The following is a 123,250-nucleotide window of genomic DNA, read 5'->3' as shown; positions in this document are numbered from 1 at the left end:
CCTGAGATCATGACCTGAGCCGAAGGCAGACGCTTAACAGACTGAGCCACCCAGGCACCCCGAGATCCCATCTTTTCAAGATATCTTCCAAGCCACACAGTATTGCATAGAAATTAAAATTAATGTAAGCAACATTTCATTTTTTGAAAAATAACTATATTTTCAAAACAAAAAAAAATATAGTGATAATTAGTGGCATTGTTTTATATTTTCCCAAATTCCTTTAATGTCTGGCTTAATAGAAGACAGATGGATTCTCACATCTGCTTCTTTTTTCAAGCTATTATGAGATGTTGTCTTGCTTGTGTGAAGAAAATGCTTCACACAGGTATGAGTTCATGGAATTTCATTGGCTATGGTGAGGTCTTTGTATTTTATTCTTAGTGTAATGGGAAGCCATTGATGGGTTTTAAGCAGAGGAATGTTCTGATATGATTCTACTTCTTAGAGGCTTATCCTGCCTACTCAGTGGAGAAGGGACCACAGGGGATCAAAGTGGGAGCAGGGAGGAGGGTGTGGGTATGGTCCCATAGGAGATGATGGTGCCTTGACAAAGGTAGTGGTGGATGTAGCTGGAGAGAAATGCTGGGTCAACAGAATTTTGCTAAAACGAGGGTAGGAAATTAGGGACAAGAAAAAAAAAAAAAGAGTCAAAGGTGGCCCAAATTTTTGCATGAGCAGTGGTGTGGCTGATAGAACCATTTTCCTAGAGGGGGCAATGGGAAATCGAGAGTTCTGCTTCTGACCTTTAAGTAGAGCTTCCTCTTAGCCAGTTAGACTTGTGAGCCTGAAGATCAAGAGGAATGTTGGGGTTGGAGATACATGTTGGGAATATCATCAGCATATAGATGGTATATTTAAAACCAAGGGACTAGAGAGATTACCCCCTGTACAGTAGAGGGCTGCTGGAGTGGTAACATAGGCTGTTTAGGAAGGTGAAGCAATCCTGTTTCTACAGGTTCAGAAGAGATCAGAATGAAGGTGAGTCAGAGTTTGGGCACAGAGACTGAATGCATGCCACACTTCAGAATTGCCATGCCTACTGGACCTAGATTAAAAAAAAAATTTTTTTTTAAGATTTTATTTATTTATTTGACAGAGAGAGACACAGTGAGGGAGGGAATACAAGCAGGGGGAGTGGGAGAGGGAGAAGCAGGCTTCCGGCTGAGCAGGGAGCCCGATATGGGGCTTGATCCCAGCATCCTGGGATCATGACCTGAGCTGAAGGCAGACGCTTAACGACTGAGCCACCCAGGTGCCCCCCAATTTTTTTTTTTTAAGTAACTCTATGCCCAACGTGGTAAGGCTTAAACTCATGACCTTGAGATCAAGAGTCACATGCTCTACTGACTGAGCCAGCCAGACACCCCTGAAATTTCTTGTTTTAGCTTTAAATTTCCCACATTGGGTGTAGAAGTTACTTAAAAATAAAATCTTAGTAAATAAATAAATTAATAAATACCAAAAGAAATTTCATACTCATAGTAGCAACTTTCCCCCCCCCAAAAAAGCTTGAAAAGCTTTGCTTCTGTGTCTGTGTATGAATAGAAGTCAGATAAACATCTACCATTTTTTTAGCATTTGTCAAGTGCTAACAGTGTGCTAAAGATATAATCTCTAATTCCATAATAGCCTTTCTTCTTTCTTAGACAGAAATGACACCTTCAGCTTCATTAAGTAACTTGGCCAAGGTCACACAGCTAATAAAAGGCAGAGCTGAGATTGAATTTAAGTCTATCTTCAAAACCATACCCCTAACCATTCTGTAGATCTATCTTCCTAGAGTGTCGGCAGGTGGTTTTCAAGGTTGTTGTTGTACCAATGGCCAGAGGATTTAGACTTGGTTATCCTACTGTTGGAAGAACTGGAGGCACAGAGGGAGGAGCCCAGAACCCGGAAGAGGGGCAGCTGAGATGGATGATTTTGCTCAGAGATTGCCCTCCAGCAGGATCAGCTGCTTCTGTTTGTCTTTAGGAAACAGGTGACAGACATCACAAGGGCTCCTCTCTAAAAAGAGATAGCAGGGGCGCCTGGGTGTCTCAGATGGTTAAGCGTCTGCCTTCGGCTCAGGTCATGATCCCAGGGTCCTGGGATCGAGTCCCACATCGGGCTCCCGGCTCAGCGGGGAGCCTGCTTCTCCCTCTGACCCTCTCCCCTCTCATGCTGTTTCTCTCTCACTCGCTCTCTAAAAAATAAATAAAATCTTTTAAAAAAAAGAGATAGCAAAAATTAACTGAATCCTCCAATGGACTTTTTCTGTATGCCAAATCTTAGTACAGCTGATTGGTAGCCATTGCTGTTTTCTCTTCTATCTTAGCTGGTCTCTCTCTGATCCTGAAGCTTTGGAAGCAAGGGGATCAGGGCTTGGGGAAAATTTGTCATGGCCAACCGATGCCTGGGGAGCTCAGAGACAGACCAGGTTCAGCCAGTCTTTGCTGACAAAATCCAAAGGCAGAGAAACAAATGGTGGTGAAACAAGAAAGGAGTTTATTTCAGGGAAGCCAACACTGGGGAAGACAGTGGATTAGCGTCTCAAACGCTGTCTCCAAAGTGCTGATACTCCCACGTTCATATAAGGAAAATGCAGGGCAAAGGTAGGTGGGTACGTGCAGGTAGGCGGAGAAGGTCAAATGGATAACTGTCTTGCAGGCAATCATCAGTGGGGTTTTGCTGGCTCAGGACAGTCCTTATTGCTTGAGGGGATAGTTTGGTTTCCATCAAGGGATGCTTTGCCCTCAGGGTCTTCTGCATGAGCCAAGAGACAAGCAGTAATGAAGAACCCAACTAGAAAGTTTGAGGTCAAAATGGAGGCAGCCAAAGCCCTCTTTTACCCTGGGAAGCCACTGGGTTCCAAAAAAGAGAGACATAATTAGACATGAGTTTTGAATACATCACTCTTGGCAAATAAGCACATAAAAAGATGTTCAACATCATTAGTCATTAGGGAAGTGAAAATTAAAACCACAGTGAGATACTACTACACATATACTAGAATAGCTAAATAAACAAACCCTGCTGACAATACAAAGTGCTGGTGAGGGTATTAGAACAACTGGAATTCTTATCCCTGCATATGCAATTATAATATTTTACCATACCACACAGGCACAATAGGTGTAAATGAACTCAAGAGCATCGATAATAGTAAACTGTGGTAAAATGACTAGGAAGAGATGAGGGTATCTTTTAGGATTTTATTTTACTCTTTTAAGAAATCTCTCTACCCAACATGGGGCTTGAACTCACAACCCCAAGATCAAGAATCATATGCTCTACCACCTGAACCAGCCAGGCACCCCAGGATGATGAGTAATAAGTATTTATTAATAATTCTGACTCTAGGGGTGCCTGGGTGGCTCAGTCGGTTGGGCGTCTGTCTACCTTTGGGGCCCCGCGTCAGGCTCCCTGCTCCGCAAGAAGCCTGCTTCTCCCTCTCCCACTCCCCCTGCTTGTGTTCCCTCTCTCGCTGTGTCTCTCTCTCTCAAATAAATGAATAAAATCTTTAAAAATAATAATAATAATAATTCTGACTCTAATTACAATGTCTGGTTCCCCCCCCCGCCCACACACACATCAAGTAATTCTCAGACACCAGCTGAGTGTTCTACAATTCAATTCTGAAACCATCTCCCTGGAGATGTTGGGTTCCACAGGTTAAGGGCTCAGTCCTATAAGAATGCTCCCCTTTTAGATGCCAATTGAAAGTCCAGGTTGTCAGCTGTGCTTCTCACCTACTGGCTATAGATTGGAAGTTCCAAAGACTCCTTCTTGGGTTTAGTTAATTTGCTAGAGTGGTTCATGGAACACAAAGACATTTCACTTACTAGATTACTGGTTTATTATAAAAGGATATGTAACTCAGGAATAGCTAGGTGAAGAGATGCATAGGGCAAAGTATGGGGAAAGGGTATGGAACTTCTATGCTCTCTCTTACAGTGCTACTCTCCCAGTATCTCCAAGGTATTCACCAACCTAGAGGCTCTCTGAACCCCCTTCCTTTTCGGTTTTTATGGAGGCTTCATTACACACACACAATTGATGAAATCGTTGGCCAAAGGTCAAGGATTCAACCTCCAGCCCTCTCCCTACCCTGGAAGTCAGGAGGTTGAGACCGAAAGATCCAACCCTCCAATCTTGAGGTTGGTTCCCCCAGCAACCAGTCCCTATTATTAGGTGATTTTCAAATGTCACCTCATTAACATAAACTCAGGTTTGAAAGGGGTTTGTTATGAATATCAAGACACCTTTAACACCGTTATCACTTAGGAAATTCTGAGGGTTTTAGGAGCTCTCTGCCAAGAACAGAGAAGACCAAATATATATTTATTATAAATCACAATATCACAATTACCTTTGTGGGGTTTTTTTCTAACTTTTTATTATGAACAATGTCAAACACACAAAAGTAGAAGGAAACATATAAGACACCATTATTACCCATCACCTGGCTTCAACAATTACAAATGTATCGCCAAACTTGTTTCGTCTATACCTCTGATGTGGGAAAGACCGAAGGAAATGTAGATAAAATTAAACATCCTTATAACCGGCAGCCCATTGACAAATACTTGAAAAGGCAGATTATAACATTCCTCCAGGATCCTGAATCTTCTTTAGCATATGAAATTCCTTTTAGAATTTCCCTTATCTTTATGTGCCCCCCAACCCCAAGGTATATAATCTGTTGTTCCTCACAGTCCCCGGGCAGCAGGGAGCAGTGGGGCCCCATCCACAGCAGCTCTTTCTGCCCAGGGGTCCTGTCCCGGTGCTTTAATAAAACCACCTTTTTTGCACCAAAGACGACTCAAGAATTCTTTCTTGGCCATCAGCACCGGACCCCACCAACCTCACCAACATTCCAAAAAAAGCAAAAAGCAAAAAACTACCTCACCTCTGCCTTTGTTTTTTAAGTTTATATATTTTTTTAAATATTTGTTTATTTATGAGAGAGAGAGAGAGAGAGCATGAACGGGAGGGACAGAGGGAGAGGGAGGGAGAATCTCAAGCCGACTCCATACTGAGCGGGAGCCCGACAGGGGGCTTGATCTCACAACCCTGAGATCACGACCTGAGCCAAATGAAAGCAAGAGTTGGACGTTTAGGGGCGCCTGGATGGCTCAGTTGTTAAGCATCTGCCTTCGGCTCAGGTCATGATCCCAGCGTCCTGGGATCGAGCCCCACATCGGGCTCTCTGCTCCGCGGGAAGCCTGCTTCTCCCTCTCCCATTCCCCCTGCTTGTGTTCCCTTCTCTCGCTGTGTCTCTCTCTGTCAAATAAATAAATAAAATCTTTAAAAAAAAAAAAAAGAGTTGGACGTTTAACCAACTGCGCCACCCAGGCACCCCTGCCTTTTTTTTTTTCAGTATAATTAATTTAATTGTAAGTTATAATAATAGACAGCATTAAATGTTTGATAGAGGCTGTATTTAACAGCTGGCTTGTAAAATTTCTGAAATACTAACAACTGGCTAGGGGCACTTGGCTGGCTCAGTCGGTAGAGCATGCAACTCAATCTTGGGGTTGTAATTTCGAGCCCCACTCGGGTGTAGAAATTACTTAAAATTAGGGACACCTGGGTGGCTCAGTCATTAAGCGTCTGCCTTCGGCTCAGGTCATGATCCCAGGGTCCTGGCATCGAGCCCCGCATCGGGCTCACCACTCAGCAGGAAGCCTGCTTCTCCCTCTCCCACTCTCCCGGCTGCTCCCCCTGCTTGTGTTCTCTCTCTCTCTCTCCCTCTCTCTCTGTCAAATAAATAAATAAAAGTCTTAAAAAAAAACCCTAAAATAAAATTAAATTAAGGGGCACCTGGATGGCTCAGTCGGTTAAACGTCTGACTTTTTTTTTTTTTTTAAGATTTTATTTACTCATTTGAGAGAGAGAGAAAGGCAGAGAGATCACAAGCAGGGCAAGAGGCATGAGGAAGAGGGAGAAGACTCCTCGCTGAGCTGGGACCCCGACATGGGGCTCGATCCCAGGATCTGGAGACCATGACCGAACTAAAGGCAGATGCTTAACCATCTGAGCCACCCAGGCGCCCCATAAGCATCTGACTCTTGATTTCAGCTCCAGTTGTGATCTCAGGGTTGTGGGATTGAGCCTCACCTTGGGCTCTGGTCTGGGAGTGGAACCTGCTTAGGACTCTCTCTCCCTCTCCCTCTGTGTCCCCGCCACCCCTACTACTTACCAAACACGTGCACTCTCTCTCTCAAAAAAAAAAAAAAAAAGGCTCAGAAGTGATAAGGGAGTATCCGAGGTTTTGGACTTTAATCATTTCATCCCTCTTACAAGGAACTTCCTAACTCCCAGCCCCAAATTAACCAATCTCTCCCATTTCACCCTGGGGACCAAGTGCTTGTTAGACCTGGTCTGGGAAGGCCCATATACCAGGATTTTAGCAACTCCACCAGCAGTCAAAGTGAAGCCTGGATCCACCATTCCAGAGTCAAACCCTGGTCAAACCCTGGTCCCCAATGGGGCCTAACAACAAGGAACCAAAATCCCTCTGTGAACCCAGAGAGGACTCAACCTAGTCTTGAAGTGACAAGACACAGATAAGTCTTTTTCCTTTTGCCTGCCTTCTCTTCACAGAATGTGGGGAGTTCACGAAGACATCCTCTATCTCTCGCCAGACTCCTGGCTGTACTCAGTCTTTCATTGTGCACTGGGCCTTGCCTCCTAAATGCCCTAACCCTCTTCATATTTTCCAGAAGGTCAAACCATGGGACCCCTTGGTAGATCTGGATGAGAGGAACCCTGACTGCCACCCCATCCACGTCCCTGACCAGCAGGAAGTAGCTATGGTCGGTCGTCGCCCTTTTTCCCTAAGAGCAGTTAGGGTTACCTCTTCAGAGGGGGGAATGATGAAGGATAATTGGAAGAAAGGCAGGTGGGACAACCCCCCCGCCCCACACCCTAAGAGGAAACCACCCTTAAAACACCCTTTCACACCACCCTGGAAGGAGCCCTCCACCCTTTCCCATATGATAGGTGACAAAAACCCGATTGGATGACAGGCTCAGGGAGGGTTCATCATATGAAAACAGCCCGCCAACAAAGCCCATAAAAACCCCTAGACTTAGAAATTCTGGTGGCAACCCCTTTGGGTCCCCTCCCTCCTTGGAAACTTTGTACTATCACTTTGCTATAGCTCAATAAACGTTATTTTGCTGCCCACCAAAAAAAAAAAAAAGGCTCTTGTAGTTGGTTCCAGCACCCCACTGTCCTTAAGTTTGCCTTTGAGGGGTCCATAATAGCCAAACTATGGAGAGAGCCCAGATGTCCATTGACAGATGAATGGATAAAGAAGATGTGGTGTATATATACACAATGGAATACTACTCAGCCATCAGAAAATGAAATCTTGCCATTGCAACACGATGTAGATGGAATTAGAGGGTATTATGCTAAGCGAAATAAGTCAATCAGAAAAAGATAATTATATCACTCATATGTGGAATTTAAGAAACAAAACAGAAGATCATAGGGGAAGAGAGGAAAAAATAAAACAAGACAAAATCAGACAGGGAGACAAACCAAGAGAGACTCTTAACTAGGAAACTGAGGGTTGCTGAAGGGGAGGTGGGTGGGGGGATGGGGCTACTGGGTGACTGGCATTAAGGAGGGCACGTGATGTAATGAGTACTGGGTGTTATAACACTGATGAGTCACTGACCTCTACCTCTTGAAACCAGTAATACACTATATGTTAATTAATTAGATTTAAATAAGAAGCAAAACAAAACAAAAGTTGCCTTTGAGGGGAGGCTGGCTGGAAAAGAAGAGAAGTTAAGAACTGCTGAGGCCCATTCATCTGCTTCCTTGCCTGATTCTCCAAAGGGGATCCCCATGGAGTCTGAGTGGGAGACTGGTGGGCTCAGACATTCTAGGAAATGGGCAGTGTCAATGGCAACCAGTGTGTGACTGCTCTGAGGAAGCAGATGTCTCTGTTCTTGAAGGAGGGCGGGTCAGGCTCTTTTATTTACAACATAAAAAAACTTAGGCAACTGGGAGTTTGCTCAAGGCGACAGTATTGTCCTGGCTCTAGAACCCACTGCCCTTGCTAAGCCTTTCTCATGGGTCTGTGTCTCATGGTTTCTGCCTCTTTCTGTACCACCCTTTTATCAGTCAGGGTCTCAGTAGGGAACAGACTGTATGCTCACTCTGGTTAATTGAGGTGAGTTTAATAAAGGGACTGTCTACAAAAAAGTGGGCGGAGTTGAAGGAACAAAGGCTCATCAGTTCTCTAAGCCCCTGGTGTGTGTGTTGGGGGGGAGTGGAAAGGGGGACCAGGAAGGAGGAGTGCAGTGACCTACCTGGTTTCTCACACAGGGAGGGAGTGCTGCCTTCTGGGCTCTGATTTTGGCTGCTTCATCTCCTAACTACCTGGGGGCAAGGAGTGGGTATTCCATGTTTGTTGAACGAATCCTGCATGAAAATCTGGAATGCCCAAATATGCAAGAGTCTTGGGGTCAGACATCGTGAATTTGAATCCCGCCCTTGAGTGATCCTCAAGTGACCTCAACCCTCTGAGCCTGGGACCTCATTGGTAAAGCTTGCCTGGTGGGGTTGCTGGAAAAAGACAGCTACTTCCTATGCTTAGCTATGTGAAAGCAGTCCTCAAATATTTGCTATACGAATGCACTCTGCTAAAGCGCTTTATTCCTGTTGTCTTTCATTAGCTAATTAATTCCATTTAAAAGTACTTATTTGGGATGCCTGGGTGGCTCAGTCGGTTAAGTCTCTGCCTTCGGCTCAGGTCATGATCCCAGGGTCCTGGGATCGAGTCCCACATAGGGCTCCTTGCTCAGCAGGGAGCCTACTTCTCCTTCTGCCTGCCGCTCCCCATGCTTGTGCTCTCTCTCTCTGATAAATAAATAAAAATTTTTAAAAAGTACTTATTTATTGAGCATCCAGTCTGGAGGTTGGACCCACTGGTGGGCGTGGCGCAAGTGGGCGTGGCTCACGGATTTCCCGCCCACGACAGCGATGCCCAATTGGGTCTACGGAGGGCGCAGAGTCCCGCCCACTTCGCTGGGGCAGGCCCGGAAGCAGGGTTGGGGAGGCTGTGCGTGTTTCCGGTTTGGGCGGAGGCCCGGCTGCTGAGGCTTGTGTGGATTCCGCTGCTGTCGCATCCCTGCTGGGAAGATGTTCTATCACGTAAGCGGAGCACGGGGTGGCGGCGAGGGCAGGGTTGAGAGGAGGAGCGAAGCGGGGCGCCGGGACGGGGAGTTACTCTTGACCCCGTGTCCCTACCGCGTCTTGCTTGGTCTCCACCCCACTTGCCCCGCAGATCTCCCTGGAGCACGAGATCCTGCTGCACCCGCGCTACTTCGGCCCCAACCTGCTCAACACGGTAAAGCAGAAGCTCTTCACCGAGGTGGAGGGGACCTGCACCGGCAAGTGAGTGCCGGGCGCTTCGAGGCGCCCGATGCTTGCAGCCTCTCCCCAACTCCTACTCATCCCGCAAGGCCCTGCCACCTACCCTGGGGAACCCTCCCACCTTCTCAGGCACCCCACGCAGTCACTTGCTTCCTGCTTTGGGTTCCCGCGGCGCCCTCGGCAAAGCTGGATCGCAAGACTGCTTTACTTCAGCAGAGATTGGTCATTCATTTACTCCGCAAACATTTCTAAAGTTCCTGCTGTGTGCCAGGTTCTGTGTTGGGCCCTGGGAACAATGCAGGGAACGAGATAGAATGAGGCCAGCTCTCGTGGGGCTCACAGCCTAATCATTGTTCCTGTGTCTGTTCTCCCTGTTATCCTTCTGGTTTTTTCCATCCCACATGACTGGCATGGCACATCTCTGGGCTCTGCACACAACGGCCTCTCACATGGTGATGTGAATGAGCTGGGATGAGCCCGGGGCTATGGAGTACATGGGCCTCCCACATCCGAATAAGCACAGGCAGGGGCGCCTGGGTGGCTCAGTAGGTCAGGTGTCTGACCTCGGCTCAGGTCCTGATCTCAGGGTCCTGGAATTTAGCTGCATGTGGGGCTCCATGCTCAACGGGGAGTCTGTTTCTCCCTCTCCTCCTACCCCTGCTCGTGCTCTCAAATAAATAAAAAATAAAATCTTAGGGGCGCCTAGGTGGCTCAGTCGTTAAGCGTCTGCCTTCGGTTCAGGTCATGATCCCAGGGTCCTGGGTTCAAGCCCCGCGTCGGGTTCTCTGCTCGGCGGAAAGCCTGCTTCTCCCTCTCCCACTCCCCCTGCTTGTGTTGCCTCTCTCGCTGTGTCTCTCTCTGTCAAATAAATTAATTAAAAAAAAAAAATCTTAAAAAAAAAAAAAGGCACATGCAAGTTCCTGAGCCTCATCTCATCCCGATAGAATCAAGACTGGGGACAGACCTGGGAATCTGTGTTTTAGTAAGTTCCTCTTAGGTGATTCTGAGGCATGCCCAAGATTGAGGTCTCTTGGCTCAAGGACTGCAGCCTCCTTGGACATTTATTGTGAAATTATGAGGGCAGCGTTTGGCATTATAGATACTGATTAGTGTCCTGTCTTCTCTCAGGCATTAAGTTCTGGGGGCAGGGGTGGTGCTCTCCCCTAATCCCCATGCTCACTGTCTTGTTGCATATGGTTTTAGAGGCTCTTGCCCACACATTGCTTTTCTTTCTTTCTTTTTTTTTAATTTTTTTTTTGGATTTTATTTATTTGAGAGAGAGAAACAGAGATAGTGAGATAGAGAGCACAAGTGGGGAGGAGAGGGAGAAGCAGGCCCCCCGTGGAGCAGGGAGCCCGATGCGAGACTCGATCCCAGGACCCTGGGATCATGACCTGAGCCGAAGGCAGACGCTTAACCGACTGAGCCACCCAGGCGCCCCACACAGTGCCTTTCTTTTCCCCATCCTCCTTACAGGTATGGCTTTGTAATTGCTGTCACCACCATTGACAATATTGGTGCTGGTGTGATCCAGCCAGGCCGAGGCTTTGTCCTTTATCCGGTTAAGTACAAGGCCATTGTTTTCCGGCCCTTTAAAGGGGAGGTCGTGGATGCTGTCGTCACTCAAGTCAACAAGGTGAGACCATACGTAGCGGAGGCAGTTGGGTGGCTGCTCAGAAGATGGGGGCTGGGTCCCACCTGCTCTTGCTAACTCTGTGTCCTTGGCTAAGTCGCTTTGTACTTGAGTTTCCTCACCTGTCAAATGGTACAGTCACTGTGCTGCCTCCCTCCGGATCATGGAAGTCAGTGTGAGTAGTCAGCAATAGCAGCCTCCATTCATTGAGTACTTACTGTGGGCCCGGTGTGGTGCAAAACCTCATGACGACTGAGGTGGGTGCTTTTCATCCCTTTTTATAGAAGCTTACGCTTGGAGAAGTTAAGTCTACTGGCCAAGGTCATGTGATCAACAGGTGTTCAAATTGTGGATGGACAGGTCCCAAGCCTTGGCCCTTGATTGCACTGAATTTGCTTCACTTAAAATGAAATCTTGGCAGAAGAGAGACATGAAAGCAAATGATCCAACTCAGAGTGGTTTCAAAACATGAAGAATATTTTGGGGAATCAGATGAAGTTGGGAAGCTTAGAAGAGTTGGGGGATAAAAGACAAAGCAAAGTTATTCATTGTTCTCCTAGGTTGGGCTCTTCACAGAAATTGGACCTATGTCCTGCTTCATCTCTCGACATGTAAGTCTGGGTGTGCCGGGGGTGCTAAGGAGGAGAGGCGCCAGTCATGACCATCTCTGGAAGCACCCATGTAAAGCGCTGACCCAGTCTTGTTTTCCTTTCAGTCCATCCCATCAGAGATGGAGTTTGACCCCAACTCCAACCCACCGTGCTACAAGACAATGGACGAGGTGAGTGGGGAAGACCGTGAGAGGGAGGAAGAATGAGCCCTCCAAGGGATTTTTGGCTTGGGGGCTATCTGAGTATCCTGTTCCCTCTTCCCCAGGACATTGTGATTCAGCAGGACGATGAGATCCGCTTGAAGATTGTGGGGACTCGTGTGGACAAGAATGACATTGTGAGTCTCTTGCCTGCCTTCCTGCCTGTACCAGGCAGAGCTGGGAGCTGTTGATTTCTTACCACCCAGGGTTCCTGGGGATTTTGTGCTCTTCTGCCAGGAGGAGGGGATGGGTGGGCAGAAGGCCTGGGGCTAGGGGTTAGAGGCTAGTTCTGTGCTTGCTCAGGCTTTATTTCCTTTCTACCTTCCCTCCTGCAGTTTGCTATTGGCTCTCTGATGGACGATTACTTGGGTGAGTGCCTGATCATGCATCCAGGGTTGTTACCTGGAGAAGGGGTGTGTGGAGGCAGGGGGCAGATGTGGAACTTAATGGCCAAGTTGCAGATGAAGAAAACTCTCATGACTGTCTGCTTGGAAGATCCAGGACATGTGCTTCATGGGATGGGGAATGCCTGGGGATGGCTGCCCCAAGCTCTGAGCCTAACTGATGTGCTTTTCCTGTTTCCTGCAGGGCTTGTGAGCTGAGTGCCAGGGCCCCCTGCTCTGTTTGGTCCTTATCTAGGAGATGTGATGGTCACACTCCTCATGTTGTCCAGAGGCCCAGTCTGGCTGCTGTAGCGAGGCAAAGAAGGTTCCTTGTCCCCAGAAGAACATCTGATTCTTCGTGCTGCTTAGCAGCCACCCCGCCCAGATTTTTGACTGCATTCTAACCATAAAAGGTCCTTTTTCTCATGGAAGTGTTACCTCCTTTCTTTGGTAAGAACAACTCTTTCTTAGAAAAGGCTGGAGGCCATTTGCTTGCTAGCCTCTCTTTTGGTGGCCTGATGCCTCAAGTGGCCTCAGCGACCCAGGGGATCTGACTAAACCCTTTTGCAGAGGGCTAAAGTTGACCTCGTTGAAGGGAAGGCACCAATGTTAGGTCTTTGGCTTCCAGCAAATGATTCTGCCTTTAGAGCCATTCTGAGTCCCAGTCTATTTTCAGAGTATTCGCCCTTCCCTCACCCTTAAACATAACCAAGGGTATAGCTGGGCATGAAGGGGGACAAGATGGTTGGGTAGGGAGAGGGAAACAAGAGGATAGTAATGACCCAGACTGTGGTATCTCAACGTAGCCCTTCCTAGGATGGCTCCACAAACAACAGAAGCCTTTATATGCTAATCAGTCCCTAAGCTGAACTGAAAATGTGAGCAGCCTCAAAATGTCCTTAGGGTGACACGGCCAAAATCCATGAAATGAACATAAGACTAAACAAACATGCTTCCCTCCCCCACAGTATGCTCACACTCTGCTTTTGTAATATAGTTGTCTGCCTCGGAATGCCCTCTCCCAGCCTGTCTGCTTGTTGCCTGCTAATCTAGCAAGTCTCAGTCAATAATTCTCCTCCTCCTTCTCCTCCCCCTCCTCCTCCTCTTCCTCCTCTTTCAGCAGAGCTGTGTTGTAGAAAGCATGGTATTTGGGTTGAAGCAGAACTGGGTTTCAGTCCTAGCTGGGTAACCTTATGTTTTCTCATTATGAAATGGGCATACAACCCTCTTTGAAGATTTTATTTTTATTTATTTGTCAGAGAGAGAAAGCACAAGCAGGAGGAGCGGCAGGAAGAGGGAGAAACAGGCTCCCCGCTGAGCAAGGAGCCTGATTCGGGACTTGATCCCAGGACCCTGGGATCATGACCTGAGCCCAAGGCAGACACTTAACTGACTGAGCCACCCAGGTGTCACCATACAACCCTCTTTGGATGGTTGCTGCTAGTGTGAGCTCACACGTGCAAGTGGCTTGCATAGAGTTTGGCCCATGATAGCGCTCAACTGTTAATTGTGATTATTGTGATGTAATGCATATAAAGCAGTGATTATCAGCTGGGGTGATTTTTGCCCCCAGGGGACATTTGGCAATGACGTTTTTGGGTTGTGACAACTGTGGATGGTATTGCCTTCTAGTGAGTAGAGGCCAGGGATGCTGCTAAACATCCTACAATGTATAGGACAGCGCACCCCCCCCACCCCCCAGCAAAGAATTACCTGGTAAGTTTGCCTCAATGCCGGCCGCCAGGACCTGCGGGGGAAGGGATGGGGCTTCAGGGACCCAGAGGACGATGAAGACTTGCTACCCCAGTGCAGCACTCAGGCCCAACTCCCTCCTGTCTCATGCCTGCCTTTCCATTTCCCTTCCTGTGAGTTGACGCTGCTTTAGGGCTCCACCTACACATGGACTGTTTGTGGCAAGCCTCTGTGCCTTATCCATGCTGTTCCCTCTGCCTGGAACGCCCTTCCAGCCTTTTTTTTTTGGCCAGGTTCACCCTTACTAACTGTTCCTAGCTCTGCCCAAGCATTTGCTGCCTTCAGGAAACCTTCCTGAAGCCCCAACTGCCCACCTGGGCGCCCCCAGCACCCTGTGCTTCCCCAGAGGACTGAACTCCCTCAGTGTTTCCATCTTCTCCACCACCTGGGAGCTCAGCTGCCAGCCCAGGCCAGGCCCAGGTGCGTGTTCGATAAATGTCTGAACAGATCCTAAGCCTTTGTCTTGCACCCCAAGGAAGCACCACCACCAACGTCCCGTGTGGCCAAGAGGGGCCTAGGGCCCTGGGCCCCAGTCTGTGTCAGAACTCCCCCCAGGATAAGGACCCAGAGCGGCCTCCCTCCACTCGCCCCCCCCCTCCCCTCTCTCTCTCTCTCCCCCCCTCCCCAGTTCCCCGCCCCCAGGCTCCTCTAGCCCAGCCACCAGCTGAGCACCCTAGCAGGCAGGACTGCAGACCCAGCCCCTGAGACAGCTTCCCACATGGCCTCACTCCTGCCCGGCTTCGATACGATGCAGTTCTGGATACATTCTCATTTGAATAAAAAGGCTTCTGCTGCCAAAAGATAAACTTTCCAAAACTGGAAACATAGACCTATAAAGTTCAAATTGGGGCGCCTGGGTGGCTCAGTTGGTTGAGTGACTGCCTTCGGCTCAGGTCATGATCCTGGAGTCCCGGGATCGAGTCCCACATCGGGCTCCCTGCTCGGCGGGGAGTCTGCTTCTCCCTCTGACCTTCCTCCCTCTCGTGCTCTCTGTCTCTCATTCTCTCTGTCTCAAATAAATGAATAAAATCTTTAAAAAAAAAAAAAAAGTTTAAAGTTCAAATTGTATAGTAATAAAAGAATTATCTGGTCCCAAATGTCAATCATGCCAAAGTCCAGAGACCCTGATATGAAGCATCCAGAATAGTGGCTGGAACATGGTAAGAAAATGGCACTTGAATGTGGTTTCCTTCTTGCCTTCACCACTCCTGGACAAATAGATCGAGGTTTTTCCATTCATACCTTAACAGTGTGTCACAAAATGTGATTTTGTTACTGTCTCCCGTTTCTTTTTTTAACCTTTTTCTTTTTTTTAAGATTTTTATTTATTTGGGGCATCTGGGCGGCTCAGTCGGTTAAGCGTCTGCCTTTGGCTTAGGTCATGATCCCAGGGTTCTGGGATCGAGCCCCACATCGGGCTCCTTGCTTAGCAGGGAGCCTGCTTCCCCCCTGCCTGCCGCTCCCCCTGCTTGTGTTCCTGCTCTCTGTCTCTCTGTCTCTCTCTCTGTCTCGCTCTCTCTATGTCAAATAAATAAAAGATTTTTATTTATTTGACAGGGAGCACAAATGGGGAGAAGCAGGCAGAGGAAGAGGGAGAAGCAGGTTTCCTGCTGAGTAGGGAGCCTGATGCGGGGCTCGAACCCAGGTCCCTGGGATCATGACCTGAGCCGAAGGCAGACGCTTAACCTGCTGAGCCACCCAGGTGCCCTCTCTCTCTCTCTTTTTTTTTAAGACTAATTTATTTATTTTAGAGCGAGAGCATGAGTGGGAGGGGGAGAGGGAGAGAGAATCTCAGCAGACAGCTCACTGAGCACAGAACCTGACGCAGGGCCCCAACTCATGACCCTGAGATCACAACCTGAGCTGACACCAAGAGTGGGATGCTTAACTGATTGTGCCACCCAGGCGCCCCTAACCTTCTCTTTTAAGTAATCTCTACGCCCACCGTGGGGCTTGAACTCAATGACCCTGAGATCAAGAGTCGCCTGCTCTACGGACTGAGCCAGCCAGGCGCCCCTCATTTTTCATTATGTAAAGTTTGTTATTTTATTGAGATAATTGTAGATTCACACGCATCCCTTTTGTTTTTTTAATCTCCGGCTCTTGGCACTGGGCCAGGTTTTCCAAGTTTGTTGAATCGGGAACAGTTTCTGGGCTGGATGTGCAATGAATTTTTCCCATGAAAACCACATTATAGTTGTGCTACCACTTGGTCGTACTCTGAGTCGATCACCTGGGTTGTAGGGACTTCCGCCTAAGCTGTAAACACCATGTGTGTCACTGCAAGCAAAATTCCTCCCAAGTTCTCAGGTGGAACCACTCATCTGTAGATTGTGTGTGGGATAACCTGGAAGTAACACCAGGCCTAGAAAGAAAACAACTGATGGACGCGGAAGCAGCTCGTGGAACATGAGGACGTGGGTGGTGGTGAGGATGTGTGGTGTGGCACCCACTAAGAGGACAGGCGCTGTGGGGGGAAGGGATCAAGTACGGATAGCCTGGAGATGGTTTGTAACTGAAAGTTACGGCCTCTTACAAAGGTCACAGGTAACAGGAGTATCTGCCTGCTAATGCTAAATCTTCTACACACGGTACTGGATTGTTCACAACAATCAGTAGGTTCTGTTATCCCACTTGACAGTTGATAAAACAGGTTAGACACATGAACTAGAATGCCTAAAGTCACACAGCTCATGAGTGGTAGAGCTTTTGTTTTGTTTTTAAACTGTCCATCTGGCTCCAAAGCCATCATTAGCTCTTTTTGCCTGACACTAGGTGGCTGGGGAGTGAGTGGGACCCACTTTTATCTGTGGCCATGTGGGTCTCACTACTGTTTTCCTTGGCCCCTGCCTCCACCCGAGGTTGGGAGCAGATGGGCCCCAGATAGCTTGAATTCAGTTTCACTGTATTGCACAGGCCCCAGGGCCTTCCCCTGTTGTCTCCTGCTTCCAAGGTTGCCTATGGCTGTCCAGACTAATAACACCTCAGCAAGGAGATCTGACAGCAGCCCAGATCTTGCTAAGCTGACCTCAGACTCAGGACCTTGGAGGAGCCCCCACCCCTTCCCTTTATGCAGAGGTGGGCCGACACTCCAGTGTTCAAGCACAGTACTAAAAACTACTCCGAATGTCATTCTGAATATAACTGGAAGAGACTCAGCAGGGTCATAGTCTCCTTAGGTGGTGTTGCCATGACAACCCAGCCACATCCATCTGGCTTTCCCAGCTCTGGCCTGGGAGGATCTTCTTTTCTAGAGGCAGCAGCATCTAGCCCTGAGAGGGAAGAAGGGCGAGTATGTGTACATTCACGCTCCCCCGCGGAATACTCCTTTCTATAATGAATAGCCCATTGCAAACTACCTCATCTTGGATGAACATAAAGGAATGAATTCACTGTCTGCCTCTTGTTGTGTGAAAGAAGGTTCAACCACAACTCTGCCAAGGGCTTTCACGGACATTATCTCATTTAACCTATAGAATCCCGTGAAGTGGGTATTATTACCTCATTTTGTAGTTGGCTGAAAATGTGGTTGGGTAACTCGCTCCAAACCGGTGGCAGAATTTGAACCCAGGTTGGTGACTCCAAATACTGTCCTCAACTCACTAAATCCACTTGGTTCTGAATTGAGAACTGCCCAAGTTCGGGAAAGTGTGTGCACGTAAAATGGTCAAGGAAGTCTGCGAGGCAGGTGAGGGGTTATATTTCGCTTACTGAACAGGAATGAGAAAGATAGGAGGTAGGGTGTCAGAATGAGCAGGGCCCTGGAGTCTGCAGCTTGCACGTGAGTTTGGGCCAGTGGGAAGACCCTTCTATCCGAAGAGAATACCCACTAGGAGCGCCATCCATCCGGCGGAAAAGAGAAGTGCAGGTGATGCTGGAGAGGTAAGCTGAGCCCCACCAAGCGGGCAAAGAAAACTTTGATTAGACATCAAAGTTGAAAGTTTCGCTGCAGGGGCGCCTGGGTGGCTCAGATGGTTAAGCGTCTGCCTTCCGCTCAGGTAATGATCCCAGGGTCCTGGAATCGAGTCCCGCATCGGGCTCCCTGCTCCTTGGGAGCCTGCTTCTCCCTCTGCCTCTCTCTCTCTCTCTCTCTCTGTCTGTCTCTACTGAATAGATAAATAAAGTGTTTAAAAAAAATAAAAATAAAAAATAAAGCTTCGCTGCAGTCGCGTAAACGCAAATGCCCTGAAACTCAGGAGCAGACAAGACCAAGGGAATAGGGACGCTTTCTTTGACAATACGCTTTTCAAACAGACGCCAAACCATAGGTACCTACTCGCAAAACTCTCAAGAGCTGTTGCTTTAAGAAGCCCGACTCCTCGGCGTCACGTGACCCACATTGCGCCCAGATGCTTTTCAGCTCCTTCACAGAGGCCAATCGCTTGGCCGGAAGCCCCCGGGAGGGCGGGAACTTCGCAAAGCGCTCGCCGATTGGCTGTGCTCTTGGAGGGTGGGGCCTGGGCTCAGAGAGAGGGAATTAGGGTGAGCAGGGTAAGTGGGAGCTGCCGCCGCCGCCGCCGCCTCCACCGCCGTCTCGGTAGCCGCTTTCGCTGCGCCGGAGCCCTCAGGTGAGCAGGCCCGAGCAGGCCCGAGGACTCTCCGTCCCGCTGTGGGCCGCGCACTCACTGGTCTTAGGGCCGACTCCGCTGGGGGCCCGCCCCCTTCGCTGACCACGTGACCCAAGTTCGGTAACCCCTGACCTTCTCCACCCCACCCCGCCACTTCTGGATCTGGGATGAAGCGAGGCGTGGTGGGAGGATGCGCACCCCCGAGGCCGGTGGCGGTCAGTTCCCACGCTCTTTACCAGTGTGGCTAGTGGCTGAGGGTGCAGGGAGGAGGTTGAGGAGGGGGAGACCTTGGCCAGAGCCTGGACTTTGTGGGTCTTCATGTGGGCACACAGTAAGGAAACTCCCTCCGCGCTTTCCGCGTGGGCAGGACTTCATGCTCCCATTTTACAGACGGGGAAACAGAAACTTCAGAATTATCCATTGGCGGGTCTCCAACGCCAAGAATCCGGGCTGGGAATCCAGGCCTTGTTCCCCACACAGCCCGCCACTCCTGATGATCAGGAACCAGAGTTGAGCCCTTGCTCCCTACTTAGTGCTCGCTGGGTGATCTTGGACAAGTCACTGAACGTTTAACCTCTCTGAGCTTTGATTTCCTTGGCTGTGAAATAGACGCAGTACTTACATAATACCTATCTTATTGTTAATGAGGATAGAATGAAGTATAAGCCATATAAAGCACTTAGCTCTGTGCCTCAGGCGTTGCCTGTGCTTAGAAAAAAATAGCTATTCTTTATTCGTTTTTGCAGCAAGTGTTCATTGAGGGCGTATTATGTGCTGACACTGTGCCCGACGCTGGGGATGCAAAGGTGAGCAAACAGGCATGATCCTAGCTGGTATGGAGCTTACAATCTAGTGGGGAGGTAGGTGTTAATCACAAAGTTACACAGATATATAATTACAAGCTGTGATAATTGCTTTGAAGGCAAAGTACCGGTACACTGTGGAGGTCTGAGAAGACTTCCCTGAGCAAGTGACATTTGAACTGAGATCTGAAGGAGCCGCTAGGAGTCCATTAGACAAAGAGATTGGGGGTAGAGGAAGAGGAGAGTGTTTCAAGTAGAGCAAACAGTGTATGAACGTCCTGATAGCAGGTGTTTTGGGGGAAGTGGAAAGAGGCCATGGTGGGAATGCAGAACACAAGAGGGAAAGAGGTGTTGCGGAAGTCAGTGGACACGCACGACCTGGGAACCAGGTTTGTTCTGTATTCCAGAGCCATGTGGAGCCACTGGGAGGAATGCGGGAGGCCAGGTTAGGATGCCCGTTGGATCTAGGGACCCTGAGATCACTGGTGACCCAGTGAGCCCCGCCAGAGAGGAGTAGTGGGGCAGACCCTGCGTGGGTCACCCTGGAACTGGGGCCTTGCTGCCCGTGGTGCTGATGCCTCAGTTTGGCCCTTGTGGGCCTGCCTTCTAATTGTGGTGTAAGTTGTTGGAGTCCTTCATCAGCCTCTGTTTTTGTTGGATTCTTGTTCTACCATATCCTGTGAACGGAAGAGCAGGTTCCTGCTTTTAGGCCTCGCAGCCAAACTGGGAAAGACGGGACACATGGGCAGAAAGCCCAGCTACTAAAAGCCTGACAGTCCCCAGTGGCATACGGGCAGGAAGACCGTACAGGGCAGCCTGGATTTGCCTTAGCAAAGAAGAGGGGGTGGGGGCTTGGGGTAGAGGGGGAGGCCGACCAGCCTGAGCGCTGGTGGTGGTGCACAAGGCAGGCTGGAAGACACTAGGCTGGTCTTCCTGGGAGGAGGGATCGGCTTGAACAGCTCTGGGGATTTGGGACCAAACACAGAATGTCAAGCTGGGGGGTTTAGAGTTTCTTTGAGGACCAGTGGGTAGGACTGAAGGTTTTTGAGCAAGGGAGAAGTACTGTTTTCATCAAGATTTAATAGGTAGTGGTTGTAGCAAGAATCAGGAGGAAGAAGACACGAAGTTTTTCCTTGTAACTGACCATGGTTCCATCTTCCATCGTCCATTTGGGTGGCGTTCTAGTCCCTGGCTTTCTCCTGCCCCAGCTCATTTTGTGCTCACAGCAACCCTGCGAGTTACGGAGGGCGGGGGCGATTGCCTGTGTTTGACAGGTTGGGACACCAGGGCTCAGGCTGACGAGGACCTCGGCCACATTCACTCAGGAAGTGGTAGGGCACGGCTGGGGCCCCGTTCTGTGAACTCCCCAAGGCCAGGTCCTTTCTCAGGCAGCACTCCTGTCTGACCCAGCTCGTCTGTTTCTTGCGCTTCGCCTCAGACACTCAGAGCCTCTGCGGCTCGTTGTTCGGGGATTCTGGAGCAAGAGCAGCGAGCCTGGCTCAGAAGGCCTTGAGTCAGGCTCCTGGGCTCGGAGGGGGCCTGGGGGGGCCTCTCAAACCTTCTCTCCTGGCTCCCAGCTCCGTCGGGGCCATGTCCGAGCGAGAGGAGCGGCGGTTCGTGGAGATCCCTCGGGAGTCGGTCCGGCTCATGGCGGAGAGCACGGGCCTGGAGCTGAGCGATGAGGTGGCGGCCCTGCTCGCGGAGGATGTGTGCTACCGGCTCAGAGAGGCCACCCAGGTCCGCTCCCCTTCGCTCCCGGCACCCTCCCAACTCTCCTTGTCCCTCCCGGTGGCTACCCCCTCCCGCAGGGATGTATTAAACAGGTATGTGGCCCGCCCCTACTCTGTGCTTTGAGGGAACGCAGCGGAGGCAGTCCCTGCCCTCTCGAGTTCCCCTTTGAGCCAGCGGGGCTTCTGGGCAAACAGAGTGCTGGCTGAGCATTGCCTCACATGCGCATCTTGTGAACAGCCCTGCCGGGCAGGCCAGGCCCCATTCATTCACATTCTGCATGTGAGCAGCTGGGTCACAGAGAGGGAACATTACATCGAGGGCTGTTTGCACAAGACCAGCACTGGATTCCAGGCTTTCTGGTCTCCGTTCTGGTGTCCTTTTTGCCTCCTGGCTGTCTCTCTTCCCTGGGGGAACTCCACAGCCCCTTCTTCCTGTCCGCTGACTTTGTTTCTCCCCTCCCAGAATAGCTCTCAATTCATGAAACACACCAAACGGCGGAAGCTGACCGTCGAGGATTTCAACAGGGCTCTCCGATGGAGCAGCGTGGAGGTGAGTAGAGCACAGCGTTCGGAGGCCTCGGCTGGCACGATTCGCCTCCGTGCCCGGCTTGGGGCTGGCACCGCAGAGAGAGACATGAAGACCAAATACGCACATAAGGTGGCCGTGGCCACCACAGGACAGGTGCTGGGGGGCCCGGAGGTTAGGGAAGCCTTCTTGGAAGAGCTGGCATTTGAGGCGGGCTTCGAAGGGAGGCTTGCATTAGACTAAGCCAAGAGGGGAGGCGGGGGGCCATTCTGGGTAAAGGAGGAGGCTGGGCACAAATGTGGGTATTAAAATGTCCTGCATAGTTGTTGTGGGCCAGGGACTTGAGGGAAGAAGGTCATGTTTAGAAGAGAGTAGTGTTGGGGCACCTGGTTGGCTCACTCAGTGCAGCACGTGACTCCTAATCTCAGGGTTGTGAGTTTGAGCCCCGTGTTGGGCATGAAGCCTACTTAAAAAAAAGAAAAAAGAGAGTTGTGTTTTCAAAGTAGGGTGAGTATGAGGACCGGCAGCATAGGGGTGTGGGGCTCAGCCCGTACGAATCAGGGAGGAGGGACCACGTTCTACTCCCTGACCCAGTGTGCGCTGGATGCTCCAGCCAGATTCCCAGCCGTAGGCTCGAAGCCTCCCGCATCTCCCCATTCTCGGGACTTTTGGACTTGCCTCACATGTAGACCCCCTGCCCTGGTCGGTAGAACGCCTCTCCCGCCGTGGATTCAGCATGCTCTCTGTTCCTCTCTGCTCAGGCCGTGTGTGGTTATGGATCCCAGGAGGCGCTGCCCCTACGCCCTGCCAGAGAGGGTGAGCTTTACTTCCCTGAGGACCGAGAGGTGAACCTGGTGGAGCTGGCCCTGGCCACCAACATCCCTAAAGGCTGTGCCGAGACAGCTGTGAGAGGTAGGGCCAGGGACACAAATGGGCTTGTCAGAGGAGGGGTGACGGGCGGGCTGGTGGATGGAGCAGGACTCGGGGGGGTGGGGGGGTGTTGCTACCACAGGCAAAACCCCAGGCTGACCCATCCCTCTGCTCCGGTTCTAGTTCATGTCTCCTACCTAGATGGCAAAGGGAACCTGGCCCCACAAGGATCAGGTAAGGGGCAGTATGGGGAACGGGCTCTGAACTTTCCCCTTGGGAATGGTGGGGGTGCCCCTGTACCTCTGATTCTTCATCTGACAAGTATTTACCAATGCCCGGTTCTGAGTGGGCACCGTCCCTGCCCAGAGGGCTCGGATTTGGAGATAGGAGCCCAGACCTGGAACCAGTCATGATGCGGGGTGTTGGATGCTAGCACAGAAGTCTGGGCAGCTGGGGTCCCTGGGATTGAGGACGAGCAGGAATCTGCCTAGCAGAGGACGGGTGGGAGGCAGAGTACAGAGCACGGAGGTGTGAAAAGCCTACAAGGTCAGGGCCGAGCAGGCTGCTCCGAGGAGCTGGTGACTATGTGCTCTGGGAGTCCTGTCTGAAAAGGCTTCTGGTGGGGAGGGTGGAGGGTAGGGGGGTGAGGGAGAGCAGGCCGGGGAGGCCGGGAGAGGGCTGGGTTCTCCACCCTGACTACCTCCTGCCCATCCCCGCACAGTGCCCAGCGCTGTGTCTTCGCTGACTGATGACCTTCTCAAGTACTACCAGCAAGTGACCCGGGCTGTGCTGGGGGACGACCCACAGCTGATGAAGGTGAGCCAGTGGGGCACAAAGTCCAGCTTTCAAGTTCCCCGAAACTCTTTCAGATGCCTGCTTCCTGTCCACTCCACACCACCCGGCTGATGTGGCTGGAAGCTGCTGCTGCCAGTGGGGATGTTGTGCTCGGAGGCTGGCCCTCCTCCGGGGCTGACTCCTCTTCCCACTCTAGCAGGAACCTCGTTCTCCGGGGAACGGGCAACTCAGCAGGGCCATTTTGGGGGCTCATGTGGTCAGTACCCCCCCTTTAATTCCAGAGTCTACTCTTTAGCGTGTATATTAACCTGTGGCCACGGGGGTGGGTGGGGGGCAGCCACCTGGCAGCTTGCGTTTGCCTGGACGTGAGAGGGAGGGAAAGGAAATAGAGGCAGCCAGGTCAGGGTGCCTGGCCGCCCGGGTCTGAGACTCCGCCACATTAGCCTCTGGGACTCCGCGGGGCCTGCGGGATGCGACCTGTCCAGAATGAGGGCAGCACTGATTTGCGGTCTGCTCAAGCATGAGGTCTCTCCTGGAGGGCTTACCTTCTCCACTCCTCCACGTGTCTGGCTGTTGCTGCCACTCTCCCGGCAAAACTGGGAATGTCCCTCCCGTACAGGCCTGCCTTAGGAGCATGGCTCCGGTCCCCAGGCGCAGGGCAGATGGCTGGATGCAGGGCCTGGGAGCTGAGCTCCTTCCTCGCCAGCCTGTTGTCTGCAGCACCTGAGCACAGGAGCTTTATCCAGAGGAGTTTGGAGGTCACAGTGGAGATTCAGGGCTAAGACGGTTTTTCTCATTTACTTAACTTTTTTTCTGCTTATAAAAGTAATACCAGCATGTTCATTATAGAAGGATTGTAAAGTAAAAACACACAAGCTGGAAAGTGAGTCTCCAATGGAAACAACTTACCTTTTTTTTTTTTTAATGTTTTAACTGTGATTACTCTAGAATAAAGCAAAGTGGTATTACAGTAAACATCTGGTTTTAGAACAGCTGCTTCTCTCAGTTAAAAACGTGTGGGGCATCTAGGGTGTATTCAGTTTCGTGTTGCCACAGACAGGGCTAGGAGTGGGTGTGTGTGTGAGTGGGTATTTCTTACAGTGGGTTAAATTTATAGAAGTACAGTTGCTGAATCAAAGAGTGTGAACGTGTACAATTTTACTCCAGAAGTACTCAGGCATCCTTTAAAAAATGTCCGTTTATCCTTGGGGCTGGTGGACCCAGTGCAGTCTGGCTCCTTCCTTTTCAGATTGCTCTCCAGGACCTGCAGACTAACTCCAAGATCGCAGCACTGCTGCCTTACTTTGTCTATGTGGTCAGTGGGGTGAGTGACCAGGCTGGGGCAGGGGAGAAGGTTCTGCGGGGACACGACCCAGCACCGGGGAGGGCTGGTGGCAGGAGCTAGCAGAGCGGCAGGCTCCTGCCTGCCCCCTCGTGTGCCCCTCAGCCAGCGCCCGCTGCAAACAGGTGAAGTCTGTCAGCCACGACCTGGAGCAGCTCCATCGGCTCTTGCAAGTGGCCCGGAGCCTGGTTCGGAACCCACACCTGTGCCTGGGGCCCTACGTCCGCTCCCTGGTCGGCAGCGTCCTCTACTGCGTCCTGGAGCCGCTGGCTGCCTCCATCAACCCTCTGAATGACCACTGGACTCTTCGGGATGGCGCTGCCCTCCTGCTCAGCCACATCTTCTGGTAGCCACTGGGCCTAGCCCGGCAGAGGGTGGGGCTGCCACAGCGCGGAGGGGCTTGTGGTCCGGGGCGGGGGGTAGTGTTTGGCTGCGAGGCCCTGTGTCGCGAGGTCAGGGAGCCTCTTTCCATTTAGAGCTTCCCGGTCGCTGCGCTGTGGTGCCCCGGGATTTTATAAGTGGATGGCGCGACCCTGTTGGCTTACCCCAGGGCGCCAAGACCGCCGCATGCTCTGCCTTGAGTGAGATCGGGCGGCCTCGTGCTTCAGTCTCCTCTCTGACTGAATGCTGCTCCCGTAGGACCCATGGGGACCTTGTGAGCGGCCTGTATCAGCAGATCCTGCTCTCGCTGCAGAAGGTCTTGGCAGACCCTGTGCGGCCTCTCTGCTCTCACTACGGGGCTGTGGTGGGGCTGCACGCCCTTGGCTGGAAGGTGAGGACCCTGGCCTTGCCCACAGGCAGAGCCATAAGAGCTCCCATTTGTAATTAGAAAAACAGTATTTGTGTGTCTTTTTCTCACAAAAATGGTCTGTGCTTGCTGCTGCCGTGTATACAGTTCTTGCCTGAGGCCAGGCTAGTTGATGGCTTTACTTTCTGTGTATCAATGTCTTATCCTTTCAAAAATTAAGGTACTAATATATCCCCACTTCAAAAATTCCTGCCCATACTATGTTAGTCATGTTAAGGAACTATCCATCAATTCCTCTTGTATTATTTTTTTTAAGCTTATTTATTTTTAGTAATCTTTATATCCACCATGGGGCTTGAATTCACGACCCTAAGATCAAGAGTTGCACACCCTACCCACTGAGCCAGCCAGGTGCCTCATTCTTCCGGGCTTTTTTTTTTTTTTTTAAAGATTTTATTTATTTATTTGGCAGAGAGAGAGACAGAGAGAGAGGGAACACAAGCAGGGGGAGTGGGAGAGGGAGAAGCAGGCTTCCCCCGGAGCAGGGAGCCTGATGTGGGGCTTGATCCCAGGACCCCGTGATCATGACCTGAGCCGAAGGCAGACGCTTAACGACTGAGCCACCCAGGCGCCCCTCTTTTGGGCTTTTAATGTAGATCATATGGTACAAATAATGATGGCTTTATTTCATCTTTTCTAAACCTAATGCCTTTAATTTCTTTTTATTTTATTGCTAGGATTGCTAATATCATTTTACATATGATGATAAGGGGCATCCTTGTGTCATTTCTAATAAGAGAAGTGCTAATAACGTTCCCACTTACACTGATGTTTCCCTTGTGTTTGATATCCTTTCTCAGATTAAGAAGATTACTTCATACTGTTTTATGCTCTTGGTTTTATTATTTATGTTGAATTTTTATCAAATGCTTTTTCTGTAGCTTTTGAATTAATCCTAAGGTTTTTCTGCTTTTATCTGTTAATGTGATTAATTGTATTTATGGATTTTTAAGAAGATTTTATTTATTTAGAGACAGCATTTTCACACTTGAGAGCGGGGCAGAGGGAGGGGATGGGAGAGGGATAAGCACTCAAGCAGACTGTGCATTGCATGACCCCAAGATCACCACCTGAGCCAAGTGGAAACCAAGAGCCCAACTGACTGAGCCACCTAGGTGCCCGTATTTATGGATTTTTAATAGTAAACCATCATTACATTTCTGTGTATAGACTCAACTAGGCTATAGTATAGACTTTAAAAAATCTAAATCTTTTATTGAAATATAAGGCATTTTTTGTATACTATTGGGTTTACTATATTTTAAAAGATTTTTCTATATTCACTAGTGAAATCAATCATAAGTTTCTTCTCATGTACTGTCCTTGTAGAGTTTTAGTATCCGGGTTATATTGGCCTTAGAGACTGAGGTAGGGTGGGAGCACTTCTTTCTCGTTTGTTTTTGTAAGACTGAGATGCTCTTTTCCTTGAATATCTGTAGACTGTCTTTGTAAATTTTAGCAAAGTGTTTTATTTGTGGTTGGTTACCTACCATGGTTAGAGAATTTAAGTTTTTATAGCTGAGTCAGCAGTAAGTTATATTTCTCTAGGAACTCACCCATTTGTTAACATTTTCAAATCCATAGGCTGTGGATGATCAACGGAGAACTCTCACCCAGCAAAGCGCGTAACAGAGGTCACCTCCTCTGTGAAGTCTTAATTGCTTTCCTGAAAATTAATCACAGGATTTAAAATTTGATACATAATCAGAGACCAGGTCTCTGATCAGTTGTTTGTTTTTATGCAGGTGGTTTGAACTGAGTCCCAGTTTACATCTCAGCGAGAATACTTGCCTACTGACCATATAGGGTAGCAGTTGGCAAATTAAATGTCTGTTGTTAGCAATGGGCATTACTTATATATACCCTCTTAGCCTCTGTCATACAGGTCAGTGATAGTTGGGTCACTTTATACTGTTTTTGTACCTGACCTTTATTTCCAGTGCTTAGCAAAGGCTTGGGCATACAGTGGGTTCTAAATAAATGCTGGCTGAATATGCCAAGCTCATTTCATATCGGAGATAAAAGTAGGTCTTTCATGGGAAAGGGTACTTGAGAGGCAATAAGCAACAAAGAGGTGCTTACTGCCTGCCTTCTCTCCCTTCCAGGCAGTGGAACGTGTCCTGTACCCACACCTGTCCACTTACTGGACAAATCTGCAGGCTGTGCTAGATGATTATTCCGTCTCTAACGCCCAGGTTAAAGCAGATGGGCACAAGGTTTATGGAGCCATTCTGGTGAGTGTCTGCGCCTTCCAGCCTCCCTTCTTCCCTGCTTGAGCTCAGCAGCTCACCTGCCTTACTTTGGAAAACTTGATGGGCCCAGGTTCCTCCTAGTTCTTGCCTATCCTGGTCCCTCTGCTCTTGCAGGTGGCCGTAGAGCGACTGCTGAAGATGAAGGCCCAGGCGGCAGAGCCCAACAAGGGGGGCCCAAGCGGCAGGGGGTGCCGGCGCTCGGACGACCTGCCCTGGGACAGCCTTCTTCTGCAGGAGTCTCCCTCCGGGGGCAGCGCGGAGCCAGGCTTTGGGTCTGTCCTCCCGCTGCCGCCAGGAGGCGCGGGGCCGGAGGACCCTTCCCCGTCGGTGACCCTGGCGGACATCTACCGGGAGCTGTACGCCTTCTTCGGGGACAGCTTGGCCACCCGCTTTGGCACGGGTCAGCCCGCGCCCACCACTCCGCGGCCGCCCGGGGACAAGAAGGAGCCGGCGGCCGCCCCGGACTCGGTGCGGAAGATGCCGCAGCTGACGGCCAACGCCATGGTCAGCCCCCAGGGCGACGAGAGCCCCCGCGGCGGCGGCCCCGCGTCGGCCTCTGCGCCCGCCGCCTCCGAGAGCCGGCCGCTGCCGCGCATGCACCGGGCGCGGGGGGCGCCCCGGCAGCAGGGGCCCGGCGCCGGCACCCGCGACGTCTTCCAGAAGAGCCGCTTCGCCCCGCGCGGCGCCCCCCACTTCCGCTTTATTATTGCCGGGCGGCAGGCCGGGAGGCGGTGCCGCGGGCGCCTCTTCCAGACCGCCTTCCCCGCGCCGTACGGGCCCAGCCCGGCCTCCCGCTACGTGCAGAAGCTGCCCATGATCGGCCGCACCGGCCGGCCGGCCCGCCGCTGGGCGCTCTCGGACTACTCGCTGTACCTGCCGCTCTGAACGGCGCTTTCCTGGGTCCTTTCCCCTCCGCCCCCCGCCCCCGCCTCTGTAAATAAAGCCCCGTGTCGGAAGTGACGTCTCCGCGCTCGTGGGTCGCGCCGGATGAGGCGGGGCTTGGGCGGTTGGCAGCCGCGGCGACCCTTCCTGGTGGCGGGGGTGCCATGGCGCTGCCCTGGCTGCAGCGCTTCGAGCTCTTGCTCTTCACCGCCGCCTTCCTGTGCGGCGCCGTGGCGGCCGCGACGCTGACCCGGACCCAGGTGCGGGGCGGGGCCGGCCGTGGGGTCGGGGAGGCGGGGCGGGGGTGCTGGCTCTGCTGGCCGGGCCGGGCTGGTCCCGTCGCGCTGCTCGCGGGAGCGGGTGGCCGCCGGTCTGCGGCCGGGATGCATCGGCGCCGATCGCGCTCTGTGGCTCCGCCCGCCGGTGTTCTGCTTCACAGCCGTTTCCTCGCCGAAAGGACGAGTCCTCAGGAGTGACTGACAGCGGCAGACATAGCCCGGCCTGGTGGCTCCGGCTGCATAACCTCACACTGGTTCTGCAGCAGAATTCGGCCCAGGCCCTGCCTTCATCCGTTAAATCAGACACTGTTGTGCCGAGCTCCGCCAGGAAATAAAGCTTAGTGTAGCGGAGATGACCAGGCTACCGCAGGATTGCAGCCCAGTGTGTGTGAATGACAAGACGGCCATGTAGGAGACGCCCACGGAAAGCCCAAGGGTTTCCCCAGCCAGGCAGTCGTGTTCATAAACACAGGCTCATGTAACCCTATAAAGTAGGCACTATCAGGCCTTTTTTTTTTTTTAATTTATTTATTCATGAGAGTCAGAGAGAGAGAGAGAGAGAGGCAGCGGCAGAGGGAGAAGCAGGCTAGCAGGGAGCCCGATGCGGGACTCGATCCCAGGACCCTGGGATCGTGACCTGAGCCGAAGGCAGATGCTTAACCATCTGAGCCACCCAGGCGTCCCAGGACTTTTTTTTTTTTTTTTTAAAGATTTTATTTCACAGAGACACAGCGAGAGAGGGAACACAAGCAGGGGGAGTGGGAGAGTGAGAAGCCTTCCCACCGAGCAGGGAGCCCCACGTGGGGCTCGATCCCAGGACCCTGGGACCATGACCTGAGCCAAAGGCAGATGCTTAACGACTGAGCCACCCAGGTGCCCCGGTTAGGACTTTTTTTTTTTAATAGACGAGAAAACACCAGAGACAGCCGAAGGTTACACAAGTTCTGGTTTTACTCTAGGATTTCTGCAGAGGGGAGACCAGAACTTGTGAGGCCTCTCCGAAGCTCACTATCTTTTATAACCACCGCCTATTTCCTGATCCTTGTGGCCACCGCAGGTTTGACTTCCCCAGCAGGCCCTCTCCATCAGCGTACTGGCCCAGAAACAGGAACTGACAGTGTAGGGAGAACTTCCTAGGGTAGCCCTCTCCTAGGCTATCCCTCACACCTGCCATGAGCCTGCGCCGAGGCTCTAACCTGAAATCTAGGTGGGACTCAGCAGCTTCTCTTCACAGGGCTCCTTCAGTGGCCGCTGTCCCCTGTATGGTGTGGCCGCCCTGAATGGCTCCTCCCCGGCCTTAGCCCAACCCTCGGCCCCATCCCTCTGCTACTTTGTGGCGGGGGTCTCTGGCCTCCTGGCCCTCTACTGTCTCCTGCTTCTGCTCTTCTGGGTCTACAGCAGCTGCATCGAGGACTCCCACAGGTGACTGCCCTAGGCTGAGGGTGGGGGGCTGAGCTGGGAGAAGTCCTACCTCAACCACAAGGCTTACTCTCCCCGTCCTCATAGAGGTCCCATAGGGCTCCGCATTGCACTGGTCATCTCAGCTGTAGCCATCTTCCTGGTCTTAGTGGCTGCCTGTATCCTTCGATTTGGCACCCGTTCTCTCTGCAAATCCATCATCTCCTTGAACATTACAATTAGGTAATGGGAGAGGGAGGGAACCCGGCTGGGGCTGACTGCCTTCCCTCTGCAGAGGGGAGTTATAACCCCCTTTCTGTCCTGTCAGTTGCTCTCACCTTGAAGGGCACCTGGGCATGGGTGTGTTCGGAGTATATCCTCCCTTTCTCACCACCATCTCTTTGACCTCACAGCTGCTCTGAAGCCCAGAAACTTCCATGGACACCCCCTGGAACCGCCCTGCAGTTTTACTCCAACCTACACAATGCTGAAGTGAGGTCCTGGAATATGAAAGACTGGTGGAAACCCAGGGACCCACAGATTCCTATAAGCACCTGTAGTTGTTAAGGGTGCTCTCCAGTGAGAGGCTGAAGGGCTTTCAACCTGACCATGAACAGAGAATAGTGGTTTGTGGGTGGAACTGGGTTTGAGATGGCCACACTCCTCACACTCCTGTTCCTGTCTCCCACAGACCTCTTCTTGGGTGAATCTGGTATTGTGGTGTGTGGTCTTGGTGCTTCAGGTGGTGCAGTGGAAGTCCGAAGCCGCCCCATACCGGCCTCTGGAGCGGGGCGACCCTGAATGGAGCTCTGAGACAGACGCTCTCGTTGGGCCACGCCTTTCCCATTCCTGAGGAGTAACCAAAGAACGTTTCGTGCAGCCAAAGACTCTTGTGCCCAAGTGCCTACAATCCTGTTGCCCCCTCATGGCCCTTTTTATGCTGGGAGCCTGTTTTCCCTCCACGAGGGAAACATGATGATAGGCCCCCTCCACCTCTCTTCCTACAGCTGTTTTTGTACCAGAATATTATATTACTTTCTTCCTTCATCTTGGTACTGAGTTCTTGGTGTTAAAGCACTGTAGGCAGGTGGATGGGAGGACAGAGCTAAACAGATAGGGAACAAAAGTCAGAGGTTCTGTCCCTTGCCCTTGGGATGACTGCTCTTTTATTTGCTGCTCATGAACCCTGGGCCCCCTTGTGTCCTGCCCTTGGTTGTCACCCCATCTCCAAGGTTCAGTTTTTATTCCCCTCTGGGAGAGGTGAGCGACCCAAGGTGGTTCCTTCACAAGCTGCGGTAGGCACCCACAGTATTGTCAAAGAGTTTTGTGTTGGGGAAATGTCCAGCTTTGTCCAAGAGGAAGTAGAAGCGCCGGCCTTTGATCTTCAAAGGCAACATAGCAGGGACTTCACCACGGTGGGCCATGCAGGACACGTGGTTCAAAGGGACGGTGAAATGAGCACCCAAGCCAAAGGGGGCATGAGTGGTGAGGGTCACCTGCTTCCCTCCAGCCTGCAGCATCACTGAACGCACAGAACGGAGGGAGAAGAGAAGACCAGCGCCAAGTACCAGGATACCTGTAGGAAGACCAAAGTTTGCGGTGAGGGGTTTTTGCTGAAGAGCTAAGCAGCAACCTTTCCAGTGGCCCAGAATTTAAAAAATTGTGATAGTAACATTTACCGAGCTCCTCTTCTACCCGGCTCTTGTGTTCGTCCTTCCTCCCCAACAACCTTCACGTACACCCCCGTTTCAAGGGCGAGACGGGTCAGAGCGGTGTAACTGCTCAAGCTCGCAGAGTGAGAGGCAAACCTCACCCCAGGCCTGTCCGAGGGCTTGGCTCAGGGGCCTCCAACTCCAGCGTGGCCCGGCCCGGAGGGTCGGGAGCCCCGCACTGTCCTTGCCGGGGCAGGGAGGGTCGTGTCCAGCCGCCCCACGTCCCCGTGTTGGAAGCCAGCCCACGCCTTACCGATGGCGCCGCAGCCGACGGCCAGGCCGTAGCGCCAGAGCGTGGAGCGCAGGTCCAAGCGGCCGCGGTCTGCGGGCTCCGCGTCTGGAGGCAGCGCCCGGGCCGGGGGTCGGGCCAAGGCTGCCACGGCCAGGGACGCCCAGAAGACGCCCTGGCCCGCGCAGAACAGCCCGAGGACGGCGAATAAGCGGCCCCGTTCGTGCTGGAAGAGCAGCACGTCCCGTGACGGAGCCGCGTCGTGCAAAGGCCGCAGCGCGGCGAGCAGCCGCACAGTCCACCGCCGCCCAAGCGCCGCCATGGCCCCAGCACGTCGTCGCTTCCGGGGCGGGACTTCCGGCCCGCGGCCCCGCCCCCGAGCTTAGAGGCCTTCCGCCCCGCAAGCAGGGGCGAGGCAAAAGCAAGGTAGCACCGTGACACAAAATACAATATCACTCTTTATCTTAAAAAGTACGGCGGGTTCTGGGGTTAAGTACACAAAGCACCTAAATCCTTCGAGGGAGTTTAGTGTCAGTTCTACAAAGTAAGCTTTGGCTTCCTGGCACCAGTGAGGCTCAATCTCCTGGAAGTCTCCCAGAAGTCTTCCAGAAGGCAGGTGAGGAGAGGGATCCAGCAGCCCTCCCTCTTCGGTCACAGTCACGGGGTGGCCTGGGGGCCAGAGAGGAGGAGACAAGAGCCGACAGCCACGACAAGGAGACATCAATATCCAAGGGCTATTTTACAGGGGGCTTCTTCTGGGGCACGGCTACAGATCACTTCATAAACGCCACTTCTGGGATCTCGCCCTTAGCCTTAGAAAAAAAAGAAAAGGACAGTAGAGCCAGTCCCTTTCCCCCTCCCCCCAGCTGGCTTGACCGTCTCAAGGCCCAGAGATCCCTGGTCTTCTTGCTACTGAATTCCCAAAACTTACCTTGAGATGAGTAAAGGCCTGGGCAGATCTGGTGTAATCCCAGTTGTTGTCCTGAAGGCACCTGGAGTGGGGGGAAGAGCACCCTGCTCACTAAACGCCACTTCACAATCCATCCTAGAGAAACACTCACCCATGTGTGCCAACAATTACATACACTCTTGCACTATGGATTACAAATGAAAAATTAGTAAAAATCCAAATGTCTCATCACTGGTCTACTGGATACAAAGGAATATTAAGTAGCTATCAAGAAGACTAAGGTAATTTTTATAATGATAGGGAAAGACATTCATGGGATAAGCAAAAAAAGTAAGTTGCAGAATAGTATATAAAAATTTTGCTATGCTGATTTAGGCATAGACCAAATTTTTTTATGGGCCTTATTTATAAATTTTGTTTTGTTTTGTTTTAAAGATTTTATTTATTTGACAGAGAGAGAGACAGCGAGAGAGGGAACACAAGCAGGGGGAGTGGGAGAGGGAGAAGCAGGCTTCCCGCGGAGCAGGGAGCCCGATGCGGGGCTCAGACCCAGGACCCTGGGATCATGACCCGAGCCGAAGGCAGACGCTTAATGACTGAGCCACCCAGACACCCCTAAATTTTGGCTTTTAAAATGTCAGGAGCACTCATTATTCACTTCCACTCCTACCTCTGTTTACCCCTATTCCTACACATGCCCAGTACTCACTTCTGGGACCACTCAAGGTTCATGCCAGACTGGGTAGAGAACGCCTGCAGCATTTCCTGCTGCTCTGGGGACAGGGTGGGCACTGGACTGGAGGAAGGGGTGGGTGCAGGCATGGCAAAGGCTCTCTGGATCTCATCAGGGCTGGCATTCCGCACAAACAGCTCGTCGTTCACGATGCACAGCCTTCGGGACAAAAAGCACTTTAGACAGCTGGACAGACAGCCAACCTCAACTTCCCAACATTATTCCTGTTCTCACACTTGACACTTTTACACTTAACTGATTCTTTCAATACCCACCAAGTCCCCCTCCCCACTCTTGGTCATTACTTTTTTTTTTTTTTTTTTTTAAAGATTTTATTTATTTATTTGACAGAGAGCACAAGTAGGCAGAGGGAGAGGGAGAAGCAGGCTCTCCGCTGAGCAGGGAGCCGGACGTGGGGCTCGATCCCAGGACCCCGGGATCATGACCTGAGCCGAAGGCAGCCGCTTAACCGACTGAGCCACCCAGGCGCCCCTTGCTCATTACCTTTTATCATTTACGCACCTTACGCCCCTAAGAACCCATGTATGGGGGCAGATGCCAAACAACATTAGAGTTACATATTCTCCCCCAACTCAGGGAAGTTCTTATTCCCACTGATCTTCACAATAGACCAAAGAAGTAAGTAGCTTATGTTAGCTTCCCAATGAGGAAACCTGCTCTCAGCTAGAAGTGGTGCAGCCAGATGAAAAACCCAAACAGTCTGACTCCAGAGCCGAGCTCACCACCACTGTGAGAGCCTCCTCCTGAAATTCTGAACATTTCCTGAGGACCGGCTCCCCCTTCGCATCCCCCCACCAATTCCCACATACTGGCCACGGATTGGGACTGGGACCCCATGTGGTAAGCCACTCACTCACCCTGAGTTGCTCGCAGGAACAGCGACAAATGTCCGGGTGAAGGCTCGCAAAGAATCCCGAGACTTTCCGTCCACTGTAATGTTAACAACAGCAACGACCTCTTAGAATCAGCTACACCTCAAGTTTACTAAAAGCTTCTCCAATCCTGGTCCTACTGGATACAACTCAACCGAAGCAGACCAGACAGATGATTATGTGTGTATAGGGGAGGAGAGGGGAAGAGGAGTGTCGGAGGGCAGGGCGAACCACCACCAGCGTTAGCCCACCTAGAGGACCCGTGCGTCAGCTCCCGTGTCAGGCGCTGCGCTGACTCCCCACGGCATGGCTGTGAGATGGCTCTTACCAACCCCCTTTTACAAATAAAGAATTCGAAGCCCAGAGATAATGTAAGTTGCCCACAGACCCATGGGCCCGAGGCTGGAATGGAAGCCCAGACCTGCCTGACCTCAGAGTCTGTGTCCTCCTAATCCTCAGGCTTGTCCCATTTCCCAGACATGGGGTGGGGAGGGGAGGCCTCATGAAGGTGGCTTGGGGGCAGAAGAGGAGGAGGTCAGGGACAGAGAAGGAAGGTAGCTGAGAGTGCTGAGAAAAAAAAATCTCGCTGAGGGAGGGCCCACTCTGCAAACTCGGGACTCCAAAGCTTCTTACCTTCTTTGAAGACCCCGTTGACAGAAAAACACAGCAACGTACTCTGAAAGAGAAGAGGCGTCTGTCACCATACAGGCTCCCGGCCAGAGCCCGCAGGCCCCCAGGCCTCGTAACTGCCCTTCCTCAGTTCCGGCTTTTGTGGGCAAGAAACAGGTGCTTACTGTCTGCGCGCTTATGTCTACCACAAAGGAGTTGATGTCGTGCTGAGTTTTGGGCAGCTCATTGAGGAAGGCGACGACGTTGAGACGTGTGTGCTTCAGCAGCCGGAACCGCAGGGCTGTGGGAGAGGAAAACCCAAGGTCAGGGGCTGCTGCACGCTCCTGAGCCCCGTGACCGAGTCCCGCCCGCCCGCCCCCCTCTCCCACCCTGTTCTGCTCACATCGCACACTTACTCGGGTCTTTGAGCTTCTTCACATTCCTGCTATCCTTGAAGTACTCGGCCAGGTTGCTTCTAGAGGAAGAAGCGGAAAAGGAGGCAGGGGTCAGAGCAGGATGTGAGCTGGCAGGTGCTCGCCTGCATGGTCCTGGGCAGGCTGTGGCCGGGGACACTCACCGGGCAGGGTTCTGGGGCGTGAAGGGAATGCTGAGGGAGCAGCAGGCCCCGTCGTGGTAGGCGTCCAGGAGCCGCTGCCGGTCTCCAGAGTCGTACACCGCATAGTACCTGTGCAGAACACAAAAGGGACAGTCTGAGCTCCCGGGTCTGGCTCCCCAGAGGGAGCTGTGCCGGGACCCACCCACTGCTCCCCAGCCTCGGGGGGGCCCTGCATACTCACTGCTGCAGGAAGTGCAGGACCAGATTCTTCAGGGTCTCTGTTCCAAAGTAGCTTCCCTGGAATCACACACGGGTATCAGGACCACGTATCCAATCCTCTCCTCCCAACAAGAGTTCTAGCGCTGCCCCCTTCTTACCTTGCAGGGAGGTAACATTGTGGGGGCTTCAACATCAAATGCAATTGGCGGAGGTAACTCATGGCCGTCCTGTGGGAAGTCGACAGCATAACCAGAGAGAAAAGGCTGGATGAGTAATGAGATGGGCAAACTAGGAATGAGGGGTCAGAGATCAAGTGTCAAGGACACACGGAAAAGATCCAGGAATCCCGACAGAGGCAACTTTTGTCGACGGGCCTTTTTCTGAGGAGGATTATAGCCTTTGCCAGATTCTCAAAGGTCTTCGTTGTCTCCAAATTAACGGTCATACGAACACACACGAGGCAAGAGCTCTTGGGTGGGAGAGCCTATGCTCATTAGAAAAGAATTTAAAGAGCTACAGACTTACCAGGCGTAGTAACTTGGGAAATCGTTCTCGAATGGCGCTGTCAAGAACGGGACAGAAGTGAGTGATGCTTCAGAGCCACCGTGCCTCCTGAGCTGCTCTAGGAGCAAATATTCCAAAGCCCAAGGGACCGCCCACCCCATCCTGCTTGTCCTCGCACTCCTCCCCAGCCTCTGAGCTCTGGGGAGAGAGGCCCCACTCCCCACCTCACCCGGGGCACCCAGAAATGACTGCCTTGAAGGCTGACCCTCTTCTTGCTGCCTCACCCGAGCGCCACAGAGCAGCACTCCCAGCCCAGGCTTTAAGCCAGGACCTCCTTCCCCTCCCTGCCCCCCTTACCTTCCACCTACTCACCTGTGCAGCCCCGGGAGGAGGGAATGGGGTGGGAGCCCAGGGGCTCCGCTGCCTCAACAGGTATCCATCAGTTCTGCCGGTCTGGCCGTGGCCAAGACCAGAACACACCACAGGGATGGCACAGGATGTTGGGGCAGGGAGATGAGCAAGGCGGGGGGTTCAGGAAGAGGGGAGGTGAAGAAAGAAGACAAGGAAGGAAAAGAAGAGAGAGAGAGAAGGCAGGATGGGGCTGGGGCAAGGGAGAGATGGGGAGACAGAGAGAAGTAGAGAGTAAAAAGAAAAAGCAAAGAAAAAGCGAAAGAACTATAAGGCAAAGAGGCATTCAGGGAAGTAAGAAAGAAAAAAGGGAAGAAGACACCCAACACAGCCTTTTCCTTCAGCTGCCCCTTTCCCCGTGGTCCAAGGTACAGACGGAAAACAAATTCTTGCTGCAGCCGGAGGGCAGTTGCTGTTGGCCAGGTCTCTGTCTGCTACCTGGGTCCCGATCTGAGCTGGGCGTGGGAAGCGAAGCAGCCATGGGGGCAGGAGACCTCCCTCAGAAGAGGTGAGGGTTCAGGCCCCTGCAAAGTTGGGGGGGGTGAGGGTCTGTGCCCCACCTCTGTTGGCCCCCAAATTCTCTCCTGATGGCCCCTCTGCGACTGTGCCTGTCTTAGGTTGTTCCTTCCCTGAGGAATCTTACCCGTCTCTGGCTAACCAGCCATCCTCCGGGGCCAAGCAGGGCGATGTGAGGTGTGCAAGTGAGGGCGGGGCAGCGCCCCCCCGAGAGGGTCAGTTCTGTGTCTCCTCAGTAGTCTATGCCCCCATGGCCTCCACGCCCAGCGCCTGCCTTGGGCTTCCCTCGCCTGCTGGCGGGGCCCCGGCTCTAGTCACATGGCTTGGGGAACCCAGGTTTCTTCTCCAGGGAGGGCCCAGCTCACAGCTCTGGGCAAGAGAGACAGAGTGCGTGGCACCAGCTCCGAGGAGGCCTCAACCTCAGCACGAGGGGGAAGGCCCAGGCAACGGCCTTGGGCACGTGGACTGTGACAAGAGTCCCTCTTGGCAAAACGGCAAGAGGGGCCAGCACCGGACAAAGAAGGGAAGGCCCATCAACAGCAAGTCCCAGGGAGGGAGGCCTTTCTCGGCCCAGGGATACCAGGCTCTTGGCACAAGGCAGATCCACGTATGGGACATATATGCAAGACACGCCCTGGTCGTGATAGAAAGCGGGAAATGCCCTTCCTGGAACAGTAGGATTGGGAGACTCTAGAAAAGGCTGTGTTTGGGAAGAGGAAAGACCACAGAACAGCAAATAGGTAGTCAGGTGAGAAGAAAGGAAAGGAAACCTCGGGGCCAAGCTGGGACACACGGACAGACGAAGGGAGGAACATGTGATCCTCCCAAAGGACAGGTGGTTCCAGCTCAGGGCTGCACATCTCCTGCAGACGGGCACTGGTCAGGGTGCATTAGCTCAGCCTCCCGGGGGGTGAAGGTCCCCGGGAGGGGAGACAGAGGCTACAACTGACCTGATGTAGGTGGACTGGTCTCGGAAGGTGTCGCATAGCGGGTTTCCGTCGAGCCACAACTCTTCCAGCTTCAGCCCTTTTACCTTGTCCAACTCCCTCTCAGACTTCAACTGCAGAGAGGTGGGGAGAAAAAGTGGGCAGGAGATCCTGGTAAGGAGAGCCAGCAAGATCCCCATCCCCGAAACACCCTCCTCGAGCCTCCTGCCCGAGCCCTCTGCTCACCCCGCCCACAACACAACCAGGCCCTCAGGTCTCACCTCATTTCCGGAGAGGTTGAGGATCTTCAGGTTGGGTGCTTTCTGCACAAGGCTGGACATGTCATCCAGCCTGTATAGCCTGTTGTTGCTCAAGTTTAAGGACAAAAGCTATGGACAGAGAAAAGTTTAGAGGAAGCACCGCCAACAAAGAATTAAGAGACACACCTGCCTCCCGACCCCATCCTACCTATCGCACCCTGCTTCCTCCCGTCTCAAAACAGGACAAAGGCCTCACCTCAGGGATGTTCTCCTCAATGATTCGCAGGGTAGCCACCATACAGCTCCTGCGATTCAGGACGACATCGATGTTCTGAGCCACCAAGTCTTCAGGAAGCAGAAAGGAAGGAAAGGCAAATCTGAGAGGGCTTTCCCAGGTCAGAGTTCGTACCAAACCATTCTCGAACTTTCCCCACCCGACAGATCCCCCTCTGCCTCCACCTCCCTGAGAATGACTGCTACTGGTCCTACCTGGGTCTGAACGGAGGCCTTTGAGGTCAAGCGCTTGTTGGGAGCCATCATATCGTTTGCTCATGATCAGCTACAGGGGAAAGAAAAGGGGTTGGGGGTCAGGGGCTCACTTGGGTTGTGTGGAGGGTTGTGGATGCAAGAAGTGGGAGGACTGGAGCGGAAACACGTGACAGGAGCCTGACTCACCTTTAGCTGCTCGACTTGTTCCGGCTTCAGTTCGTTCTGTACCGAATGGGGTGGGGCAGAGGAGTTGATGATGATGGATATCTACAGGGAAGACACGGAGGGCAGGGTGAATCCCAGGGAAGCCTAAGCTGCAGGATCAAGACCTACCCCCAGCCAAGCCAGGCCCTTTATACACACCCTTCGGTTTTCCTGATCTACAATCTTATAGTTGACGGCCTTCAACGCAGAAGCGGTGCTGGCATCCTCCACGAAAAACTGGGCCCGTGTGTTTTCATAGTGAAACTGCACAAAGAGGAAACAAGAGCATGAGACTTGGAGCCCAGGGCCCCTGGTCCAGCTGGCCCCTCGCCTTCCTTGGTGCCCAGCAGCCACAGAGGCCTTCTCTCACCTCAATGGGGGTGAAAGGGACGTTGCACTTGCTCTGAATCACACTCAGGAGCCATGACTTGTCATACTTTCTGCCATAAGGAATCTAGATGAGAGAGAGAAGAGAACAATATGTAACGAAAGCTGACCATCAGACGCATCTAGCGCTCCTTTCACATCTTCTGCCAACTTTCACAACATTTCCTGAAGGAAGGGCCAGTTAAAAGTTTTTTTACTCAAGTCAGACTCCTTACCCTCCTCCTTTCTGTCCATTTAAACTTAGTATTCTTCAAGAAAATAAAATTTTTTTTAAAGATTTTATTTATTTATTTGAGAGAGAGAGAATGAGAGAGAGACAGCACATGAGAGGGGGGAGGGTCAGAGGGAGAAGCAGACCCCCCGCTGAGCAAGGAGCCCGACATGGGACTCGATCCCGGGACTCCAGGATCATGACCCGAGCCGAAGGCAGTCGCTTAACCAACTGAGCCACCCAGGCGCCCGAAAATGAAATTTTTTGGTTCTAAAAGTTTCAAGATATGATTCAGACCTGGCCCGACCCTCAGAGAACTTAAGAGATCCCAAGCCCCATGATCGGCTTGAGCCACACGGAGACATTCAGAGGAGTTCCTCTACCTCCCAACCAGTTAATCATGTTTTCCTTTAGATGGTGCCCCCCCCCCCCCCCAATCCTGCTTGTCCTCTTCTATGCCTTTCCTGAACCTGCTCTTAGGTGTTCTAGGAGAAAGGATGGACACCTGACTGTGGAGAAAACAGCTGAAAAGATTGATTTTGTCGTGTGAAAAGTAAAGACCTTCACTCTGAGCCCAGCCCCCTCTCTCCCTTGCAGCATCTACTTCCCCAGACACTCACTGTAATCTTTTTTTTTTAATGGGGGAGGGGCAGAGGAAGGGGGAGGGAGAGAGAGAGAGAGAATCTCAAGCTGGCTCCATGCCCAGCACAAAGATGACACAGGACTCAATTTCATGACCTTGAGATCGTGACCTGAGCTGAAATCAAGAGACAGACAGACACTTAACCGACTGAGCCCCCCCAGGTGCCCCACACACTCACTGTAATCTTAAACCAGTTTCTCGAGGTCCCATCCTGACTGGTACCAGCCCCTCCTCTGTCTGGAAGAGTTCTGTCTCTCCGCACAGTAACATGAATGCGATCTCGATCATGCCAATTGTCACCTCGACGGTTGGGTCGGGAAGGATAGGGGTTGCTGTGGGGAAGCAGAGAATAAAATGTCCACAAACACTAGGAATGTCTTCTCAAAGGCTTCCCACACTGCTGTCAGGACTGCAGCTAAGACTGTTCGCCCATTAAGCTGGCCCTGGCATTCTCACTTGTACAGGTGGGAAGAGAAATGGTGTGGGCAGTAGAGAGCTAAATAAATAAATGGGTCACTAAAATCAAACCAGATCAACTGGTCACTTACTGTCGTATTCGGGGAACATCCTGGGCATCACTCATCGCCACATCTCTGTCATCTTCCTCCAGGCGGGAAGACCGGATGCCAGAACCTCCTCTTCCAGACCTACGGTTCCCCTCACCATATTTCCACCGGAAAGGACCCCGGCCTTTCTTTCTTCTTTGAGGGAAACTAACACGGTCATCGTGCTCTGGGGTTAAAAACGACATCAATTAGAAAACACGTTGCTGGGCGCCTGGGTGGCTCAGTTGGTTAGGCGGCTGCCTTCGGCTCCGGTCATGATCCTGGAGTCCCGGGATCGAGTCCCGCATCGGGCTCCCTGCTCAGCAGGGAGTCTGCTTCTCCCTCTGACCCTCCCCCCTCTCATGTGCTCTCTCTCATTCTCTCTTTCAAATAAATAAATAAAATCTTAAAAAAAAAAAAAGAAAGAAAAGAAAACACGTTGCTAGTCCAGCTACCCTGCTGTGGCAATCACAGCTCCAGCAGCCTGTGCTATAGAATGACATACACACCAACTACGAAGCCCACTTCCACGCAAACTTCTGTCTGTTGAGAGAGAGAACACTCTCTGTGGCATGGCAGCATGAGGAAAACATTACTGGAAGACAACACAGGGTTTTAAGAAAATGAGTCAGAAACTGGAACTTACAAAGAAGAGAAGCACAATGTGGAAGTGTGAGCAGAATATGGACTCAGTGTGCAACTGAAAAGTCACCTGAAATCTGCTTGCTCTTGGCCTCCCAAATCTATTTAACCCCTCTCAAAATCTGGATGGGGACCTCTCTCACATCTCCTAAAATCAATCAATCACAATGATCACATCAGCTTTCAGCAAACAATGCTTCCTTTGCCTACAGAGTACAAACGTCATACAGTTATAAATATAATCAATTTAAGGGCTTCTTTAAAACTTTTTTTGGGGGCTTCTTTAAAATTCTTTTTTTTTTCTTTTTAAAAGATTTTATTTATTTATTTGACAGAGACACAATGAGAGAGGGAACACAAGCAGGGGAAGTGGGAGAGGGAGAAGCAGGCTTCCCGCAGAGCAGGGAGCCCGATGTGTGCTCGATCCCAGGACCCCGGGACCATGACCTCAGTCGAAGGCAGACACCCAATGACTGACTGAGCCACCCAGCCGTCCCTCTTTAAAATTCTTGTTCTCAGGGCGCCTGGGTGGCTCAGTTGTTGGGCGTCTGCCCTCGGCTCAGGTCATCGTCCCGGGGTCCTCGGATCGAGCTCCGCATCGGGCTCCCTGCTCCGCGGGAAGCCTGCTTCTCCCTCTCCCACTTCCCCTGCTTGTGTTCCCTCTCTTGCTGTGTCTCTGTCAAATAAATAAATAAAATCTTAAAAAAAAAAAAAAATTCTTGTTCTCAAACTGACACCCTGAAGTTTTGGGAGTGGGCTCTTTATTTCCTTGGCCAAAAATGCCTTAAAAAAAAAAAAGATTTTATTTATTTACTAGAGAGAGAGAGCGCACAAGTAGGTGGGGCAGCAGGGAGAGTGAGAAGCAGGCTCCCCACTGAGCAGAGAGCCCGACATGGGGCTCTATCCCAGGACTCTGGGATCAAGACCTGAGCCAAAGGCAGATGCTGACTGAACCAACTGAGCCACAGAGGCACCCCCAGAAATGCCTTTTAACTCAGGAGACAACTTCTAAGATTCAGGTTCTAGTGGCAACTAGGGAGCTTAGCCAACTGTCCTTGACTGCTCTCCAGGGACAGGACCCTCTGAATCCTCTGGAGTGTAGGAATGGCTTCTAAAAAAAAAGGTCTATGACTCCCAAAAAGGTCTGCCTCATGCCTAGCACTCTACAAACAACGAACCTTAAGAAATGACCATAGGGGAAAAACAAACAAACAAACAACTGAATAGCAGGCACAGCTAATATACACAGAGAACTTTCTCCAGGGCCAGGCACTATGCTCCAGGCACTTGATGTGAATAAACTCGTTTAACATACACAAGGCCAAACTTAGGAAATAAATACAATCGCTACCTTCTTAGGAAAATAGAAAAATGAGGCCTGGGAGTGGAATTCACTCAAGCTTGGGGAAGACAACTTAGGACTCAAACCTCAGCTGTCATGTGCTCCTAACCACTCCTCTGGACAAAAACCCTGCGTAGTGTTCGGATACAGCGCGTTGGTATGGAGGTTTAAATTTTAAAGCCAAAGCCAAGGCCGCAGGGGAGGCGGGGCAAGAGACTGGACGCGGTGGAAAATAGGACACAGGTAGCCGATGAGAAGGGCACCGACTCACATTAAAGGAAGAGTCTGGCCGCCAACCTGAACTGACAGGCATCAACCACCCACAAAGTTCAAAGGAATCTCGCCACCCCACCGCCAGGCCGCCTGCTCCGAACCGAAGCTCCTCGCAACGCCAGGATTCCCGCGTCAACACGTCGGGCTCCCAGCCTCGAGTGCGGCCGGGCCCGCGGGGGGCCTTGCCCCCGGGCCGCGCCGCCGACGCCCCCCCGCGGACGCCCGGCCTCTCGCGGCCTCCCGCCCCGGGGCTGCGGCCTAGGCCGGCGCCGCCCACTGGGCCCCAGATCATCTCGCTCCCCGCCCTGAGAGCCAGCACTGACCGTTGTAGGACTTCCCCTCGTCCGCCATGGCACAGCGAGAAGCAGGGCCGGCTCAGGCGCGGGCCGCAACGCCACCAAACGTCCGAACGCCCAAAAGCGCCCCGGCCGAAGCGCTCCTACGCCCGGCGCCACCGCATTTATCCTGCGAAATACGTCGCGCGCCGCCGACGTACCCCGGTGGTGGGCGGTGCCACCTGAGGAGCGCGGCCCTCTGCGCGTGCGCACTCGGCTGGCAGCCGCGCTGGGGGCGAGGCTCAACCGCTCCTGGTCCCGCCAGAGACCTGCGCTCGCCCAGCCACCCCAGGGTTGGGGCCCGCCCGCCCCGCCGCCTTTCTTCGGTTCGTCTTACGCCAGCACCTCCGGGGCTAGCGCTGGAGCAAAGAGCAAGCTGCTGCAGCCCAAGTCTCCGAGAGGAATGGGGAAGGGGGTCGCACGAAGGGCTTCCGAGGAAGGGGAGACCCGGGCCTTGGAGCGGGAGTGATGGTTCTTAGATCCCCTAGCGTTATACAGCCAGTATTGATTCTCTCAGCCCAGCCCTTTGCCAGCAGCCGATACATGTCACGCTTTCCTCGTCTGTAAGATGGGTTATCAGGCAACAGAAAACTAGAACGTAAACCCCAACAGAGCAGGGATGTTCACTAATTCGTGACTTTTCTCCAGCTCCTGGTTCAGTACCCTGCCTGGCATGTACCAAGAACTCAACACTTGGGAAATAAATGAATTTCCGATCTATGCATCTTCCCAAGAAGAGTTGCCATGTCAAATAAACAGACCATTTTTCTGGCTTTCACAAGCAATTGTCTTCACAACCTCCCCATCCACCACTGAGGTGCTGTACCAGAACTACAGTTTGTGTCAGTTGGGCAGTGAAGATGCAAGCAAGACCACCTGCTGATCAGAGGCCTGGGAGAGAGGAAATAGTAAAATGCCTGGGCTAGAAAAGACAAAGGTTCTCCTAGACTGCCCCCCCCCACCCCCGACGTTCTAGGGTCAGCTTTCAGAGTTGTGATTGTTCTCTCTGTAGCTTGAACTTCCTCTGGGGTGTGTGAGATGTGGGGGGACCCCAGTAACCTCAGAATAACACCAAGAAGTGTATTAACCTCCCTGGAGGGTGGGCGTTCCAGGCAGGTTTCTCCTCCATCCTCCTGTGACTGGCTTGGATTTGGTGAGGGGCTTGGAGGGAACCAAGAGCCTCAGCTGGAGCTGGGAACAAGTTCTTCACCTTTCACTCCTGGCAGCAGGCAGAGCTCCTGTGTCATCCAGCTCAAGGAAAAATGGGGGCCAGCTGGTTGGAGCATGCAGCTGAAACAGGTACAAATACTGCTGGAGATGATCCTGGAAGTTGCCACCAATCAGGGACCCATGCTGGGGTCGTGCTTCCCCCTTTGAAGGGAAGTTTCCATGCTCATGAAGTGCTGCTGCACCTGGGTGTTCCCTGCCTGGAGGCGGCTGTGTGCACAGGGCCCAAAGCTTGGCCCTTAGAGCCATCAGCCCAGCCTCAGTTCTGGTACCGGGCAGTGCGCTCACTCCACTGGCTGTGAAGGCCCTTCGACGCTCCCACCCAGAAATGACGACATGGCTAGCGAGGCTGACAGTCTTGCTGTAATTGGGAGAAAATGGGCTGCAGCGCATTTGGCAGATTGAGAGTCACCAGCAGCCAAAGTTGGGGTTGTGCAGGCAGCCGAGGGGCTCAGGGCCCCCTGCTTCATGTGGTGGAGAGAGGAAGAAGAAAGAGGTCAAATTCTAACCCAGATGGGAAAGTTGGTCCCGGGGGGGCTGGGGGGGGCAATTTCACTTCCTCTCCTCACTCTCAGGAAGGTGGGAAAGGGCATCATCTCCCCTTGCTGCCAAAGTTTCCTTTGGAAAAGGCTGGGGAGTTTCTAAAAATCTCCTACCTAGTGGAGACAACCTCCCCCACTGCCCCCCAGTTGGCTTCTGCTCCCTTCCAGCCACCTCACAGCAGAGTACAAATCCAGAACCGTGTGTGTTTCGAGGGCCTGAGGGCGGTGAGGGGAGGACAGGGTGGCCAGAGGCAAAGGGTTAGGGGTCAGGGGCAGTGGCCATTCTCAGCAGTTCCAGGGAAACAGGGCCTTTCTCCCAAGCACCCTGCACAGGCTCAGTGGCAACACTGGCCACCTGCCCTCCCAAAGGGGTTCCAAACCCCCACGGAGTGCCTCAGAGTGGAGAGGGTTCAGGCAAGGAAGACCACAAAGATGATGAAGAAGACAATGAGGATGAGGAAGATTTTGACCATGAGCCACCGGTTCGAGGTGACCGACTGGAAGTACTTGAGGATCTCTGAATGGGCGGCCTCAACATCCAGCTGGGCTCCCAGCACGTTCTCGTCGATCCTGGGTATAGGGCCGAAAGAAGAGGAAACAGAAGGACACTGGATTAAAGAGAATGCTGTTGAAGTAGATTTACCAACATGGAAAGATGGTCACAATATATGGGAATAAAAAGTATTTTACATACAATACGATCCCATTTTTGTGTATATATGCTTGTGTATAGGAAAAGCTCTGGAAGGGTAACACAAACAAGTCTTGGCTCTGGTTTGAAGATCAGCTCTGCAACTTATCAGCTTGTGATTCTGAGCCAGTCATTTAACCTCCAGACTCACTTTCTTCAACTGCAAAGGAGGGAAAATGAAGATAACCCCAACCCTACATCTCTGGTTGTTGTCGGCCTCTCAAATGAGTTAACAAACACAAAGTGCCCAACCCACACTAAGAGCCCCCAGAATGTTAGCTATTATAATTTTTTGCTCATCTTTATTGATTTTTGTCTAATACATAATATTGCATTTGTAATACGGGAGAAAACGCTCACAGACCATTACAGTCAGGAAATCCCAGTTCTGAGTGAGACAGGAAGAAAAACTTAATGATATGGACAGGAAGTCAGGAGATAAGAAAAACCCTACAATTAAGAAAACATGTCTCGGGGGGCGCCTGGGTGGCTCAGATGGTTAAGCGTCTGCCTTCGGCTCAGGTCATGATCTCAGGGTCCTGGGATCGAGCCCCACATCGGGCTCCCTGCTCAGCGGGAGGCCTGTTTCTCCCTCTCCCACTCCCCTGCTGTGTTCCCTTTCTCACGGTCTCTCTCTCTCTGTCAAATAAATAAATAAAATCTTAAAAAAAAAAAAAAGAAAGAAAAAGAAAGGGCCATCTCTTGAGAGACTCCTGAGGAAAATAAAACATTTCCTGGCCACCCTGCATATGCAATCCTGAAAACCCAATACAAATACTGGCCTTTGCAAAGGGAGGCCCTGGGAGCAGAGACCACGGTGAGCTGTGAGGACAGAAAAGCTGGGAGCCTGGTAATCCAGCTGGAACAGGAAAGGAAAGCCTGGACCAGTGGCTGCAAGCCCCAGGTCCTCAGAAGTTTGTCATGAGGCCTGCGAACTACTCTCTGTCCAAATACAGGAGCCCAGGGGCGCCTGGCTGGTTCAGTCAGAAGAGCATGCCACTCTTGGGGCACCTGGATGACTCAGTCAGCTGAGCTTCCGACTCTTGGTTGTGGATCAGGTCATGATCTCCAGGTCCAGGGGTTGAGCCCTGGGTCAGGCTCCATGCTTGGTGGGGTGTCTGCTGGGACTCTTTCTCTCTCCCTCTGCCCCTCCACCTGCTCGCATTTTCTCTCATGAATAAATCTTTTTTTTTTTTTTAAGATTTTATTTATGCGGCGCCTGGGTGGCTCAGTCGTTTAGCGTCTGCCTTCGGCTTGGGTCATGATCCCAGGATCCCCGCATCGGGCTCCCTGCTTGGGGGGAAACCTGCTTCTCCCTCTCCCACTCCCCCTGCTTGTGTTCCCTCTCTTGCTGTGTCTCTCTGTCAAATAAATAAATTAATTAAAAAAAAGATTTTATTTATTTATTTTAGAGAGACCGGGGAGGGGGTCAGGGAGAGGAAAGAGAGAATCTGAAGCAGACTCCCCACTGAGCATGAAGCCTGATGCCGGGCTTCATCTCACAACAGGAGATCATGACCTGAGCTGAAGAGTCAGACGCTTAACCAACTGAGCCACCTAGGCACCCCAAATAAATAAATCTTTACAAAAAAAAATGGAAGAGCATGCGACTCTTGATCTCAGGGACATGAGTTCGAGCCCCACATTAGGTATAGAGATTAAATAAGTAAATACACTTAAAAATTTTTTCAACCACAGGAGCCTGGACTGTACATGATTCCCTATTTGTGTCAGAGTGGCTAACTAAAGTATCAGGTTTCCTTCCTTTGGGCTGTAATTTCATTTCTCAGTGTGGGTGCAACTGTCATTTCATACCCAAGAAAGCCCATCTCAGCAATCATGAATGGCTTTGCTTAACAAAAACGGATACACAGTAAATGCAGTCTGGCATAAGAAAGATTTTAAATGAGAGTCCATGAATGAAAACTAAAAGGAGGGAACTCGGGGCGGGGCGGGGGGGATTAGGGATCCGTGGGACACTCACAACAGTGCGGAGCAGAAGACAGAACGGGGCGAGGGGGGGGGCAGAAAATGTGGCTTGGAAAGGAGAAGGCTGAAGAAAACAGGGAAAAAGCACGGTGAAGAGGATGAAGGAATGTCTTATGGAGAGAAAGTAAAATTATAGAGGGAAGGAAACAAGCATCAAGAAGCTGGAGTCTCTGGGCGCCTGGGGGGCTTAGTCGGTTAAGCATCTGCCTTCGGCTCAGGTCATGATCCCAGAGTCCTGGGATCGAGCCCCCACATCGAGCTCCCTGCTCAGTGGATAGTCTGCTTCTCCCTTTCTTTCTCCCTCTGCCTCTCCCCCCTCCTCATGCTCGTTCTCTCTCTCAAATAAAATCTTTAAAAAAAAAAAAGAAGCTGGAGTCTCAGGGTGCCTAGACGGCGCAGTCGGTTAAGTGTCCGACTCCTGACTTCTGTTCAGGTCATGATCTCAGGGTTGTGAGACTGAGCCCTGAATCGGGCTCCCCACTCAGCTTAGAGTCTGCCTGTCCCTCTCCCTCCCTCTCAGCCCCTCCCACCACCCCTGCACGTGCACGCATGCATGAACTCTCTCTCTCTCAAATAAATAAATAAATCTTAAAAAAAAAAAAAAGGAGCTCCATGTGGCCAGGTTTAGGAAATCTGACTGTAATGAAAAACAATGATGGTAATGGATTACAATACATCGGATATGAAAAAGAAATCCATTATTCCTAGTAATTTTTTTTTTTTTCACGATTTTATTTATTTATTTGACAGAGAGAGACACAGCAAGAGAGGGAACACAAGCAGGGGGAGTGGAAGAGGGAGAAGCAGGCCTTCCGCTGAGCAGGGAGCCCGATGCAGGGCTCGATCCCAGGACCCTGGGATCATGACCTGAGCCAAAGGCAGACATTTAACCGACTGAGCCACCCAGGCGCCCCTATTCCTAGTAATGCTTAAAGAGAGAAGGCTCCTGCTTTACAGAAGGATGCCAGCTAATAAATGTAGAAGGGATGAAATAGAAAACTGCCATTTGGCCACACACAAAGTCACGAATGAATCAGGCAAGGACCATCACGGGTCTAAGGAGCTTGACGTTCACATGGACTTGAAGTGTCACTCCATAGATGACTTACTTGTATGGTCACATTAAACAAGTGACCAAACTTGGCATCACCAATAAAAGGATAACCTCATCAAGTGCCTACTGATAATAATCACCTATGTAGCTGGCCAACAATCTACAACCTAGATCTGATGACAAAGAAACACTGGACAGGGCGCCTGGGTGGCTCAGTTGGTTAAGCTACTGCCTTCGGCTCAGGTCATGATCCTGGAGTCCCGGGATCCAGTCCCGCATCGGGCTCCCCGCTCAGTGAGGAGCCTGCTTCTCCCTCTGACCCTCCCCCCTCTCATGTACTCTCTCTCTCTCATTCTCTCTCTCAAATAAATAAAATCCTTAAAAAAAAAAAAAAGAAACACTGGACAAATACACATGTAGGACTTTCTACAAGAGGCACTGGCCTCTTCGAAGAAAAGTCAATGTCACGAGAAGCAAAACAGAAGGCAGACTTAGAGACATAACAAATGCCACGTGTGACTACTGCCTGGGTCTTAAATTCAAGGAAAAAAGCTAAAAGCACTTTTTTTGGAACAGCTGGGGAAATTTCAGTATGGACTAAGTACCAGGTAATGACAGAGAATTGTTTGTTTTCTTAGGTATGATAATGGCATCGCGGCTGTTCAGGAGAATACCAATTCTGGGCAGGTGCGTGCTGAAGTCTTTAGGGATAAAAATGTCATGATCTTTGCACTTTCAAATGGTTCAGAGGAAAAAAAAAGAGGGAAAGCCAATGTGAGAAAATATTAAGTGGGCAAATCTGGGTGAAAGGAACATAGTTGTTCATTTGTACGATCCTCTCAACTTTTATAAATTTTTTTTTTTTTTTTAAGATTTTATTTGACAGCAAGAGAGCACAGGCACAAGGGGAGGGGCAGAGGGAGAGGGAGAAGCAAGCTCCCCGCTGAGCAGGGAGCCTGATGTGGGGCTCGATCCCAGGACCCCAGGATCATGACCCGAGCTGAAGCCAGTCGCTTAACCAACTGAGCCACCCAGGTGCCCCCCCTCTCAACTTTTCTAGTTAGAAATTTTGTAATTTACAAATTGGGGTGCAAACCGAAATGAAGGAGTAACAGATCAGCAGTTTTCATACCTTAGAAAAAATAAGAATCCCCTGTTGAGCATCCCCAAAATGCAAATTCTCATGTCTCCTATTCAGAAAGTTTAGGATGGGGCCCAGGAATCTACATACTGAAGAACTTTGGACTAAATCAGTGGTTTCTAAAGAGGGTGCTCAAATTTCAATCCACTGGCATGCAGGAAGCAAACAGAAGGTCTATTTAAAAAATTTCATACTTGGGGGTGGGGGTGGGGTGCCTACTCAGTGGGGAATCTATGTCCCTCTCCCTCTGCCCCTCCCTCCCTCACGTGCACACGCTCTCTCAAATAAATAAGATCTTCTAAAAAAATAAATACAATAATAATTTCATCCTTTCAAAATCTCATTTTCTTGTACATATAGTTGCCCACTACTTTCCTCTCTCTTGTTATTTCCCTTTTGTGTTTCCAATCCTCTGTAAAATTGCTTCTGAACCATTCAACTGAAGTTGCTGCACTGATCCAATTAATTCCAGCCCTGCCGCCCCCTGAACACCCTGGAGCCTTGCCTCCCACTTCCTTTTTCAGGGGGCACTGAGAAATAACCACTCCTTTCTTCCCAAAACCCCCACCGCCTCAGCTTCTAAGGACACATTTCTCTCCGCTTTCTTTTCTCATCTTCCTTAGCCGTCCTCCTCAGCCTCCTGGACAAATCCTTCCCTTCTCCCCATATTCCTGGACCCATGGGGATCTGTCCTATCCTTTTCCTCACTTTACCCACTGTCTCTGGATGGTCTCGTCTATGTCCACGGTTTCACCAGGAGGCCACTGACTCCCCCAAGTTCTTATCTCCAGCCCAGCCCTCTCTGCTGAGCTTCAGACCACACATCAAATGCCACTTGGAGGTCCCATCGAGTCTGTCAGCATGTCCAGAACAAAGCTCATTCCCCTCACCCCCAGCCATCCATCTACTTCTCCCTGTGTTCTCTCCGAGAATGAACTTCTTGCTGCAGCACACAGGTCCTTTGTGATCTGGCCCTGCCTCTCCAGCTTCCTCCCTCACCACTCCCCCTGCCATGTGCAGTAATTCTGCATTCCTGGAAGCCACCCAAGCCCTTTCTCATTTCTCAGCTGGTTTTCCCCCAACGTAGAATGGCCTTTCCTTTCCCTTTCTTTGGCTGGCATTCCTCCTCAGAACTTGGCTTGGTATCTTTTATTTCTAGGAGAGGTACCTGGTCTGAGTTCCCTTACCTCCTTCTCTTCCTGCCCTTACCATACTGAACTATAACTCAGTGTATGTCTCTCCTACTAGACATGAGCTTCACAAAGACCGGAATGGTCTTTCACCTTCCTATCCCCAGATCCAGCAGGACTAGCTCACAGCAGCAACAAATGTTTGCTAAACCAATGAACAAATGAAGACTAACACTGAAAGGTACTTCAGACGCTCTTTCAAGGAAGGCTAGAATATAAAGTTGCATGCAGATGCATATAATGTTAACTATATTTTTTTAAGATTTTATTTATTTGAGAGTGACAGAGATAAGAGAGAGAGAGGGAGAGGGAGAAGCAGACTCACCACTGAGCGGGAAGCTTAATGTGGGGCTCGATCCCAGGACCCTGAGATCATGACCTGGACCGAAGGCAGACGCTTAACCGACTGAGCCACCCAGGCGTCCCTAATGTTAACTATTTAAAACACATATGTGGGGCACCTGGGTAGCTCAGTTGTTAAGCGTCTGCCTTCGGCTCAGGTCATGATCCCAGGGTCCTGGGATCGAGCCCCGCATCGTGCTCCCTGCTCAGCGGGAAGCCTGCTTCTCCCTCTCCCACTCCCTCTGCTTGTGTTCCTGCTCTCGCTATCTCTCTCTCTCTCTGTCAAATAAATAAATAAAATCTTTAAAATAAATAAATAAGTAAATAAAACACATATGCAATGGAGAAAGAACCCAAATATCTTTTTTTTTTTTTTTTTTTTTAAGACTTCACATTTATCCATCAGACAGAGAGAGAGAAAGCGAGCACAAGCAGGGGGAGCTACAGGCAGAGTGAGAAGCAGGCTCCCCGCTAAGCAAGGAGCCCCACACGGTACTTGATCCCAGGACCCGAGCCGAAGGCAGATGCCCAACTGACTAAGCCACCCAGGCGTCCCAAACCCAAATATCTTTTATAATTCTGTTTCACTGAATCTATAATGATATTCTAATATTCAAAATACATCACAGCCTGAGGAGCTACAGTGTTTATGGAACAACCCAGTAAGGAGGTCCCTAGGTCTCAGTTGAACCAGGTTAAGAATCAGTCTTTTGAAGTCTCTTGATTCCAGGACCAAGATGGCTAGACTCATAGCACCTTATAAATGGCTGATACCATAGTTAATGAATAAATAAACAAACAAACATCCTGTTAACTAGTGGTTCTCAAACTTGGATGCTCATGAGAACCCCCTATGAGCTTATATAAAATGGAAATTCCTGGAGGTCCAGTCCACTCATATCTATGGAATCAGGATCTCCAAGTGTGAGGCCAGGGCCTATCTTCTTTACCTTGCCCAATTAAATAGGTGAGGACGCTTAATGGGCTGGTACTGGGAAACGTGCTTTATGCAAATATAGGTGTTCACCCCATCTCACATGATCAATAACCTAGGGTGAAAGCACTCAGAGGTGCTGTGGGAAATAAAGATCAACCAAGATCGGACATTGCCGATCTAAGGCCTAAGAGCAAGTGGGCAGGAACGCGCAGCCGTGTGGATTCCTCCCCCTCTCACATCTCCTCCCCCTCTCTCCGCTACTGGCCCTCCCTCTTACCAAACTGAGAACACTGAAACAGTCTGAGGAATTGGGCACAGTCTGAGTAAATAATGGCCAAACGTTTCCTAAACTTGTGAAAGACATAAACGTACAGATTCAAGAAGCTCAGAGAATCCCAAAAAAGAGAAGTTCAAAGAAAATGACATTTGGAGACTGCTGAAATAGTCAAATGCTGAAAACCAAAGACAAACAAAACAAAACAAAAACCTGAAAAGCAGCCAGAGAAAAACACATTACATACACAATTAAAGTTACCACCGCCTTCTCATTAAGAATGAGAAAGACCAAGACAGTAGAGTGATACATCTAAAGTGCCTAAAGAGTGAAACTATAAACCCAGAATTCCATATCCAGGGAAAACATCCTTCAAGAATGAAGGGGGCACCTGGCTCAGTAGGTAAAGTGTGCGACTCCTGATCTAAGGGTTGCGAGTTCAGGCCCCATGTTGGGCATAGAGTCTACTTAAAAACATAAGGGGGGGCGTGCACCTGGGTGGCTCAGTTGGTTAAGCGTCTGCCTTTGGCTCAGGTCATGATCTCAGGCTTCTGGGATCGAGCCCCACTTGGGTCTCCCTGCTCAACTGGGAGTCTGCTTCTCCCTCTCCCTCTGCCCCTCCCCACCACTCATGCTCTCTCTCTCTCAAATAAATTAAATCTTACACACACACAAAACAAAAAAGAGAGAGAATGAAAGTGAAATAAAGAAATGTTCAGATAAAAGGAAAGTAAAACAACAGAACTGGGGTGCCTGGCTGGCTCAGTCGGATAAGCTGCTGACTCTTGATTTCAGCTCAGGTTATAATCTCCTGGGTCCTGGGATAGAGTCCCATGTTGGGCTCCTTCGGCTCCATGCTCAGCAGGGAGTCTGCTGCTCTCCCTTCCTTCTGTCCCACCCCCTCCCCGAAATAAATAAATCTTTATTTATTTATTAGAGAGAGAGCACAAGCAGGGGGAGCGGCAGAGGGAAAAGGTGAAAATGACTCCACTGAGCAGGGAACCCAATGCGGGGCTCAATCCCAGGACCCGGGATCATGACCCGAGCTGAAGGCAGACGCTTAACTGACTGAGCTACCCAGGGGCTCCACTAACTAGAATTTAGATAATAATTTGGAAGAAAAAAAAAAAAGGAAATCGTAAACATAGAAGTAAATATGAAAGACAATTTTTTCTCCTTAATTTCTGTAAAATAAAAATTATAATACTGGATTATGGGATTTCAAAGGTATGTAAGGTGCAACACATAGGACAATTAGAGCATAAAGGCTACATGACAGAGTTGCACAGTTCTTACATTTTATTTTTTGGTTTTTTATTTTTTTGAGAGAGAGAGTCCACGCATGTAAGCACGCACATGCGCACAAGCAGGGGGGAGGGGCAGAGAGAGGGGGAGAGAGAGAATCTCAAGCAGGCTCCAAACTCAGCATGGAGCCCAACACAGGACTGGATCTCATGATCCTGAGGATCATGACTTGGTCTGAAATCAAGAGTCAGACTCCAACTGACTGAGCCACTCAGGCACCCCTAAAGTTCCTGCACTTTATATAAAGTAGGCTGTGAGAGCCAATGATGCCCGCTGTAATCCCTAGATCAGCCACTTAAAAACAAAAAAAAGGCAATGACATATAACTAAAATACCAATAAAAATTTTTTTGGTGGAATTTTGAAAAAAATTTCAGTTGTTCAAAAGAAGATACGGAAAGAGGAAAAAAGGGACAAAAAACACGAAAAAGAAAGAGAAAGCAAACAGTAAAATGGTAAGCCTAAATCCAACCTTATTAAAAAGTACACTATTGGGGCGCCTGGGTGGCTCAGTTGGTTAAGCGACTGCCTTCAGCTCAGGTCATGATCCTGGAGTCCCGGGATCAAGTCTCACATCAGGCTCCCTGCTCAGCGGGGGGTCTGCTTCTCCCTCTGACCCTCTTCCCTCTCGTGCTCTCTGTCTCTCATTCTCTTTCAAATAAATAAATAAAATCTTAAAAAAAAAAAAAGTACACTATTTTTATGGACTCAAAGAAAACCCTGAGTAGCCACAGCAATCTCAAGAAAGAACAAAGCTGGAGGTACCACACTCCCTGATTTCAAACTATACTATGTAACTACAGTCATCAAAACAGCATGCTAGGGACACCTGGGTGGCTCAGTCGGTTAAGCGTCTGCCTTCAGCTCAGGTCATGATCCCAGGGTCCTGGGATCGAGTCCCACATTGGGCTCCCCGCTCTGCGGGGAGCCTACTTCTCCCTCTACCTCTCTCGAATAAATAAATAAAATCTTTAGGGCGCCTGGGTGGCTCAGTTGGTTAAGCGACTACCTTCAGCTCAGGTCATGATCCTGGAGTCCCGGGATCGAGTCCCACATCGGGCTCCCTGCTCAGCAGGGAGTCTGCTTCTCCCTCTGACCCTCCTCCCTCTCCTGCTCTCTGTCTCTCATTCTCTCTCTCTCAAATAAATAAATAAAATCTTAAAAAAAAAAAAATTAAATAAAATCTTTAAAAAAAAAAACAAAAAACAAAAAACAGCATGCTACTGGCACACCGATCAGACACACGGATCACAGACACACGGATCAATGGAACAGAAGAGCGAGCCCAGCCATAAACTCTCGCATGTATGATCAATTAATCTACAACAAAAGAGGCAAGAATATAAATGCGCAAGACAGTCTCGCCAACAAACGGTGTTGGGGAAACGGGACGGCTAAAGTAGAGAACGAAACTGGACTGCTTGCTTTCACCACACATGAAAATGAACTCACAATGAATGAAAGACTTGAATGTAAGACCTGAAACCATAAAAACTCTAGAAGAGCACACAGGTGGCAGGCTCCTTGACATCACTTAGCAATATTTTTTGGACCTGATTCCATAGGCAAGAGCAACAAAAGCAAAAATAACAAATGGGAGTACATCAAACTAAAAAGCTTTTGCACAGAGAAGAAAACCATCAACAAAGTTCTCGCCTACTGAAAAGGAGAGAAGTTTGCAAATCGTTTATCCAATATGGGGTGACTATCCAAACCTCATATAACCCAACAGCAAATAAATAAATAAATAAAATAAACTAATTAAAAAATGGGCAGAAGGTCTGAATAGACACTTTTCCAAAGAAATCCACATGGCCAAGAAGCACATGAAAAGATGCTCAACACCACTCATCATAAGGGAAATACAAATCTAAACTACAATGAAATATCACCTCATACCTGTCAGAATGGCTAGCATTTAAAAAAAGAAACAACAGGTGCTGGTGAGGATGTGGAGAAAAGGAACCTTCGCGCACCGTTGGTGGGAATGCAAACTAATACAGCGACTCTGGGATACAGTATGGAGGTTCCTCAAAAAATTAAAAATAGAACTACCACATGATCCAGTAATTCCACTTCTGGGCATTTATCCAAAGGAAAAGAAAACACAAACTCAGAAAGATATATGCACCCCTATGTTCACTGCAGCATTATCTACAATAGCCAAAACTACGGAAGAAGCGTCGGGAGTCCACTGATAGGAACTACTCAGTCCCTTTCTTAACACATCGTGCCACTGTAATTCTCCACACAGACCTTATCATTACTAGGAAATTTCTTGTCAACTCTTTTGAACAGCTATCCTCACCCATGCTCCTGAATTCCACACCTACACTATAGAGACTTCACTGTTATACTCACTGCTGTATCACCAGCACCTAGAACAGCGCCTGACAAGAAACAGGCGCTCCATAAACACTTGTTGAATGAATCCTGTGGGTAGGCCAGATTCACTCTACTCTTCCAAAGGGCATCAAGCTGTCCCTGGGGACCTTTAGGATGCCACCCCACAGGGAAGAGAAGGCTCTTCTATCTGGGGTGAAAGAGAGTCTCACCTCTGAATGGTTTCTTCCTGCTCCTTAACCATGTGTGCCAGTTGCTGAAAGATGGAGCCCAGCTCGACAATTGTGGATTCGATGTTCTGCATAGTGTCTGCCCGGCTCTGGATGTAGGAATCCTTCAGAGGAGAGAGAGTGCACGTGAGCACAAGGAGCTTCCTCAGTCGAGGGCCTGCCTCTTTAGGACCCTCCTAGCTTGCCACTCTACTCAAGGCACATTTCAAACACTTGCTAGCCGCCCACTGCGGGTAACAGAGGAGCATCTCCTCCCCGGTTCAGAGCCCAGGTACCTGCTCATCAATGAGCTGCAGCTGCTGGCTGGTCCGAGAGTCCATCATGTCAATGGCCACATCCCCAGAGGCACGGGACTCCGCCCCCAAAACCACAGCACTGCCCCCTGGGGAAAGAAAGAAAAGGCACTTCTTCGTACTTGAAAGCAGGTTCAAAGCCCACGTGCTCTGAGTTTGAGTTCCAGCTCTGGCACTTACTAGCCTTGTGACCCTGGACAAGTCATTTAACCTCTCTGGGCCTCAGTTTCCTCCCCTTTAAATAAGGCATAATAATAATGGCTTTCTCAGAGGGCGGTGGTGAAAATTAAATGAGAGAATGTGAATGAATAATAAAAATATTAGAAACAGTCATTCTACTGCACATGACTGAATTCAGCCCCAAGAGTTGAGAATGTGGAAGACTAAGTGCGGATCATGAATGCCAGCGATCGGGTTTGACCTCTGAGAGAGAAATCCTGGCGTCTCCCTGGCCTGTCCATTCTCCTAAGTGAGCCCTGCCCTCACAGCCCGAGTAACCGAGTCTTAGCCCTCAGGACTCCCCACATTGCCGTTGACTTACCCAGGTGGTTGGGGGCCAGAGGCAGGGCTGACACGGGTGCTCGGGAGAACTGGTCCCGCCGGTTCCTCTGCTGCTTCAGGTTCTGGGATTGGGGAAGAAATGCAAAGCTCCTGAGGCCTCTGGGAAGCAGGCATGTTAGAGAGAGAGAGACCCTCCTGTTGGCCTAGGATGCTGTTATCCTCACCCCTCCACTTGCTCCTTCCCCATTTCCCCCTTGGACCCTTACCCCAGTTCCTACTCCTCCTCACACAGATTCTTCTTACCTCTGTCCTCACTTCTAAAACTGATTTGAAGTCATTGGACATTGAGGCCAGTTTTGACTAGAAAAAAAGGAGAGAGGGTCAGCCAGAGAAGACAACACCTTTCTCCCTTCTGCATCCCCCTCCACTGATCCCAGGTTCCCCACCTGCAGGGAGACCACGATGGTGTTGGAATGGGTTTGCAGGTGCCGGCCGCTCTGGCTGCCCTTGGCCCTCACGAAATCCTGAAGCTGGGCAATTTGTTTGTTGAGGCTATTGATGTCCTAGGGAGAGCCAACAGAAAAACTGTTAACCAAGGTGTCCTCAGCCAATGTCTCTCCCACATGGACAGCTCTGGCAGGGAGGACAGAGTGGAAGCTATGAGCAGGAGTGAGGGTATTTCGAAGTCAGACCAGAAGGGCCTGCTGGGACATTCCAAGCTCTGGACTTTGTTCTGGCTCAGTCCCTGCTGAGTAGAGACAGAAGAGGCGAAATCTGGTCTCATCCATTTCTAAATAAATGACTTGTTTACCCCCTTCACCCTATAGCTCAACTCCACCCTGTGAGGCCAGGCATGTGGCCACAGAACTACTTCGAAGGCCAAAATCTCACACCCAGAGCATGTTGACCAGCAAAGCACATATGCAGCTGTCAGGAGAAGGGAAGGTAAAGTAGCATAGCCAGGCTTTCTACACCAGACCAAGGCATCCTCCGCTCCCTGATCTGGCTTGCCAAGGGCCAGGGAAGACAAGAGAGACGAAGGAGGTAGCCGGGGAGTGGCAGAGAAAGTTTGCCCAGGGGATTGGGGGGGAGGGGGGAGAAGAGGTCAGGAATAGTGAGTTCAAGGAACAGCCTGAAGACAAACTAGATTAGTCAACTTCTAGAATTCCTCCAATAGTCCCCCCAGTTAGCATTCCAGCCACAACCATTCAAGACCCATGGACGATATCCACTGCTGATTGGTCTGGCCCTTTGGAGCTGATGCAGCCTCTTTAGAGGACCACGTCCAAACTGCATTCCACGGTTTCTCCCCATAAAATCTCCTCTCCCACAGTTCTAGCTTAGAAAATGGTACCACTTCCCACCAAGGCGCCCAAGCTAGAAGCTTTTTTTTTTTTTAAAGATTTTATTTATTTATTTGACAGAGAGAGACAGCGAGACAGGGAACACAAGCAGGGGGAGTGGGCGAGGGAGAAGCAGGCTTCCCGCTGAGCAGGGAGTGCGATGCAGGGCTCGATCCCAGGACCCTGGGATCATGACCCGAGCTGAAGGCAGACGCTTAACGACTGAGCCACCCAGGCGCCCCTAGAAGCTTCTAAGTCACATACTCGTACCGCCTAAACCCATCTCTATGCCACAACACAATCACTTAGGGGTCACTTACCAGGCCCTGAGCGCCTTGTATCTGTGTACCATGTGCCACACAGCACGCCAATCAGCTCACAACTTTCTTTGTCCTTACGCTTAACACAGAAGACAAGTCCTAATTCCCCGCCAAAAGCTGTTCCCCCTTCTCTCTCCTTTTCCATTTTGGTGAATGGCACCACCAGTCACCAGCTGCTCAGACCAGACACTGGAGAGCCATCCTCAATTCCTCTCTTCCCCCCTTAATCCATACAGAGCCTAGCGGGAGCCCACAGAGAACCCAGCTCACCTTTTCTACTAAACGTACCCTAGACCATATCGTCACCTTCTCTCAACATTCGCCAAGAGCCTCCTAAATGGCCTTCCTCTTACAGCCTGCCCTCAACAATCCACCCTCAACACAGCAAAAAGAGTGAGCTTTTGAACCAGAAACGGAGCATGTCATCCCTCTGCTTAAAATCTCCCAAGAGCTTTCCACTAAATTTAGAACACAAGCCAAACTCCTTACCTGGCTGACGCAGACTCTCTAGGCTCTGGCGCTGCCCATTTCCCTGACCTCATCCCCTCCCAGTCTCCTTCTCACTTGCTGCAACTACACTGGCCTCCTTCGTGTTCATCAAATGCACTAAGGTGGCCCCCCTTCAGGGCCTTTCCCTTTGCTATTCCCACTTTCTGGAAAGTGCTCCCACCAGATCTTTGGATGACTGGCTTTTTCTTCACCATTCAGGTCTCAATGCCACTTCTCACAGAACTGTCCTAGATCACCTCCATCTACAGTAAGCCCTTACCCTGAAGAACTCATGTCCCTTGTTTCTTTAACAGGATTCACCATCCTAAAATTGTTTTTTCTATCTACTTGTCTAGTGTCTGTTCACCCATTCAGAAAGGAAATTCCTGGGGCGCCTGGGTGGCTCAGTCGGTTGAGCATCCGACTCTTGATTTTGGCTCAGGTCATGATCTCGGGGTTGGGACTGAGCCCTGCATTGGGCTCTGTGCCGAGCATGGAGCCTGCTTGAGATTCTCGCTCTCCCTCTCTCTGCCCCTCCCCACACTCTCAAAAAAAAAAAAAAAAAAAAGGTAAATAAATAACGAAGGAAGGAAGGAAGGAAGGAAATTCCCCAGGGCAGGTACCACATCTGTCTTGCTCACTGCTGAATCCCCCAGAACCAGGTAGCTGTAAGTCACTCAATAATGTGACTTCAAAAACAAAGGTGCTGAGGCAGGTGCTGTTATTAGCCCCCTTTTATTCATTAGGGAACTGAAGCTCAGAGCAGTTAGGTGGCTTACCCAACATTACACCATAGGCGGTGGACTTGGGATTTGAACTTGTCTGTCTGAATCCAGGCAGTGGGTCTTCAAAGCCTATGCAACAGCGCCCCAATAGTTCATGGAGTCCTCTCTCCCCCAACCCGCATGGCGCCTCATGTCACGGCTGGCCCAGCCTCTGCCAGGGTCACCGCCCCTTCACAACCGACAGCAGCAGAGCTTCCTCCCTAGCCTCTCTGCCCAGCCATGCTCTGGGCTGGTTTTTCCCCCCTGCGGTCATTCAACTTCACGTTTTATTCTCATGCCATTGGGCTGGGAGAAGAAGGAACCACAGCTGTACAGATTCTGCTACAACTATACAGGGGCTTTCAGACAGACTTAGAATCCAGATTCTCATCGTCCTTGCAACCTATGGCATTCAGTGATTCCATGCTCCTTACCCAGGCCCACAATAATCTTCACAACCAGCACCAACCTACCTTCCCAGCTTCATCTCCTTTTTTTTTTTTTTAAAGAGTTTATTTATTTATTTGACAGAGAGAGGCACAGCAAGAGAGGGAACACAAGCACGGGGAGTGGGAGAGGGAGAAGCAGGCCTCCCACTGAGCAGGGAGCCCAATGCAGGGCTCGATCCCAAGACCCTGAGATCATGACCTGAACCGAAGGCAGACGCTTAACGACTGAGCCCCCCAGGCGCCCCCCAGCCTCATCTCCTGCCGACCAGTCATCCGATCAACAAACAGCGAGCACCTCCTCTATACCAGACACTATTACAGACATTGGGGACACATCAGGGAACAAGCAGAAAGAAAAAAAAATAATCTCTGCTCTTATGGCACTTACACTTTTTTTTCTTTGCTTGGGGGTTTGGGGGATGAGGTAGAGGGGAGGGAACAAAACCAATAAATGTAAGTAAGTCAATGACAGAGAATGTTAGAAAGTATCAACTGCTGTAACAAGAAAATAGAGCAAGGAAGAAGATCACAGGTCTGAGCACTGAAGTACTAAACAGCATGCTCAGGATAGGCCTCCCTGAGCAAATAACATCTGAACAGACTTCAACTTTCTCTTTTAAAAGCTGGGCCACTGTGCACACTGTTTCCTCTGTCTGGAATGTTCTTCCACTGCCTCTCTGCAAGTCTTGAAACCAGTTCAGATTTCACTCCCTCTATAAAATATGGAATGTTCTTCCACTGCCTCTATGCAAGCCTTGAAACCAGTTCAGATTTCACTCCCTCTATAAAATCTATAAAATCAGTGTCCCCAAACTGTCTCATTCATCTTTTCGTAAGGTCTAGACCACTTGCCTTCTCCTCACTGTAAGTATGAGTTTGTGGGACTGGACACCTCCTGTAGACAATAAGCCCCGAAGGCAGAAATCTTGCCTCAAGTTTGCGAGGCAAGTGCCCAGCAGTGCTCTGTACACAGTTGATAACCAATCAGTGTCCACTGACTCAACGGATGAGCAGGATGTCTGGGGCTGGCTCTAGAAACTTACTCTGGGCCCCATGATAACGGGAACTTATCAGAGTGATCTGACTGGAATGCTAGTTCCTGATAGCTAACAGCTCACCTGTTTGATGATGTAGGTTAGCTCTTCGATTTCCACTGCTTTATCATCGAAGAGGGACTTGCGCTTTGCCACTGCAGAGACAAATGAGGCCACGATGGGGGAGGTCAAAGACAAGGCTCAGGGAGTACGGTTCCTCAGCCCTCTCTGGTTCACTGCCCCATCTCTGAAAGACCCCAAGAACACTCACAGATTGTCAGCTTCTCCAGCTTGGCAAATGTGTTGCTGAGGTCTTTCCCAATGCGCCTGGAAACGAGCATTAGTGAGAGCACCACGGGAAAGGGTAGGACAGGGCCTATTCCCACATTAGCTCCAGCAAAACCGACGCGGCCCTCCCTCACAGCGAAGGCCACCCAAGGCAAGCCTACTGATCCCCAGACACTGCAGCACCCCACCACGTAACTTCTCTCAACTTACTTGGCCATGAGGGTAAATTCACTACGCTGCCGGACAGCACGCAGAGCCGGCTTGTTTGTCTGGATTCCATTCTGAAATGCAACATCAAGAGGTGACACTTTAGTCCCCCTCCCCATTTCCAGCTTTCACTGTTCCTCAGGTGTCCACTAAATTCTCCCTAGTACTTCCACCAGACGATCTTTTTTTATCACTGGTAGTCACTTAGAGCTCACATTTGAACACGGGTAGACCCAGGTTTAAATCTTGACTCCACCACTTATTAGCTGGGAGGTTTGGGGCAAGTGACTTAAACCATCCTGAATCTGTTTCCTCTTGCATAAAATGGAGACAATCTACACACCTCCTATAGTTGTTGCCAAAATTAAACAACACAAAGGCTATAAAGTATTTTAGTTAGATATCTCCTACATTGTAAGCACTAAATAAATGATAGACACTATTACCATTCTATTTCTCCAATCAGGAAATCAAAGAGGATAACTGGAAAGCTCTTGGAGATCATACAGAAAAGCACTTGTTAAGAGCTGAGCAGTAAAAATATTTAAAATTACAGTCACTCAGATTCCACTTCTATTCAGGATGTCTGGATTAAAACAAGGGAATCTAATTTGTAAAAAAGCACTCCAAAGTAATTTTGAAAAAAACTACTTATCAAAAAAACTGCTTTCATTTTATAGATGTAAAAACTGAGGCCCAGGGGCACCTAGGTGGCTCAGTTGGTTAAGCCTCTGACTCTTGATCGCAGTTCAGGTCTTGATCTCAGGGTCATGAGTTCAAGCCCTGCACTGGGCTCCACCCTGGACATGAAGCCTACTTTAAAACAAAAAAACCCCCTACACCTCCCAAAAAACCCGAGGCCCAACTAGACTAACTTTCCTGTGGCCACAGAGCAAACTTATGGTAGGACTATTCCGGAACTAGAATTCAAAGTGCCTGTCTCTGAGCTAAAGGCTCTTTCTAGAACCTGTTCCTTATTCAAACCAAATATATTGCAGCCACCTCTCATCCTGAGATATTCCTTCAAAGAGTAGCAACCCTACCCTCTGGTGGAATTTCTCAAAAAACAGTCTAGGTCCTTGCCTCTAGATAACTGACCCACTCCTTTCCTGTTGCTCAGGAGATCCTACAGCCCCCTCCAAGCTGCATCAGTTCTCCATCAGGTCACCCCCCAAATTATGTCAATTAACGTGCTGGAGCACAGCCTCTCCCAGATTTCAGTAAGGCTCACTCCTGCCTTTCCCACTCCTGGTTCTTACCTGACGGCTCTGCAGGGACTTGCAGGCAGACAGGAACTCCTGGGTCCGATCCCGGCAGGACATGGTGTTGGGAGGGGGAGGGACCAGGGTCACTGGGGGGGGCAGAGGGGCGATGTCGCTGCTGCTACTGCCAGCAGTTGCAGGGGACAGGACCTGTGTCTTTGAGAGACCCAGGTAGACACCCTGATCCGTGTTCTTAGACCCGTAGCGTTTCCGCGGGATCATTGAGACGCATAACCTCGGACTGTTGTGGAGGGGAGAGTGTCATTCCCCAGGCAGCCTCCTTCCCCGCAAATCCCACGCCCCCCCCCCCCCCAGTAAATTCTCGGGCCCCTTCTGCACTTGGCACGGGCTTTCGCGCCCAAAGCCACCCGCAGATCCTGGGGCCGGCTCACGGCGGGCAGGGCTCCGCTCTCCCGCCCGATCCGTCCCGCTCCTCAGACTCTACCAACTTGGCTCCGGCGGCCAGAGCGCGGGCCGGGGGCCGTGAAGCGGGGGCAGGGCCAGAGGCAGGTCCCGTGGCCCCGAGGCCCCAGCCCGACCTGTGCAACTGCCCCAGGCCTTAACCAGGCCCTCTCGTATCCGCGGATCCCTTCGACTCCTAAGGGAGAAACGGTGACGGACCCCCCTGAGGGGTACACACTTCGGTGGGCGGAGGGGGGGGAAAAAAAAATCTCTGGGTGTTTATTTGAAACAGGAAGTCCCACCCCCGCCCAAGTACCGCCTTCTGGAGGACTGGAATCACTGATTAGCTAATGCCGACGTCTTTCTCAACAGGGGCTTTCCTGATTGGACGGCGAAGTATTCCCTCACCCGAGCCGGGCCGGCAGGACTTGCCCGCTCGCCCCAGGTTCCCTTCCCCCCCCGTCGCCGCCCCCGGAACGCCGCTGCCCGGAGCGGACACGGCGGCCAGACCCCTCCTAGAGCGAGTCCTACCTCCTCTCTGCCGCCTGCCGCCGCCACCACTGCCACAGTCCCCCGGATGCTCACCGCCTCCTCCCCAAGCGCTGTAGCCGCCGAAATCCGACCAAAGTAGAAGCCGCCACGTCACCCCCACATAACCCCACCCCCGGGTGACGAGAGGGCGGTGCCACGCCTTTCGGAGCACAGCGGCCCGAGAGACACGCCCTCCCACCCAAACGCCAGAGCGACTCCGTCCTCCCATTGGCTCGGCCGCCCGTAACCCCGCCCCCCGAGGAGGAAGAGCCGGGGCCCAGGGGGCTGGGTCAGCCCCGGGGAGGAGCCTTAAAGAGCCCGCACCTCCGCGGTGCCCGCGTCGGTGTGCCCAGAACCGGCAGCGGAGGCGCTTGCACTCGGGCAGGTACACGTTAGAAACTTTATTCTCTGGAGGCTGGGGCAGACTGAGAGCAGGGCACCTGAAGGTCACCCCTTCTCCGGCTCCTCCAGGATCCCCTCCCGGTTGCTCTCCTGTAACCCCTGCTTTTGATTCTGGGCTGATTGCCTCTTGTTTGACCCCCGACGGCTGAACAGGGATAGCCGCCGCCACAGCACGGTGATCAAAAGGCTTTCATTCGACCTGCGATTCCGGCCGTCCTGCGGGTCCTCATCGAAGCCTGCGGGGATGACGAGGCCACTGAGCTCTGCTCTACCCTCCCCGGTCCAACCTCCTGCGGTCCCGGTCCGGGCAGCCCCTTCTCCCGCTCCCCGGGCCCCGTTGGTGTGTCTTGGGTCCCACCTTCGCCTTCCTCTGACTCGGCCTCCTTGGCCGGCTCATCAGAGGTCTGAAAGTCCTTGTCTTGGCAGCAGCCCATGGCCCCGAGCGGCCCCGAACTCCGTGCCACCCTCGCCAGCCCGCCAGGCTCCCGGCCTGGCTTTTGTGACGTCAGATATCCCACTGCACCAGCGCTGGGAGCAGCCACCCCTTTTTCCTTTCTCCCATCACAAAAGGCTCAGGGTCATGGTGGGTGCTGAGATGTTTATTTACCAAGTGAGCACAGGCTCTTCAGGGGCTGGTGGACCCAGGCCGCTTCTTTTTTCTCCGTCTAGTTTGGAGAGCCCCTTGGGTCGGCTCCAAATCAGGGAGCTTCCGCTTGGCAGCTGCCTCCAAGGAGGCCCAAAGTTCATCTGTCTCTGTGTCTTCTGGGAGCGCCTTTTTGGCCTCTTGGGGCTCTTGGGGCTCATCCTGGTGAGTGGAAGAAAACTTGGGGGAATCAGGGGCACAGTAACAGATGCAGAGGGAAGGAGGATCTGGCTGGGAAATAATCGCTTTTATTTCCTGCTCCCGGACACTATTCCCATCCATGCTCCTATATCAACCCTTGGCAGTAACCCTGTCAGGATTATAACTATTGTTTGTTTGTTTGTTTAAGATTTTATTTATTTATTTGACAGTGAGAGAGAGGGAGCGCACATAAGTAGGGGTGCAGCAGGCAGAGGGAGAGGGAGAAGCAGGCTCCCCGCTGAGCAGAGAGCCTGATGTGGGGCTCGATCCCAGCACCCTGGGATCACGACCCGAGCTGAAGGCAGACGCTTAACCGACTGAGCTACCCAGGCGCCCCAGGATTACAACTATTAACACCCCTCGGAGAAGTTTAGTAACTTGACAGAGAGTTCCAGGTCTGTGTTCCAGCCGCTGCTTTTTTCTCTCCCCAGGGAAATGCTCACATCTGTGCCCTTGCTCCCACCATTCCCAGACCCAACTGCTTACCTCCCAGTTATCACTGCCTGACAAGAGAAGGCAGTTCAGTTGAGACTTGAGATAAACCTGCAAAAGATCAGGGGCCTTAAGGAGCCAAGCACACTGAAACAGAAACACGGATGGGGAGACATGAGGCAGCCAACTCTCACCTTATGCTCCAGGCCCCGTGGATTCCGGATCCTGTGTACCCTCAAGACTCTGTCCAAGCCACAGGAGGCTAGTAGGGGCTTTGAAGGGTGGCACTGTAATCCTCGGACACTGCCTGCCAGCCCCTTCAGACAGCCCAGGAGGCGCCCTGGAGAAGGGGCGCGGGGGGGGGGGGGGGGGCCAGCCCGAGGGGGCCCGCCAGCAACCATTAAATGTTTCTTTTTTTTTTTTTTTTTTTTAACAGAGAGAAAGAGAGAGAGAGTGAGTGCTTGTGTACAGGAGGGGTGGAGAGAGAGAGAGAATCTTAGACAGACTCCATGTCCAGTGTGGAGCCCATTCTGGGGCTTGATCTCACAACCCTGAGATAATGACCTGAGCCGAAATCAAGAGTTGGACGCTTAACCAAATGAGCCACCCAGGCGCCCCAATTGTTTACTATCTCAATCACTTTATGTTTCAATATTTATTCTTCAACGTAACGCCGGGACAGGAGTTATCATTGGTATCTCCATTTTACATGGTAAGGAGCTAGAAGTCACAAGGAGCTGAAGTAACTTGTCTAAGATCCCATAGCTTCTGGTGAAACCAGGATTTGAACCCAGGCAACAGGCACCTGAATGAGGGCTCAACCACTCCCCTGCACCCCGTCGGATGGCATCCTGCCTTTCCTCCCATGCCCTGCCCTCCTGCAAGGCTCCCTGGCCCGCTCACCTTGCCGAAGGTCAATCTCTGCCAGCTGCCCGTGAGTGTTCCCCACGATCACTGAACTACGGAGGGGGCCAGAGGCGGGTGCGGTCAGCAGGGGCCTCCTGGAGTCCTCTCTGAGCCGCCCCCCCCTTGTCCTCGCAACACTTACTTGGCTCCAGGAGTGAGGGTCATGGCTGTAAGCGGGTACTCTCCATAGGTGGCCTCCAGGACTGGCCGGCGCTGGGGGGAGGCTGGATCATAGACACGGATCTGGAAAACACCGAGGCATCACAAGGGCAGCCCACCCCCCCGGCTTCTCCACATCTTTACCCCCTCCTTCACACACCGCTTTCTTGTTTATGACCGACTCTTAGAGAAACTTTCTCATCTGAAATGTACCCCCTCTTTTCTGAGTGTTAGGGAGGAGCGGGTAGAGGAGATCTGCTTAGGAGCATGAATGGTCCTCATGTGTGAGCATTCCATCCCTCCAGACTCCCACCTTGGGATGAAAAAGCAAGCCAGTCCAACTGTCAGAGAGTACTGCATTTCAGAGAAATTTAGCCCGAACAACAGAGGAGAGAGGAAGCCCTCAGGGTGTGTTTTGAATAGAGGCATATCAGCAAGATCAGATGTCATTATGCAGGAGTAAAGGAAATGGGGCAAATATAGTGACCCAATCCTGCCTGGGTCTTAGGACTTCAAGTGAGGCCAGCTGTAAAGATCCCCAGCTGGACCCTCGCTCCCTTCCTCCCTCCTATAAAATAGCCGAGGAGCTAAGGCTGGAGAGGAAAGGGTCAGGCCTGGGTCCCAAAGCAAATCAGAGGCTGCATCAAGACCAGAACCCAGTTCTCTTGACACCCAGTGTCCTCTCATCACACCTGTACGCTGTGCTCCTACTGTGAAAGGGGCACTCTATTCTCTCCTCCCTTCCAGGTGGGAAGCAAAGGAAGGCTCACAGTCCAGAACACTCATCCAAGGATGCATTAAAAGGTCACTGGCTCAGCCACAGGGCTGGGACGGATGGAGGAAATGCTTCCTCTAACTCAGGGACAGAGCCTGGGGAGAAGGGCAGCTGTGCCAAACAATGAGGACTGAGCCTGTGCAGGAAGGCTGTTTCTCCAAGAGGCTGCTGCAGCCCAGGAGGGGTGAGATGGTGCCTCACCTGGTGGTACCCTGTGCAGGTGACAAGCTTCTGAGACCCAGGGAGGAACTGTATGTCCTGATCCCAGATGGGAACCCGCAGGTCAAGCCAGTCATTCCGTACCTGGTGGGGGGTGGATAGATGGGGGACAGGTTGTGGGAGGCTCACAGGCTTTTCCTTCAGCCCGTCAGCAACATCCCCTAAAGCCCATCTGGTCTCTGACTCAGTCAGTGGCCTCAGCCTCCCTGGACCTCAGCCCCAGCCCCTCCCACCCCTGTCACTTACATTCTTGGCCCTGAACACAGGCTCCTCAGACCCCTGTAGGTCCCACACCTTCAAAGCATTCTCTTTCCCACCCGTGGCAACCATGTGGGGGTGTGCCGGGTCTTGGCGCATCCTACACACCCCAGGACCCACACTCAGTTCCAGGAGCTGAAAAGAACAGGAGATGAGAGGGGAGACGAGAAGCAGTTCCAGAGTCTTTAAATCTCTTCCCCCAAAGCCCTCACTTGGTTCCTACCCTGGCCCCCATCTTCCCCAACCATCACCAGCAAGGCAGGGGAGCCTTACTGGGTCAAAGGATGCCTCTTTGTCATTGTTGTGCCAGACGTGGATAATCCCAGATTCCACACATGTGATAAGGGTGCTGCAGGCAGAGGGAGGACAGAGTTAGGTTTAAAAAAAAAAAAAAGTGTAAAAGTCTTCTCCAGGCCCCAGTCGACCCACCCCCAGATTCACATTAACGAGACTTTCTCCTTTCAGGTCTGTTACTTAATATCCTCGATGGGGGGGAGGGGTTACCAGTTTTGGAAGTGAGGAGATTGAAGCTCTGAGAAATGACAAGATTTGCCCACACAACTAAACGTCAGAACCAGAGCTGGAAATCAAGTCTGTGATACTCCAAAGCAGAGTACCTTTACTATTCCACAGCTGGGGGCACCTGGCCCTGCTGGTCTTTCTCAATCTTGAGCGGATCACCAGGAGTCAGGATCAGTAGCTATGAAAGGACTGAAGTGGGACTGGTCTAAATTTAGGGTCTGGCCAAGGTCAAACACCAGCTTCTTCTCTCCAGTTCCCAGTTCAGGGTTCCAGACACTAAATGTCGATCCGTCCCTCAAAGTACACACCCCTCCCATGAAGCCCAAGCAAGGCTCTCCCAGGATGTGTAGAGCCCGAGCCTATGTTCTTTCTCACATCTGCCCACCTTCTCCACCTCGGTTCAGGCTGTGTTGTTTGCTTGGGCTGTGGCGACAGCCTCCCAACTGCTCTTTCCAATCCATTCTCCACACCCCTCCTTGCTCAAAACCCAATACCCCCCACCACCTGCCAATCACAAGTGCAAATCTCTCAGCCTGGCTCTGAAAGCCCTTTACATATAATCCCTACCTATCTTGTCCATCTTGTATTAAAATGCATCCTTGGCTTCAACCCCTAAATGCTGTTTATCTTTCCCAAAATATGGTGCAGCCTGACACCAATCCTTGGCCTCTGCCCAGGCAGTAGCCTCTTTCTAGAATGCACTTACCCCTTTCTCCTCCTGTCAAAATTCTGCCCATCCTGCATGGCCCAGTACAAATGTCTCACCCACAGACACTTCTAGATCTCACTTGTCGGAACACCACCAAATCTACACAGCCTATTCACAGCCTTCTCCATCTTTGAAGGAAAGCTAGGCCAGTTACCTAAACCGCTAGCACGTTCCTATCCTTTACTTTGGGAACTTCACCATATTGCTGGTGATTGTAGGGTCAGTTTTCAAACACACTCTAAACTATTAAATGACTTGCTCAGGGTCATCCAAAACGCTGTGGAGCCAGGATGCAAAACCCTTGCGGATGCAAACTCCATGAAGGTAGGTACTTCATGTGTCTGGTTTACCTGCAGCCTTTGCATTTCGCCCAATGCCTGTTACTCAGCAGGTGTTCAATAAATGCTTGTTATAGGCAGGACACAGGTCCCTGTCACGCAGCCCCGGCCCGTGTCACTATGGGTTGATCATTATTCGGCCTTCCTGAGGGAGCCTCCACGCTCTCCCCGCGACCTGAGCGTTCAGCGACGTGCTCAGTCTTACCCGTCGACCTGGGCGAGACCTCGGAACGTGCCCTCCCCGCCAGGGCAGTGCTTCTGGCCCTGGAATCGGCCCTCCTCGGTGCTGAAGTACCTCACCGTTCTGTCGGCGCAACCCACCAGGATCTGCGGGCAAAGGAGAGCAGGATGGAGATCAAAGCGAGGCTGCCGCACCTTGGCCCCCCAGCTCGGGACCGAACAGCGGCCGCTCACCTGAGTCTCGCCGCCCGCGCCCCAGCACAGGGCGCTCACCGCCTCCTCGCGCCGCGGCTGTTCTGCCGCCGTGAAGTTCGCCGCCTGTTTGCGCTGAAGGTTCACCCCTGCGGGAGGCGGGTGTCAGTCGCGCCGCAGTCGCGAGCGGGGGATACCCCCCCCCACTTCCCGACGCCGGGCCCAGCCACCAACCTTTCAGGATCCCGGTCTCGGTGCCCACCCACACATGGTTCCAGCGTGCCCCAGCAGCCGCCATAGCGGAGCGCCGCAGCCCACGGCGCGTACTTCCGGCGCAGTGTTGGCGTCACCAGCGCGCGCCGAGCCCCATCGGGAGGAACGCCCTCTCCTGGAGTTTAAGGAGCCGGAAGGAAAGAACCTGGCTGGTTCCGTGCGAAGAGTTTGCGACTTTTGATCTCGGGGTCTCGAGTTTGAGCCCCCAGGTTGGGTGTAGAGATCACTCAAAAACAAACAAACAAAAAGCTGGAAGAGTAAAGATCCCCTAACTTCGCCAGTTGGTTTTGCTTTACGAAGACGAAATCTGGAGATAACTTGTGATCTGAAGAGTAACTTGACAGTTTTTTGCACTTGGAGTGGAAGGCATCCTAACCGGACCGCGTCGCCTGAAGCCAGACCTAGTCCGTCTCCCGGCTCCGAAGCATCATGTACATCTTGTTTTCTGTACAAGTCAAGAAAGAAGAGCGCACTTCAGAAACAATTCAAATCACTAATGAGGCTCATGGTTTCAACCTCGATGTATAAAAGACACAAAAGGAAGAAATATGGGGAAATTGAAATCTTAAAACAGAAATCTGCAAAGTGGAGGTAGGGGCGTCGTTTTTCTTTCCTCACATTGAGGTTTGGTGATGGTAAAACTCAGCTCCAACTGAGAGTAGAAATCTGCAAAATTAAAACTATTTCTCCCAGGGACAAACTGCTTCTTTACAATGTTATAACAGCCCCTTCTTTGAGTGACTGTTTCCTCACAGAGATTTTTGTTCTCTGAAATTAGAGAACCAGAAACCGTTTGAAATTGTATCAGTACAGAGCTGCTGGTGAGAGTTCTGAGCATCACATTCCACATTTATCTTAACGTTGTATTACCAAGGAAACAAGCGCCCTGGGTCTACTTCACAGTCTACCCCTGATACTCACCTCTTTGCGCCCCCCGCCCCCGCAGCCCTACTTTGTATTGAGCCTATCACGTTAAATTAAACCTAAATCCCCCCCTTACCTTTAACACCCTACATTTAAATCCTTTATTTTGTGAGACATCCTCTGTTGGACGATTTCTCTCATTGTCAGGTCGGGGACACACCTGGGGCTTAGGCTAGACGAGGCGACCCAGTGGTCTCCAGGGGTAAAACGAAGACGTAAGGAAAGGCAAATGAAGTACTCCGCCCCCCGCCCCAAACGCCATCAGGTAATTTATGAATCTTATACTTTTTCTAAACGTAGAATAATGCCTGTGCGTAAAAAGGAAGACCAAGCTGCGGCTTCTTCCACTTCGGATTGAGAAGGTCCCCTTCGTCATAACTGTCCCTCGGCGAGAACGCGTGACAACGCATCAAATATAACAAGAAAATACCAACTTAAAAGGGTGGGGAAGTCATGAGTAACACTCATCTTGTAGTCAACCTGTATTGTTTATCTTACATTTCTTAGTCCTATCAAGCTTTCGCGGGCTCTGTACTATAAGCAGTCTTCCATAAAATTAACCTAAGAAAACAATAATACAGGAAGTGAAAAAATTCTTTGTGCTTTCGTATTAATGAAAAATCACAGAGGAGCACAACCCATTAATCTTTCGTCTGAACCTCGCACAAAATAAAAACGAAAAATTAAAAAAAAAAAAACCAAACACCAAGTTCTTATTTTGGAACACCATTTATTCCCCCAAAGGGGTGGTGCACCGTTCCTGGAAGTACTGCAATACCAGGTCGATGCGTGGAGTGGACGGAGCAAGCTCCTATTCCATCTCCTAATCCCAAAAATCCATTTAATATATTGTCCTCGGATAGAGGACGTATCAGATATTAAACTGATAAGAACAGATACTACACTTGATCTTAGCCAAAAGGCCGAGAAGCGATACCAAAAAGTTGGCTTGCCGGCAACCCTTACCCTTGGGATAGCTTTTACGGTAGTGGTGATTTTGGTGGCCTAATGATTAGATTACTTTGCAATGTGAAGTTCCTCTACAATTCAATTTCCCATTATTCTTACTTCATAATAATAGCTAGACTTTAAAAAAAAGCCTTAAAATTTGTTCTTTACTTCTTTGCCTGCCTGTTCACCCTCGGTGTGCTTTACATAAGCCCGCCCCTGAACTGTTTTTACTTTCTTGGGATTGGTCCACATACAAGTCGGATTGCGATGTGGGCGTGGCCTTCCCCCCTTCCCTTCCCGCCCCACCGCGTCAGTCTGCGAGCCTGAAGGTTTTCAGGCGGTTTCCCGGGGGTGTGGGGCGGCGTCTCCTTTAGTGTGTGAATGACCGTGTGGCGGGTGCCGGCGCCCCTCTCCCGGGCCTTTATTTGGTGAGGCTGCAGCTCCCACGCACAGGCTTTGAAGAACCGGGTTGGGATCCCTGCTCCCTAGTCCGTGACTTGATGACGTGAGGCCCGTTGCTTAGACCACCGTGGGCCCTTCGCAGAGGGGAAAAGCGGCCCCGAGAAAGGCCTTGCGGACGTTCCCGATTCCTAAACCCCGGTGGGAGAGAGGGGGTGCGGCCAGCATAGATAAAACTGAAATGAAGCACTTCCTTTGTAGGCTTAAGGCAAAGACAGCTGTATGAAGGGGTTTGAGATCAGGCCGGGGCTGAGAAGGAACTTGGGGTCCCGTCTTCTTGGAAACTCTATTAATGGAAATGTGGAATGTTCTGTCCGAAACCTCCTTAACAAGCTCTACACCCGGGCTGGAAATAGAGGCCGAGTGTCTGTGTCAAAGTGACCGGGTGGGAACTTCCGTTCTCACTGAGAGGCTTTTAATTAGCAAAATGTCTGGGATCGATGATTTTAGAGAACAGGGTTCTCAGCAGTGTGTCCCCGATGTTACTAAACAGGGGCAGTTTCTACAGGTCCCCATAAGTAAACCCAGGGCCTCCAGGGAGGGGCTGAATTAAGAGGGCGTGGCCAGCAGAACAGTGCCCCCAACCCAGAGGCCCAGGTCCTAATTCTCACAACCTCGCAATGTATTACCTTGCAGGGCAAAAAGTACTCTGCAGATATGGTTAAGTTAGGGTTTGGGGAAGGAGAGGTTATCCTGGATTATCTGGTGGGCACCTGTGATCACAAAGGTCCTTATCAGGGCTAGAGGGACGCAGGAGCCACCAGCGTCAGAGTGATGCGGCATGCAAAAGATGGATGAGCCATTGCTGGCTTTGAAGATGGGGGGGGTCATCAGATGGATGTGGGTGGCCTTCTAGAAGCTGGAAAAGGCAAGGAAACATTTTTTTTTTAAGATTTTATTTATTTATTTGAGAGAGAAAGAATGAGACAGAGAGAGCATGAGAGGGGGGAGGGTCAGAGGGAGAAGCAGACTCCTGGCCAAGCAGAGAGTCTGATGCAGGACTCAGTCCTAGGACTCTAGGATCATGACCTGAGCCGAAGGCAGGCGCTTAACCAACTGAGCCACCCAGGCACCCAAGGAAACAGATTCTTCCTTAGAGCCTCCAGAACAGAATGCAGCCCTGCCAACACAGCTTGATTTTAGCCCAGTGAGACCCGTTTTGGACACCTGACTTCCAAGACTGCAAGATAAGAAGTTGTTTTGTTTTAAGCCACTGAGTTTGTGGTAATTTGTTAGAACGGCAGTAAAAACATACAGGGGCAAAAGCAAAACTTCATTTCTTTCAATCTCAACCTTCTCCAAATTCTGCAAGACCCAACCTTGGGCAGACCACAGCCCCCTAGCTGAGCAGCCTTCACCTTCTGCCCAGGCTACAGCCAAGGGGTCCAGACTGCAGATTTGGGGCTGGGGGTAGTTCCCTAGGTGGGGCTGCAGCAGCCCTGTTCCTCCTCTGAAGCCAAAGCAAGTGGGGAGTGGCTCCTTCACTCTCAGTCTGCTGTTATCCCTGCCTCTTCCTATCCAAGTACGGGACACTGATAGTGCAGGTGCCATAAAAACTTAGAATTAGGGGTGCCTGGGTGGCTCAGTTGGTTAAACGTCTGCCTTCGGCTCAGGTCATGATCTCAGGGTTGTGGGATCAAGCTCCCTGTCAGGCTCCCTGCTCAGTGGGGAGCCTGCTTCTCCCTCTCCCTCCCCCTACTTGTGCGCGATCTCTCTCTTTGTCAGATAAATAAATAAAATCTTAAAAAACAAAAACAAAAACGTAGAATTACATTTGTTCCTGGGAGGCTATTTGTCCATTTGTTTATGCTTATTGAGCACACACTCTACAATGATAAAATCAGGCATGGCCCTTGCCTTCATGACGTTCATAGTCTACTGGGGAAAACCGGGAGAAGAATCCTGGGGTCCTCCAGGCAAGAGCTGGTGGGGACCCGGGCAGGGGTGGCTCTATGGCAGAGGTGGAGGGAAGTGGGGGAGTTCACAGAGAATCACTGGCTTTGATGACAGGAAAAGCGAGGCACACATGAGGGGTCCCCGAGGCCCTGTGTGCAGGCCCATGCCAGGGTTGGCCGGGGGAGCACTGCCCCTGACTTAAGGCTGGTTCCACCTGGCCCACTTTCCTGTGGCGACTCTGGGGTGGATTTGGGCAGCTCCTGGGCAAGAAGCACCAGCTCTCCTCTGGGCCACCAGTTTCACCCTGTCTGCTAATGTGTATCAGCCCCCTGGCTCTCTAGAAATTTGAACGTACACTTTCCGCTGAAAGGCTCTCATCCGGTGCCTGGGCTTTCTATGCCCCAGTGGCAGCTGATTCCCTGTCTCCAGCCTCACCGGTCAGTAGTGCCAGGCACCATTCCAAGTGCTTTATATGTTTTAACAACCTTAAGAGAGAAGTAGTCACTATCATCTTTCTTCTCTAACAGGTGGGGAAACTGAGCCACAGCAGGTTAGGTGACTTTTTTTTTTTTTTAAGATTTTATTTATTTATTTGAGAGAGAGAATGAGAGAGAGAGAGCACATGAGAGGGGGGAGGGTCAGAGGAAGAAGCAGACCCCCTGCTGAGCAAGGAGCCCGATATGGGACTCGATCCCGGGACTCCAGGATCATGACCTGAGCCAAAGGCAGTCGCTTAAACGACTGAGCTACCCAGGCGCCCGGTTAGGTGACTTTCTTAAAGTCACACAGCTGGTAAGTGGCAGGGACGCCAAACTCAGCCACCTGGCCTTGGAGCCCCCATTCCTAAAGTCTATGCCCTACCACCTTTGCTGGGCTCTCTCCCTGGATGTCCGGGAGGCATTTCAGACTCACTCTATCCAAAATGGTTCTGTGTCCCCACTGAAACATCCTTCATGCTCCCTTCATCTCACTCCTACATTCGTCAGCTTGGCCTGTTGCTTCTACTCCAAAATACATTCTGAATGACTCCGTTTCCTTCCCTGGGCTGTTCCTCAGCCTCCACATCTCGCCACCTCCTCTTTCCCATCTTAGGTCAAATGTCACCTCCTCCAAGATGCCTTCCCTGGCCACCTTCTCACCAAATCAGAGAGTCTTGTTCTCTGCCACCATTTCTCATAAATCTCAGGGTGTCTGCATTTAGCACTACTGGCATTTTGGGCTGAATAATTCACTGAGGAGTGGTAGAGAGGGAGCTGTGCATTGTAGGGTCTCCCCACCGGATGCCGTAGTATAGCACCCCCAAAGCTGTGACAATCAAAAATGTCTCCAGGGATTGCTAAGTGTGGTCTGGGGAGGGGAGGCAAAATCACCCCTGGTTGAAAACCACAGTGCAATTTCAAATATCTTATGTATTGGCTGTCTTATTTTCCCTTTCCCTCTTCCTGTAGAAAATAACCAGACAGCAGTCAACAAAGGCAAGAGCAAGGCCATGGCTCTTCTGAGGAGTACACTGCGAGGTTCAGGACAGAGCAGCCTGTCAGTGGGTGGGGAGATAAGGGATTGGGTGTAGCAGACCTGAGCAGGTCAGGGAATCAAAGGTCTCAGTGTCCAGTTGGGTTTCAGGTAAGTAGGTCAAGGGGTGAGCAGATGCCCCTGAAGCTCAGGGGAGAGGTCTGAGGCATCGGGAACAGGGGGAGCCAGGCCTCAATCATTCCAGCACTCTTCCCCATTTCTCCACATTGTCTGTTATTTCTTTCATCTTTTAGCCAAAGTAGCCATCGACTTGGACCTGAATTTGAATTCATTTGCCCAATGGTGAAATTAGTGCTCCTGGAAGGTTTCATTGTCAACCAGACTCTTCTGTTGAATATTGCCTGGCTCCTGTGCCAGCTTAGACCCAGCTTTGGTTCCATCACCTGCTTGCTAAACTTCCCTAGGCTGGATTAGATCAGCAGTGTCCTGGAGACTCCCAGAGAAAACAGCCTGGCCTAATGGTTAAGCACCTAGGACTTTTAACTATCGACCCCCCCTCCCCTGCTCTTCTAGCTCTGTGATAGCAGGCAAGGTCCTTGTCTCCTTGTGGGATCCCTCCTCCAGCCGAGGATACTTGTGGCACCTACCTCCCGTGGTTAGTCGGGGGAGAGGTCCTGCACATAGGGGCTGGTCTAAAAGCCCCACACTTGCTTGTAGTTGTCAGTCTCAGTTCCACCTGACCTCTTTGTGGCTTTAACACAATTCATCTGGTATTTCCAGATTAGCACTCTGCCGACTGTCCCACTGCTTGCGGAACCTCATTGTGGGTTTCTAGTGCTCCTCCCCACGTTTCTCGCCCCCCCCCCCCACCGCTTTAAAACTGGTCCTCCTTCAGGGTACTTGCATGTTTTTTTCTTATGCAACCCATTTTCATAGCTGAATTACCGTTACTGACAGCTCTCAGATCTGCATAGTTACCATTTAATGAGCAAAAAATCCACATTTTTTTTTAAAGATTTTGAGGTGGGGGGGAGAGGGAGAGAGAGAGAGAAAGTGAGAGCGAGCTCGCACAAGCAGGGGGAGGGGCAGAGGAAAAAGCAGGATCCCCGTTGAGCAGGGAGCCAGACAAATTGGGGCTCAATTCCAGGACTCTGGGATCATGATCTGAGCTGAAGGCAGATGCTTAACTGAGCCTCCCAAGCACCCCAAATGCATGTTCTTTAAATTAAGTTGCCTTATAGTTTTTAAAAATGATTTTATTTTATTTTATTTTTTAAAGATTTTATTTATTTGCGAGAGAGAATGAAAGACAGCATGAGAGGGAAGAGGGTCAGAGGGAGAAGCAGACCCCCTGCTGAGCAGGGAGCCCGATGTGGGACTCGATCCCGGGACTCCAGGATCATGACCTGAGCCGAAGGCAGTCGCTTAACCAACTGAGCCACCCAGGTGCCCAAAAATGATTTTATTTTTTAAAAAAGATTTTATTTGAGGCTGCAGGCGGGGAGGTAGAGGGTGAGGGAGAGTCTCAAGCAGATTCCCATGCAGAGCGCACAGCCCAGAGCCCCAAGCAGGGCAGATCCCAGGATCCCAAGACCAGGACCCAAGCCAAAACCAAGAGCCGGACACTCAACCGACTGAGCCACCCAGGAGCCCCTAAGTTGCCCTATAGTTCTGACATAATATGCATACTTTAAATTTTACATATGGATGGGAATCCCATTTTGAGCAACAGAAGAATGTTCACTATAAAAACTACTTATGTCAGGGCACCTGGGTGGCTCAGTCGTTAAGCATCTGCTTTCAGCTCAGTTCATGATCCCAGGGTCCTGGGATAGAGCCCTCCATTGGGCTCCCTGCTCCACGGGAAGCCTGCTTCTCCCTCTCCCACTCCCCTTGCTTGTGTTCCCTCTCGCGTTGTGTCTCTGTCAAATAAAATCTTAAAAAAAACCAAACCGGGGCGCCTGGGTGGCTCAGTCGTTGGGCGTCTGCCTTCGGCTCGGGTCATGATCCCGGCGTCCTGGGATCGAGCCCCACATCGGGCTCTCTGCTCTGCGGGAAGCCTGCTTCTCCCTCTCCCATTCCCCCTGCTTGTGTTCCCTCTCTCGCTGTGTCTCTCTCTGTCAAATAAATAAATAAAATCTTAAAAAAAAAAAAAAAACCAAACCTACTTATGTCAACCAGAATTGCCTGGTGGGATAGGGATGGGGATAAGTTGTTCACTAAGTGTGAAGATTTGAGCCTCCAGGTGAGGCAACTGTTTAACTGCTCTAAAGATTAAGCATTGATCGGGCGCCTGGGTGGCTCAGTTAGTTAAGCGACTGCCTTCGGCTCAGGTCATGATCCTGGAGTCCCGGGATCGAGTCCCGCATCGGGCTCCCTGCTCGGCAGGGAGTCTGCTTCTCCCTCTGACCTTCCCCCCTCTCATGTGCTCTCTCTCTCTCAAATAAATGAATAAATAAAATCTTAAAAAAAAAAAAAAAAAGATTAAGCATTGACCTATGCACACAAAGGTCACCCCAGACAGTGCTTCTACTTTGACTTCCTTTACTGTCCTTCATCCCCAAAGCCAGCTTGCCTAGGGACAATTAAAAAGATTTGGGGGCACCTGGGTGGCTCAGTCAGGTCTTGGGGTCCTGGGATCCAGGTTCTGTTGGGCTCTATGCCCAGTGGGGAATCTGCTTGGATTCTCTCCCCCTCCTGCCCCGCACACTAAAATGTAGCTCTAAAAAATAAAAAGCATTGAAATTACCAGATTTGTGTGGGGACAGGGAGCCCATCTTAATGATCTTAACTCCACTGCCTAAATTTATGTCCAGATACAATGACACATGGAGACAGATGGATATTCATTGCAAATCACATTCATGTAGGTGTTCACAGAGCACCCCTAACTGATGTCCTAAGTGAGTAAGTTCTACTTTCCCACTGAGAGAACAAATGGAAGGAGGGAAGCCTGGGTGGCTCAGTTAAACATCTGCCTTCGACTCAGGTAATGATCCCAGGGTTCTGGGATCTAGCTCCCTGCTCAGCAGGGATTCTGCTTCTCCCACTCCCTCTGCCCCTCTCCTGGGCTGTGCTTTCTCTCTCAAATAAAATCTTAAAAAAAAAAAAAAAAAGGAAGGCAGACAAACACAAGCAGGGTCATTCCAATCAAAGTATATTTACACCAACAGCATAAACTGACAATGATTAGCCAAGGTAGGCCTTTTAGCAGTTGACTTGTAAGTAGGCTCCATGCCCAGTGTGAAGCCCAATGCAGGGCTTGAACTCATGACCCTGAGACATCAAGTTGGATGCCTACCTGACTGAACTACCCAGGGGCCCCCAGCAGTGACTTTTGAGCTTAAGAGTCCCTGAATGAGTCACTTCCATGAAAGAGTGCAGACCATTCCAGAAAAAGAATGTAGAGACCCAGAGGTTCACTATAGGAACAGAAACTCAAGGGTTGTAGGCCTGATTCTACAGAAAAAGCAGACTCCACAGAAACCATGTTGAAGTTTCATGGGCAGAAAAGGGCAGTGAAACACCAAAATCGGACAGCCACTTTTTTTTGAGTCTAAGGGATCCTTGATGGTCATACTCCAGCCTCCTAGTGCCTTCAGCCAAGCCTGCTAAAGTTATCCCCAAACCCCAGCAGACATTTCACACAGTGAGGCACATGGCAGGTGGTGGTGAACCTTAGGAGATCTACTGAGGCTCCTTGAACACTGCTTCCCCGAGTTGGACAGCAGTAGGCAACCTGCCACACTAAATAGAACAATGCTGACAAGGGCAAATTCCCCAGGATTATTTCCTTCTGCCCACCTGGACACTCAAACACATGAACCACAATGAAGGTTAAACTTTTATTTAGAAAGGCTGAAACAATTGTATGCTAATTTCCACAGCTAGGTTGTACAAAAAATGACCTGAAGACTTCCTTTTGGTATCCCTGAAGAACTGGATTCCTGTATAGGAAAGAAAGGGAAAAAAAAAGTGAGCCTCCTTATTATTCTGTTGAGTTTATAAGGGGCTACCCTTTAAACTAGTTCACGTTAAAAAGCTTGTTTCCAAGTATACTTTTCTGTTTATCTTAGTCTATTAGATATTAAACACCAATATTTGAACAAATGCATACCTGTGATATGGGCCTTGTTCTTTTTTCACACCTGGAACACAAATATACAATCGACTTCAGCAAGTGATTTATTCCCTTTCCCATATTTAGAAATCCTTTATGATCCCTCAGACAGTTCCTTCTGGAACAAGCTTCCTCTTTTCCCCCAGCCAGCCCCAGTGGGTTCACCTTTACAGGCTCTGAGACTAGGACAGGAAGTAAGACATGTGACTGTTTCTTCACTGGGAGTTCCAGTTTGGGCTACCCTGCACCACCTAGATTTACTCACCTGACTTCAGACTGGAGCTAAGCAGAAAAACGGCTGAGGGTTCCTGCAGAAGATTGAGAACTAAGCCTCTCAAACATCTCTGGTCCCTATTGCTGAGAGCAAAGGCACATCTGTAAAGGCTTTGTAGGTTTCAGAATGCCTATTTTACAGTAACCACCAGGTAGTCCACAGAACTTCCTATTGGCTTGAAGCCAGTTGATAAACTACTGTTGTCACTTTGTTCCAAGGCAAGCTCACAGCTCAGAAAATACCTTTCAGTCACAATGATCAGACTGGGGCGGTATTGAATTCATCACTGGTGAGGGGGAGCTTGTTGTAGGTGGTTCAGAATGGCCACAGACAAGACTCTGGAGTGAGCCAGTAAGGTCTTCTTACAGCTACCCAGACAAGTGCCACCCAACACACACACCCCCTAAAAACACCCGGCAAATTTTATATAGCAGCTAAATGATGTTACAAAGGCATTTACCTCAAATCATTCTTGGGCTCCACACAAGGCACTGGACCTGAAACGATTAAGAACAGAGTCAGTAATGCTTACGTCCAACAATAAAAGTTGTTCCTGCTTAAACTATCATTCCTAGGAAAATCAGATTTCCGAGTCTCAACAGCAAGTTATCAGCCGAACGAGATTCCATATAAGTCATCATGCATTTAGACCCTCGAAAGGGTATTTTTTTCTACCCAATATGCTCCATGAACCACATATGGAAACTCACCTTTGCACAAACAAGCAGGTTAATGGGTTAACAGCACCTAGAGAAAGACAAAAACGTAGGTGGATAAAAAGCCCTTCCACATAGCATCCCTCCACTCCTGCCTTCTCCAGTTTCTCAGATGTTCACTTATTTTCATTGTGTAGATCATAGTGAGCTAGTTTGATTCATCATGGAAACGGCCTATTTGGTGGCATGAGCCACAGACATTAATCCACTAACCTGTTAACTCTGGAGGCTTTTGGGCAGCACACAGGTACAAGCTGCTCCTGAAAGAGAAGATTACATAATTAAGTGAAGGATCTAAAACAGCCACATCCATTCTAGCTATGATTAATGGATTTAAACTAAAAAAAGCCAAGCAGATGCTATTGACAGGCATACACTGTACCTCAGACAGTTCCTTAAGAACAAATTCTCATCCTTTCTCCCAGTTAGCCCCAGTGGGTTCACCATTACTGGCTCTGAGGCTGGAACAGGGGTAAGACAGGATGCTTGCTTTCCTCACTGGCACATACTCTGGCAAGCCACAACCACTAAGGTTACAAGTACTCACCATCCTTAACGCTCTCCGAAAGCTCAATCAATGAACATCTACAAGAAATTGATCGAGAGACGCCTGGCTGGCTGAGTTGGTGGAGCATTCGACTCGAGGTCATGAGTTTGAGCCCCACGTTGGGCATGGAGCCTATGTAAAATAAAAATAAAAAAAATAAAACTGCTCAGAAGAAACAGATCAAGAAACATCACTACAAGAACCAGAAACCTATATGGGTCAATGAAATGTCTGGTCACAACAAAACACCCACAATGAAATCATCCTTTGGATAACGAATTCACATATATGCTAATCAGTACTGGGAGAAGCTACTTACTTTAAGATAGAGGAATGTGTCACCATCAGGACAACCTGCAAAAGCGGAACAAATGGTTATCTGAAAATATAAAACGGAGTAAAGTTTCTTCATTAACAGAAACTGCCATCAGAACTCTAACATGCTATTAATTGTCGCACCTCACAGAGGATCAGCATATCTATTCAAATCATCTGACAGTTGACATATGGGTGAGGGAGAGCACACCCTCACAAGAACTGTACTGTTAGGCTGCTCTCTCCCTCCACAGCAAAGTCATTACAAGAGAACAAGCTGGAAGGAGCAAAAAGGCAATGCTGCTCCACTGGCCATTTGCTCTCCTGGTTGTAGGCAAAACCAGACAACACTCCAATCCCCCATCTGAACAATTCATTACCTGTATTCACCCTGGGAGGCAGTTGGATTCCTCAGGCCTAGTGATGAGATGCTAAAACAGAAAAGGAAGGCATTATATATGTACCTAAGAATAATCACTCATAGACCCTTTAGTACTCTTGGCCCACTTCTCAGTAGGAAGATGACATCACTTTAAGTTCAGCCATATGCTTGTCTTTTTTTATGTTCATCATGGAGTGGTCAGCACAATTTGAACAAGAACAAACCCCACCTAGACACTGTGCCCACCCACACCTGCGGAAATCACTGCCTACCCACCTGCAGCATTACCGTGATACCTAGTTTGCACGACAGGTCTTGTCCCATCCTCCAACCTGTAAGGTCTTTTGAGCTGAACCACATCTGAAAAAAAAAAAAAAAAAAACGAGGCGCACCCTTAGTGCGCTCCCTAAGTGGAACTCTTAGTTCCACACCTTGCAGTCTGTCTCACGTCTGTGCCCTAACACCTCCGCGCTAAAACCCCAAGCGTTTGCTGCGGGATGGTGCTACTCAGAATTTTTATGTTTTCTCCACTATCCATCAGAAAGAGAGAGTTCAATTTTAAGTATCATCCCCGTAGCACATCCCACTGGACTTGCGTAAACTCCACAACGGAGGAACAGTGGTAAAGAACGGCCGTAAACACTCACCCTAACAAGTCGGCTCCTCTCCATTCTTCAGCGTTCAAAGTGCGCCCGAACCCTGCAGACGAGAGAACAGTAAATCAACATTCGTGATTTCACAATCGCTGTTTCCGGAGCTACGACTGTGTTGGACTTCGGCTATGCAAGGCCCGTCTCCTCAGAGAGTCTTATCCTCACGGAACTCAGTACAGGTCTGTGAAAAGGTTCTCATCACAGAGAGAGCCGCCGCTACGGCCCGCCATCGCCATTTTGTCCTTCACAAAGCTGCGCTGCTGCTTCGTGGATTCAAGGCTATGGCCGAGATCTTACCCTCCCCTCGCCAACCAATAAGTGCAACCTAAATGCTCAGGCGTGCTACGCTCACTTGGTTTAAGAAAATAAAACAAGGAAGATTCTACTCACCGAACGCCGCGGAAAAATGAGACCGAAGGCCTGTAGCGACATACTTAAATACCATCTCGCAGAGGCCCACGGGATTTGGGGGGGGGGGAGGTGGGACTATGGCGGGCGCAGGCGCATAAGGAGAGGGCGCGCGAGCCCGGGGAGTTGTGGGTAAAGAATTCCAGGGAAGGGGAGGGTGCCGTTCGCGCCTTCAGGAGCTGGGGCGCGAAAAAGACGCGCTTGCGCTTTAGGGAAGCGCGCGGGCGCTCCTGTCTGGCGGCGGGGCGTCTGTACCCCAGGCTTTCTCTGGGACGAGAGCGCGGAGGCCTTGGCTTAGCACCGGTGGTGGGCGACCCTCTGCCTCCGTCACCGCTGCCTGCCCCCACACCCTTCCCTGAGCACTGCCCTTACTTACATACACACTCTAAACCGGTGTGCAGGCTCCGCCTCCACGGATCCCGAACCTCCTGCAGCCTCGATCCGTGTCATCTCGGTCCCACGCCTGCCGCCCAGGCGCATTCCAGGACTGGTGCGCAGGGTCCCTGCTTAGCGGGCGGCTTGGGGGAGGTCCTTTGCATGGAGCCATTTCGGGAAAGTGAATCAGGCCGTAAGCGCTCTGCTTGAGTCTTCTGACAGGGTCTGATTTTTCCTGAGCGGCCACCTATGACCTGCTGTCTAGTCCGCTGTCGCTAGGAGCTTGGCTTGTAGTTGGGCTAATATTCGCTATCATTGGAAGCACTGTTTTAAGCACACTACACGAATTGATTAGTTATCCCAAATCCCTAGATAGCCCATTTTATAGATAAGGGACCCTAGGTGTAAAGAGTTCTTAGAGCTGCCTGCATCTCCCACCTGATCGTCAAGGTGGTTCCAGTCACCTCTAAACCGTTAAGACCAATTGGCTTGGTTCATCAGTAGTTTGCGGTAAGCACCTAGTGTACTTGCAGGTTTTAGAAACATTGCCTAAGCTCTGACTATGTGCTCCGCTGTATGACCTCACCTAATACTGCAACCCGGGGAGGAAGGTATTAAGGTAATGTTACAGATGAGGAGACTGAGGTCTAGGGAGGTTAAGTAACTTGCTGGGTATTAACCATTTAAGAGATATCAGAGGCAAGCAGTCTGCAAATCCAGGCAGTCAGATTCCATGCCCGCACTTCTGACCACTATGCTTTACTGCTCTCATCTCACAGTTCCTGCTCAAGGTAGTCAGGGAGCAGGCAAATGCACAGGAAACAAATGGAATGATCCCTGGGTCCTGTTTCTCAGTCTTTTTTTCATTATCGTCTCCTCCTCACCAGGAGCCTTAAAAAGACATTTCCCCCTCCAATCCCACTCATGAAAATTTTTTTTTTATTTTTAAAGATTTTATTTATTTATTTGAGAGAGAGAGAATGAGAGAGAGCAAGCACATGAGAGGGGGGAGGGTCAGAGGGAGAAGCAGACTCCCTGCCGAGCAGGGAGCCCAATGCGGGACTCGATCCAGGGACTCGATCCAGGGACTCCAGGATCATGACCTGAGCCGAAGGCAGTCGCTTAACCAACTGAGCCACCCAGGCGCCCCCCACTCATGAAATTTTAATACCACTGATATACTGCATATCTGCTTATGTACGGTGGCCCTTTGGTGGGCCATAAACCTCTTTAATATCTAAGATTTTTCTGCCCCTCCCCCTGCCAAACCGATTCTCACTCTTTCAGGGGCAACGTTGTCCCTATGTGTGTCCCAGGGTAACATAACAAGTATTCACAAGGAGAGAATTCCAGTTTGAATACATTTAGGGACAAATAAATTTATTTACTCAGCAAATATTAATTGCTTGTTCAAATACATGATTGAAAAGTTGTAACAAGGGGCGCCTGGGTGGCTCAGTCGTTAAGCGTCTGCCTTCGGCTCAGGTCATGATCCCAGGGTCCTGGGATCGAGCCCCACATCGGGCTCCCTGCTCCGCAGGAAGCCTGCTTCTCCCTCTCCCACTCCCCCTGCTTGTGTTCCCTCTCTAGCTGTGTCTCTCTCTGTCAAATAAATAAATAAAATATTAAAAAAAAAATTGAGCACAGGCTTGGAGCTGGAACAGAAAGGAAGTGTATGGATGTTTCCAAAAGTTGGAAAGAGGCAAGTTATTGTTTGGTGTCCTTTTGATGTTGTAAACTGGGCCAACACACCCTGGGGGTTATGTGATTTTCTAGGGAGTGTGCACTTTTGTTGGACTTCCTATTTGCTCTTGATTTGGTTATTTTATAATTCTTTGATATCCTTGTGTGACATTAACCAGTTTTATATCTACCTATGAACAAATTAATTCATATCAGCATTCTTGACGGATGGACTCTAAAATACTCCTTTCCTAGAATTTTCTTTTGAACAAGTCTTAAATCTTATTTTTTCTCTCATTAGTATGTTGCATAAAATCTTTTTTTAAAAAGGTTTTATTTATTCATTAGACAGAGCTTGCGCGCGCAGGGGAGCAGCAGAGAGAGAGGGAGAAGAAGGCTCTCCACTGATCAGGGAGCCTGATCCAGGGCTCCATCCCAGGACCCCGAGATTATGACCTGAGCTGAAGGCAGATGCTTAACCAACTGAGCCACCCAGGCACCCCTTTCCTGTGGTTTTTACAACAAATTTAATCTGGCTCCCTGGCTCTGGTTTCCTCCCTTTTAATCAATCCATTCTCTACCTTGTAGCAGAGAGATCTTTCCAAATAAAACATTTGTGGTCAAGTCTCACTTCTCAGGGGCACCTGGGTGGCTCAGTCGTTGGGCGTCTGCCTTCAGCTCAGATCATGATCCCAGGGTCCTGGGATAGAGCCCTGCATCGGGCTCCCTGTTCGGCAGGAAGCCTGCGTCTCCCTCTCCCTCTTCCCCTGCTTGTGTTCCCTCTCTGGCTGTGTCTCTCTCTGTCAAATAAATAAAATCTTTAAAAAAAAGAAAAAAGTTAAAAAAAAAAAGTCTCACTTCTCAGCTCATAATCCTTCAGTGCCCTTCCATAGTCTTTAGGCTAAAGACCAGACCATCAATATAGCCATCAAGACCCCTGCTTTCCTTGGCAATTTTTTTTTTTTAACCACTTCTCCCTCCCCAAGCCTGATCTACCCTGCCTCCCATTTTAACTCTTTTAGGTTCATGCCTGTGTAAATCATCACTGTAACCTTGTTGCCTGGCAGAATGCAAGACACTAAGAAGGATTCGATATATATTAGTTTATCTCCATAAATTTGGAATGACCTTTTTCCAGCCTCAATTCATTGCCCTACATATGGTATGAGCGCCTTGCTTAGAGGTCTGGCAAGTTTCCTCAGGGAGCAACCCTGCCCCCACGTGGCTGCAAGAGGCACTGCCTCCCTTAAGGGTGGAGGAGGATATGCAGATTACCACTGTTTTGCCAGGAATTGGGAGACCTGCCAGTAACCTTGGTGGAGAAACAGTCCCAATTTGATAACAGAATTATCTGGATTGTGGTAAAGTGTGACATTGGAAGGATTAGCCTGGTCTCAGGGGAGACGAGGATGTTGAAGAGTATAAGGACAGGCTCACGTGCTTTATTTGTAGACCGGAGGGAGGAAGGTTTGGGACCGAAGGCACGATGGGGAGTTGATACAGGTAGTATCAATTCTCGGCCTTTTCGCTAAGATCAAGTGTGGTATCTGTTCTTATCAGTTTAACATCTGATACGTCCTCTATCCCAGGACAATGTATTCCATTGATTTTTGGAGTGGGAACTGGAATAGGAGCTTGCTTTGTGTACTCCATGCATCGTTTCCCTGGTCCCTGGGTGTTTAATGGGGTTGATACACTTGGAGTTAGAGTAATCCCACATCAGGCCTTTGGCCTGGGAAAAAGAGCTATCACAGTGGTAAAGACAAAGTAGAAGTCTCTGAAACTGACCCGTCCCCATTCCAGGGATGTCCTTTCTTCCCATTCTCTCCTTAACCCATTGCACTCTAGCTCCTGTACCCTCCCCTCCACGAGGCCACTACTGACCTCATTCACTTAATCCCAGAAGATAGTTCCATCTCTTTTTTTTAAGATTTTATTTATTTATTTGAGGGACACCTGGGTGGTTCAGTCGTGAAGCGTCTGCCTTCCGCTCACGTCATGATCCCAGGGTCCTGGGATTGAGCCCCGCCTCAGGCTCTCTGCTCAGCGGAAAGCCTGCTTCTCCCTCTGCCTGCTGTTCCCCCTGCTTGTGCTCTCTCTCACTCTGTCTCTCTCCTCCTCTCTGACAAATAAATAAATAAAATCTTTTTTAAAAAATAAGATTTTATTCATTTATTTGAGAGAGAGAGAAAGTGAGAGACAGAGCATGAGCGGAGGGGAGGGGCACAGCCCCCCCCCCTTTTAAAGTAATCTCCACACCCAACGTGGGGCTGGAACTCACAACCCCAAGATCAGGAGTAGCACAGTCCACCACTGAAGCAGCCACGTGCCCCAATACTTCCATCTTTCTTGACCTCTCAGTAGCATTTGACACTGTTGACCTGCCCTTCTTCCTGAAGTGTTCTCAACCCTTGCTTTCTGGGACCCTGCCCTCTCCTGGGTCTCCTCTTGCTTCTTGGCTATTTTCACTATCTATCCCTACACATTCTTCAGGGCTCTGCCCCAGGTCCACTTGTTTTCTCATTCACTATGCTCTGCCTAGACCAACTTACCCATCATCTTGGCCTCATTTACCATATATATGCTGCCATGTCCCCAACATCATCTCAACCCACGATATTCTGAACTGCACACCTTGTATCTAATGGTCTGCCAGACATCTTCATTGGGATTGCCCATAAACAGCTCCACTTGTCCAAAACTGAATTCGTCGTCTTTTCCTACAAATCTGTTCCTTCTCCAGTGTGCCCTCTCTTGCTCAATTGTCTAAGCCAGAGTGTGATCATTATCTCCAGAGCTGATGCACTGTAAATGCTCTCCAGCCAAAGACTGCCAGAAACGTATTTGTATTGGAGCAACTTGGGTTTATTACTTGTTACAGTGAGGAAGAACCCACACCAGGGGAAACTGCAGGGTGTCTCAGTAGGAGGGTGTTAGAAAGAACTTATTGTAGGATCTGGGCTTGTGTTAGGTGATTTTGGGGAGGGTTCAAACAAGTGAGGCTTTACTTTTTTACTTTTTTACTCTGGATTTGATGTTTTCAGGAAGTGGCATCGTTTTATTATTAGGTATCTTTTTTTTTTTTTAAAGATTTTATTTATTTATTTGAGAGAGAGAGAATGAGAGACAGAGAGCATGAGAGGGAGGAGGGTCAGAGGGAGAAGCAGACTCCCCGCTGAGCAGGGAGCCCGATGCAGGACTTGATCCCGGGACTCCAGGATCATGACCTGAGCCGAAGGCAGTGGCTTAACCAACTGAGCCACCCAGGCGCCCCTATTATTGGGTATCTTAATAAGTCTTACCTAGAAGGAGGGAAGACTATAGTCGATGGGGCTAACCTAGGATTGGTGAAGAAGCAACAGTCACTCATAGTAGCCAGGATAGGGAGCTGTTTGGACTTTTGTGATTTGGACAATGTTCATGTTTTTTTCTGTGTTCAGACATGATTAGAGAATAGGCTTGTTTTGGGCGCCTGGGTGGCTCAGTTGGTTAAGCGACTGCCTTCGGCTCAGGTCATGATCCTGGAGTCCCTGGATCGAGTCCCGCATCGGGCTCCATGCTTGACAGGGAGTCTGCTTCTCCCTCTGACCCTCCCCCCTCTCATGTGCTCTCTCTCATTCTCTCTCTCTCAAATAAATAAATAAAATCTTAAAAAAAAAAAAAAAGAATGGGCTTGTTTTGACTTGACCCATCATGATCAGAGAGTGGCCTTGTCTTATGTTGATGTTCTGAAATTATGTTCAACAGGAGAACACCAAGGCCTTGGTCTAAGTGCCAGGCCAGCTTCTAGATGTCAGCAGCTGCTTTTCTCTTTCTCAGTACCCTAGCTTAAGCCATTCTCCCTGGATTTCTGCTACATATTCCCAACCTGGTTTCCTGGCTCTGACTTTGCCTCCTCCTCCTCCTCCTCCTCCTTCTGCTTCTGCTTCTGCTTCTTCTAGTTTATTTTTAAGTAGGCTCCACCCAACATGGGGCTTGAACTCACAACCCCGAGGTCAAGAGTTCTATACTCTACTGACTGAGCCAGCCAGGTGCCCCTGACATTACCCCCTTCTAACCCATTCTCCACATTATAGCCAGAGTAGTCTTGTGGTCTTTCTTTCTTTCTTCCTTCCTTCCTTCCTTTCTTTCCTTTCTTTCTTTCTTTTAAGATTTTTATTCAAAGAGAGAGAGAGAGCACAGAGAGAGAGAGGGAGGAGCAGACTCCCCGCTGAGCAGGGAGCCTGCTGTGGGGCTCCATCTCAGGACTCTGGGATCATGACCTGAGCTGAAGGCAGACGCTCAACCCACTGAGCCACCCAGGTGCCCAGAGTGATTTTTCTTTCTTTCTTTTTTTTTTTTTTTAAAGATTTTATTTATTTATTTGACAGAGAGAGAAATAGCAAGAGCAGGAACACAAGCAGGGGGAGTGGGAGAGGGAGAAGCAGGCTTCCCGTGGAGCAGGGAGCCCGATGCGGGGCTCGATCCCACAACCCTGGGATCACGACCCGAGCCGAAGGCAGACGCTTAACGACTGAGCCACCCAGGCGCCCCAGAGTGATTTTTCTAAATGAAAAATCTGATCTCAGCTAAAAATCCTCAGTGCTCCTCCTTTGCTCTTAGTTAGGTTCAAGTCTGTACCTCCTGACAGAGCCAACAAGGCCCACTTTTGTTTCAATTTTTTTTTTAAAGATTTTTAAAAATTATTTATTTATTTGACAGAGAGAGAGACACAGCGAGAGAGGGAAAAAAGCAGGGGGAGTGAGAGGGAGAAGCAGGCTTCCTGCTGAGGTGGGAGCCCAATGCGGGGCTCGCTCCCAGGAACCTGGGATCATGACCTGAGCCTAAGGCAGACGCTTAACGACTGAGCCACCCAGGCGCCCCTGTTTTTCAGTTTTAGTATCACTACTGCTTTCTTTCCCTTGTTCTACTTCACCCCTTACCCACATAAACTCCCTGAGAGCAGAAATCATGTCTGTATAATTTATTTTATCCCCATCGTGTAGAACAAGGCATGACACTGTAATTCATTGATTACCTGCCCCATGCTATGAAGTAAGCTCCAGAAGAGGTTGTTAGGAGAAATACTTGAACTGTAGACAGCTTCCTCGCCAAAGGAAGCTCTTCGAGGATAGGAGCAGCGTCTGCCCTCTCCTGGCAGCGAGAGGCACTGCCTCCATTTGCGGAGGAGAAGGTATACGCAATTGACCGGTTCTCTGCTGGGAGCTGGGAAGAGGGCATTCACCTTTGCGAAAAATTCAATTTGAGAACAGAATTTCCTTATTTCCTGAACCGTGGAGGAATATGCCATTGGGAAGTTCTCCCGGGGAAGGATTAGAGTGGTTTTTGGAAGAGCTGAGATGTGGAATTTTGTAAGGGACAGCTTGAAGCCTGCTTTTATAGCCTTGAGTGCAAGTTCGGGAAACAAGTTCTGATGGGACCCTTAATTGTAGGTTGTTTCTTTGTTTCTTGGTCCAAGATCATGAGTAGTATGTGTTATTATCATTTAATATTTCGTAAATCCTCTACCTGAGGATACTTTATGAAGGGGATTTTTGGAACAGGGAGATTGAGTAGAGGCTGGCTCCATCCAGTTCACAGACCAATCTGATATCGCAGTACCTCCATGAATGGTGTGGTTCTCTCTTTTGGGATAGTTGTCAGTTAAAATGCAGACTGTTGGTATTCCACTGTGTCTTTTGGTTTTTGGAAAAAAATTTAAGGTGAATCTGCTGTTTCCCCTCTTTCTTTCATGCTATATTTTTGATGCATATTTTGTCTTTTATGTCCTGGTTCTTTAAGATTTAGTTATTTATAGTATTCTATTTAGAAATTTTCTACAAGTTATTTTGTCCCCTAATGGTAGACCTTTTTTCAGATTACCAAATATTTAATGCTGTAACGAGTGCTACAGTGAATGAAGTCTTTTGTATGTTGCTTTGTGCCCATGTATGAGAGTTTCTCTGGGGTATGAATCTAGAAGTGACATTTCTGGATAACAGCAAGAGTATTTTCAGTTCTATAGACTGTTGCAAATTGCCCACATATCCTGAATTGCAATTCTCTGCTATTCCTGAATAATCCCATTTTTGCTGGCAAAATAACTGACAGTTTTATTTTGAAGGTTAACAGTTGCTAGTATAAATGGCAATTAAAAAAACCATTTTTCTAGTTGTTTGCTACTGGCATACAGGACAGAATTGTTTTGTGTCTAGTTTTTATTGAGCTCTTATTCTAATAATTTGCAGATTCAGTTTGATTTTTCTTTTTTTAAAAGATTTTTTCTTAAAGATTTTATTTATTTGACAGAGAGATAGAGAGAGAGCACAAGTAGGCAGAGTGGCAGGCAGAGGGAGAGGGAGAAGCAGGCTCTCCGCTGAGCAGGGAGCCGGACGTGGGGCTCGATCCCAGGACCCCAGGATCATGACCTGAGCCGAAGGCAGCCGCTTAACCGACTGAGCCACCCAAGCGCCCCCTTTTTAAAGATTTTATCTTTTAAGTAATCTCTACACACAACATGGGGCTTGAACCTAAAACCCCAAGATCAAGAGTTGCATGCTCTACTGACTGAGCCAGCCAGGCGCCCCTCAACTTGATTTTTCTGTACAGAATTTTTCTGTAAGTAGAGAAAAACATTTAGGTCTTAATTTTTCTTGCAAATTGAATGTTAGTTACCTATAAAAGTGTTTGTAGGGGCGCCTGGGTGGCTCAGTTGGTTGGGCGACTGCCTTCGGCTCAGGTCATGATCCTGGAGTCCCTGGATCGAGTCCCGCATCAGGCTCCCTGCTCGGCAGGGAGCCTGCTTCTGCCTCTGACCCTCCCCCCTCTCATGTGCTCTCTCTCATTCTCTCTGTCTCAAATAAATAAATAAAATCTTTAAAAAAAAAAGTGTTTGTAAATCACTGATAATAAACTAAATGTGAGACCTGAAACCATAAAAATTCTAGAAGAGAGCACAGGCAGTAAAGTCTCTGACATTGGCCATAACAACGTTTCTTCTAGATATGTCTCCTTAGACAAGGGAAATAAAAGCAAAAATAAACTATTAGGACCTCATCAAAATAAAAAGCTTCTATGCAGAAGTGAAGGAAACAATCAACAAAACTAAAAGGCAACCAACTGAATAGGAGAAGATATTTGCAAATGACATATCCAAGAAGGATTAGTATCCAAAATACATAAAGAACTTTACAAATTAACACCTTTAAAACAAATAATCCAATTAAAAATGGGCAGAAGACATGAACAGACATTTCTCCAAAGAAGACATTCAGATGGCCAACAGACACATGAAAAGATGCTCAACATCACTCATTATGAGGGAAACGCAAATCAAAACTACAATGAGATACCACCTCACACCTGTCAGAATGGCAAAAATCAATAACACAGGAAGTAACAAGTGTGGAAAAACAGGAACCCTCTTGCACTGTTGGTGGGAATGCAAACTGATGCAGCCACTGTGGAAAACAGTATGGAGGTTCCTCAAAAAGTTAAAAATAGAACTACCCTACGGTCCAGTAATTGCACTGCTGGGTATTTACCTCCCCAAATACAAAAACTAATTCAAAGGGATACATGCACCCCTACATTTATAGCACCCTTATTTACAATAGCCAAATTATGGAAGCCGTTCAAGTGTCCATCGACAGATGAATGGATAAAGAAGATGTGGTCTATATACACAATGGAATATTATTCAGGCATAAAAGAGAACAAAATCTTGCCATTTGCAACACTGTGGATGGAGCTAGAGAGTATTATGCTGAGCGATCTAAGTCAGAGAAAGACAAATACCATATGATTTCTTTCTTTAAAAAAGAAGATTTTATTTATTCATTTGACAGAGAGAGAGAGCGTGAGCACAAGCAGGGGGAGCAGGAGAGGGAGAAGCAGGCTCCCTGCTGAGTAGGGAGCCCATCCCAGGACTCCAAGATCATGACCCCAGCAGAAGGCAGCCGCTCAACTGACTGAGCCCCCCACGCGCCCCTCTTTTTTTTTTTTTAAGATTTTTATTTATTTGAGAGAGAGAGCATGAGTGTTGGGCAGGGGAGGCAAAGGGAGAGGGAGAAGCAGACTCCCCACTGAGCAGGGGGCCCGATGTGGGGCTTGATCCTAGGACCCTGAGATCATGACCTCAGCCAAAGTCAGACACTTAACCAACTGAGCCACCCAGGTGCCCCAGACAGATACCATATGATTTCATTCATATGTGGAATTTGAGAGAAAAAAAACAACAACAGATGAGCAAAGGGGAAAAACAGACAAACCAAGAAACAGACCTCTTAACTATAGAGAACAAACTGGTAGTTACCAGAGGGGAGGTAGGTGGGGGGATGGGCGAAACAGGGGATGGGGATCAAGGAGCGCCCTTGTCTGATGAGCACTGGGCGATGTATGGAAGTGTTAAATCACTATATCGTACACCTGAAACTAATAGAATACTGTATGTTGGCTATACTGGAATTAAAAAAAAATTACTGATAGTACTATTTTTAAGAAACTGGCTAATCAGTTCTAATGCTGCTTTCTAATTTGAGGATGAAAGGGAGTCTTTGTTCTAAACTTGCTAGAAGATCCATTTTCCTTAAACTTTTTAAAATTTTTATTTTTAAGTAATCTGTACACCCAACATGGGGCTCGAACTCCCAATCCCGAGATCAGGAGTCACGTGCTCTACCAAGTGAGCCAGCCAGGTACCCCATTTTCCTTAAACTTCTGAGTTTTAGTTTCCTCTGTAGTCAACACCTTTATTTTATTTATTTGTTTAATATATTTTATTTTTTTGAAAGCAATTTTAAGTTTACAGAAAAATGGTTAGAAAGAATGGAGTTCCTGTATACTTCCTTACCCTCCCTTCGCCCCCCACCCCTTCTGCTATTACTAACATCTTGCATTAGTGAAGTACACCTCTTATAATTGATGAGCCAATATTGATACATTATTATTAACTAAAGACCATGGTTTCCATTAAGGTTTGTTCTTTGTGTTGTACATTCTGTGGGGTTTGACACATGTATAATGACATGTATCCATCATTACAATGATACAGAATAGTTTCATGGCCCTAAAAATCCCCTATGCTCCACTTACTCAGCCCTCTCTCCCTCCCTCCCTCCCTCCCTCCCCAACTCCTGGCAACCACTGATCTTTCTACTATCTCCATAGTTTTGCTTTTTCCAGAATGTCATATAGTTGGAATCATACAGTATGTAGCTTTTTCATATTTGCTTCTTCTACTTAGAAATATGCATTTAAGATTCCTCCCTGGGGCTCCTGGGTGGCTCAGATGGTTAAGCGTCTGCCTTCAGCTCAGGTCGTGATCCCAGGGTCCTGGGATCCAGTCCCGCATCGGCCTCCCTGCTCAGCAGGGAGCCTGCTTCTCCCTCTGCCTCTCTCTCTCTGTCTCTTATGAATAAATAAATAAATAAATCTTTATATATATAAAAAAAGATTCCTCCCTGTATTTTCGTGGCTTGATAGCTCATTTCTTGTTATTGAACTGAATAATGTTCCATTGTCTGGATGTACCACAATTTCTTTATCTGTTCACCTACTGAAGTATATCTTGGATGCTCCCAAGTTTTAGCAATAATGAAAAAAGCTGCTATCAACATCTGTGTGCAGGTTTTTGTGTGGACATAATTTTTCAACTCATTTGGGTAAATATCAAGGGGGTATGATTCCTGGATCATATGGTAAAAGTATGTTTAGTTTTGTAAAAAAAACTGTCAAACTATCTTCCACAGTAGCTGTACCATCTCATGTTCCTACCAGAAATGAATGAGAGTGTCTTTTACATTACGTCCTTTGAGTTTTCGGTGTGTTGGATTTTAGCCATTCTAATGCATGTGTAGTGGTATATCATTGTTTTATTTATTTATTTATTTTTTAAATGCATTTTTAAAAAAAGATATTTATTTATTTGTCAGAGAGAGAGAGAGCACAAGCAGAGGGAGCAGCAGAGGGAGAGCTCCTCACTGAGCAAGGAGCCTGATGTGGGACTCGATCCCAGGACCCTGGGATCATGACCTGAGCCGAAGGCAGACACTTAACGACTGAGCCACCCAGGCGTCCTATCATTGTTGTTTAAATTGCAATTCCCTAAAGACGTATGATGTTGAGCATATTTTCATATGCTTATTTAACATCCCCTGCTTCCTTCTTGTTTTTTCCTTCCACTATAGGTGACCATTTTATATTGGCTTTTGGTTTATCTTTCTTTTGTCACTCAAGAAAATAATACACACACACACACACACTCCCTTCCTTACACAAAAGGTAGCACACTGTGTACATTCCATAGCATTTTACAGAACATTTGTTTTCAGAGGCATAGGATTTCATCATATGGATGTTCCATTATTTCTTTTATTTTTATTTATTTTAAAGATTTTATTTATTTACTTGGGTAAAGGGAGAGAGAGAGAGAATCTCAAGCAGACTCGCTGTTGAATGGGGAGCCCAACTTGGGGCTCGATTCCGGACTCCGTCTCATGACCTGATATCATGACCCTGAGATCATGACCTGAGCAGAAACCAAGAGTCAGACACTTAACCGACTGAGCCACCCAGGCGCCCCTCCATTTTTTTTTCCCTTACTAATGCAGTCTTTTTTTTTTTTTTAAGATTTTATTTATTTATTTGACAGAGAGAGACATAGCAAGAGAGGGAATACAAGCAGGGGGAGTGGGAGAGGGAGAAGCAGGCTTCCCACTGAGCAGGGAGCCCGATGCGGGGCTCGATCCCAGGACCCTGGGATCATGACCTGAGCTGAAGGCAGATGCCCAACAACTGAGCCACCCAGGCGCCCCTAACTAATGCAGTCTTTAACTGGGCCAGAAGCAGTCACTGTTTTACAAGTACTTGCTCATAAAATCCCAACAGAACAACTGGTATTTGAACCATAAAACTGTTGGTATTTTATGAGGAGAGAAATGTTAACTACTGCATACCAGGAACAGTTTCATCTGATAGCACTGATAGAATAATCAGATAGTAATCAAAAGTGGTGCAACCAGTCAACACCAAATTGACAGTTTTTTTTCTTCTTTATCTAAATCATGTTATTACCCCCTTCTACTTTCTCATAAACACCTCTTGCTTTCCCCACATGAGTGGGATGCTTTTTCTGGTTACTCTGGAATCCGTGCTCCCCAAGTTGCAATTCTGAGACCCCAGCTTCACCTCCTTTTCTTGGTTGACACCACTATGATTTGTTTTCTGCTCAGAATACTGACACCACAGGTGTGGGTTTCCATACCAAGCAATTTTCTAATTCCCTGCAACAAACTGGAAGGCTTTCCACTTAATCTGACTTGACACTAAGTATCCTGGGTTTGCATAGACCCCACAGGTTAAGGGCTCAGTCCCACAAGACTGCCCACCGCATCAGACACCAATCTCAAGTCGTGGGTCCCAGGGTACCCACAATTCTGAGTTGGCTATAAATCGGGGTTCTCACAATCCCCTCCTCAGGTCTAAATTTGCTGTAACAGCTCATAGAACTCAGGGAAACACTTCACTTACTATTACCAATTTATTATAAAGGATGTTATAAAGGGTACAAATGAACAGCCAGATGAGGAGGTACATAGGGTGACGTCTGGAAGGGTTCCACGCACAGGATCTTCTGACCCTGTGGACTTGGGGTGTATCACCTTCTTGGTACATGTTCATCAACCCGGTAGATCTCCAAACCCCATCGATTAGGGTTTTTACAGAGGTTCCATTACGCAGGCATGATCATTGGCCATTGGTGATTACCCAATCTCTACCTCCTCTTCCCTTGCTGGAAGTTGGGGGATGGGACTGGAAGTTACAACCCTCTAGTCATGCCTCGGTTTTTCTGATGGCCAGCCCCCACCCCAAAGCTACCACCAAGAGTGGCCTCCTTAGAAGACTTTCTTGTCACCCAGGAATTCCAAGGGATTTAGGAGCTCAGTGTTAGGAACTAGGGACAAAGGCTGTGTTTGCGTGCTCTCTCTCTCTCTCTCTGTTTTTATCATATCACAGTTAGCCACTTATAATAAAAAAGATACGATTGGCTTTCTACCTTATACCATAAATAAGAATCAATTAAAGATGGATTAAAGACTTAAATATCAGAAACAAAACCTTACATTTTTGCATAGAAAATTTTGATGAATATCTTCCAGGCCTTAAAGTAAAGATTTTTTTAAAGTTTATTTTTTAGGGGCACCTGGGTGGCTCAGTCGTTAAGTGTCTGCCTTCGGCTCAGGTCATGATCCCAGAGTCCTGGGATCGAGCCCTGCATCGGGCTCTCTGCTCAGTGGAAAGCCTGCTTCTCCCTCTCCCACTCCCCCTGCTTGTGTCCCCTCTCTCTCTGTGTCTCTCCCCCATAAAATCTTTGAAAAAAAAAAGTTTATTTTTTAGTAATCTCTACACCCAACGTGGTGATCTAACTTACAACCCTGAGACCAAGAGTTGTATGATCTCCCAACTGAGCCAGCCAGGGGCCCCAAGAAAGATTTTTCTTTTTTTTTTTTAAAGATTTTATTTATTTATTTGACAGAGAGAGACACAGCGAGAGAGGGAACACAAGCAGGGGGAATGGGAGAGGGAGAAGCAGGCTTCTTGCCGAGCAGGGAGCTGGATGCGGGGCTCGGTCCCAGGACCCTGGGATCATGACCTGAGCCAAAGGCAGACACTTAACGACTGAGCCACCCAGGCACCCCCCAAGAAAGATTTTTTAAATAAGTCACCAAAAATAAAAACATGGAGTATTTATTAAAGAAAACATTAGGGGCACCTGGGTGGCTCAGTTGGTTGAACGACTGCCTTCAGCTCAGGTCATGATCCTGGAGTCCCAGGATCAAGTCCTGCATCAGGCTCCCTGCTCAGCAGGGAGTCTGCTTCTCCCTCTGACCCTCCCCCCTCTCATGCTCTCTCTCTATCTCATTCTCTCTCAAATAAATAAATAAAATCTTAAAAAAAAATAGAGAAAACATTGATTTTTTTTTTTTACAAGCCCAGATATCCCACCATTTTTGATGGATAACTTTTGTTTATCAAAAGACACCTGAGTGCCCAGATCTTGGTTTCTAATACCATTCTCTAATAAAAGGAACCAGGGCTCCTTGGAAAAGTGGCTGATTCTAGGGCTGGGGATCTAGTGTTCAAACAAGGTGAGCCTGGACCAATTTGTCATTCCAGGACATAAAGAAGCACTCAAAAAATTGTGTGTGGGGGAGGAGGCAGCAGAACAGGGGGAAGAGAAATGTAATAAAGGAGCCAACCTGACAGCTCACAGTGGCCAAAGCTGGACCAATTTGAGGGAAAACCCCAATAATATGGTATTGAATTCTAAACCAAAGTATAAAACAAATATCCATAAGTCCACACTGACATAAATAAATGAATAGATAAATAAATGAAGGAGAAGAGACAAATGTCCTGCAGCTGCTTAACCTACTGAGCCACGCAGGCGCCTGATGATAGAAAGTTCTGAAGGTCACGGGGGATGGGAAAATGATGTTACCCACCAGTATTGTGTGACCACCATGGTAGAAGGAGCTGATGATGTTGGAAGACTTCAGACTTCCTTTTTTTTTTTTTTTTTTTTTTAAGATTTTATTTATTTGACAGAGAGAGAGAGAGCACAAGTAGGCAGAACAGCAGGGAGAGGGAGAGGAAGAAGCAAGCTCTCCACTGAGCAGGGAGCCTGACGTGGGGCTCGATCCCAGGACCCTGGGATCATGACCTGAGCCGAAGGCAGCCGCTTAACCGACTGAGCCACCCAGGCGCCCCCAGACTTCCTTTTAAGGCTAATTGAATCTCTTATTACTATTTAACCTCTGGCATGAGATCAGTATTCTGTCTCTGATCAGATAGATATCTGATGTCATCTACCAAGAATAATATGTTAAAAATGCTTCTTTGTCTCTTCCATACATTGATCTGCTAGATCTCTGATGTTTCTCTCTTTTGATACTTGGTTGCATTAGAGAGAAAGACTGGCAGCTGTGCTGTTCATTTGTCTAATTTACTTGAGTGCCAGATACTTTTCAGATGGTGTACTTATTTCTCTTCTAAGAGATGGCTTTGGTTGTATTTCCTTTACCCTTTCTGGCTTTTATCCCCCCTCCTTCTCTGCGTTCATCTCCATAGCTCTTTGACTTCCAAACGCTCAGTTCCTTTTGTTGTTTCTAAGAAGGGAAGTAGTTGGGTTTGACTGGTGCAGTTCATCCACTCGTTTTCCAAACACTCATGAAGTGCCTACTTAGGCTACTACAGTAGGTAGGCAGGCCCATCGACAAATAGCACAAGGCCCCTGCCACTTATCTGGAAGTGTAGACACCCAGAAAAGGAAATGTAACAGGGTATGTGTTGTAGCAGAGGTGGATGGCAAAGAATTCTTTTGGAGAAGTTGAGAAAAACCGTCATCTGAGCTAGGTCTTGAATGGACAGGAGCTTCCGAGGTCAAGTGGCAGAACAGGAAGGGAAGAACATGGAATGGGAGGTAGAAAGATGCAGAGGCCTGACAAAGCTGGGTGTGCCGTGAGACTGGCAGGTGTTCGAAGGCTGATGTCACTGGGTGGGTAGTTCCCGTGGAAGGTATGTGGGGAGGTGATAAACTTGGGGAGGTCAGTTGCTAGCTTCTTCACTGCACACAGAAGGAATTGGCTTCATCTGTCTGGAATCATGGGGGGCTGTGAGTGAGATAGTATGTTCCCAGGGGTCTTATGTTGGACCATCTCAAGGAGAGCTTCTGACCCCAGTTCTCAACCTCGAGCTTTCACCCTGGGAATAAAGTCTGTTCAGAGCCTCTGGCTGGCACTTATCTGCCATGCCCAGGGCACCTTGGACTTACTATCATCTTTGTGCACCGGTCTGACCTCCACCCTTTACCCCTTGGCCTGCCTCCCTCTAGGAATTGGTTCTGGCTTTCCCAGGGTGGGGGTGGGGAGTGGGCTGTGGCATGCAGAAAGGGGATGGCAAAAGATGAGTCTTTTCACACCCTTGGCTCTCCTCTGACCCCCCTTTCTGTCTGCTATTTCTTCAGATCTTGGCCTCTGCTTTCTTCCAAATACTTGGCTTCAGGCCCAGGTGGGAGAGGGAGAAAGAACTTGTTTCCTTCAGCTCCTCTCTGAAAACAACCCGGCTGGCACTAGTCAGGAACAAGAAGTTCCTGAGTGTCTGCACCCCATGCTGTTGATGTCCAGCAGTCCCTGCTATGAATCTTTATTTATTTCTTGATATGAATCTTGTCTCTGCCCCACTTACCCTCCATCCCAGGATCTCTGTGGAGGGAACTTAGGTTGTCTTTTTTTTTTTTAAAGATTTTACTTATTTATTTATTTGACAGAGAGAGACAGCGAGAGAGGGAACACAAGCAGGGGGAATGGGAGAGGGAGAAGCAGGCTTCCCGAGGAGCAGGGAGCCCGATGCGGAACTTGATCCCAGGACCGTGGGATCATGACCTGAGCTGAAGGCAGACGCTTAATGACTGAGCCACCCAGGCGCCCCTTAGGTTGTCTTTAAAGCCTCTGCAGCGGCCTCCAAGGCTTAGCACAGTGAAGCCATGGGGGGCGGGGGTTGGGGGGGAACCCTGGCACCCTGGGGAGATTGGGCTACTCTGTGGGAGGCCCTGCAAAGTGGGGAAAAGTCTGGTCTGTTGTAGGAAAATGGTGGATGCCTCTAACTGAGGCCCAACCTTGGAATGTTTGCTACAGGCCCGAGGTTGCCCACCAGGCGCTTGAGGCTCTTCTGGATGTCGGATGCCTCGCTGCCCGACATCCTGGCGCCAGAGACTGGGGGTAGGGTGGGGTAAGACGGGGAGTGTCAGCTTCAACTCTCCTGTCCGAACAGATTCATCTTAAAACATCACGGAGAACACCGGGTTAGAGTTCATTCAGTGAAGTTAATAAAGCAAAGTATTGTAGTGCTCAATAGTTGCTGCATGATGAATTATTTGAACTGGACTCAAGATGAGTCTTGAAGGACGTGTAAGCCCGGCGGTGAAGTGGAGGTCTAGCGCCAAGTCCCAGAGGCTTGAGGAGACAAGCTAGGTCGGAGAAAGAGGGGGAGCTGAGTTTGGGTGGCTCTGAGAGCGCCAGCGGCCGTGCGAAGTTGGAACCACCACGCGGTGGCCTGAGCCCAGGGCCAGGGGCAGACGGAGGACGGCGTCGGGGTAGTCACCCGTCCTCGGAGTGCGCGAAGAGGGGCCCCGGGACCCCCGCGAGGCTGGACTGCCCCTCCCCCTCCCCTTCCGGGGGCGGGACAAATCAGACCCCGCCCACCTAAAGGTGGCTCGGGGCTCGGCCCTCTCAGCGTCCCGCTGAAAGGAACCTTAGGGGCAAACAGGTTGGCGAGCGGTCCCAGATTGAGCAATCGGGGCCGTTCCTCTTTAAGGGGCGGGCGGGGGCGGGGCTCCCCTGCCTCATCCCGGAGGCTGAGCCAGTCCCCCGGCAGACGGCGGACGCAGTCGCCGAAGCTGCGCGGGGCTGCCTGGTCCCGGGAGGCGGTGCCGAGGCCGAGGTGAGGCGGGAGGTCGGGGCAGGAGCCCAGCCACCACTTGACCGCAGGCTGCATCGTGTCGCCGGTTCCGCAGGCACCATGAGCCAGGACACAGAGGTGGACCTGAAGGAGGTGGAGCTGAACGAGCTGGAGCCCGAGAAGCAGCCGATGAACGCGCCGTCCGGGGCGGCCATGGCCGTGGTTGTGGCGGGCGGCGCCGAGAAGAACGGTCTGGTGAAGATCAAGGTGGCCGACGACGAGGCGGAGGCAGCGGCCGCGGCCAAGTTCACCGGCCTGTCCAAAGAGGAGCTGCTGAAGGTGGCGGGCAGCCCCGTCTGGGTGCGCACCCGCTGGGCGCTCCTGGTGCTCTTCTGGCTCGGCTGGCTCGGCATGCTGGCCGGCGCCGTAGTCATCATCGTGCGGGCCCCGCGCTGCCGCGAGCTGCCGGCGCAGAGCTGGTGGCACAAGGGCGCCCTCTACCGCATCGGCGACCTTCAGGCCTTCCAGGGCCCCGGGGGGGGCGACCTAGCGGGTGAGCTCTGTGCGCGCCCCTGGTTTAACGGGCCACCGGCCCCGATCCTGTCCCCCCACCCCGTCCCCGGCCCGGAATCGTCTCCGCACCCAGGGACGTAGCTTCTTCCTTTCTTTGAAGAAAACCGCCCCCACTCTCTCTTGCGCGAGGGTAGCTGACTCAGCGTCTTCCCTTCCCCCTGCGGCGCAGGAAGCCGGTCGCTGACGTTTCTGAAGTAATGTGCAGGGCACCTTACATCAGCAACTCTGAGCGTCGTGATCCAGGCTCACCCCCGGCCCCACACTTAGTTCCGGGGAGAGGGGAGACTAGGGCAGTTCAGGGGCCTCTCAGAGGGGCTTCGCTTTAACCGCTTTAACCCTGCTTCCCGGTTTCAGGCCTAAAGGGGCGCCTCGATTACCTGAGCTCCCTGAAGGTGAAGGGCTTTGTGCTGGGCCCAATTCACAAGAACCAGAAGGATGACCTCGCGGGGACCAACTTGGAACAGATCGACCCCACTTTTGGCTCCAAGGAAGATTTTGACAATCTCTTGCAGTCGGCCAAGAAAAAGAGTGGGTGTCCTGGAGTTGACTCCGAAGCAGCTGAGAAGGGGTTGGCTTTCTGGCCACAGGAAAGACAGGATAGGATTTTTGTTTGGTCCACTCCTGACTGGCTCTGAGTTTTCCTAAAGCAGGCACAGGGGAGGTTTTTTAGGCTTCAGCCTAAAATGAATTTGTCAAGTGGCTCAGAGACTTTTCTACTTGCTGTGTGTCCAGCCATTTAACTTCCGGGCTTCAGTGCCCTTACTTGCAAAATGTAGGCTTCCTGATTCAGTGGTTTATTTTTATTTATTTTATTTATTTATTTAAGTAGGCTCCACTGCCCAAGGTGGGACTTGAACTCACCAAGACTCGCATGCTTTACTGACTCAGCCAGCCAGGCATCCCTAATTCAGTGGTTTTTTAACTTGTAGAGGAGCGGATCCTTTTGAGAAAAATATCCAAATAAAATCAGAGGGTTCACTTTGGGGGTGGGGAGCCCAGGGCCCCATAGCTCAGCCTTGTCTACTACACTATGTGCCTTCTGCCCTAGAAGATCTTAAGCCGGGTTCAAATCTAAGCATTTGTGCCACATAATACATAGGGAGTAGTCTACCGGCTTGTATTTGTTGTTCTCCCTTTTCCCTCACCCCAGAGTCTTTCCCACCACTACGTTTTCCTCCATTGTTCCAGGCATCCGGGTCATTCTGGACCTCACTCCCAACTACAGGGGCCAGAACTCGTGGTTCCTCCCCTCGGAGATTAACTCTGTGGCTGCCAAGATGAAGGTGAGTGAGTTGGTGCTGATGGCAAGTGGGAGCTGGATGTTGGGGCTGTGTTGATCCTCTTGGCAAGCCCTGTAAACCTAGCCTGGCTCCAGCTGAGGGGACCCTTGCCCCTTGGAGCCAAACTGACGCACTCCTTCCACACAGGCAGGAGGGTAGGCCAACGGTGCACCCCCCTTTTTGCTTGTTCCTTTTCTGGCCAGTGATTGTTTCCTTGACTCTGATGGTCACAGGGCCAGGAAAGGAATCTCTCAGATGTCAGTCTGGGTTTGATTTTTCTTCCTTTTGGGAGAGGAAGCCGTTTCTCTGTGGGACTCCTGTTCTGCCTGTTTTCCCAGCTCTTGTTTGATGTGTTCTGGAGTGGAGCCCAGTCTGAAATTGTAAGCATTGTGATCTTATGTGTCTAGGGCTATGCCAGGTATTTTGTGTATGTTCTAAACGTCTCTATGGCCACACAAGGACCCTGACATCTCTCTGCTGTAAATGAAGAAGCTAAGGTTCAGAGGGGTTTGCTGTGCTTAGGATTTGAAGTCCCAAGTAGTCTCATTTCTGTAATCTGCCTGCCCTGAACGAAGGTACAGGTGTAAAGTCTACACTGAACAGGCTGAGAATGGGACTTTGTCATCCGGGCTCCTAATGCCAATGCTCTAGGACCCTGACGAGTTCAGCGGGGGTAGAATACAAATGGAGCAGACCCCGACCCTTTGCTGGCCCTCGTGATTCTGAGGTAGAATTCTTTACTCCCAGCATTTCCATAGGACCCTTGGGGTCATCCGGTTCAGCCCTCGCTAATTGCTGGAAGACCAGCAATTAATTAACCAGAGTTATTGATGGGGGGACAGGCATGCCTGGTGGCTCAGTCGGTAGAGCATGTGACTCTTGATCTCAGGGTTGTGAGTTCAAGCCCCATATTGGCGGTAGAGCTTACTTAAAAAAAAAAAAATCTCGGGGCGCCTGGGTGGCTCAGTCGGTTGAGCGGCTGCCTTCGGCTCGGGTCATGATCCTGGGGTCCTGGGATCGAGCCCCGCGTCCGGCTCCCTGCTCAGTGGGGAGCCTGCTTCTCCCTCTCCCTCTGCCTGCCGCTCTGCCTACTTGTGCTCTCTATCTTTCTGTCAAATAAATAAATAAAAATCTTTAAAAAAAAAAAATCTCTTAATTAAAAGTTATTGATGAAGGCGTCGTGTTTGCAGATGGTGTGGCGTGAGGTCTGGTAGCTTCAGATGAAAATGGAGACCAGAGGAGAGAGCACAGGGCCTGGGGCTGTGGGGGTGGGGCCCCATGTTCTGCGTTCACCGTCCCCCCCCCCCCCCCCCCCCCTCCCGCCCCCCTTGCTTGGAATTCAGGCCTGGGCCTGTGCTGAGAGCTGACTCCTTTTCAAATCATCTAGACTGCCCTGGGGCTATACTTGGAATTTCACTCTTTAATCCTTGGCCTTGCTCTGACCTGCTCTCTTCCTTCTACCCTCCCCAGGCCTCAGGACGCTGGGAGAGGAGTAAGGACACTTGCGGTGGGATTTTGGCTAGCATTTCGGTCCCGTGTCTGCTGCTTGCTGACGGTGGTCTTGGGCATGCTTCCTTGCTGCTCTGAGAGGGTTTCCTCATTTCTGACACGAGTATACTAGCATTCCACCATGCTAGGGGTTAAATGAAGTTGTGTTTACGGACATACTTTTTCTCTTGGGCCTTTCCTATAGGTGTCCAAAGGTGAAGCTGTGTGATTTGCCCTGGGGAGGAACAGAGAAGTGAAATGCTGTAGCGTTAAGAATCAGTGATAGTTCACAAGGGGAGGGAACCGAATGCTAGCCCTTTATGATAGGGGTGGTTAAATGAGGCCGGTCAAGGCAAGTGACTCTCCCAGGGTCATGAGGAAGTGCGTCCTGGGCAAGATTTGACATGGGCTGGATTTTGTAAGCCTTTGAGTCAGATTATTGATACCTTTCTCCTGTTCTTTTACCGCCTTCCCTGTAGGATGCTCTGAGTTTTTGGCTGCAGGCCGGTGTAGATGGGTTCCAGGTTCGGAACATAGAGAATCTGACGGTAAGTCACTTTCCACATGAGAGGCAGAGCCTGGGTGAGAGCAGAGGGACTCTCCAGGGCTTGGTAGTATTCCTTGCTCCTCAACTTTGCTTTTTTTCAATTCTAGAATGCACCTTTGTTCTTGGCTGATTGGCAGAACATGACCAAGAGCTTCAGTGAAGATAGGTAGGTGCCAGGCCTCCCCCGCCAACTCTGCTTCATTCCCCTCTGCTGAGTGCTGGGCCCCAGGAACGGGGGAATTCCTAGCCCAGAGAACCTTCTTAACCCTCATTCTTTTCTTGTTCTTTTTTTTTAAAGATTTTATTTATTTATAAATAAATCGTGAGAGAGATTGCGAGAGTAGGAACACAAGTAGGGGAGTGGGAGAGGGAGAAGCAGGCTTCCCCCCGAGGAGGGAGCCCGATGTGGGACTCGATCCCAGGACCCTGGGATCATGACCTGAGCCGAAGGCAGACACTTAACGACTGAGCCACCCAGGCGCCCCATTCTTTTCTTGTTCTTTACCAACCTTCTCCCTGCACCCTGCTCTGTGCAGGGTCTTGATTGCAGGGACCGAGTTCTCTGACCTTCAGCAGATCCTGAGCCTACTTGGCTCCACCAAGGACCTGTTGTTGACGAGCTCGTACCTGGCAAGCTCTGGTTTCACCGGGGAGCGCACAGAGCTCCTTGTCACCCAGTATTTGAATGCCACTGAGCATCGCTGGTGCGGCTGGAGTGTGAGTACCGCAGTGCGGGGGAGAGCGCGCCGGGCGTCGGCCGACGGGGACAGAGGTGGGCCTCGGGGTTCACCTCAGTGCATGCATTCCTGCAGTTGTCTCAGGCGGGATTCCTGACTGCCCTCGTGCCAGCTCATCTCCTCCGCCTCTACCAGCTGTTACTCTTCTCCCTGCCCGGCACCCCGGTTTTCAGCTACGGAGATGAGATCGGCCTGGAGGTAGCTGCCCTGCCTGGCCTGGTATGGCTTGCTGTCTTCCCCGACGCGCCGGGGCGGGGGGGATGGTGGTTGTGTTCCTCTGTCCCGGGGACTGTGCGGATGGTAGCAAGCAGACGTGAGCCTTGGGTGGAACTGCGTTTGATTCCTGCTCAGCCCCCTAATCAGTCCCTGTGTGGCCTCGGCGAGTCATTTCCCTGCCATCGCCTTGATCGTCTCTTCCGGGATACTGCATTTCTTGTAGGGATTCAGTGAGGGCCTATTTTAAAATGCAATGGCTGACCCCTGGTAGGTATCCAGTATGGGAGCCATCACTCACCCGTTCATGGGTTCATTCATTCAGTCATTCATGCACGCATTCAGGGCACTCTGTGTCCTCCAGCAACTCGTAGTTTAGTGGAGGACCCAGATGAGTACGAGAGATGGGCAGCCCCTGCCATGATCGGGGTAAGCGCACGGAGGCACTGGCTCAGCTTTAGCCATCGGGTTGGAGGTTGGCACCCCAGCTGTTGTTCATAGAACTGGTCGTTCAGTTATTCCACAGTTTTAGGGAGTAATTCCTCTATGCCATGCACAGAGGTACAGCAGTGCACAAAAGAGCTGGAGGTGGTGAAGTTAGGTGATAAAATAGAATAAAGGTACCCAGTGCTGCTCAGTCCTGTGCAAAAGAGAGCAGGGCCAGAGGGACGGGGGGATGCTTTCCATCGAGGGGCTGGGAACGGGAGGAGAAGGGAGAGCAGGCCCAGGCCTTTTCCAAGTCCTGTTTTCTCTGCTTTTCAGCCTGCGAAGGCTCCATTCATGCTATGGGATGAATCCAGCTTCCCCAACACCTCAGGACGTGGAAGTACCAACATGACCGTAAAGGTGGGTTTTGGGTGGGCCAGGCCTGCTCAGCCGAGGGTGGGCAGGTGACTTGTAGGAGTTTGCACCCAGGGGCCGCCCTTTATCTTTTCCTGCTATCTCCATCCTTTGCAGGGCCAGAATGAAGACACTGGTTCTCTCCTCTCCCTGTTCCGGAGGCTGAGCGATCAGCGAGGCAAGGAGCGTTCTTTGCTCCACGGAGACTTCCACGTGCTCTCCTCGGGGCCTGACCTCTTCGCCTACATCCGCCACTGGGACCAGAACGAGCGATTCCTGGTAGTGCTCAACTTCGGGGATACAGGCCAGCCTGCCAGGTTGGGGGCCTCCGGTGTGCCAGCCACCGCCAGTCTGCCGGCCACCGTCGATCTGCTGCTCAGCACCGATCTAGGCCGTGAGGAGGGTGTGTCTCTGGAGCTGGAACACCTCAACCTAAAGCCCTATGAGGGGCTGTTACTCCGCTTCCCCTACGTGGCCTGACAGGACCCACCACCCTTCCCCTCCCCAGGCCCTTTGGGTCCTGGTTTCTTTTCCTTTTTTTTTTTTTTTTTTTACTGCCACAGATTACAGATGAAACCCCAGATAAAGTGTGTTCTGGCTTCAAATAAAAGTCACTCCCGCCTGGTGAGGTCTTGTACTCCCTCCATCTCTCTGTCAGGGCAGGGGCACCCCTCCCCCCCTGCCCTCCCCTCCCCCCAGACCTGGCATCACAGTGATCAGTGCCAGAGAGTTCCCTGCCCCTGCTCTAGCCCAGAGAGGGAGGGGCCTTTCAGGCTCACAACGATGTGGTGTCAGGGCTAGGACTAGCATCTGGGCCAGGGGCCTCTCCTGGAGGTTTTGGGTCTTACCCCTCTCTTGGGTCTTACCCCCTCAGCAATGGTCTCCAGCCAAGTGTGGTCAGGTTTCCTTGTTTTTGCAGACTTGGCCTTTTAGGAGGAAAGAGCAGGAGCTGGGTGGCCTGTTTTTCCAAGAGGTACTTCTAAAGGATACTAGAGGGCATTCATTCAACAGGAATCTCCTGTGTACTCAGCACGTGCCAAGAATTGTTTCCGGTCCTGGGGTTACAGGTGGGAACAAAGTACAAAATCCCTCTCTCCTTGGGGCTTACAGTTTAGTGAGGAGATGGAGAAGAAAGAAGGTGAATACAATTTAGAGTGCCATGGATATAATGATAGTGTGCCATGGGGAAAGAGTAAAGCAGGAAGAGAGGGAGAGGCCTGGGGTGGAGGGAGTTTGAGGAGGGGCTAGAGGTGTCCTCTCCCAGGAGGTGATGTCTGACTGAAAGGCCTGAAGGAGGGTCTTCCTGGCCAGATAGCCAGGAAAGGGGGCTCTCTGGTGCCCTCGGGCGGGGGCATGCCTTACTCAAGGGTGGGGTGGGGGTGGGGGTGAGGTCTGGGTGACGGGTTGGGCAGATCATGAAGGTCAGAGTAAGGTGGTCACAAAGAATTTGGCCAATGGCACAGCTTGAGGGCATGGTCCCCATAAGACTGCCCTCATTTCAGACACCAGCTGTGAATTCCAGGCCCCAAACCATCCTCAGTGGGTAATTTGCTAGAATGACTTATAGAACTCAGGAAAGTCCTAAGATTATGGTGTTTTAATAGTGGAAGGATACACATTTCCACCAGAGGACAGGGTGCATAGGGTGGAATTGGGGCTCCAGGTGTGAAGCTCCCAATGGATTGTCCTCTCCCAGGGGAGCCCTGGACCCGAGACCTCCTTGTTTATAACACACAGTGTGGGCAAGCAGGGAAGCTTACCTGAGTCTTGGTGTCCAGGGTTCTCCCTGGGGCCCATGTGGCTGACCTCGAGTGTCCACTCCCCACCCCCGCCAGAGGTAGTGTGTCCCAAAGCACTTCTTGTAAATCACATTGTTAGACTGACGGATGGATGTCTGAAGGCCCTAGACAAACACTCCTATCAGGACATTCCAGGGACTTAGAGATCACCTCCCAGGAACCGAGGGCAAAGTCCAGATGTTGGCCAAGATTAACTTCACACAGGGTCTGAGGGAGTGGGATGGCAATTGGAGGGTTTTGAGCAGCGAGTGTGGTCTAACTTTGGGTTTTGCTGACTCACTGGCTGTCCCGCTAGCAGGGAGGCTAGGTGGTGAGGGGGGTGTTACGGCTGCAGCTTAGTAGACCTACCGGGATGACAGCTGTGGAGGAGTTATGTGTGCTGACTTTGCAGGTAGAACCATGGGATTTTCTGTTGGATCTTTCTATTGCAGTCTTGATCCTTTCGTTGGCCTCATAGCCCTTGGGGAACACTTGATTCCTGCAGGATGCGGCCTGGGCCTCTAAAGGGGTCCTGGTATAGGGGACAGGTCAAGGGACTAGATGCCCCAGCTAAGGCCCAGTCCACGTTTCCTCACTTTGGTTTCCCTTGCCCCGCGCCTGTGCCAAGGGCTGCGAGGGCAGGCGCTTGGCAATCTGGTGCGAAGGCACAGTTCCTGTGAAGACTCACTTGGCAGCCAGCCAGCTGGGCCTCGGCCCTTTCTGCCTTCCATGGCCCTTCTGCCTCCTACCAGCACCTCTGGGTCCTGGCCCTTGTCTGATCCGGGCCTCTCCTCTTCCTGAGACCCCACACCCTCGGGTTCCTTCCCGGGGTGCCGACTCCAGCCCTCCCTGTTTCTCTCTTGCTCTGCCTCTGGCTTCCCCTTCCAACCGGTTGGTGGCATGGCGTCACTGCAGATGGAGGCTCATCCTCATTTCGTGTTTGCAATTCACTGTAGACTTTCACTTTCTGTCTTTTTTTTTTTTCTAAAGATTTTATTTATTTGACAGAGAGAGACACAGCGAAAGCAGGAACACAAGCAGGGGGAGTGGGAGAGGGAGAAGCAGGCTTCCCGTCGAGCAGGGAGCCCGATGCGGGGCTCGATCCCAGGACCCTGGATCATGGCCTGAGCCAAAGGCAGCCGCTTAACCGACTGAGCCACCCAGGCGCCCCCTAATTTAATTTTTTAAATTTAACTTCTAGTTAGAATAGGTTGCCTTTTGGTTTGTTGATAGTTTCCTTTTCAGATTGTTTTGTTAATTCTGTTTCCTCATGTATAAGTTGGTTTTTTTAAAGATTTTATTTATTCATTCGAGACACAGAGATAGAGCATGAGCAGGGGGAGAGGCAGAGGGAGAGGGAGAAGCAGGCTCCCCGCTGAGCCAGGAGCCAGACATGGGGCTCGATCCCAGGACCCTGGGATCATAACCTGAGCCGTAGGCAGACGCTTAACGACTGAGCCACCCAGGCGCCCCAGACTTTCACTTTCTTTTTTTTTTTTTAAAGATTTATTTATTTATTTGAGAGAGTGAGAATGAGAGAGAGAGAGAGAGAGAGAGAGTACATGAGAGGGGGGAGGGTTAGAGGGAGAAGCAGGCTCCTTGCCGAGCAGGGAGCCCGATGCGGGACTCGATCCAGGGACTCCAGGATCATGACCTGAGCCGAAGGCAGTCGCTCAACCAACTGAGCCACCCAGGCGCCCCAGACTTTCACTTTCTTAAAAGCCCTTTCCCATTTCACATTGGGGTGCTGAGTAGCCTAGGGGGGGCCCTGGATATGGAAGATTCAGGAAGATTATAAGGTTTTGGCCGGAGCAGTGGGAAGACTGGACGTGCCTTTGCTGAGGTGGTGAAGACTGCTGGAGGAACAGGTTTAGTTTTTACAAATATCATAAAATTTACCATGTTAATTGTTTTTAGGTGTGCACTGTCATTAAGTATATTCACACTGTGGTCTGACCAGCAGCACCATCCACCTCCAGGACGCCATCGTGCTGCACTGAGACTGTACCCATTAAACATAACTCTGTCTCTCCATATTTATTTTTTTATTTTTATTTTTAAAGATTTTATTTATTTATTTGACAGAGAGAGGCACAGCGAGAGAGGGAACACAAGCAGGGGGAGTGAGAGAGGGAGAAGCAGGCTTCCCGCCGAGCAGGGAGCCCGATGTGGGGCTCGATCCCAGGACCCTGGGATTATGACCTGAGCCGAAGGCAGACGCTTAACGACTGAGCCACCTAGGCGCCCCGCATTTCTCCATATTTAAAAAAACATTTCTTTTTAGAGATTTTATTTATTTGGGAGAGAGAGTGAGCGAAAGCACAAGCAGGGGGAGAGGCAGAGGGAGAAGGAGCAGCAGAGTCCCCACTGAGCAGGGAGCCCTATATGGGGCTCTCTCCCAGGACCCGGGGATCATGACCTGAGCCGAAGGCAGATGCTTAACTGAGCCACACAAGCGCCCCGCCCCCATATTTGTTTTTAAAATAGAAAATGAAGAAACCAAAAATTAAGCGAAGACACAGAAACTCCCAAAGACACTGGGGGAAGTCCTGGTCATGTGCAGACCTCTGTGCCGTGGGGAACAGATGGGAAGATGAACGAGACGGGCTCTGAGTCTGCAAGAGTCTGCCCCGGACGGCCTCACATTCACTGCCCACGTCAAAGGAGGAAGGAAGCAGAGAAGCAGATGTAGACATAGAAGCTGTCTCATTAGCCCCCTAGCTACCCTGTGAAGGAGGAATTCTCAGCCCCCGTTATCATAGTTGAGGCAGGTGGCCAGCATGCAGGGTCCTCTGGACAAGTCTCTCACACTCAACATCCACCGAATTGGAATCCCCAAGGGGTGAGCCTGGGCTTTGATTTTTAACCAGCTTTTTGAAATGATTCCCACAGCACTTTGGGAATCACTAGATCAGTGTTTTGCGAACATGCTGAATTATGTCTGAGGACTAAAGATTAGGGCAAAGAAGTCCCGGTTTTTCTCCTGGATGTCCTGTTTCAGCAGGTCTGGGAGAGGACCCCAGAATCTTTGTATGAAGCTGAGATAAGAATGAGAAAGGAACACTGCTCTCGCTGGTAGGAAAGCATGGGGTAGGGGTGACAGGGTCAGGTTTGAGTTCCAGAAAGCTCACTCAGGCTCTGCTGTTGGGGAAGAAGTGGAGGGTGGCCAGGATCCCTCTGGGAGGCTGTTGGAAGATTCGGAAGTGAAGGAGGCAAAGGCTGTGGGGTTGCAGAGGAGGGGATGGTTTGGAGAGATGTTTCAAGAGAAGAAGCTCCAGGATTTCATGAGTGCTTAGGAGGGATGGACTTGATGTGCAGGGGGAAGGGAGCTGTGCGGTGACGCCCGAGTTTCTGGCTCAGGTGGTTGGGGCACAGGCTGGGGCCCTCAGGCTGGGTGGGGGAGGGAGGAAGAGAAGCAGCTGTGGGCGGGAAGGTGATCAGCTCCGCATAGAAGTGCTGGGTGCAGGTGCCCTTGGACTTGCAGGTGGAGGCTCCCAGCAGGGGGAGTGTCTGCAGTTCAGCAGAGGGGTAGAGGTGGGTTTGCATACCGTGAGTGTGAAGGACGCCCTGGGGAGCATGGGGGGTGAAAAGGGCCGAAGGGAGAGGTTGGAGCCCTGAGGACTGGCACGACTTATAGGGCAGACATGGAGGAGGGACCCCCCAGAAGAGAACAGAGCCCTGGGGGTGGGGTGGGGTTGGGAAGGCAGGAAGAAGAGACGAGGCTGGCATCAGCTAGAGCAGAGCTGTCCCAGGTGGTCTTCAGTTCGGTGACGTCATGGTGGTCTTCTGGCAGTGTCCTCCAGAGCGCTTCCGGGGGACGGTGGAGAAATGGAGTTTTCTGATCTGAAGGGTAGGAGCGATTTGCACAAGTTTCTGGATAGTCTCAGTGGGTGTTCCTGGTTTTCTTCAGCAGCGAAAGAGTTCACTGAGAGGCCGTCAGGAACCACCAGGACGAGGCAGGGCCAGACTTGGGAAATGGGCAGGAAGCAAGTGCCCAGACGGGAAATGGGCAGGAAGCAAGCGCCAAGCAGCAGGAAAGACAACTGTCTTTTAACTGGAACAGCCTGGGAGGCCGCCACCAGGAGACACACTGCCAATGTGTGTGCGGTGGGCTGTGGGGACGGGGCATGGGGGGCACTGACATTCAGACCCCAGGTCCCACGCCTGTGCCGCGGGGCGCCCTTTCCCAGCTCACACCAGGGGAGCTGCTTAGCCGAGGGGGAGCCCTGGGTGTAGAAGAGTCAGGAGGGTTTCGAGGTTTTGGCCGGAGCAGCGGGAAGACGGGACGTGCCTTTGCCGAGGTGGGGACGACTGCTGGAGGAACAGGTGTAAAAGGGGAAATGAGCAGCTCAGCTTGGGCCTTGCTGCCCCTGAGACCTGACAGACGTGTAGGTGGAAAGGTCAGGATGCCAGCAGGGCGTACCCCTCCAGCGCTGGCGCACGACCTGGGCTGGAGATTCGAATCTGGGAGTCGTGGGTACAGCTAGCACGGAGAGCCCCAGAATGACAGGAGGGGACCAGCAGGGTAAGCGTAGAGAGGGCAGGAGAGGAGCAAGGGGCCAGAGCAGGTCAGAGACGAGGGGCCAGCAACAGACGCCGAGAGCGAGGGGCAGTGAGGTGGGTGGGAGGGGCGCCCTGGAGACCAGGCGGTGGGGAAATGCTGGGTCCAGCGCTCCTGGGGGGCCAAGTGGGAGCACAGAGGCTTGGCTGTTAGGTTTCTCAGCATGGTCTTTGGTGGCCTTGACGAGAGCAGCTTTGATTGAAGCTGGGGCAAAAGCCAACTGGAAGGGGCTCTGGAGGGTCCGAGGAGAGAGTTTGGAGTCAGTGCCTATAGACAGAGGAGCTATTAAGGAAGAGAGGGACAAGAGGGGTAGCAGGAGGAAGAAGGGGACAGAAGTCTTTGGTTTCTTTAAGATGGGAGCAGTGACACACATTTGCTTAAGGTGAGAGGGGGAAATGCCAGAGGGAGGACACTTGCTGGGTGGATGCCTTTGTGGGAGGGAAAGGGGGCAGGATCTAGGGTGAGGATGGGGGGCAGGCGGGCCGGCGGTATTGTGCTTTCAAACGGGAGGCACAGAGGTGAGGACAGAGTTGCTGGGTAGACGTGGTGGGAGTTTGTGAAATTCCACGCCCAGACTGCTTTTTATTTTCTCAGTGAACTAGGAAACGAGGTCATCTGCTGAGAGTGAGGACTGGGGCCTCCCCAGGGTTGGAGCTTTGAGGAGAGGGGAGAAGTATGAATAAACATCCAGGATCTTCCCACTCACAGTGTCTGGAGGGAGACTAATAGCAAGCACATCACCTGCATGTTAGATATGCAGAATCTCAGGTGCACCCCAGACCTTTGGAGTCAGCATCTGAATCTGCACGTTAGATCCCAGGTGACGCATGTGAGCTCCTGTTGGACAAGCCCTGATGTAGGAGAATGGGAAAGCCACTGTTTGAGGGAAATGTTGATGGACTGCCAGGCAATGTAGACAATCCAATTTGGAACCGCCCTTGTTTCTCTTAGTGCTAACTAATGGAATGCCAGCACTTGGCCTTAAAAATTCCAGGTCCTGCGACACCTGGGGGGCTCAGTCAGTTAAGCGTCTGCCTTCACCTCAGGTCGTGATCCCGGGGTCCTGGGATCGAGTCCCACATCGGGCTCCTTGCTCAACGGGGAACCTGCTTCTCCCTCTCCCTCTCCTTCTGCCGCTCCCCCTGCTTGTGAACTCTCTCTCTCTGACAAATAAATAAATAAAAATCTTAAAAAAAAAAAATTCCAGGTCCCTCTAACTGGTGGTGATGAAAAACACCCCACCTCAGCATAAGGAGAAAATGTTCCCTCTTTTTCTGAAGTCACAGAAATGAAAGGAGCTTCTTTCCTGCAGCCTAAAACCATCCTTGCAAATGTTATTTCTAACAAGAGAATCTTATCAGACAATCACATTTAAGAGGCAGTTGCTTTGTCCTGTGAAAGTAACCTTTAACTTTTACAAAGCTTGTGATTCTTTCTGATTGCTTGTCTTCCTTAATAATGGGTTGCCCTGGCAATAATATTTAAATTCACATCTTTGTTTTCTCGAAGGTATAAATACCTGTGCGGTTTTTTTTTTTTTTTTTGTTAAGCCAGAGTCGGGGAGCATTGGCACCTCCCTCTCCTCTCACGTGCAGGAGGTAAAGCAATCCCCGTGACTGGGTTCTTCAACAAAGAGTTTGAGAGTCTGGTCTCATTCAAATGAACACACGGGAGGCAAGGGCACACATTGTGAGGGTGGAGGGCAGGGGGCACGAGGAGAGGTAAAAGTCGAGGACACCTTTGGGGAGATGGCCAGGGAACTGACTGAGGACAAGTACGAGGAGAAGTGGATGACACCATGAGGCCCATTGGCTGAGGTCAGGAGCCCTGTGTTTGGTCTGATGCCAGTCTACGAAGGTAGTGGGACGTTTCCCCAGCTGTGCTTGGCTGTCCATGTGTAGGATCAGGGAAGCTGGATGGTGGGGTTGATCCGGGGGGTACATTTGCAGTGGAAACCAGGGGCCAGGGGGCCATGGATAGTTGTGGTGTGGATGAAAGATTGCATGGTTCAGGCTTCTCAGGGGAGGAAGGTCAATGGCAGGGGAGTGGGGAGGCGGCGACTCGCGGGAGTGTAAGCTCCCACGAAGCAGCAGTTGAGGACTCTGGGATAGAGGTGAGGTCCCTGGGGCTGAGGAGATCATGACACTGGCCCTGCTAAGTTGAATGAGCCGCCCAGCCAGGGAGGCAGCCAGGGTGAAGGGGAGGAGAACTTGGGCTCAGAGATCACTTGGGGATGGACTCTTTACCCTATCTAAACCTATTAGCTTCAGTTTCTCCACGTAGGAGGTGATCTGAACTCTTCACTCACAACACTTATGACACCAAATGTTTGTGTGTGTGTGTGTTTTCTCACACCAACCACTTCTCCTACAATTCAATTCAATTCAATTCAATTCAATTCAATTCAATTCAGTTCAATTCTGGCACTATCTACTGGAGTCCATATCAAATCCCACATGTTAAGGGCTCATTCCCCCAAGACTGCCCTCATTTGAGATGCCAGTTACAAATGTCAGGTTGTCACTGGAAATTCTGACCAACGGGCTAACAGTTCAAAGGGCTCCCATAACATCCTCCTCAGGTTTGATAATTCTCTAGGATGATGTACTGAACTCAGGAAAGTGCTTTCCTTACTTTTTTTTTTTTTTTTTTTGCTTTCCTTACTATTAACAGTTTATTATAAAGGATACAACTCAGGAACGGCTACATGGAAGAGATGTATGGGGCAAGGTTCGAGGGAGGGAAGGTGCACATGGAGCGTCCATGCCCTCTGGGCACAACCCCCCCTCCCCCGCCCCAGCACCTTGATGTGTTCACAGACCTGGAAACCCTCTGTTCTCTGTCATTTAAGAGTTTTTATGGAGATGCCATCATGTAGACATGACGGATCAAGTCCTCGGCCATTAGTGATTGTAATAAAATCTCTAGCTCTTCTCCCTTCCCTGAGGTCAGCAGTGGGGCTGAAAGTTCCAACCCTCCATTCAGGGGTTGGTTCCTCTGGCAACCAGCACTCCCACCCCCCTCAAGCTATGTAGGGTCCTTCCACCCCAAGAGTTACATTGGCGGTGTTTGGGGTGGACTGATGCCCTAAAATCAGGTGTGACCTGAAAGGAGCTTGTAAATCATAAAAGGTGCTTCTCTCACACCTCTCACTCAGGAAATTCCAAAGTGTTTAGAAGTTCTGTGTTGGGAACGGGGGACAAAGACCAAATATATATATATATATATATATATATATATATATATATATATATTTTAAAGATTTTATTTATTTATTTGACAGAGAGAGACACAGCGAGAGAGGGAACACAAGCAGGGGGAGGGGGAGAGGGAGAAGCAGGCTTCCCACTGAGCAGGGAGCCTGGTGTGGGGCTCGATCCCAGGACCCTGGGACCATGACCTGAGCCGAAGGCAGACGCTTACCGACTGAGCCACCCCGGCGCCCCCAAATATATATTTCTTATTAAATCACAGATAGGGACATTAATGACATCCAGTTTGAGGGATTTTCAGGATCCAAAGAGAGTGCTGTCTGCATGTCAGAGCAAGGAGAATGCTGATAGGAGTCAGAGAGACCCCTGGCTTTCTGCCTGCTTCCCAGTTGTCTGGGGCAGCAAAAATATAATAACGATCGTTTATTGTCCACTGTATCACAGTGTGTCCAGGACTTTTCTGCTCCTGAGTGGCCATGGTTTCATGTTCCCACCCCCTGGACTTGGCTGGGCAGAGGGAGAGGAGCAGGTGAAAAGGAAAGCAAAGACCATGGCGGGGGGTGGGGGGGGGGGGGGGGGTGGGGGGGGTGGGATGGAGGAGGAAACCAATGTTTACTGAGTGCTTAATACATGACAGGCTCCGCACAATCATATCCTTATAAAGGAGGGAACTGAGGCTTGTTCTAGTTCACCAACTCTGCCTCCCAAACTCTTGGCCATACTCCTGAATTTCCCCTTGTGGTTTCCCGAGTGATAGGGATGTTAGGAGCATCTTTTGTTCTTAGTATTTGGTCTTCGATCCTGGTTCCTGACACAGAACTCCTAAATCCTTTGGAATTTCCTGGGTGATAGGAGTGCCTTTTTTTTTTTTTTTAATGTGATGGCTCTTGATAGGCTCCTGCATAGTTTCGAGTGGGGGCTTAGAAGCTTGGAACTTTGAATGCCCGTTTCATCCTCCAGGGAGGAGAGAGGAGATAGAAATTGAGTTGATAATCCATCACACCTACATGATGAAGCCTCCATAAAAATCCCTACATTAGGGGTACCTGGGTGGCTCAGTCGGTTAAGCGTCTGTCTTCGGCTCAGGTCATGATCCCGGGGTCCTGGGATCGGGCCTGCATCGGGCTCCCTGCTCAGCGGGAAGCCTGCTTCTCCCTCTCCCACTCTCCCTGCTTGTGTTTCCTCTCTCGCTGTGTCTCTCTCTGTCAAATAAATAAAATCTTAAAAAAAAAAATCCCTAAAGTATGGGGTTCAGAGGGCTTCCCAGTCAGTGAACACATTCATGTGCTGGGAGGGTGGTGCACCCCAACTCCACGGGAATAGAAGCTCCTGCGCTCGGGACCCTTCCGGACCTCGCTAGATAGATAGCATCAGAATCAATTGCTGGACACCTGGCTGATGTTGGAAAATTAGCTGGTGTGGAAAAAAAAACAAAAACAAAAACCAACAACCCTCCATTTGGTGTCAGACATTTTGTGAGTAGAGTGTAGAGGAAACAGAATTTTTAGTGGGGCAAGAAAATTCTAGGCAGAGGAACTGGAAGGAGTGAAAAGCATGAATGAGTGGGCTTGGGGCCTGTGTGAGGACCAGGAGAATTTTTGGGGCTGTCTAGGGTCAACGGACTGAGGGGTTACAGAAAAGCCTGGATGGAAGGCTGTTGTAGGCTGAGGGGCTTGCATTTTTATCTCAAGCTATTGGCTAGTTGTTAGCAAACGATTGGCAGCATCGGATCTAAGTTTTGGCAAAATCCCTTTGGCTGAAGCATGGAGAATGAATGGGAATGGGATCAATTAAGTCAGGGGTTGGCAAACTACAGCTGGTCGGCCTGTTTTTGTACCCATTGTAAGTTAAGAATGGGTTTTGCATTTTTAAATGGCCAGAAAAAAAAATCAAAAGAAGAATAACGTTTTGTGACACATGAACATTATATGCAATTCAAAGCTCAGTGGAATTTAAATAAAGTTTTATTGGAACACAGCCATGTTCATTCACTTATGTGCTGTTTATTGCAGAACTGAATAGTTGTGACAGAGACTATAATACATAAGTACCTACATAATATCCTTAATTTTGCCTCTTGATCCACAGAGCCTAAAATATTTACTATCTGGCCCTTTATAGAAAAGGTTTGTTAACCCCTGAATTAAGGGATAATTTCAGCATTTCAAGCACTTTTGCACTAGCATGGTGACGGGACAGATGGAGAGCGCTGGACGAATTTAGGAACTGTTCGGGAGGTGGACTGACCAACTGGTACAGGGAGTGAAAAGGAGGAGTCCAAGATGACTCACAGATTTCTGGATTGAGCACTGCGGGGATGGTGGTGCTAGCCAGGCCAGGAACACCAGGAGTGGGAGTAGAACTGGGGGGTGGAGGAGGTACAGGGACGGGGGTGGGGGAGTGACAGTAATTTTCAGGCCTATTTTGTGTGATAGTCTGATTCCTGGACTTATGCAGTTTGTGTATGTTACAAAGATGCTAAGAACAAAGACATCACCTCAAAATCTTTGGAGCTTGAGGCTGGAGTGGGACACCTGGCATTCCAAAGGCTTTTGTGTTGTAAAGGTGAGTGTCCAGTTGGATCAGCATCTGTTCTGTACAATCAGAGCTAGGCTCCAAGAAATGAAACAGGATTCCAAAAGCCTGGGGGAGGCACTGGGAGAACGCGGGGGGCGCTGTCCTTGGATGCCAAGTCTCCCCCCCCCCCCCATCTCCTACTTGTCTGGTGAAACCGGCATACAGGAGAGAGGACGGGCCTGCCTCGGCGGGTTTAGCCTAGTAGCCAAATGAACTGGTCCTTCCGGGGACTCGGGTTCTTCCCGAGATGTGGGGGGCAGTTGCTGAGGTGGCCAAGACCATCTACTGTATGTTTTGTCCTGGGGTCCTGTTCTCTGGGAAGCAGCCCGGGCAGGTTCTAAGCGCCACGATTCTCGGCACAATTACCGTGGCTGCCAGCAGATGGCGCTCAAGTGATACGGTGGGAACGGCGGGGTGGCGGGGAGGGGGCAGCCCGCACGGCAGAGTCCTACCCGGTGCCCCTTCTCTAGGCCTGCTCCGACTTGGTAGGGGGAGGAGGTGGCGTTCACAAAGCCACCTCATTCTTTCCCCACTTCTTGTTCACGTTCGAAACAGCCCTTGTTTCCGGGGCCAAGAAGGACTCCCTCAGGGCCGGGGGGCGGGGGGGGGGCGGTGGCGGTGTTTGGGGTGGACTGATCCCATATCCAGCCACCCTGTCCTGTCAGCCTCAAACCATTTCCTCCATCTTCTGGCAGCTGGGTTTGAAGGAATCTTGCTTCAGAGCCTTGCAGGGCACAGGCCCCATTTCTGGGATGCTGCCTTCATGGGGTGCACGCCCTCCCCCACCCAGGCTTGCCCCCGATCCTCCTTTGTGCAAGCCCCGTTTCTTCCCCCCGCCCGGGGGTGGGGGATGGGCCTCTGGACTCTGTAAAGCCACCGCTGGAGGTGTAGGGAAAGGTGTGGGTCTGGAACAGCCTCGTCCGTCCTGTGGTTAACACTGGTCGCAGAGCCACGGAGGTGTTTTCTTTCTAATCTGTCCCGCCCTCTTCCGTCTTCTGCCAGGAACTCATTCCCCTTGAGGATCCTGAAAATAAGAGACTTGCCTAGGGTTGCGTGGTGAGGGGCCACGGGCAGGTAGGACCCGCGCCTGCCAAAAGGGACAAGTGTGAACGGCTAACCCCATTCCTGATGTGAACACCAGCCCTGACCTCACTCTCCTGGCCTCCGGTGGAGCTCAGGCCGATGTGATTCCAGTGCTCCTGCTCTCCGAACGCTGCTGGGCTTCCTCAGACTCGGGCTCTCTGCCACCAAGACTTCTGTTCCAGTGCCTTCGCCACAGGGCGGGGCGCTGAACCCTGCAGGGGCTCAGGGCTACCAGGGAGCAGTGGTGAGGAAGGGGCGCTCCTAGAGCCTAGAGCTGACAGTGTGGGAAGCTTCCCTTCCGAAGGCTTCCGGGAGTCCTGACTGTTGTGTCCTGACCTTCCATGCCTTCTCTGTAAAAGTTCAGCCCACCCAGGACCTCACTCCTCTGGTCGGCGTTTCTCAAACTTTAGCCCGCATCAGCACACCTGGAGGGCTTGTTGAAGCACAGGGCTGGGCTCCACCCCCAGAGTTTCTGGTTCAGTACATCTGGGGTGACCCTGAGAACTTAGAGATCTAACAAGTTCCTGGGTGATGCTAAATGCTCCTGGTCAGGACGGCGGTGCCTTCAAGGATTAACTCAGGAGGTCTGGGTGGTCCAAACCTGGCCCATTCCAGAGAAAGTTTTGGTCCTCGCCCGGCTCCTGGGAGATCACCCCTAAGCCCTTGGAATATCCTGCCTGATAAGAGTGTCTTTGCTTACCTGGGGGCCGTGGGCCTTGTGGTATCAGATTAGCCTCTGGAGGGGCCTGAGACTGAGTAGCTAAGGCCAGCCAAGTGGGTCAGCCAGGCTTACATGAACAATTTCCAGTAGAAACATTGGACACCAAGGCTCAGGTAAGCTTTGTGGTTGGCAATTCTTTGTGCATGTTGTCACACATGGAAGAATTAAGTGTTGTCCCCGTGACTCCACTGGGAGAGGATACTGGAAACTTGCACCTGGTCTCTCCTGGACTCTGCCTTATGTGCCATTAGCCTTTGAGGATTTTTTGTTTTTTTTTCCTAGAGAGGAGGAGAGAGAGCACGGCGGGAGGTGGGGGGGGGGAGGAAGGGAGTGAAAGAGAGAGAGAATCCTAAGGAGGCTTCACACCCAGTGCAGAGCCTGACACAGAGCTCGATTCAACAACCCTGAGATCATGACCTGAGTGGAAATCAAGAGTTGGATGCTTAACCAACTGAGCCACCCAGGCACCCCTCCTTTGCTGATTTTAATTCATATCCTTTTACTGTAATAAATTTTAACCGTGAGTGTAACAGCTTTTCTGAGTTCTGTGTGTCTCTCTAGCAAATCATTGAACCTAAGTGTAGTCTTGAGGACCCCCAATGAGAACCACACTTTGAGAACCACTACTCTATGCTGTGGGACTAACCTCGCTAAGATTTCTTTGCTTTAGGCTTTAGGGCCCCCTCACCAATGAGATGCCTTAGAACCCGGCCTGTGGGTCCCCTTTATGGAGTGCTTTGGCCTGGACCCCAGGTGTCCCCTCTCCATAGTCCAGGGGTCAGGAGGTTGTGAATTGCCTGGAAGCCTGGGTGTTGCTTTGTAGGGTAACCCTGAATAGTCCTCCTGGGTCACTGGGCCTTAGTCTCCCCATCTGTAAACGGGGCCTTGGAGCAGTTCTGCTCTCCCCGGGTCTAAC

The 123,250-nt window shown here is 50.5% G+C and overlaps 9 protein-coding genes, 2 long non-coding RNA genes and 11 other non-coding genes across 36 annotated transcripts; 6 read left to right on the top strand and 16 right to left on the bottom strand.

Moving 5' to 3' along the window:
• The first annotated feature begins 9,076 nt into the window (after nt 1–9,076).
• POLR2G (RNA polymerase II subunit G) lies at nt 9,077–12,658 on the top strand. Its single transcript, XM_021684940.1, has 8 exons — nt 9,077–9,156; nt 9,290–9,399; nt 10,855–11,014; nt 11,572–11,622; nt 11,727–11,792; nt 11,888–11,959; nt 12,158–12,191; nt 12,411–12,658. The coding sequence occupies exons 1-8, from the start codon at nt 9,145–9,147 to the stop codon at nt 12,422–12,424; spliced, it is 519 nt and encodes a 172-aa protein (XP_021540615.1). The 5' UTR covers nt 9,077–9,144; the 3' UTR covers nt 12,425–12,658.
• Nucleotides 12,659–18,453: 5,795 nt separating this feature from the next.
• TAF6L (TATA-box binding protein associated factor 6 like) lies at nt 18,454–28,536 on the top strand. 2 transcript variants are annotated; one of them, XM_021684942.2, is made up of 12 exons: nt 18,454–18,525; nt 19,272–19,331; nt 20,906–21,065; nt 21,522–21,608; nt 22,346–22,496; nt 22,638–22,688; nt 23,176–23,270; nt 24,499–24,573; nt 24,717–24,937; nt 25,231–25,363; nt 27,505–27,633; nt 27,766–28,536. In XM_021684942.2, the coding sequence occupies exons 2-12, from the start codon at nt 19,324–19,326 to the stop codon at nt 28,534–28,536; spliced, it is 1,881 nt and encodes a 626-aa protein (XP_021540617.1). In that variant the 5' UTR covers nt 18,454–18,525; nt 19,272–19,323. The 2 variants fall into 2 exon arrangements, with proteins under 2 accessions (XP_021540617.1, XP_021540616.1); XM_021684941.2 differs by lacking the exon at nt 18,454–18,525 and adding an exon at nt 18,676–18,740.
• A 114-nt stretch (nt 28,537–28,650) lies between these two features.
• TMEM179B (transmembrane protein 179B) lies at nt 28,651–31,340 on the top strand. Of its 4 annotated transcripts, none has more exons than XM_021685493.1 (5): nt 28,651–28,793; nt 30,046–30,233; nt 30,318–30,452; nt 30,623–30,701; nt 30,901–31,340. In XM_021685493.1, exons 1-5 carry the CDS (start codon nt 28,698–28,700, stop codon nt 31,060–31,062), a joined length of 660 nt encoding a protein of 219 aa, XP_021541168.1. In that variant the 5' UTR covers nt 28,651–28,697; the 3' UTR covers nt 31,063–31,340. The 4 variants fall into 4 exon arrangements, with proteins under 4 accessions (XP_021541168.1, XP_044775082.1, XP_044775083.1 ...); XM_044919147.1 differs by having other exon boundaries at nt 28,669–28,793; nt 30,318–30,407; nt 30,620–30,701; XM_044919148.1 differs by having other exon boundaries at nt 28,669–28,793; nt 30,623–30,706; nt 30,901–31,005.
• On the bottom strand, nt 30,533–32,592 carry TMEM223 (transmembrane protein 223). Its single transcript, XM_021685494.2, has 2 exons — nt 32,175–32,592; nt 30,533–31,785 (listed from the first exon to the last, which is right to left on the bottom strand). The coding sequence occupies exons 1-2, from the start codon at nt 32,470–32,472 to the stop codon at nt 31,493–31,495; spliced, it is 591 nt and encodes a 196-aa protein (XP_021541169.1). The 5' UTR covers nt 32,473–32,592; the 3' UTR covers nt 30,533–31,492.
• Nucleotides 32,593–32,595: 3 nt separating this feature from the next.
• Nucleotides 32,596–43,873, bottom strand: NXF1 (nuclear RNA export factor 1). Its single transcript, XM_021685492.2, has 21 exons — nt 43,744–43,873; nt 41,167–41,350; nt 40,797–40,950; nt 39,748–39,831; nt 39,537–39,641; nt 39,360–39,440; nt 39,174–39,243; nt 38,941–39,029; nt 38,706–38,813; nt 38,449–38,558; nt 36,596–36,632; nt 36,229–36,297; nt 36,093–36,148; nt 35,873–35,980; nt 35,712–35,770; nt 35,481–35,596; nt 35,320–35,362; nt 34,672–34,744; nt 33,770–33,952; nt 33,082–33,142; nt 32,596–32,962 (listed from the first exon to the last, which is right to left on the bottom strand). The coding sequence occupies exons 1-21, from the start codon at nt 43,769–43,771 to the stop codon at nt 32,924–32,926; spliced, it is 1,857 nt and encodes a 618-aa protein (XP_021541167.1). The 5' UTR covers nt 43,772–43,873; the 3' UTR covers nt 32,596–32,923.
• A 1,454-nt stretch (nt 43,874–45,327) lies between these two features.
• On the bottom strand, nt 45,328–65,039 carry STX5 (syntaxin 5). Of its 6 annotated transcripts, none has more exons than XM_044919166.1 (11): nt 64,903–65,039; nt 63,967–64,210; nt 62,711–62,781; nt 62,484–62,539; nt 62,297–62,367; nt 58,260–58,376; nt 58,117–58,173; nt 57,854–57,935; nt 57,295–57,401; nt 57,002–57,123; nt 45,328–46,094 (listed from the first exon to the last, which is right to left on the bottom strand). In XM_044919166.1, the coding sequence occupies exons 2-11, from the start codon at nt 64,189–64,191 to the stop codon at nt 45,935–45,937; spliced, it is 1,068 nt and encodes a 355-aa protein (XP_044775101.1). In that variant the 5' UTR covers nt 64,192–64,210; nt 64,903–65,039; the 3' UTR covers nt 45,328–45,934. The 6 variants fall into 6 exon arrangements, with proteins under 6 accessions (XP_044775101.1, XP_044775102.1, XP_044775103.1 ...); XM_044919167.1 differs by having other exon boundaries at nt 57,854–57,923; XM_044919168.1 differs by having other exon boundaries at nt 63,967–64,125.
• A 256-nt stretch (nt 65,040–65,295) lies between these two features.
• LOC123326223 (testis-expressed protein 54-like) lies at nt 65,296–65,738 on the bottom strand. Its single transcript, XM_044919726.1, is given in 2 exon segments — nt 65,296–65,607; nt 65,610–65,738. Coding segments are annotated over 2 exon segments (387 nt in total). The 3' UTR covers nt 65,296–65,349.
• Nucleotides 65,739–65,885: 147 nt separating this feature from the next.
• Nucleotides 65,886–71,159, bottom strand: WDR74 (WD repeat domain 74). Of its 4 annotated transcripts, none has more exons than XM_021684944.1 (11): nt 71,073–71,159; nt 70,881–70,987; nt 70,672–70,793; nt 69,171–69,246; nt 68,886–69,032; nt 68,622–68,723; nt 67,629–67,729; nt 67,484–67,539; nt 66,775–66,920; nt 66,635–66,691; nt 65,886–66,109 (listed from the first exon to the last, which is right to left on the bottom strand). In XM_021684944.1, the coding sequence occupies exons 1-11, from the start codon at nt 71,134–71,136 to the stop codon at nt 65,930–65,932; spliced, it is 1,158 nt and encodes a 385-aa protein (XP_021540619.1). In that variant the 5' UTR covers nt 71,137–71,159; the 3' UTR covers nt 65,886–65,929. The 4 variants fall into 4 exon arrangements, with proteins under 4 accessions (XP_021540619.1, XP_044775292.1, XP_021540620.1 ...); XM_044919357.1 differs by having other exon boundaries at nt 65,889–66,109; nt 68,886–69,037; nt 69,128–69,246; XM_021684945.2 differs by having other exon boundaries at nt 65,895–66,109; nt 66,775–66,887.
• A 1,620-nt stretch (nt 71,160–72,779) lies between these two features.
• LOC123326316 lies at nt 72,780–72,970 on the bottom strand. The gene has a single exon (XR_006541020.1). It is a non-coding gene; the product is annotated as a U2 spliceosomal RNA (small nuclear RNA).
• A 7,675-nt stretch (nt 72,971–80,645) lies between these two features.
• Nucleotides 80,646–82,597, bottom strand: LOC110575914. 2 transcript variants are annotated; one of them, XR_006540940.1, is made up of 7 exons: nt 82,472–82,597; nt 82,138–82,184; nt 81,919–81,955; nt 81,669–81,705; nt 81,200–81,318; nt 80,932–80,962; nt 80,646–80,761 (listed from the first exon to the last, which is right to left on the bottom strand). It is a non-coding gene; the product is annotated as an uncharacterized LOC110575914 (long non-coding RNA). The 2 variants fall into 2 exon arrangements; XR_002480045.1 differs by having other exon boundaries at nt 81,200–81,705.
• Nucleotides 81,034–81,158, bottom strand: LOC123326302. Its single transcript, XR_006541007.1, has one exon. It is a non-coding gene; the product is annotated as a small nucleolar RNA SNORD22 (small nucleolar RNA).
• On the bottom strand, nt 81,434–81,502 carry LOC123326296. The gene has a single exon (XR_006541001.1). It is a non-coding gene; the product is annotated as a small nucleolar RNA SNORD31 (small nucleolar RNA).
• Nucleotides 81,784–81,853, bottom strand: LOC123326295. The gene has a single exon (XR_006541000.1). It is a non-coding gene; the product is annotated as a small nucleolar RNA SNORD30 (small nucleolar RNA).
• LOC123326290 lies at nt 82,028–82,094 on the bottom strand. The gene has a single exon (XR_006540995.1). It is a non-coding gene; the product is annotated as a small nucleolar RNA SNORD29 (small nucleolar RNA).
• LOC123326303 lies at nt 82,303–82,428 on the bottom strand. Its single transcript, XR_006541008.1, has one exon. It is a non-coding gene; the product is annotated as a small nucleolar RNA SNORD22 (small nucleolar RNA).
• Nucleotides 82,598–82,824: 227 nt separating the features above from the next.
• LOC110575916 lies at nt 82,825–84,282 on the bottom strand. The gene is made up of 4 exons (XR_002480046.1): nt 84,212–84,282; nt 83,816–83,867; nt 83,445–83,528; nt 82,825–83,217 (listed from the first exon to the last, which is right to left on the bottom strand). It is a non-coding gene; the product is annotated as an uncharacterized LOC110575916 (long non-coding RNA).
• LOC123326291 lies at nt 82,894–82,968 on the bottom strand. The gene has a single exon (XR_006540996.1). It is a non-coding gene; the product is annotated as a small nucleolar RNA SNORD28 (small nucleolar RNA).
• Nucleotides 83,292–83,364, bottom strand: LOC123326292. Its single transcript, XR_006540997.1, has one exon. It is a non-coding gene; the product is annotated as a small nucleolar RNA SNORD27 (small nucleolar RNA).
• Nucleotides 83,671–83,745, bottom strand: LOC123326293. Its single transcript, XR_006540998.1, has one exon. It is a non-coding gene; the product is annotated as a small nucleolar RNA SNORD26 (small nucleolar RNA).
• Nucleotides 84,283–87,795: 3,513 nt separating the features above from the next.
• On the top strand, nt 87,796–87,980 carry LOC123326342. The gene has a single exon (XR_006541046.1). It is a non-coding gene; the product is annotated as a U2 spliceosomal RNA (small nuclear RNA).
• Nucleotides 87,981–91,727: 3,747 nt separating this feature from the next.
• On the top strand, nt 91,728–91,910 carry LOC123326345. Its single transcript, XR_006541048.1, has one exon. It is a non-coding gene; the product is annotated as a U2 spliceosomal RNA (small nuclear RNA).
• A 10,790-nt stretch (nt 91,911–102,700) lies between these two features.
• Nucleotides 102,701–109,021, top strand: SLC3A2 (solute carrier family 3 member 2). Of its 2 annotated transcripts, none has more exons than XM_021684947.2 (9): nt 102,701–103,277; nt 103,652–103,825; nt 104,486–104,580; nt 106,545–106,613; nt 106,720–106,778; nt 107,149–107,329; nt 107,425–107,568; nt 108,325–108,408; nt 108,520–109,021. In XM_021684947.2, the coding sequence occupies exons 1-9, from the start codon at nt 102,845–102,847 to the stop codon at nt 108,880–108,882; spliced, it is 1,602 nt and encodes a 533-aa protein (XP_021540622.1). In that variant the 5' UTR covers nt 102,701–102,844; the 3' UTR covers nt 108,883–109,021. The 2 variants fall into 2 exon arrangements, with proteins under 2 accessions (XP_021540622.1, XP_021540621.1); XM_021684946.2 differs by having other exon boundaries at nt 102,710–103,277; nt 107,485–107,568.
• The last annotated feature ends 14,229 nt before the right edge of the window (nt 109,022–123,250 follow it).

This window comes from Neomonachus schauinslandi, chromosome 11 (genome assembly GCF_002201575.2).
Source record: "Neomonachus schauinslandi chromosome 11, ASM220157v2, whole genome shotgun sequence".
Taxonomy (NCBI): domain Eukaryota; kingdom Metazoa; phylum Chordata; class Mammalia; order Carnivora; family Phocidae; genus Neomonachus; species Neomonachus schauinslandi.
This window is presented reverse-complemented; position numbering and strand designations above follow the sequence as displayed.

Coding starts and splice junctions, on each gene's coding strand:
- POLR2G (XM_021684940.1), top strand. Junction 11,623..11,726: donor CCTGCTTCATCTCTCGACAT/GTAAGTCTGGGT, acceptor TTTTCCTTTCAG/TCCATCCCATCAGAGATGGA. Junction 11,960..12,157: donor GTGTGGACAAGAATGACATT/GTGAGTCTCTTG, acceptor TCCCTCCTGCAG/TTTGCTATTGGCTCTCTGAT.
- TAF6L (XM_021684942.2), top strand. Junction 21,066..21,521: donor GGCTCAGAGAGGCCACCCAG/GTCCGCTCCCCT, acceptor CTCCCCTCCCAG/AATAGCTCTCAATTCATGAA. Junction 23,271..24,498: donor ACGACCCACAGCTGATGAAG/GTGAGCCAGTGG, acceptor CTTCCTTTTCAG/ATTGCTCTCCAGGACCTGCA.
- TMEM179B (XM_021685493.1), top strand. CDS start 28,698: ATGGCGCTGCCCTGGCTGCAGCGCTTCGAGCTCTTGCTCTTCACCGCC. Junction 30,453..30,622: donor TCCTTGAACATTACAATTAG/GTAATGGGAGAG, acceptor TTGACCTCACAG/CTGCTCTGAAGCCCAGAAAC. Junction 30,702..30,900: donor CCAACCTACACAATGCTGAA/GTGAGGTCCTGG, acceptor TGTCTCCCACAG/ACCTCTTCTTGGGTGAATCT.
- TMEM223 (XM_021685494.2), bottom strand. CDS start 32,472: ATGGCGGCGCTTGGGCGGCGGTGGACTGTGCGGCTGCTCGCCGCGCTG. Junction 31,786..32,174: donor CGTCGGCTGCGGCGCCATCG/GTAAGGCGTGGG, acceptor GTCTTCCTACAG/GTATCCTGGTACTTGGCGCT.
- NXF1 (XM_021685492.2), bottom strand. CDS start 43,771: ATGGCGGACGAGGGGAAGTCCTACAACG. Junction 39,244..39,359: donor AACAAGTCGAGCAGCTAAAG/GTGAGTCAGGCT, acceptor TTTCCCCTGTAG/CTGATCATGAGCAAACGATA. Junction 36,149..36,228: donor CAATGTTACCTCCCTGCAAG/GTAAGAAGGGGG, acceptor GTGTGATTCCAG/GGAAGCTACTTTGGAACAGA.
- STX5 (XM_044919166.1), bottom strand. CDS start 64,191: ATGATCCCGCGGAAACGCTACGGGTCTAAGAACACGGATCAGGGTGTC. Junction 62,540..62,710: donor GAATTTACCCTCATGGCCAA/GTAAGTTGAGAG, acceptor GCTCGTTTCCAG/GCGCATTGGGAAAGACCTCA. Junction 62,368..62,483: donor GCTGGAGAAGCTGACAATCT/GTGAGTGTTCTT, acceptor TTGTCTCTGCAG/TGGCAAAGCGCAAGTCCCTC.
- WDR74 (XM_044919357.1), bottom strand. CDS start 71,136: ATGGCGGCTGCTGGGGCACGCTGGAACCATGTGTGGGTGGGCACCGAG. Junction 69,038..69,127: donor TGATGGTTGGGGAAGATGGG/GGCCAGGGTAGG, acceptor TCTCCTGTTCTT/TTCAGCTCCTGGAACTGAGT. Junction 67,730..68,621: donor CCTGCACAGGGTACCACCAG/GTGAGGCACCAT, acceptor GGTGTTTTCCAG/ATCCGTGTCTATGATCCAGC.
- SLC3A2 (XM_021684947.2), top strand. CDS start 102,845: ATGAGCCAGGACACAGAGGTGGACCTGAAGGAGGTGGAGCTGAACGAG. Junction 103,826..104,485: donor GCAGTCGGCCAAGAAAAAGA/GTGGGTGTCCTG, acceptor CCATTGTTCCAG/GCATCCGGGTCATTCTGGAC. Junction 104,581..106,544: donor CTGTGGCTGCCAAGATGAAG/GTGAGTGAGTTG, acceptor CCTTCCCTGTAG/GATGCTCTGAGTTTTTGGCT.